Genomic DNA, 121,896 nt, shown 5'->3' with positions numbered 1-121,896 from the left:
CTACCTTGTCTGATCGTCGTTTATGTTTGGTCTTTGCATGCAAGAATTGGAAATGCTGGCTTTAATATTGAAAAATAAGATGATATCATCCCTACAAAATTCTAATTTTAATTGGAATAAATATAGCACACTCATTTAAATTTAAATAGAATAGAATGTGAATCCTAAAAACTTGCTAATTTTAGCTAAACTGCTTCAAACTTCAGGCTGCTACTGCAAGCTGCAAAGCTTGAAACAGAGTAAATTTACCTAACAAAGGTGTAGATTTTCATTAATAATATAGAAAATAATAAAAGCCACACTGGAATTTTCCAGCCTTATTGTGCACTTTAATTTGTCTGTTAATTAATAGGATAGAAATGTTTTAATAAATATAGAAATGTTACTTGAAAATGCATTTACTATGTTTTATTAAGTTAACATAAAGACAAGTATTTCTTACAATTTTGAAGTAAAGGTATTATAAAGTGTACTCAACAAATGCTTAAAAGTCTGTGTGGTTGCCTGACCAGGTGGTGGCGCAGTGGATAGAGCGTTGGACTGGGATGCGGAAGGACCCAGGTTTGAGACCCCGAGGTTGCCAGCTTGAGCGCGGGCTCATCTGGCTTGAGCAGAAAGCTCACCAGCTTGGACCCAAGGTCGCTGGCTCCAGCAAGGGGTTACTCGGTCTGCGGAAGGCCTGCGGTCAAGGCACATATGAGAAAGCAATCAATGAACAACTAAGAAGTCGCAACGTGCAACAAAAAACTAATGATTGATGCTTCTCATCTCTCTCTACGTTCCTGTCTGTCTGTCCCTGTCTATCTCTGCCTATGTAAAAAAAAAAAAAAGTCTGTGTGGTGACAAGAGGGAAAAAGAGCCACCCCAAGCAAGGCTCTGATTCCATTGGTAAATATAGGAGAGAATTAAGATTCTGTTAAAATCTAAACTTGTTTCAGGAGTTAAGCTGTCTGACATGACAATTATTTCTGCAGGAAAATGGATGTTGAATGCACCTTTTAAAACTTCTTGCATATGTTTGTACAAAAATTGTCTTCATCCTTGTGGTGCTTATTCATCTGAGCCGACTTCACAGTCCCTATGCCTCTGCTCTGTTTTTGTTTTGTAGCATAAGGCTTTTGCTTTTGCCTTAAGGTTTCCCTGGAATAGCAGGTCTTTTGGTTTTGTATAGATTTTCAGCATGAATCAAACATTGGCTTTCTATGCTAATGTGTGAAAAAAAAATTATTATCTAAAGCAGGTGCGCTTTAATAAACAAATGTATGTTTTCTCTTAGTTTGAATAGGGTGTGTAGATTTTTTTTTAAAATAAATATGAAGAAAGTCCAGTTCTCACAAATGTTAATCAGTTAAATTTACAAAAAACTCTCATTCTTGAAAAAGTACAAATGTAAAATTTAGAAAAATAACTAGAACCATAAGAAGAATGTTTACCAACAGGTTTTCTAATTATTTTGGAATTGGGACTTTTTTTTTTTTAATAGTGATCAGAATGGTGCAGTACTAGGAAAGTTCTGGGAAATGTCGTTTTACTTTAAAATGAGGATCTGCTGTTTCTGTATTTTATTGTTTTCAATAAAACTTCGTATTTTGGACCTTTAAAAAAATTTTTTAAATACTAATGTACAGGTTAATTCAGCAACTGAGAAACTCTGAAATCCTCTAAGAGATGCCAAAACTTCTTTTCTCTTCCTGCAAACTTCTACCCTCTTTTATTTAATCCAGCTGATAATGCTATTTTGTCTTTTTCCAATCAGCTCTAGGTATACGAAAAAGTTTATATAGGCAGATAGGGATCCTCAAACCCCTCAACAAGATCTTCTGAGCATGGCATTTAAGGTCTATAATGACCAAGAGAGGAACAGAAAAGGCAGACAGAGCCAAAAAGAGATCAGGCAAAATACCAGCTCTTGGCATACACCCATAAACGCTCCAACGCCCTTGAGAGACTTCATAGGACTCCCATCAGGGCCCTGCCTTAATAGTGGAAAGGAAAGTGATTGAGCTAAAGCCTGCCAGGCTTCTCGGCCCCCACCAGGGACATGCCTTTACTATGAGAAAAAGGAACACTGGAAGGTAAGCTGCTCCCTCACTCCTCCAAGGGAGGGTTCAGTCTCTTCTATCCCTGCTCTGGCTACCTGTGACCTGACCTTGCCAGCCTACTGAGGTTTGCCACTGAAGACTAAAGGTGCCCAGGGCCATTGGCCCCATCTCGTCGCTGTGGAGGAGCCTAGGGTATTTCTTCCAAGTAGCAGGTAAACTGATCTTCTTTCTTATGGACACAAGGGCCACTTACTATGCCTTGCCTGAATATTCAGTTTATTTTTATTCATCCCTCGAAGATCTCTGTTGTGGGTGTTGATAGTCTTATTTTCTGCTGCTTTGTTTAATATTTATTGTTCCCTTTATTCCTCTTACCTCAATGCCCCATGCCTATTTTAGGCTGGGACTTACTCCTAATTTAGACAAATTTACCTCTGCTACCCAGCATAGTATATCCCCAGGTTCTCTTCACCACGCCATGGTTGCAGAACTCCAGAGAAAGGCACGCTGGGTTCACCTCTCCAGTTTAAAGAAGACAGAAGCTCCGTCTCCATATGTGCTGCAGACAGCTTTTCCAGCCTACCTGAATTGTTACCAGCTAGAAGCAGTGGTCATTGGAACTTGGACTCTAGCTCAATGGGGGACAATTCTGAAGGGCATTCCCAGATCCCCTTTAGGGTCAGCTGATGCCTCATTTGCAACTGTTTTATAGATCAACTGCTAACCAATCCTACCTTTCTCACCTCTGTAGTTGTGTTTCTTGAGAGCTGTCCTCCATAAACTTTCTGCCCTGAGTTTGCATCTCCGAACCTGTTTCTAGAAACCTAACCTAAATGAAGGAGTGAATCAAGATACAAAAAGACAGAGTGACTTGATTCTGCCATACTGATAATCATAGAGTGCTGGCAACAAATGCATAAATCACATAATGCTGGCATGAAAGGAATTCTTAGGAGCCATCAAGTACAACCCACCCTTTTCCATATGGGGAGACTGAGGCAGAGAATCAAAGTGATTTGCTCAAGGTATTATGAATTAATTAGGTGATAAAGCTTTGATCAGACTGTACACAGACTGACTGTAGACCAGGCAGACAATACTGTAGCATTTAATCAGCACACAGGAAACCTTGACAAAACATGGAAGTCAACCAAACTATAAAAGCCATTACAAAGTGGCTTCTTAAACCCATCATCCATTGACAATGCCTCACTGTGACTTCCTGCTATAAGAAGCCATTTAACTTGGGACTATTGATTAAACAGAGAAGCCAGGTTTGAGTCAGGGTTGGCAGTGCACTTTATTAGCAAACAAAACAGTACCATACAGGCAAAATCAAACTTCAATTGCAAAACAAACAAGTATTCATACTCCCACATGTAGCACTGGGACACATTTCAGACAGAACATTAGGCACTAAATTCACAATTAAACTAAATGTAGCTCACAATTATTTTTTTCTTCAATGTAGTATAGGTCCTTATTTAACAGTTGTGACAAAAAGATAACTTTTAAAATCTGATCTTACAATGGAGTAAGGCCAACTCAGCCTTCAGAATTGTGAAACAGACCCTTTATAAGGCCTTGCTCTATAAGCTGCTTAAATTGACTAGTTTTGCTGGATTAGAGAAAATACCTCTGGTATATTGGTGTAGAATAACATCCTGTGTGGTGGGAGTTCTCAGCTATGTTTTTATGTTTATGCACAGCTGGGCTGGCATACATTTTGATACTCAATCTGTAGCTTAATAGGGATGATCTAATTAGGATAAAATAACTGGTTTTGTAAAATGTTTGAGAAGAGGGTAACTGCATACTCAGGAGTTCTTCAACATTCAAGACTTAGATATACTATCAACCTGATTACTGTTAAAACTTGACAGTGAATTTTTCCCAAAAGGTGTGTCAGGGAGCTAATCAGTAAGTGAACAGAAACAACTGAAACAGTTCAAGGATATGATTTCTCTAGTGGTTTAGTACATGTGGCACCTCCTTATGTATTAGAGCATATCCAAGACATTACAAAAACTCCTTAGTTAGCTAAAACACTTTTCAAATAAAAGATAAAGAGCTGTAGAAAAACCCTGCTCTTTGCTCTTAGGATAAGTAAAATAAACACCTAAAGTCCTTACACCAGGGTCATGACTAATTTTGGATTTATGACAAGGTTAACTATGTAATAATCTTGGGCTGGTATCCTTTGGTAACCTTTAATTCACATTCAATAAAAAATAGATTAGGTTAAGGTGTGTTAGGAGATAATCTGGATATGAAATAAAATGCTGAATATGGGAGAAGACAAAAGAAGCAGTCAACAGCCACAAAACAATCAATCATGTGACATTCTATAGAGGGGCAAACAGAATGTTATCACTGTATTATAAAAGCATAAAATAACTGAGGCATTTAATAATTTACCTGGTTAATAAAAAATGAATTTGAATCTAGCTTGTTTAATAAGGTGTGGGAGTATGTTCATCAAAACTTTATTTAAACTTTTTGGCACATAAAAGAGTAAACTTTAGTTATCTAGAAACTTCACTTGAAATGTTCATTCATTGAACCATCTGAATACACTGAATCTTCTCAGCTGCTCTATTGATCACATCTGTGTTTATTTTTCCCCCTAGAATCTAGATAATTATATTAAGAAAAAAAGTGTTTTGTGGCTGAAACCTTTAGAAGGGGCTTTACAAAAATCTAAGTTTTTGAAATGGGTAAGACAAGAGCTTAGCACTGTTTGGGGTCTATATTACTCCTTAGAAAACTTAGTCTTCATATGTGAAATCACTCAATATCATGTCTTTTGTAAAATTAACAATTGAAGCAAGTGAATTTATAATATATAGCCCTAACTTCCTTTCAATATCTCATAGTCTCAACAAATAACAAGAAATTTTTAATGTCTATTTCAGTTATTTGAGAGAAATTGACAAACTAACATTTATTCTAAGGTAACCATGTTGAAGACATATGTAAGCTAACAGATCTAATTCTACTATGGTTACAGGAAAAAAAAAAGAAGTTATATTTGTCATTAAGGCCTTTCAGATAGCCAGGGTGTACCTGAAAAAAAAAAAAAAGGAAAACACTGCTTTCCTGAAATTGGCAGAGAATGTTATCACCAATAATGAGTGAAATGATGGCTAGCCATCTTCCAGAAAGAAGAAAAGATGTCTCATGCAGAGCTAGTCAGGGAGGCCTCTTAGGGACAGTCCTGCAACTAGTTTATTTTGCTTACCTAAGAGGTACACAAAAGTCGTAGAGAGTCAATTTAATCACTATGTCTTGGTAAACACTATCCTCTTTAAGGAACAAAAAGGGGAAGTAAACAAATAAACTAACACTGAGACTAGATGTCTAGAAACTTTGCAGGGATTAGTAGTCTGGAGTTTTTGTGGGCAACAGCTGCAAAAAATGTCCCCCTTCCTGCACTGGTTTACCTCCACTGCTTTTATGGACTATTTCCCCATACAAAGTAAGAGCTGCTCACTCCACGATGATGTGAGCCTGTGGGCTCTGGACCTACATTTCACCATTTCCTAAGGACTGAACAGATCAATCACAAGCTGGGCCTTCACCTATTCAACCTCTAGAGAAAGTTAAATGCTTCATTTCTGCAATCATCAGGAATTTTATGTTAAAGGGGACAAAAACAGGACATAGAAATTGTTTCTGATGAGCACTTTAACTTGAAATTAAGAAACTGACCACAAGGATTTAGTCCATCAGTCAACATGAATTGGTCTATACAGGCAAATAAGATGGAGCTTGCTCTTACTAATTTTAATGAGGGGATTCTGTGAGTTCTTTTTACTTTAATATAGACTAAACTAAGGGGTTACACCCAGTGCACTTAACAAGAGTCTAATAAAACACAGCCATTAATTTGTCAACATTTTCCTTCTGATGGTACTGGAAAAGAATAAGCAGAAAGCATACTTCAGGATGATTTTAGCAGCTTAAACTTGTATGCCAGAAAACACAGGGCAGTTACTGATGTGGAAAATCCAATGATCTTCAGCAGGCCTGGCACGGAAGGAAGATTTCTTTCCAAGAAAGTATGTGTGATTTCAGTAGCTGGAACATCCTAGATGAATGAACAAAGGTCATTAGCAGAAGACAACCACATGACAAGGAGAGGCAAAACATATCTGTAAAATCAGTGCATGAATATGCCTTGGCGAGCGATACCCACAATTAGATCAGAGGCTAGAAGATGAAAAATATGAGGTTGACATGTAGTTATTGGACTATGTAGTCAAAACTGCTAGACTTACTTCTGATTCAGGTTCTTCAAAATATTCTTGCTTTGCCACCTTCCCCAGAACATTCAAGATCTGAAATAAAGCGGTACCAGTATTGTGAAATGAGATACTTTAGTTTGGATAGATTCAAGGCCCTACTGGTCACAGATGAGCCCCCTTAGTGGAGTAAGGAGCAGAGAAGTAGACATTCAGATTTATCAGTGTCAAGATCTAGAAAGGCCAGATACCAAAAACATTACTGGACTCAGAAAGGAGGGGTGACTCCACTTCCTCCCTTACCGATCTAGCTTCTCTCTCTCCAGCTTCAACAGCTCCTTCCATGTATCCACTCCAGTGTGTGGCTGTCTCCGTTCCGGCAAAATAAATCCTGCCTACTGGCTGGCGAATCACCCTTCAAGGGAACAGGGAGGTCACACATTTACTTGAGAAGGCACTGAGCATTAATGAGTCAATCGCTGTCCTCATTTACCCCACAGAAGATAGGTAACTCAAATTGCTTCAAATACCCCTGTGCAACTCAGCCAAAGGTGAAAGGCTCCTAATTTCCTGGGATTATACCCAAGAGTCTGAACTTTGAAGCCAGAAAGAATCAGGCTGTCAGATCATCAATCACTAAAAGTAACGCTGACCTTTTCCTAGCTCTCCTTATTGGAATATAAGAACATGAGTTAAGTCCACAATCAGATTTATTTGCTTTATGTCTCCTGATTGTAGTCCATTCTTCTCCCCATACTGTCTTTCTAAAGGGGTGAATTCTGCATGAGATCACATCTGATGGCAGACCCCAGCCATGCAGGCACTCTCAGGATGTCAGGAAGAACTGCAGTGGCAAGTGAGAAGACAGGGAGATTAAATGATTTCTGGCAAAGAAAAGACCTGAGGGATTATATGTATGTCTCCTTAAAAAGCAACCTCTGTACAGTTAGCATCTATGTAATTTATCTGGAGATTGGCTAATGGCAGGGAAATGGGCCTTCTCCTACAAAGAGGTCTTGGTGAAGAGAACCACAGAAGGGCTGGGCTGAATAGGCAACTGTCTTCTCCTACCTTGTTGGCTTTGACTCCTACCATGCCTGAAGCCACTTTCATAAAATCTCCTAAACTGCACATCTCTACCCTATAGGCCTCCACCTCAACCCACTACCACACCTTTTTCTAATTCAGGACTCTTTGGCTTCAGCTATTCCTGATCCTAGCCCTATCTTATTGACTACTACTTTGACTTCAAAACCACTCCAGTTAATCAACCTGCTATCAATAACAAAGGGGACTTAATTCAATTAATTAAAAAATACACACACAAACAAAAATCTAATGTAAGGACAGGGCTAATAAATTTGTCTTCCTTCAATGTCACCTTCAGTTAACTTTCTAGCCCTGTTCCTTTGGAAACCTGATGAAAGTATAATGTCACCTATATTACCAGGCAACACTACTTATGCTAAAAATGGTCTGGGAAGACTGCCATAAATTGTAAATACCTAATAAGAGGCTATCACTTCGGGCTTTGCTGAGTGTGGTGCCTCTTGTGACTGGGCATGTCCCTTGCAGGGGGACCCTGGACACTATGCCTATGAAGCTGTTAAAAGAGACAATGGCTCCTATTGGGCTTCTAAGCCATGATGGACTTATGTGGCTATCACCTCCTCACACCTTAGCTGCAAGAATTGGGGATATCTCCTGGTGAAAATATGATACTGTTCTGCTGGCAAGATGTGCTTAGCTCATGTCCTTCTGTGTAGACTAGTGCCCAGGAGCTTAGAGTAGTCGAGTGAACCAAATATCTAACTAAGCTCAAGAAGGCCCCTTGGAGGACACTGCAGCTTGCACAATTCTCACATGTACTGCTGACATCTGATATCCTCATCAGTGTTCTATGGTTCTGCTATTGTTTTATGTGCTGACAGCTATTGTTCTATGTATGTATTAATATACTTACGGTATTTTCCTATGGACATCCAGAAATATAAAAACTGACTACCTGAGACAAGAGACATAGGAATACTGACTACTATTTCTAAAATTACCATTGAACTTTGCTTATATTGTAAGTTCGGTGCATATCTTGTATTAAACAGTATAATGTCTGGTTAGTACCTTCCATATCGAGTCATGATGCCAGGAGGAAAGTAGGCAGTATAACAGCCCCCAGAGTACTGTTCTTCGCACCAGTTCTTTTCTTCATAATGCACTGGCTGAAGTTCAATGGGGAGAAAATTTCAAAGGAAAGACAAAGCTGAAATTCTGGTAGTCAACAATGAAGGCTCTTCTGTATTTTCCTTTAACAAAAAGCTTACACTTAAAAGTGAACCTGTTTTTCTAGCACATTTAAGGGGAAATAGGACAAAACCAAGAAATGGTCTTTTGTGAGGTATCAAGTGACTAGCATGTATACTTCGACTTCCTCAACCTCTTGAGTAAGAGAGACATAAAATATTCCAATATCTGGATGCAAGACATGTCCAGGCAGTCTGAAGTCTCCATATCTAAGTCTATAGGAAACCCCATCAATAATCAGGTTCTGTAAAGTTCTGCTCAAATCTGGATTCTCTCAATAACAAACTTTACTTCCTCATCTACCAAGGCATTATTGCTGAAAAAAAAGAGTGGAAGGCAGGAGGTAGAAGATATAGTATCTAAGAAAGATTTTTTCAGAACCATTTCTCTAAGCTAGAAAAGTGACAAGAATCCTGATAAAAAGGGAAAAATTAAAGATTAAGATGTTTCTCAAGAGACAAAAGAGAACCTTCCCTGATTTCCCTGACACGTTCTTTAAATCTATTATTTGAACAGTTTAGAGATAATCCCCTAAAGGAGCCCTGAGCTATCTGGTAGGATTTTCAGAAAGAATTTCATTCTCATAATTGCTTTCAGTGGTGGACTAAAAGCACTGCAATTCCTAAATGAGCTGTGAATTGAGTCTACAAATGGAAAAATAAATTAGTATGACTTTGACCTGGGCTGAGAGTCTAGATTCAATTATATTGTCAAATATATACCACAGTGCCTTCACCAACAACTGATGATGTATCTAAGCAGTTTTTTGTTTTGTTTTTTTAGATACTGATCTAAGCAGTTTTGTTTCACAGCAGTCAGTTGACATTGATGGGAGGGCAGGCCCTCGGTTCTAGGAAACTGATCTCATCCACTCTGGAGATAATACCTGCAGCTTCCGGCTCTGACTACAACTGGTTGCCAGTTATTCAGTGAACATTTAAACAGCTCAACGACCACTGCATCAGAAATTGCTTGCACCTAAAAGCAGCTTTTATTGGCCTTCTGTCATTGCTGAAGTTAATCTTCAGCAACATATCCCTTTATACTCTTTTCGTAATACTATCAGGAAACTAGAATCTGCTTTGCTTTACCGTTTAGAGCAAATAGAGCAGAACCTGCTCGGTATTAAAGCTGGATGTTCTTACTTGTAAGGCTTCTTCAGATCCAAGCACTTTGGCGTACAACTCACAGATTTTCCTCTTTCTATAAAAAGAACCAATAAATGTTAAGGAAGTAATACCTGATGAGTATAGAATAAACTCTGTGAGTTACAGGGCTCTCAACCATCCCAGATTTATCAAGCAAAAATTAAAATCAATGGCCTTCTGTAACTACACAAAATGAACAGTATCATGAATCTCTGCACTTCAATCAATTCTATGCCCCAATAGTTATTTGACTTGAAGATTCAAAATCATTTTCCTTCTTTTTAACATTTTTGCCTTTCTTTCACTACTCAATACCATACCTATTGAAGAGTAAAATGGGAAAAATGATTTTAAGTTAAATTCAGTCATTTTTAAAACTAATTCTAAGTCACTTTTATGGAATATGTAGATTTGTAGAATAACCCCTATTATAACTGTAGTACATATGATGATGTCTTTTAATTTTTATGTTTTTCAGATACTATGAACATACAAAGCTTATTTAAATAACTAAGGAGCTGCAATGAAGAATTGATGCTTCTCATCTCCCTTTCTGTCTGTCTGTTCCTATCTGTTCCTCTCTCTGACTCTCTCTCTGTCTCCGTAAAAAAAACAACAACACAGAACAAAACTCATTTAATATTTTAAGTCTAACATAAAATATGCTATACCAGGAGAGGCCTATGGTCATTCCAATCTAGTAATCTTTGGTTACCCTCATAATTCCTTAGGTAAATAATTCGCACAGAACACAACACATATTACATTTTAAAGTTCAGTAGCTCTATTTACCTATTTCTTGGAAAAATATATTTTGAATTCACAACCATTCTTGATGAAATTTAAAAGCTCTAATTTACTAAAATCATCCATTTTAGAAATCAGTGGTTCTATTTCAGGATTTGTTGAAACAGGTTCACGAGATGCAGTTATATACTTTTGGTATTTACCTTCTTTAGTCTTTACATAGTTTAAACATTGACTCCAAAATATTTGTTATAGGCTAACAAGCAACAGGAAAAAAGACTTTCTAAAAATGTGGCAAAGAGTTTAATTGAAATTTGCAAGGCAAGCATCAAAAGCTGAAGAGACAAATGGCCAAAAATGGGGATGGGGGAACAGGGGAGGGAGGAAAGGGAATGTTATACTTATTAGTAATAAAGTAGATTTTAAAAGATGACAATTTTTTTTTGTGACAGAGACAGAGAGAGGAACAAATAGGGACAGACAGACAGGGAGAAAGATGAGAGAGATGAGAAGCATTAATTCTTCATTGCAGCACCTTAGTTGTTCATTGATTGCTTTCTCATATGTGCCTTGACTAGGGGGCTACAGGAGACCAAGTGGCCCCTTGCTCAAGCCAGCGACCTTGGGCTCAAGCTGGTAAGCCTTGCTCAAACCAGATGAGCCTATGCTCAAGCCGGCGACCTCAGGGTTTTGAACCTGGGTCCTCTGCGTCCCAGTCTGACATTCAATCCACTGCACCACCGCCTGCTCAGGCTAAAAGATGACAATTTTATGTGGTAAATTACATTAGAAAAATATTTTTAAAATGTGTCCCTAGTGTCTTTGAATAATATTGGATAAAATGTAACCGTATAAATTTATTCAAATGCTCACATTTACACCCTTTGTATAACTCTTTTAACGTCCATCTTGTGGATACTCAGTGTTAACAGGAGGAGGATGAGTAGAACTATAAACACTGCTTAATGCTACCATTCTACCATGAAAGGTTATAAGGGAGAGGCAAATGCCACTCCTAAGGTGTTGTCATACAACATCATACAAACTGATGTCATACAATTAGGTGGCTATTCAAATTCCAATAAAACAGGAAAAGTTTGGTTTCACTTCAAGGAGCTGTTTAAACTACAGATTAATAATCATAATGGGCCTGACCTGTGGTGGCGCAGTGGATAAAGCATCAACCTGGAAACACTGAGGTTGCCGGTTCAAAACCCTGGCTTGCCTGGTCAAGGCACATATGGGAGTTGATGCTTCCTGCTCCTCCCCTTTCTCTCTCTCTCTCACTTTCTCTCTCTCTCCCCCCCTAAAATGAATAAATAAATAAATAAAAATTAAAAAAAGAAACTTTAAAAAAAATAATCATAATGGAAAGGCTGAAGTGGAAGAAGTCTCAAAACTACTTCCTTTCTGTCTATCTCTCTCTAATGCAAGCCCTCCTTTCAGAGACGAGGAGATTGGGGCACAGTGTACTGAAAAGAGTTGTTCCACATCGCTCAGCTAATTAATGACAGGGTTGAGGCTCAACTCTCCTGAGCATTGCACCTGTAGTAAGTTTTCAATAAAAATTTATGAATCAATATTCATTCTCAGCTTAGTATGGTACCCTCTATGGTACAGATGACAGATTCTTACCTACTTCGCATAAGGTAACAAGGAATAATGCCAACATTTTGAGTGAAATAGAAAACAAAAGCTTTGACAATCATTCTGAAATGCTTAATGAGGTTTAACTCATTTTTTTGAATATGTAATAAAATCTTTTTAAACTGAGTGAAACCTAAAATCTAATCATCATACATTGCAGCTAATTTTTCATTCATGAATGATTAATCAATTATAATAAAAATTAATGTCATTATTTACTGCATTTCATATTAGATGAGTTAAGAATAAGTTCATACAAATGTATCTGGAAATTCTCTTCCCCATTCCTTCCTCTTATTAAAATTAAATTTTTTTTTTGTAAAAGTATGTAACACAAAGATGTTGGAGGATTGCACTAACTTATTAGTTAGACTCTAAAAAATGATACAACATATTTTAATGATGGCCAAAAGAGGTCACTATATAAAACATTTTATTATTGAATTTGCCACTGGTTTCTAAATCAGGCTGCTCATCACAGTCACTTGAAAAACTTGTTAAAAATACAGATACTCAGGTCCCACCCCTAACCTACTAAATCATGATCTATCAGCCCCAGAAAAAAAATACATTTTCCAAACATTCTTTTTTAAAATTTAAGTATAGTTGGTATACAATCTTATATTGGTTATATGAGTTTCAGATGTACAACAGAGTTAACATTTTAATACCTTATAATGTAATCACCCTACTAATTTTAGTAATCATCTGTCACTATGTCAATTTATTATAATATTATTGACTATATTCCCTTCCCTCTTTTTATCCATTCCCCTCCACCACTCCTTTCTGGTAACCATCCCTTTGATGTTTGTTACTATGAGTCTATTTGGTTTTGGTTTATTTGTTTTAGATTGACATATAAGCGAAACCATACATTATTTATCTTGCTCTGACTTATCTTGCTTAGTATAATATTCTCTAGGTCCATCCAGGTTATCACAGGTGGCAAGATTTTATTCTTTCTTATTGCTGTGTAATATTCCAGTATGTGTGTGTGCACCAGATCAAACATTCTGTGGGAGATTTTGATGCAGTCAGTTTTGGAAACTATTGCTACAGTCAATGACATATTCAGACTTCTAAATGTCTTGTCTTATAAAAATTTTTGGGAAATTCAGTCACCATGTGGAATCACAACCAAATGTCTACACCTGGACTGGTATTTATTTTATTCTTAATAAGTAGGGAAATCAGGAAATCCAAAAGAAAATGTCAAGCTTAGTGTGATGTAATGAAAGAAAGTACATATTAGATGCTATTCCTGACTTTGTCATAAGCTAGATGTGGAGCTTTGGCCAAATCATTCCCTAACACGGACCCACAATTCTTACTCTGTCAAGTGAGTAGGTAGATACTGAAATATATTGTTCACTTCTTGGCATCAAATCTCATGGTAGTTCAAATAAACGAACTCATGTGCAAGTGTGGGAACCTCTGCATCCTTTTTTTCACTTCCAAGGTCATCTTAATAACTCTCAAAGCAAGGGCTACTAATGGATTTTCTGTTAATGTTTAAATTAAATGCAGAAAGGAGTATATATTGGTGTGTTTACTGGTCCTCTTCAAAAGCTAACAAAGGATTTTGGGCTACCATAAAGAGAAGTCCAAAAATTCCCAGAGGCAGCTCCCCAACAGCCAAGTAACTGTTCCAGGTAAGATTATATTTGAACAAATGATTCCAAGGCAAAACAAAACAAAATAAAACAAAACAAAAGAACAAGGGAGAAAGAGAGAAAGAAAAAAAATATTGTCTTTAAATTCTTTTATATGAGGAAGCTCTTAGGAGAAGGAAACATCAGAACTGTGTCCTAGACAATCTAGAGAATTCCCCTAATAAAAGGGGAATACTTTTATGTACATAAGTTGAAACAGGTTGAAACACATATGTATGGATTTGCTTTTCAGAAAGAGTGCATGTCTGAGAACCTTGGTAAAGAGATAATAATGGTCTTGCATGGTGACTGGGACTGGGTCTCTATTTTTTTATTTTATTTTATTTTATTTTTTGTGGCAGAGACAGAGTAAGAGAGAGGGACATCTAGGGACAGACAGACAGGAAGGGAGAATGATGAGAAACATCAATTCTTCATTGCAGCACCTTAGTTGTTTATTGATTGATTTCTCATATGTGCCTTGACCGGGGGGCTATAGCAGACCAACTGACCCCTTGCTCAAGCCAGCGACCTTGGGCTCAACCTGGTGAGCCTTGCTCAAATCAGATGAGCCAGCGCTCAAGCTGGCGACCTTGGGGTCTCGAACCTGGGTCCTCCACATCCCAGTCTGATGCTCTATCCACTGCACCACCGCCTGGTCAGGCTGGGACTGGGTCTCTAAAGTTTGTTTCACAGCTAAAATCTTCTATGATTTTTCTCCATCCATCTTATAGGGAAACCCTAACCTCTCAACCACTGTAAAATAAAAACAAATATGCAAAACTAAATTAATATATGCTTATGAGCAAGGACTGTGTCGAGGGGGGCTCTAGCAAAGTACAAAAAGGTTGATTTACTAGGATTTTGAGAATATTAGTGAATTAATGTTTTCTTTTATAATGCTATTATGTTGTTAGTGCAACAGGCACAATATGAAGCTAACCTGTTACATGTGTTTTAAGAGTAAATTCTTACCTTTCATCTTTATGGAGTTTAGCTAGCTGGACAGCTTTTCGAGCAAGAATGAAGCTGGAGAGAGAAGTTACATTGGAACGATTAGCTGACAATGGTTTATCTTAAGAGTTGCCTCTTCTTTTTAAATTGTTCTTGCCTCCATCTAAACAGCATCAATGAAATCTCCCACACCCTCCCAATATTCCCCTTTACTAGAACAAATGCTGTGCTGTCTTTGGTCTGCCTTTATATTTAAAACCCTGCTAGGCTGTGGGCTTTTAAATGACTGGTGGCATCCTACTCAATATTTTACCTCCAAAGTATGGCACAGTTTTTGGCATGTAGTAAGAAATCTAATGTCAGAAAAATTAATGTTGCATTAAATGATTATCCTGGTATGCCTATTGTCTTCTGCCAAATACTTGATAAAAACTGGAAAAACAAATATAAATAAATGTCTATAGTAGATGCACAGTGGGCCACCCAGATTTCTCATCAGGACCAAGCACTCATTGCCCTTAGTTCATAGCTGAACCGTTCTCCAGCAATTATACACTGAGGCAGAGGACTGCCTGCTTTAAGATCCCCTGCCTCTTCCCAGAATGATTAGCTTGGGAGTATAGTGTGTTCCAGGGTCCATCCCCCTGCCTCAATGCAGGACAACTGTGAAAGATCACCTAGCTCCAGAGATGACTGTGGGATGGTTTAGGCCTCCGCTGAATCAACACTGGAAACCAATCTCTCCCTCTGATCCTGATTCCTTCCCTTCCCCACAGGCAGTGATTCCCAGAGTATTCCCAATGAACCTCCTGCACTGAAACTTCTATCTCAGAGTTGGCTTCCTGGGAAATTCACCTAGCATATTCCCCGAATTTAGTAACTCAGTAACATTCAGTTATAACCTATCTGCTTCCTTTTAATCAAACAGATTCTATTACTATACTGATATCACTAATAACATGTATATTTTAAAGAACTGAATTATGACAAGAAATCCTTGGTTATATTATACTATTACTAGAAAATATTTCTTTCAAAAATCCAAATGAAAAAAAATCCAAATGAGCTAAGAGACAATGAAATTATTTCTCCATTAAAATAAAATTTAAAATTGTATTTCTTTTTTGTTCTAGACAAAAAATAAATAAAAAATAAAGACAAGCAGAGTAGGACTGAAAACATAAGGGCTGAAAAAACAGGTATTTCATCCTCTCCCTCACCCCCAAATTAAACTTTCTCAATTTGATTCCAACTCCTTTAGAGTTGCTATTTGAGATCATTCTGGGAAGCAAAGACACAAAAAATATATCTGTCTTAATCCAAAAAGTAGTATTTCAGAGGAAGTTATAGACTATTTTAAGAAATTTAAACTATTGTACTTTATGGGATATAATTATAATTTCACTTGATTTAACATAGTATGTTATGGCTTGCTAATAAGAATTTTAGTTAAATTTCAGGTTTATGCAAGAACCAATCATTTTAGACTTATACAATTATTTCAGTAAAAATCACCAATATCTGATGACAGATTAAGTCATTTAGCTGAAAACCTTTTTTATATCTTGGGTGCTTTTTACAGTTCCTTTTCTAAAGGGCAGTTAGTGTTGGCTATTTCTGTTGAATCTCATTTCGAGAATGAAATAATCTCTTTGTTCTACTTTTATATGGACAATTATCCTTTAAGTTTCTTTGGTGTTTTATGAGGGAAACAAACACGTTGGCTTTGGGTTGGGTACATTTCACAGGTCCAAAGTACAAATTGCTTTCTAGTTTCCAAAAGGCACTAATTATCAAACACAGTACTGGGCAGTTAATACTCCTGTCTTCAAGACTTTCTTTGCCCAGAGCAAAGAGCATGGAGGAAGCAATATAGTTTCACGACAAGAACAGGGTGGAGGCAATTGTTCCAATAAAACTTTTTAGAAATTTCCTAAATAACCTCATTACCATCTGGAAGGCTTCTGCCATACATGTCCTTGCTAATAAAGCTGAAGAAAGCCAAAAAGAGTAGATGCTGCAATAGCTAATCCAGGGCAAGAAGAACACCAGTGTTCTTGCATCCACAGTGGACTGATCTTGATTAAGTCTTCTAAAATCTCTACCTCACCCTCTTGTTTTTCCTTTGGCATAGAGAAGGTGATTCTAAACTGCAGAAACAATCTGTATCCTTTCCTCCTCAGAGTGGTTAGACATGAAGAGGATGTATTGTTACTGTGGTCATTATGTTGTGAGCACCTGCCTTCCCAGGGAGGCTGATGCTGTTTCTTTTTTTTTTTTTTTTTTTTTAATTTTTTCTTTATTTTATTTATTCATTTTTAGAGAGGAGAGAGACAGAGGGAGGAGCTGGAAGCATCAACTCCCATATCTGCCTTTACCAGGCAAGCCCAGGGTTTCAAACCGGCGACCTCAGCATTTCCAGGTCAGCGCTTTATCCACTGCGCCACCACAGGTCAGGCTGTTTCTTATATTTTAGAACCAGAGAAGTGGTTACGAAATGATTTGGTGGGAGTCTGGTAGCACAGCTCGTTTTCTAAGTCCCTTGGGTCATGTGTCTGTTTCTTTTGTTTTTGTAATTTCTCTTCAATGATACAATTTGCATGGGTCAACTCTCCCAGGGGGTAAAGGGAAAATCAGTGGGCCCTAAAAGTCACTTGGCTATTATATAAGCTATGCTCTTTTGTTGCCACGTGGTTGAATAAATAGCTCATTTGTATAGCTTTGGGGAGGGATAAAAGACATGAAAATTGGGAGGCTGTGGTTCTCATTAGCAATATTTGGGAGCCCTCTTTTCTCCCTTGATCCCTAGTCTTCAAAGGGAAGAGCAACTGTGTGTGGAATTGGGAGGAGAGAGGAAGAGTTCTCCTCTTCCAGACACAGAATTCCTCCTTGGACAATCCCTGGTAAAGGACAGCATTGGAGTGACCTACTAGAAAAAGGGCCATCAACCTGAAACCTGGCTCTCTTTCAAACTGCACTTCCTAGTTGGTCATCTATCTTATATCCCAGGGAAATAATGAATATATTAACACTTGCCATATAGCAATGTTTGGAATGAAGAAAAAGATAAATCCCCAAAACCCTAACTTCATAGGATTTTATAGAATTAAAAAGTACTCATTCCAGAATGGTTGTGAACATTCTGTCTCTAGGCAGAGTAGTGTACCATACCAACTATATAGTTGCTTCTTTCATTGTCCTTAATATATAAATTTTATGGGAGAAAGAAATATATGGGCACAAGTTCAAATGATATCAAATTTATTAAAGCTTCCCAGTGTTCTTGTGCTACATAAGAAACATTATTCTAATATTGTAATATATAAACATGATGTATTTATGTAGGATTATTTATCATTGCTTGAGCTCAATACCAAAACAATATGCTCTTGCTAGTGTCCACACTCATACACCAACACCATTTGGAAAATACAGAACACCAGCTCGAACTTACCCCATGATAGCAGGCAATGATCCATCTGGCTTGGTGTCATCCAGGGTTATCGAAATTGGAGCCTCCTCATCTTGGATGATCATACAACCACAGTAGTCTTAACCAGAAAAAAATCAATAGAATATTGAGCCTGGCCTCATCAGAGATTTAGAAAGAAAATTTGTGTGTGTGTGTGTGTGTGTGTGTGTGTGTGTAATTATTTTGCTAAGAGAAAAGCAAAACTTAAAAGTATTCATCTTTGGCCCAACCCCAGAAGTTATTTCCTATCAAATACACACACTTGACTATACAAGATATCTGTTTACCCAGACACATGGAAAATTATCCATCTCGATCACCTTTACATAAAGGTAATATATGACAAATACCACAATTTTAGTGCCCTGGAATACACAGGGAAAGAGAGGAGTGCATTAGAGGGAATCACCTCAAACTCATGAAAGAAGTGGCAGGAAGGAATCCTTCAAGTATGAGCAGAAGGTTTGTCAACAATAACCACTGTATCTTCTCAGACCCTGCCTCATTTAATCCTCACATAACCTGACAGTAGGTCACACTGTTATAATTTTACACAAAGAGACTGATGCTGAGAGATGATGTCTCACACCACAGCCACACAGCTAGTAGAAAGTGAAATCTAGGAATGTGTGACTTCAAAGCAGTGCTCTTTCTATGATACCCCTTTGACTCACTCTGCTCATGAAGAGTAAGTGGGAGGACATTTGCCAGGAGCTAGGGTAATGGTGGCCTTGCAACTAGTGGGATCTCTTCCTTTCCTTTCATTGCCAGTAAGTGTTCTCGGGGTCTTTTTGTGTTATAAGGGGCTATGTATGAGGAATGAACAAATTAAGATTTCTGCTCCTTTCTCTACCAATTTAAAAGGGCTTACCTTTTTTTCTGTTCAGTCTTAATACAATTTAAAAATAAATAAATGCAGCCTACCCTTCTTCTTCCAAAAGGCTTCCTTGTAATACATCATACATTTAATGATAGCTCCCATTGGAAGACGTTGGACTAACTGGTTTCTCTCAGTTGGCATTTCTGGACTAAAGTGAATCTTAGATATCAGAGTTGGAGGGATGGCAATAATCACATAGTTGCACTAAAAGACACAAACACAAAATGCCACATCAAACATGAGTCTAGAGTATTTGCAGAAGTTGTAAAAATGATATTTATCATTTTGAATCATACTGAGCACTAACAGCATACAAAATGAGGACACTGAGGCAAAAAATGAAACCAAACCAAACCAAAACAAAGAAAACCCCCAAAACAACAGTAAGGTATATCAACCAATGCTGGTTATTTGGAAGACTAACTTGGAAACATGCCAGCATTAATTATGTCACTGCTTGGGTTATGTTTAGTTAGAAACTACAGAAGATACAAGGCCTATTTAATATATGCTGCTTTTGATTAAACTGAATTACCTGATAAACTTCACGATTCAACGTCTCTATGATGATGTTGTCACCTGTCTGGTCAATAGAGGTGACAGGATGCCTCAGCTTCACTCTGTCTCCTAGGAGGTTCATTATCTTTTCACTCACTTGACCAGATCCACCTACAAACTTCCGTTCCTACAGGAGAAGATAGGCAGCAAACACTGTAAAAACTCAAGAAGAGAATATCATATTTGCCACTGATTAGAAAATCTCTAGAAAGTCAAAGGCCATACCTCCACCCTCTGTACACTTAACTGTTGGAATAATTAATTAAATCAGGGGCAAAGTCTCTCAAAAGAGACCTCGATTATGCCCTGCAGTTCCTGGCAATGAAAAGCTGTTACTAGTTTATAAAGTCACAGAATTAAAAGAAATGTTACCCTAATACCAGTGGTCCCTTGACTGAATGGAAATATCAATAAGTCTGTAGACTTCAAATGCACAAGAACGCAGGACATGGAGGGAATCCTGGGAAAGGATAAGTGCTGTGCTTCTCCCAAGGTATATGGGTTCTTTTTTATTACTAATTCTTTCTAGTTTAATTGAAATGGGGGTATAGTTTTTACTCCCTGTGGTTTCTCAAAGCCCCAGCTACAATTTGCTAGGTAGATTAAAATGTTATCTAAGAAAACAGGCTTACTGAGTGACTTTTTGCAAAAAATGTCTTGAAGTTTCAATGTGGGGGGCAGAAGGGTGAAAGCTAAGCACCTGCCTATTTCTCCAAACACTGTTAAATACGTGGGGTCCTCGATTACAACACAGTTCTGTTCCTACAATAGTGATGTAACCCGATCTTGGTGTAAGTTGAAACACAACCTAGCCTAAGTCACGTACCTATCCTAACACATTTGGAAAATCATAATCTAGAACGTAACAACACAACAAAGCGGGCAAGATGGCGATGTAGTAGGCGGACATACCAACTTCCACCTCCCAGAAACAAAATGGATTACAACTTAATTTTAAGAACCATCATCTGGAAAAACCAACTTTGGACTAAACTAAGAGGACTCTTTAACCAAGGAACACTGAAGAAGCCACACTGAGACCGGTAGGAAAAGCGGAAATACAGAGAAGGCTGCCCAGCTCCCCAAAGTGAATGGCAACTCAGAAGGACTCACATGGCAGGAAGTGAGTTTAGCAAAGAGGGGAGGGACCTGGGCCTCAGAAACAAAGCCCCAGCCTGCAGCCCCAGAACCGAGAAGAGGTGTACAGACAGTATTTAGCTGTGAAACAAGCCAGGATACTGTTTGTGAGAAAGAGACAGATTTCTCAGACCCAGGATTCTTCTTAAAGGGACCACACAGAAAACCTCTTTTACAACCACTCACCTGAGACTCTGGGGGATGGAGAGAAATGAGAGGTCCAGAGTAGCAGTAAGAGAGTGTAATCTAGAAGGCACAGGGAGAAACACTTTGATGGATAGCCACCCTAACCCCTGGGCTGAGTCACTCCCCAAATCTAAAGTGAAAATTTCCTCTGGAAACAGCAATACCAGCAAAGGGAAGCAGGACACCAGCCAAACAAGTTCTCCCACAGCATTTAGAGCAGAGTAGCTTAGAAGAAAGAAGCCATCAGGGATACAGTATTGAGTGCTAAGGTCTGAACTGCATCGCCCCCAACCACACTGCTGAGGGCCCGTAGGAGGGCGGTAGGCAGTGGGATATAAAATCGCGGTCCTGCCTGACCAGGCAGTGGCACAGTGGATAGAGTGTCGGACTGGGATGCGGAGGACCCAGGTTCGAGACCCCGAGGTCACCAGCTTGAGCGCAGGCTCATCTGGTTTGAGCAAAAACCTCACCAGCTTGGACCCAAGGCCCCTGGCTTGAGCAAGGGGTTACTCAGTCTGCTGAAGGCCCACGGTCAAGGCACATATGAGAAAGCAGTCAATGAACAACTAAGGTGTTGGCAACAAAAAACTGAGGATTGATGCTTCTCATCTCTCTCCATTCCTGTCTGTCTATCCCTCTCTCTGACTCTCTCTCTGTATCTGTAAAAAAATAAAATAAAATAAACAAAATTGTGGTCCTGTTGGCGGGGGTGGAAGCCAGGCTGGCCATGACTGAGGCTCAGTGTGAGCTCAGTCCCACTCAGCAGGGTTGGAGGCTAAGGACAGCCATGGGGGAAGAATAGGTGCACAAAAGCGGTATGACCCAGCTGCAGGCTGGGTGAGCAAGAGCAGGTCCCGCCTGCAGTCCCACTGACAGGGTCAAGAAGAAAGCCGGGAAACCAGCGGAGACACGCAGCTAAGCAGGGGTGCACAGCCCCACCCACAGTGCCGAGGTTTCTGGCCCCAGACTGGTGCACAGGTGCAGCTATACCCATGGGGGTGGGGTGAAGGCCGAAGCTGGCAGGCCTTGTAGCCCTGGCAAGTGAACACAGCACCACCCATGGAGGAGAGGCAGAAACCACAGTGACTGATGCAGCAGGCAGGTGCCGACAGCACCCATACTTGAATGCCTGAGGGGGTGGTGGGCCTGCAGACATACCACACCTAGGAAACACAGAAGCCAAACCCATTGGGCTCCAGTGGCCACACCCTTCTTATGCACAGACAAAAAGGGAAGGCAGAGAAATGCAACCCAAACGAATCAAGAGAAATTCCCAGAAAAGGACTTCAATAAGTTGGATATAACCAAATTACCAAATGTAGAGTTTTAAATAATGATTTTTAGGATGCTAAAAAATCTTAGAAAAACAATAGATGGACATAATGAGCACCTAAATAAAGAGACAGCAAATATAAAAAAGGACATTGAAATAATAAAAAAGAATCAGTCAGAAATGACAAATACAATATCAGAAATGAAGACCACAATGGAAGGAATTGAAAGAAGGATGGATGAAGCTGAGAATCCAATCAGTGAGTTAGAGGACAATATAAACGAAGGCACAAAAGCAGAGCAGCAAAAAGAAAAGAGACTTAAAAAGTCAGAGGACACTCTAAGAGAGCTCTGTGACACATGAAAAGAAATAACATCTGCATCATAGGGGTTCCTGAAGAAGAGAAAGAACAAGGGATACAGATCCTGTTTGAAGAAATCATAGCCAAAACTTCCCTAAATTGATGCAGGAAATAGTCACACAGGTTCAAGAAGCACAGAGAATTCCATTAAAGAGAAACCCAAAGAAATCTACACCAAGACACACCATAATTAAAATAACAAAGCTAAGAGATAAATAACACTAAAAGCTGTAAGAGAAAAGCAGACTATTACCTACAGAGAAGCCACCACAAGGATGACATCTGACTTCTCAACAGACACATTTGAGGCCAGAAGGGGATGGCAAGAAATATTCAAAGTAATGCAGAACAAGATCCTACAACCAAGATTTCTTTATCTAGCAAGGCTATCATTTAAAATTGAAGAAGAAATAAAAAGCTTCCCAAACACACAAACAAACAAACAAACAAAACCCTCAAGGATTTCAGTAAAACCCAACTAATGCTGCAAGAAATGTTAAGGGGCCTGTTGTAAACAGAACAAAGGGGGAAAAGAATATAGTAAAAGAGGAATGTAGCTTTAAATAAGAAAATGGCAATAAATAATGACATATCAATAATAACCTTAAATGTAAATGTAACCTTAAATTAAATGATCCAATCAAAAGACAAAGGGTAGCTGCATGGATAAGAAAATAGGACCCCTATATATGCTGTATACAGTAATGTTATTTCTGCCTATAAGTAAAGACACAAAAAAATGCAATTGTCCTGCAAAAGCTAAGGGTCAACTGGGTGATAACTCTTGGGGCCACAAGAACAACTGAGGGACTCCTGGATATCCCCTAAGAAGAGAAATAATTCACTTAGCAGAGAAAGACTCTACACCTTGTACTATGAAACAGAGTAAAGATAGAAGTAAACTGCTCCTAATTAAACCTCATCACATGGAGGCATAACATTCCTAGAAAAGAAAGACCTCTTTTCTTTGGGTGAGGGAAAGCCATGAAACAGTCTCAGAGGCTGAAAAATTGGAGAGGTTAAATTCTGGACTCACTACTGGTTTGCTGTGTGGCCAGCCAATAAGCTTAATGAGTCCCTAACTTAAGTAGTATGGAGTCAGGCAAATTCTAGTTGGCAGCAAAAATTTAGAATCCAAAATGTAGAATTTACTAGTGAAAGAGTGGTCATGAAGCAGTATGAAAATTAGGAAAATGAATAGTGACTTCCATTATATAACAGTAAACATAAAAGAGTAACTGAAACAGAATGGGACAAAAAAGCCTTACATCTGGAGCAGAGAAGGCTCAAGTACAGTAATCCCCTCTTTATCTCTGTGAGATACATTGCAAGATTCACAATGGATGCCTGAAACTGCAGATAGAACCAACTACTATATATATTATGTTTTACACTTTACAGCTTCTCTTTGGCATATCTGAAATTGCCAGCATCACTACTCTTATATTTTGGGCCCAATATTAAGTAAAATAAGGGTTACTTGAACATGAAGCACTGCAAAACCATGACAGTTGAGATGACTACTAAGTGATCAACAAGCCAACAAGTGGGAGACACTAGACAAAGGGACAATTCAAGTCCTAGGTAGAACAGAGTGGGAGGGTGTAAGATTTCATTTTGCTTCTCAGAACACTGCACAATTTAAACTTATGAATTGGTTATTTGTGGAATTTTCCATTTAATATTTTCAGACTTTAATTGACTGCAGATAACTGAAACCACTGAGACAGAAACCACAGATGGTGGGGCAACCACACTAGAAATTTTGAGAAGTAAATTATTTCATTTTATTACATAAATAGTCTAATTTTACCTACCTCCAAAAGGAAATAATTGAATTCCCCAAATCTAATTAATTCAAATTGAAATATTCTTTAGCTGTGAACTTATTTTCACAAATGAGAAAAGGTAATGAAAAATTTTGTTTTCAGAAAAGTTTTTTTGAGATCGTTTCAAGCTGCTAATTATTCCTATTTCAAAATGTAGAAGCAATTATTAAGGCCATGATCTGGGTGAGGACAGAGATCTTAAATGAAGTTATATTTGCGAATGGACCCTCCATACCTGGCCCCCGTTGGTAACGGAGAATATCCGAGTGGTGCCACCACACTGCTTCACATACCACAAGAACCACAGGGCAGACACTTCATGAGGTTCAGAGGTTACATTGATGTTCACAAAGAGAGATGCAAACTGCCTAGCAGTCCTGGTCACGGAACAAAAGAGGATGTCAGAGGTAAATACATATATGCTTTACCGGACATCATGTTTTAAAAACACAATTTAGCATGATTAGAAGATGTTTCTATGGCTTTTGAAAAAAAACCTCATGAACTCAATTTCTGAATGAATAGATATATTAACTCTTGGGAAAAATAAACTTTTCCTTTGCTTTTAGGAAATTATTGGTTAGCTTCAAATATGCTACTCCCAGTGCAGTTCAAAGGATCAATATACTTTTCAGGGATAATTAAGTATATCTGTTCGCACATATTTGAATAACGATCCTCTACTCTCCATTTCCACTGCCCCACCCTGGTCAAGGCTACCAGTGACCATCAACTGAGTTACTGTGGTGGCTGTTTGTGATTACTCCTACCTAGTCATATTATATTCCCTCTTGATGCTTTTCTAAATTATAGCCAATGAAATCTATTAACAGCTCAAAACTCAAAAATACTCCATGCAACCCTTCATTGGTATTCATGGAAAAAGGCAAAAATTTTGAATATGGCTAATCTTGCACCATCAGCATCTCAACCAGTTCTCATACCTTTCATTACATCACTTTCTCACAGCATAGTTATGCTCCAGGAATACTGTTCATACTTTGCTAAAACATGCTGATCTTCTAATATCAGGGCCAAAGCTGTTTGCTCTTCTCTCTACCAGGAAAATAACTTCTCCAAACCATCTACCCTTTGTAACTCTCACCATTCACTGTGGCTCATTCTTGGAATATACCATTGTTTACACCATTCATCTTTCAGGTCTGCATCCATCCACAAGGTATGATTCTTGAAAGATACCATCTTATCACACCATTCATGTTTCCCTCAACATACACCAACTACTGTGGTTCATTCCTGGAAGATACCATCTACAAACACCAACTATCTTTTCTGTCTCCCCCAATCCACTGTGACTCATTCTTGGAAGAAACCACTCCTCCACACCATCCATCATTTCTGTCTGTCTCATATACTGTGGCTTATTCCTAGAAGATACCATCTGCACAAATCATCAATCTCTTGTCTACTCCCCATTCAATGTGGCTTATTCTTGGAGGACACCATCCTTTCACACTAGTCATTCTTCTAGTCTCCATTTCAACTGCTTCATGACAAGAAGATACCAATTCTCCCACACCTTCCATTGTTCCTTTCTCACCCCATCAACTGTGGCTCATTGTTATAAATACCATCTAAACATAGATGCCATCTTCTATGTCTCCCCCAACAACTGTGGCTCATTCCTGGAAGATACCCACTGCCCCACATTATCCAGCTTTCCTGCCTACCCCACCCCCATCCCTGTGGCTCATTCCTGGAAGATACCATCCCTCATACCAATCTACCTTCTCTCCCCATCCATTGTGGTTTATTCCTGGAAGTTACCATCTCCTACAGCATCCAATCTTCTAATCATTTCTTGTCTTTTCTCCTACCCTCCATCCACTATCTCATTCCTTGAAGATATATACTCCTTCATCCCATTCATCGTCCCCCCACCCACTGTGGCTCATTCCTGGAAGATACCATTCCCCCAAAGAATCCTACCTTTCTGTATACCCCCATAAGATGTGGTTTATTCCTGAAAGTTGCCATCCACCTATGTCATATATCTTTCCTGTTTCTTCCACAGTCACTGTAGATAATTCTGGGTTTATATCACTCCTACACATAATCTCTCTTTTTGTCCCTCCCTCCCTACCCACTGTACTTCATTCCTGGAAGAGACCCTCTCCTCTGCCATCTAGCCTTCCTGTCTCTCCCCCACTCCATCCAATGTGGCTCCTTGCAGAAAAATATCATTCCCTCATTCCTGGAAGATCCTTCCCCTTCATTCCAACCACTTTTCTATATCCCCCACTCCATTCATTAACTCATTCTTAGACGGTACCATCTGCAGACAACATCCATCTTTCCTGTTTCCAGCCCCTAACCCCATCAACTGAGGGTCATTACTGAAAGAGACATTACACCAATCCATCCATCCTTACTGCCTCCCCACATGTACGATGGTTCATCCTTGGAAGATACCATCCTCCCACAACATTAATCCTTACCTATCTACCCCCATCTGAGTAGCTCATTCCTGGGTGAAACCATCCTCTTACACCATCATCTTGTCCTATCAAACCCCATCCCCTATGGCTCATTCCTGATAGATACCACTCCCCCACCCCCACTTCATCCATCATTCCTGTCTCCCTCCATCTTCTGTTGCTCATTCTTGGAAGGTAATATTCTTCCATACTCCCCATCATTTCTGTCTTCACCCATCCACTGTGGCTGTTTTAGAAGATACTAATCCTCCACAATATCCACCGTTCATGTCTTTCCCCATTGATTATCGCTCACTCCTGGAATATGGCATACCACTGCACCACCCATCTTTCCTGTCTCTTCCTCTGCACTGAGGATTATTCCTGGAATATACCATCCCTCACATCATCTACTCTTCCTATCTCCCTCTAGCAACTGCCTCATTCTTGGAAGATACTATCCAAATACACCATCCATCTTTCATGTCTCCCCCTCCATTTACTGTGGCTCATTCCTGAAATATACCATCTGCATACACCATCTACCTTTCTTGTTTCTTCCATCCACTGTCACTCATTCTGAAAATATACTGTCTCTTACACTATCCATCTTTGCTGTCTCTTTATCCACTGTGAAGTATTCCTGAAAGATATCATACCCCCACACCTTCCACCCTTCCTTGTTTTCTTCCCATCTCTATGGTTTATTTTTTGGTTGATGCTCTAAGTTTTGGGTTTCTGTTAAAACACTGCTTCATCAAAGAATATCTCCTTTATTCTCTTGCATTTTAGGTTCACTGTTATAGTCATTCTCCTAGCATTATATAATTTTGTCTATAATGCCAGTCTCCTGCTAAAAGAATGCAAACTCCATAAGGGAAGGGGGCCTTGTTTAACAATTCACCATCGCTCCTCAGTGCTTAGTACAGTACCTTCACATAGTAGCCTCAAATGGTGACTGACTAATCTATAAGTAATAACACAGACTCGGCTAATAACACAGATTCTCCTTAAAAATATTATATAGTTTACATTATTTGGTAAAATATACATGTCCCTCCAGTTTCCTATTTTTATATCTATATGGAATTACTTTAGTATCTTTCCAAATTGCTTCTGTAGCTGCCTACTAAGAAAACTGAAAATGTAATTACTGTTTTACCGCAAACCATACACTTACATTTTAAAAAGTTCTACTTCTTTCACCTACTTTTTTTATGTTTTAGGTTCATTTTATGTTCAAACCTGCTCTGAAATCTCTAACTACCTTCAATATTGCTACTGACTGAAAGATCATTAGGTTTCTGCTTAACTCTTTTCCTATAACTTATAAAGAAAAATTTTGCAGTTCAAGATAGAATAGAAAGAATCAGCATAAAAAATAAAAGTGAATTTTAAATAGTCAAGATTACTGTGTCCAGCAGATTTTATCAATGAGCTCTTTCATCGTAATTTTGTCCCATTCTTCAGCATGTGGGGCATCCCATGGTGCATCAGCTGGAATCTGCAGAGAAAAAAGGGCTCATATCCAAGTGTGATGGTTATTGCCCACTGCCCTGCCAAGATGCTCTAAGAAAAACCTCTGAAAACAGTTCTCTCTGTCCATATTGGAAAGAGTGATTGGCATACAGTTCAACATAGAGTTAGTGGTGAGGTTGGGATAGATAACTCTTTGGATTCAATGCCTTAATGCTGTTGCCAGAACAATGCTACCACCACTATTACTGCTGCTGCTGCTGCTGCTGCTGCTACTAGAAACATATAAATGCATGTATAAATATATAATAGATTATATGTAATATGTATACATAAATTAATACATTTTGATGATGATACTTATTACTATGAAAACTAACACACTTTTAAGTCCCGAATTTAAGTTTGACACAGTCAAGTTACAAAGCCTGAGATAAAGTACAAAAACTTTGGGGAAACAAATTTTTCTCTTCTTCACAAGTAAATTGGCATTACATATGGGTAATAAAACTATAAGTAGGATACATGGCAAACATATATCACATAGATTCTCAGTGGCATAGAATGGAAAGCGCAAAAATATTAGTATTAGATGGAATTGGGTTTGAATCCGTTCCCTTGCAGCACTGTCCTGGGGAAATTATATAACCCCTTGGCACTAATTTTCCTCATCTGTTAAGTGGAAATCTGCCAGTTTTTCAGAGTTGCTAGGTATATTGAAAATGATATGAATCATTATCCAGAGCAATGTTCCCTGCAATGTGGAAGGATATTAAACAGTTGCTACTGTTATTTCAGAAAGATCGTGTGCAAGTTGAACACACATTTTACCTCTTTTCCCATGTTATCCAGTGTCCGCCACAGATTGTTGTAATCCAGATATGCAATTGGGTTCCAGACTGGAGGGAAGGCACCCCGAAATGGGTATGTTTTCCCCTGTAACATAAAAACAAAGAATAATGCCTTAAATGAGGATAGCATTTTAAAAACTCAAAACCAATCAACCTAAGAGCCATTTTCAAAGTAAAAGGATCCTCTACTGTGTCAAAGCAACAGGTGTAGGTAGTTTTTAAGGCCTTATTTCCTAATTTAATTATTTTCTTTAAAAAGAAAACATCATGCAAATCTTTTTTTTTTTTTTTTTTTTTTTTTTTTACAGAGACAGAGAGAGAGTCAGAGAGAGGGATAGACAGGGACAGACGGACAGGAACAGAGAGATGAGAAGCATCAATCATTTGTTTTTCATTGAGCATTGCGACACCTTAGTTGTTCATTGATTGCTTTCTCATATGTGCCTTGACTGCGGAACTTCAGCAGACCGAGTAACCCCTTACTTGAGCCAGTGACCTTGGGTCCAAGCTGGTGAGCTTTTGCTCAAACCAGATGAGCCTGCACTCAAGCTGACGACCTTGGGGTCTCAAACCTGGGTCCTTGGCATCCCAGTCCAATGCTCTATCCACTTCACCACCCCCTTGGCAGGCCATCATGCAAATCTTAATGTTGCAGTCTCTTAATACCATGTTGTATAAGAGTTTGGGTTGTTTTTTTTTTTTTTTTGAGAGAGAGAGAGAGGCAGGGAGAGAGAGAGAGAGAGAGGAGAGAGAGAGAGAGAGGAGAGAGAGAGAGAGAGAGAGAGAGAGACATATGACAGGAACATCAAACTGCTTCTGTATGTGCCCTGACCAGGGAATCAAACTGGCAACCTCTGCACTCCGGGACGACACTCCAACCAACTGAGCTATTTGGCCAGGGCTTAATTTTTATTGATTTGTGGAGAGACAGAGAGAGAAAGGGCAAGAGAAGGGAGGGGAAAGGGAAGCATATGTTGTTCTAGTCAGTCCTGCACTTCTTGGCTGCCTCCTGTGTGTACCCTGACCTGGGATTGAACCCACAACCTTGTTTTGGGACAACACTCTTAACTGGCTGAGCTAACCGGCCAGGGCCAAACTGATTTTTTTCTTGTATTTTTCTGAAGTTGGAAACGGGGAGGCAGTCAGACAGACTCCCACATGCACCCGACCAGGATCCACCTAGCATGCCCACCAGGGGGTGATGCTCTGCCCATCTGGGGCGATGCTCTGTCTCAACCAGAGCTATTCTAGCACCTGAGGCAGAGGCCATGGAGCCATCCTCAGCGCCCGGGCCAACTTTGCTCCAATGGAGCCTTGGCTGCAGGAGGGGAAGAGAGAGACAGAAAGGAAGGAGAGGGGGAGGGGTGGAGAAGCAGATGGTCACTTCTCCTGTGTGCCCTGGCTGGGAATCAAACCTGGGACTCCTGCATGCCAGGCCAACACTCTACCACTGAGCCAACCAGCCAGGGCCCAAACTGATCTTTTTATCACATAAAAACGTTAGATATTTATAGAAAACCTACTGTTTACACTATACAACATTAACAGCTGTGTTAGATTTTTATAAAAGGGCTAAAACAAAACTCCTGACCATCAAGGCAGGGACACAAGACAATAGCATTTGCTTTCATGTGTGTACACTTTCAAACATGTATGCACACAATGCAATTGAGTAAAAATATATGTAGCCAGTAAGTGACAAAGAAGTAATTTTCTCTTCTACAGTAACAAATTCAAATAACCTTGGCAGATTATGTGATCTGATTTCTTATCTGAAAATACTTATGTTGTGATGCTGTGATACTTTTTGAGACTCCATATTCTTTATCATCATCATCACCACCATCATCATTACTAACATTGATTAATATCTCTCTCCATGTCTGGCACTGGCCTAAACTCTTTATATGCATTATCTTATATAATGCTTACCTCAACCCTATGACACAAGCACTATTAATAAATGAGGAAACTAAAGCTTGTGGGGACATTAGCTAGAAAAGAGTAGAATATTAATTTCCTATTCCCAAAGCATTTATTCATAAACATTAATTTTTCTGGCTTCCCATATGGTTGATAAAATGTTGGCTTGGGCTTGTTCTAGAGACATCTTCAACTTCCCAACTTGCAAAAGAGAACTTTGAAATGTGAAACTTATAAACCTTCTACTCAAATCTTTTATAATTCTAAGGAGTAAAAATGGAGACTAAAAAGCTTTGGGGTATAAGATGACCGCTGAGGAAACAGGATCCACTCTGTAAAATGCCAATACATGTTCTGAGAGAAATGGGCAGGCATTTTATCCAGATCACAAAAATAGCTATCAAAATGTGAAAGAATGAGGTTAGGTAACAGCTCACAGGCAGCCTCACAACAGCTGGTTCTTGTTATAATTCCTGTCTTAATTAAAACTGAGAAGTCTACATTTTCCTCCATAAGTTTATACTCAAGTTAACAGTCTCATAAAAAATTGATCTTTTCTTTGAAAAATTAAAAAAAAATACTCTCAATTTTCTGGGAGCATTAAGAAAAGTATTATAAATATAGTTCAACAAAATGTGTCCTACATTCCTAATGAAGTTTTTCTCAGGATAAGGCCAACCACAGTATGATTTCATGCAAGGTCCTAAAGACTCCATAAGCTGAGTCTTGTTAACCAGAGGTGGCAGGAGAAGTGAAGAGTTTGGGAAGAGAGAAAAGTCTACCCTAGCAATCTTTTTAGGAATGGGAGCCACAGAACATTCTAAGGTCATAATGACCCACTATGACATTAATTTTTTATCCTGTTGACAGAGGAACCAAGCTGATAAAGGGATTTTATTAATTAGTTTCACTCTTACTATTTTGTGGCTTCTCTGCTCTTATTTAAGAGAAAACCTAAATCTGCTACAGAACTATATATATGTGGAAACAGACACCTACCTGTCACCTCTTCCTTTCTCACAAGCCCCTGGAAGGCTTATTTTCTCCATGCTCCATGGCCTGCTTCTAAACTAGATAACTATTGAGATTACATTAAGGTAGTGCAGTGGGAGGCCTGGAGATGCCTATCATCTGGGAACTGCCTGCTAACCAGATCTTCTCAGTCTCTTCAATGTAATGCCATAGCTTTCTCATAAAGGTGCCAGCTGTTTCTCAATCCTAAACCACTTATCAGCAGAAACACTGTTACACCTAAGGGAATGAGGCAGGAACTCCCAAGAATATTTACTCATGACTACTGTTCTTTAAAAACCAAAGGAAAAAGTCAAACAAAGGTCAAGTTCATTTTGTGCCTATACTCTGAAACCTTCCAAAGTGGCCTTCATTCTTTAAAGGATCATGCCTTTGACACAGTAGAAATTGTTGACGTGGAATAGAACACAATGTCTCTGGAATCATGCCTAAAATACTTAAGTTCCTTTGAAAAACCGCATCCTCAATCTACCAATGTTCATAACAATGGGAGACTATTGCCGGTTGCCAGATGATGACAGTTTATGGTTCCCACATCATTCTTTATTGTTGGTTATATAAGATAAGCCAAGTTTATAGTAAGCAAATAGCATTTACTGATTGGCATGTTAGAGAGCTTCATCTCTCTCTATTTTTATATTTTAGTTAAACAAAAGGGAGTGTTATGAAAGAGTATCATAGATCACTGAGGAAAGCTGCCAAGTATTTTTCTTCAGTCATCTTGAAAATAAACAGACATGTTCTAGACTGGTTTAGGAACATGTCTATTCAACCAATATGAATTCCTTGGCACCCTTCTAGTCAAACTGTTTTGTGACAAGCCTGTAAGAGGAATCTTTTAGTGGTTTCTTTTCTATAGTTCATAATAATGCTTTAAATAAAGAAATAATCTAAAAAGAGATCCATTAAAATAAATGGCAGTATTGCGTTGTATTAATAGTTAACAAAATAATTTTCTTCCTCTTTCCAAATGCAGGTAGCCAAGCTCTCTTCAAACACGCACAGTTCTAATCTACATAGAAAAAACCCCATCATAATCCACATGGGAAATATCTTTCCCACTGGAATGTCCTGGTTGTCTCAAGTCTTCACCTAGTTCTCATTCATTGCCAAGATCCTTTTCCTATCTGTTGATTCCCCCAGGGACCAATCCCCAGACTTTGCCTTTTCCCCTTCTCAGCCATTTCCCTGGGGAACTCCACCATCTGTGTTTGTTATTATATTTGCAAACTGTTACACTTTGCATTTTTCATGCCTCTGCTCCCTGTATGTTTATGAGTACTACCAATTGTTATCTACAACCTTTCACACAACTTCAAGGCTGCCAGCACCTTCCTGAATGTTTGTTCATGAAGGTCTTATCTTATTCGCAACTCCTCATTTCAGGACTTGCACAGCTATCAGCTAGCAGTTAGTAAGTACCTGAGTTGTGCAGTTACATCTTTGGGAAAAGATAACCATTAAACTCAGGTATAAATGATGACATATCATCAAGAATGAAAGGTTTCAAATAAATAGTTATGCCATCTTTCCCAAGGGATTTTAGTTATATACAGAAATTATAAATAAAGCAATTATGATAGAAATAATATGATTTCTTCTAGAGATTATTGGATAAGCAAAGATAATTGACAGAACATTTTTTTAACAGCTTTAAGATATTCACATGCTCTATATAGTTCATCCCTCTAAAGTATACAATTTAATGGTTTTGGGCATATTCAGAGTTATGCAACCATCCCATTTAATTTTACAATATTTTGTCAACCCAGGAAGGAACCCTTATTCATTTATAGTCGCTGTCAATTTTCCTCTACTCCATTTGAAGAATCGCCAAACTATTTTTTCAAGTAGCTGCACCATTTTACATTCCCACCAGCAGTGTGTGAAGGCTCCAACTTCTTCACATCCTCAACAAAACTAGTTTTTGTCTATTTTTTAAATTATTATTATAGCCATTCTGGTGGGTGCAAAGTGGTATTGTATTGTAGTTTTAACTTGTATTTCCCTAATGAGTAATGATGGCCCTAGTTCAGTCAGGCTTAATGAGTGGGAAGTCATATTGTTCAGCCCATTCTCACTACTATGATAACTTTGTATGTGGGCCCACTGAGAAAGTGACAGTGGAAAGATATGCTGTGATGACTTTGTTCAGGCTGAACTGGATTTTCCCAGAATTTTCTTTACTGTATATTTCTGGTAAAGGTAGCTCACAAGAGAGATTTAGAGAGTAAAAGTGAAGCAGCATTCATTTTGTAGTTCACACACAATGTTGCTTATCTCATGACACAAGATAATGGCCTATGGCACTTTGCCATCTTCTATACTATATTAAACTGATTTATGTATATGTATTAATTTTCCTGACTAGTCTCAATGCACCTAAGAAGGACTATTGCCTCACATGTGTTTATTATCTCCTACTACACTGCCTTGTAAATATCAAGCTTCCCAGAAATTCACCTTAAATGAAGAAATAAAGGGAGTAAAGCATTCTTGCTTTTATAGCCCATCTCACAACACATTTAGCTCTCCTAGGCCCCAGAAAGTGTCCAGTCTTTTCTACACAAATAACTTTCTCTTTTCCCAACTCAAAAAAGGCCTTCTAATGAATGCCAATTTAACACTAATGTTTAATATCAATTCCACATGCATGCCTTTTCTAAAATAGTCTTAATCGATACCATCAAATTTAGTAGAATGCATTATGTGTAAGGTGCTGAAAAGACAAAGATGGAAGACTCAGTTCTTTAAGGAACCTAAAGCTCTAAAGACATTTTCTATGTTAGTGTTTCTCATTCTGATCTTTATCAATGTTATAGGAAAGCAGGTTCCAGGGTCCTAAATTGAGGAAATCCTGGCTGATAGTTACAAAGCTTATTATTATCATTATTATTATTACTGCCAATCCTCACAGGACTCCTAATCTGCTAGTGGATATCTTGGCTCTCATAGATAGAATACGAAACACCTCCAAAATTTATCTGACCAACAGATCCCTTTTGCCAAAGAACTTTTGGCATTACTGTTCCTAAGAAAATATTCCCTTAAGCATTCTTTCTTCTTACTCTGGCTGGCACTGTCAGGGGCCGGAGAGAATATGAAAAACATGGGCTAAAAGGAGGAGCTGCGGTAACAAGAAGAGTTATTTTCCAAATGCTACAAATGGAACTATTCTCATGTGTACCTCTCCTGGACAGGAGCACATATCATTCCACAACAATGAGCTGACTAAGAAACATAAAATGAAATCACTTACACATCTACCTAAAATGGAAATTGCACTGTACTGTGTCTTGAGCCTGGGCTCCTGCCCCTTGGAACTGAGTACAGAGGGAAAGTGTATAAGAACCGGTCAAAAGAGTCAAGGGGTAAGTGAGTGAATTCACCTCATGCATCCAAGTGACTGGGCCCTGATCCTCTACTGTATGGAGTTACCTCAGAGATGGCTTCTATGAATATGATGGTGAAGACATGATTAGGACTTGCAGTGGGAGGGAGGGTAGACCAGGAGCCGTCAGATTCTTAGCACAATCTCCCTAATATTTGTACATCAGAAAAGTAATTTTTTTTTAATCTATGGATTGGGACAAGTCACAGATACTAAAGACTTCGTTGATGGGTGCCCAAATAATTATATAGATTAGCAAGTTCACCCATTTCTGTGCCTCAGGGGCTACTTTTTATCAATTACTGCTGGTCAGCAAGTGTGAGCCAATAGTGATGCTTTCCCACTGTCTCTGAAGCATGATGATTTTTCAGAGACATCTACCTGCTGAATATAGGCCACTGGATACTTTGGTGAGCACAAAATTAAATCTCAGCCTGAAGTTCACTGTATATAATTTGAGTCTAACAAATTACATGAGAGTTATGAGAATAAAAGGAAATAAACTAGTTCACTAAGTGTTCTCTTTGTTTTAAAAATCTTATATGAGGAAAGCATTTTAAATGAAAAGAACTCAGTTCCACAGCTTTCAGGATCAAAGTGTTCATCACATTTAACTATAATTAACATTCATTTTCTGTGATGCAAGCTAGAATTTTTTTCTTCTGGTTGTATCAAACTCAAACACAAGACAAATAAATAAATAGATAAATAAATAAAATGCTATGAAAACTATAGTGTACTGCTTAAATACAAGGTATCAACATTATTATCATTACTTGTGTCTTTTCAGTATCAAGTTGTGTGTCTGCTAAGGTTAGTTATCAGCTAGATTTTTACATTTATCTGTCTTTCTCTGTCTCATTCTCACACTTCTGTAGGACTTTGAATCAAATACTTGGACTCTAACAAATTTCTCCCATCACTAAAGTTAGGATAACTATCATTTACTGAAACTCTGAGGTTCACTAGGTTTTCAAAAGTTATTTATCTAAGTTTGACGCAGTAGTGAAAAATTTTAGAGTCCACACCTGAAAGAAAGGGCTAAATAGCAGCATCGATCCTGTATCCTGTTAAGTGGCAGAACAGGACAATGACAGAAAAGATTTTCTGGCTGGGTCACAGTGTGCTCATAGGACAGTGGAACATTCCTTCTTCAGGAACGGCTCAGAATGGAGCAATTGTGGGATTCACAGGATACTGGAGGTCTTTAAATGTTTCCACTGATAAAAGGCTATTCTGAAAAAGTTTGAAAATTCTGGACCAATGATTAAGCCTTTGGTTGAGGTAGTGGGTGCACACTCTGGAATGGGGACAGGGGCTTCAGAAGGGGTAGACTGGGAGAAAGTAGAAAGCAAGAAGGAGGTAAAGGGAGGAGATTTAAATTTCAAACTTGCAACTTACATTCTAATCTGAAAGGCCAAAACCTCCAGGAGTTGGTTTGTCATGGAGACTAGAGCAATTTCTCTTGAGGAAACTGCTTATGTAATGGTTCATTCCATTCACAAAGTTCTTTTTGCCATTAGCTAAACTGTTGAGGCCTCACTTGAAGAGGTCATTGAAAGTTCTACAATCTTAGTGAGAGAAATCCTTTGTCTTATAATCCTTTGTAAACCAAGGCAGGAGAATGACTCTAGACTACTTCTCAATGAATGGTTAGAAAACAATTTCTGTAGTAATTAACTCCCTATTAATTTATTTTATTTTTTTTCACAGACAAGGGAGGTCTGGCCTGTGGTGGCACAGTGGATAGAGAATGCTGAGGTAGCCAGGTTGAAACCCTGGGTTTGCCTGATCAAGGCACGTACCACAAGCAAGCAATGAACTAAAGTGAAGCACCTATGAGCCAATACTTCTTGCCAACCACCCCCTACTCTCTCTGTAAAATCAATACATAAAATCTTTTTAAAAAAATGAATGGAGGCCCTGGCCAATTATCTCACTTGTAGAACACTGGCCTAGTGTTTGGATGTTATGGGTTCGAATCCTGATCAGGGCTCACAGGAGAAGCAACCATCTGCTTCTACATCCTTCCCCATCTCCCTTCTCTCTGTCTCTTTCTTCCCCTCCCACAGCTAAGGCTTCACTGGAGCAAATTGGCCCAAGTGCTGAGAATGGGACCATGGCCTCGCCTCAGGTGCAACAGAGCAACAGCCCCAGATGGGCAAAGCATCACCCTCTAGTGGACTTGCCAGGTGGACCCTGTTTGGGGAAATGCGGGAGTCTCTCTGCCTCCTGGCTTCTCACTTAAGATAAATACCAAAAAAAAAAAAAAATGAATGTAATCTGACCAAGCAGTGGTGCAGTGGATAGAGCATCAGACTGGGATGTCGAGGACCCAGGTCTGAAACCCTGAGGTTGATGGCTTGAGCTTGGGCTCAACAGCTTGAGAGCGCAGTCACTGGCTTGAGCATGGGATCATAGACATGACGCCATGGTTGCTGACCTGAGCCCAAAAGCCACTGGCTTGAAGCCCAAGGTCTCTGGCTTAAGCCCAATCACTGGCTTGAACAAGGGGTCACTCGATCTGCTGTAGCTCTCCAGTCAAGGCACATATAAGAAAACAGTGACTGAACAACTAAGGAGTTGCAACAAAGAAATGATGCTTCTCATTTATTTCCCTTCCTGTCTATCTGTCCCTATCTGTTCCTCTCTCTGTCTCTCTCTGTCTCTGTCACACACACACATAAAATGAATGGAAGGAAGATGAAAAGAGTTCTGGGGCTGGATGATGGTAACACAAAACAGTGAATGTACCTCATGTTACTAAAATGTACACCTACTTATGGTTAAGATGGTAAATTTTGTTATGTGTATTTTATCATAATTGTTTGAAAAATTAATGGAAGGAAAATATTTAATAATTAACCCGACTTTGTTACATATTGGGCTATCACTTCAACTGAATAGAAACTTTATTCTCTTAGAAACTAAATCAGACACACATCCTTGAGAGTTTATAGGAAAAAGAAAGAAGCCTTTGAGAGAAAATGGCTAGTACTAATCTAGCTTTCTTAAAAGTACAAAGCTTTAAGAGTAATTTCTAAAAGTGGGATAGCTGGATCAGAAGGCAGATCCATTTTTAATCTTTTGAGGAATCTCCATACTGTTTTCCACAGTGGATGCACCAGTCTGCATTCCCACCAGCAGTGCAGGAGGGTTCCCCTTTCTCCACATCCTCACCAGCACCTATCGTGTGTTGTTTTGTTAATGAGCGCCATTCTGACTGGTGTGAAGTGGTATCTCATAGTAATTTTAATTTGCATTTCTCTAATGATTAGTGATGTTGAAAATTTTTTCATCTGTCTATTGGCCCCAGGTTTATTTCAGCATTGTTCACAATAGCAAAGATCTGGAAACAGCCCAAGTGTCCGTCAGTGGACGAGTGGATTAAGAAGCTGTGGTACTTATGTACAATGGTATACTATGGGGCCATGAAAAAGAAGGAAATCTTACCTTTGCAACAACATGGATGGACCTGAAAACTATTATGTTAAATGAAATAAGCCAGGCAGAGGAAGAAAAATATATGACCTCACTCATTCGAGGAACCAAGGAACAATGAGAACTGAGGAACGGAATTGAGACAGAGGAGGGATCAAAGGGAACAAAGGAAAAGAGGACAGAGGGAAAGGGGATGATAGGATGGGATAAACCTGAAGGGAAGGGGGGAGGGCGCTGTAGGGAGGGGGACAAGGGAGATGTTGAGGGGAATAAGGGGAAGGGGGAATGTATTTGGGATAACCCTAGAATCGATGTAAACACAACTAATTAAATTAAAAAAAAAGCATATAAGCATTTGGGCCAAAAAAAAAAAAAAAAAAAAAAAGAGTAATTTCTGTCACTAAGTTCTCTTGTGACCAGAAGAAGTAAATGAAGTCTTTTAAAAATGGTTGAGAAAAATAAAGGAAGTTACTAAAAACTATTTTTACAAGTTATGTTAATATATCTTTATACTTGATACTTGATAGATCAAAGTGAGACTATATAAACATTTTAAGTGCCTCTGCTTTTAAAAACCTACATATAATTGTAATTTAAAGAGAAAATAAAAAATTCTTCTTGGGTTACTTCATTTCTATAATCAAAACAAAATTTCTTTTCATGAGCACAAGCCCGTTACTACTTGCCTGTCCTTTCCTAATTGTCTTTTTTTCCATCTTCTACTCTGACTTATAAAAATTACTTTCTTTTTTGTCCTTTCTCTTTTAAATCAGGAAGAGTATAATAGAATAAAATAAAATAAAATAAACATACTTTGAGTAATAAATTTACATAAATCATTTATCAAAAAGTATAGCCAAAAATTGCAAACCATGCTATAGACCTCTGGACTTAGTATAATACTTTAACAGAATAATAAAATCTATCTGTAGTTTAGCCTGCTGAGTCTAACTGCTGTGACCTGGGGGTTGCTCAGGTATCAAGAGCTCACTGAAGGTCAGAGGGGCTCCAGATCTGTGACTCAGGATCTTCTCAAGAGAGAAGCCACTCTGGTGAACGGTGCCACATATGGCTCTCAGGCACATACCTCGCCCCTCAGGCCCACAAGAACCCGTACTGCCAAAGTGGCAGCTAATTTTTGTCATGTCTTGGAACAGTTTATTAGAGGGGTTCACATGTTGACTTTCTGCCCATGGAATTAGGAACAATGTCGTATAGCCCACAGAACTCAGCTTAATATCTGGAAAGCCTCACTTTGGCTCCTAAATTCTCTGAGCTTCCGTTTTCTCATCTGTCAGATTGGGGAAATAATGCTCATTACTTGATAAGATCATTGGGAAGTTTCAATGAGATAAAGGATGTATAGGCACATTCAGTGGTGGGATTCAATAAGAACAATAAAAGAGGTACACAAAACTAGATTATAAGAAAGAGTTTTAAAATATTAATGAAAAAAAAAACATTAAATAATACCTGACCAAAAAAATGAAACTGTTATTTAAGATATTTCCACATTGCTTATTGATTTGCATCCTCACTTAAAATTTTTTTCATCTATGGACAGAATGAACATTAATATGGGCTCTTAAAATATGCACAGATGAACATTAAAAAAGAATAATTAATGTAAATTTGTGATTTCCACATTGGGCGACTGCCCAGGCTGATGGAAAAAATATCAAGACTTCCTCCTTCCTCACCAAGAGTTGGCACTTTAAAATTTAACAGTCTTCACAACCCAATGACATTCACTTGTAAAATAATCATAATATGATGCATTTTATTTACTAATGCAAGTAGTGAATCAATCAGCCGAAAAGGCATTCAAGTCCATCTGCTTCCCTTACGACATCCAAAAAAAAAGAGGATATTTTCAACATAACTAGCTGATGCCACTTCAAATCCACCTTTTAGGTTAAAGACTATGATTAATTTATATTACTTTTACAAATCAGACATAATCTCCCAAATAAAGCCATACTGAATTCACAACATTCATAAAACTTGTTCACTGTGGAAACCAGTCAAGAATATTTTATGTAAGAATAAGAATCTACAAAACCAGAACTAGAACAGGAATTCTATTCACAAGATTCATGAAGGACAAAGGCATAAATGTTATCTAATATTATTTCTTTTTATTGTTTATTTGTCTCCTCCTTTTAGATGGCAAGCTCCATATGAGTAGAAACTTTGATTATGCCCTCCACTCTATTTTAAGCCTGGAATAAAATCTGGTCCAGAGTAGAATGCCCAGTAGATATTTATTGAACCAATACATGTAATTAACATAAGGATGTAAACCTTCTATGATTGAAGCAAATAGACATAGTCTCTTGGGGAAGGAACAGGATGGAAAACACCACTAAACATCTATCCACAGTACTCAGCTCAGAGATTCAGGCTTGGAACTCTACAAGTCAAACTTGCACTGTAAACACAAGCCAGCAAAGGTCAAGAAAAGTTATTTGGTGAATATTAAACATCATGCTAGAGTAGGTTGAAGCTGGATGCACTGCAGACTGCTGGCAGAAGAAACAAGTGAGGCATTCTTTCAAACTGCACATTGGGAAAATTAAAAACCTGAAGCAATCTGTATCATAAAGAATACTGCTTGGTTTAATCTTCTAGTGATTCACTCACTTTATTACGGTGCTATTTAATGAAAATAATCACTGTATTATGTTATCAAAGCTGGAGTTGTCACAAGAGATAATACAATTTGCATTATTAATCCAATACACTATCATATTGGGAAAAAGTCCTTTTTTCTTTTTTTTGCTCTAGAAGTGGACAGAACAGTGAGAATTGAGATAGTTTTAAATAAGGGGATTTGTTTTTTTGCTATACAGTTTATTAGCAATCTTACCTGGAATATCTAATTGAACATATTCCACTTTTCTTTAATTTGCCCTGGTCCCTTTACAGTTTCTTGGTTACCATAAAAATATCCACTATGCTAAGTATTTCTTATTTCATAAATGATATGATTTTATTAGAAATGGAGCAATCATTCAGTTAAAATAAATGCCAACCAACCCACTACTTTTTACCTTAACATTGCTGTCTAACTTGGTTGAAAATGTATTCCTTAGCATCTTAAATATGTGTTCACTTTTAAGTACTAAAAATCAATCAAAACTGCTTCAGTCTGACCTGTGGTAGTGCAGTGGATAAAGCATCTGGAATGCTGAGGTTGCTTGTTCAAAACCCTGGGTTTGACTAGTAAAGGCATATTAGAGAAGCAACTACTATGAGTTGATGCTTCCTACTCCTCTCCCCCTTCTCTCTCTCTCTCTCTCTCTCTCTCTCTCTCTCTCTCTCCTATCTAAAATCAATAAATGAAACCCTTTAAAAAACAGAGATTCAATAATCACTGTCCAGCACTTAAATGATTGTTTTCCAGTTAATACATTAATCACAATAATCAAGATACGGTGATTGTATTATAGCCGATAGCTACACTGCTCTTCCAGGCTCAAAGGTCAAAGGACTAAGCAAAATGATTCCTAGAACTACATTCAGGTTCTTGGTGAGGGACACAGAATGACTCTTAGAAGAGAGTGTACAAAGAAGACGAGGACAATCACACACCTTAAGGCAGCTTCAAGGAGTTCAAAGCAACATCACAATTCTCGACATGGGAATCTACCTTAGGAAGAGACAGCATGGAAAAGTGGAAAGGCCTTGCCTGACCAGGCGGTGGTACAATGGATAGAGCATTAGACTTGGATGTAGAGGAACAGGTTTGAAAACCCAAGGCCACTGGCTTGAGTTTGGGCTCATCTGGCTTGAGTGTGGGATCACAGACATACCCCATGGTCACTGGCTTGAGCCCAAGGTCACTGGCTCGAGCAAGGGTTCACTTGCTCTGCTGTAGCTCCCCAGTCAAGGCACATATGAGAAAGCAACCAATGAACAACTAAGGAGCTGCAATGAAGAATTGATGCTTCTCATCTCTCTCCCTTCCTGCCTGTCTTTCCCTCTCTGTCCCTTACTCCATCTCTCTCTCTGTCTCTGTTACACACACAAAAAAAGTGAAAATTCCAGCTTGACCTAAATTCCAGCTTTGACCTAAATCCCTTGCTTGCTTTAGTAGAATACTGGCCCTCTGAACTTCAATATGTTTCTGTGAAGTGGGGATACAGCCCCTGCCTTATGGACCTTGCAAAGGTTCAGTAGGATAAGGGTGGTGAAGACCCTGGCACAGGGCATGGAACATACAAGGATCTCAGTAAAGGCGGGCAAGGGTTGTCATTCCCACAAGAGTGCTATTGACCTTGAGGGGTCAGCCACTGTGGCCACAACTTCAGTGTGCTCTTTGTTGTCCAAAGTGCAGGTTAAGTCAGGAGTCTTAGCAGCAAGACTGCTACATGCTGCCTGTTCATTAATTCTGAAAGAATATTATTACTATTTTGTTGGCATGCATAGCTATGCAATGGCAAAGATACAAGGGATAATAATGCCCTACGTTCTTAAAAGCAGCCAAGGGCTAATCAAATCCAATGCCATGAGATGCCCTGTCCAGTAGGTTATGTGATAGATCAGCCTTACTTGTATTTTTGTGAAAAAAACAAACAAACAACAACTATGGTGGCAGTTGAGTAGTTCTACCCTATGGGAAACTGTTTCTTGGGAACAAGACTATCAGGGATGTGTGGTCTTAACCTTACAGAAAGGGGCTCAGTAGCAGATACAAAGAAAGTGACCCTGGAAGATTTTTTTTTTTGTATTTTTCTGAAGCTGGAAACAGGGAGACAGACAGACTCCCGCATGCGCCTGACCAGGATCCACCCGGCATGCCCACCAGGGGGCGATGCTCTGCCCATCTGGGGCATTGCTCTGTCTCAGCCAGAGCCATTCTAGCGCCTGAGGCAGAGGCCACAGAACCATCCCCTGTGCCCGGGCCAACTTTGCTCCAATGGAGCCATGGCTGCGGGAGGGGAAGAGAGAGACAAAGAGGAAGGAGAGGGGGAGGAGTGGAGAAGCAGATGGGTGCTTTTCCTGTGTGCCCTGGCCAGGAATCGAACCCAGGACTCTTGCACGCCAGGCCGACGCTCTACCACTGAGCCAACCGGCCAGGGCTTGGAAGATATTCTTAACATTTCTTTTTCCTAAGTTAAGCCCTGGATTGTAGCACTTCCTTGTCTTTCCACAAGTTCATCCTCCATTAAAGTTTTGCAGAAGGACCCTCTCAAAGTACAGAATAATTACAACTAGATTTCTGAAAGCTGGAGTTCCCCATGAAGCCCAGAAAATTCTAGAGGTGTCAGAAAGCCCAAGCTAAAGATACTAACTCCTTAAGGTCCTGTCAGGAAGACTGAGCAGCATGCCATGGTCTGTTGATAATTTTCAGCAAAGGCAAAATTCTCAGCAGCACTTTCTCATTTTACTCCCTCCACCGCCTTCATCAGTAACAATGATGAGTTGAAATATTACAAAAATTAGCTAGGTGACAATCTAAAAAATTTCACCTAACATCATGTTTAGAGTGGGAGATTAGTAGGTACTTAGTTTGAGGGCACAGCAAAACATTTTCAGTTTTTCCTTTTCAAAATGTATATAAAATAACATGGAACAAAGGAACATGAAAGAGGAATAAGGGAGATACTTGCTCTTTTAATAACTATCTATTCATTGTCTAAGCTAGGTTTCAGTGAAAATGATGGTGAGAAACCTTACAATGAATGTGTATTCAGCCAAAACAATTGATAATAATGGAGGGGCATTATACCTCATTCAAGACCCTCTGTTTCATTTCCTAGGCTACATATTGGGATCACAAAGAGTAAGCATTCAGGGTGTAGGCAGACTGTTTCTAGTTAGACAGCCCTTTTAAATCACTTTACCTCTCTGAACCTCAGTTTTCTTCTGTTTAAAAAGAGGATAATCATGCCTGCCCAGCAGGGTGGATGTGTTTAATGAGTTGATATATAAAAAAGAAGTTAAGTGTTTATTGTGAGGTTCTAGGGAAAATAAAAAAAAAATCTCAGCAACTGAAAGGGAGGAAGAGATTATAAGTATGAATATACTCAGAGTCTAGGATAATCATTACCTTAAGGTGCTTCCTAGTATTCCTAAATTCTTTGTATAATTTTTTATACTTCATTCCTTCATTGACCTCTGAACCCACAGTTTTTCTAAAGGCTACTGGTTTTAGTTTTGTTTTTGTTTTTCCTTAAGGTCACTACTAGACTCTCCAAAGCATCCCAAACCACTTGGATATCAGTTTCCAAAGACTCCTGATCTCCCTGTTTGGGCATCGGTATGCATATAGCACAAGTATCCTTAATTCCCAGCTTCAGAAAGCCTGGGAGACGCTGGACAAAGATGACTGCTGGAGTTTAGTGGGGGATAGCATGTCCACTGAGAAGTGATGCAGTTACTGGTGTGGGAATCCTGACATTAGAATGAGTAAGCAACTCCTACCCTAGCAATGCTAGATCCAGGAAATGGCTGCAATGTCAGATTGGAAACCTGACTTCTCAAGACACATTTCCAGAATCCAGCTGCTCTACGCTTGGCAGAATAATAAGGAAGAATAACACTGGCAACATCTGCTGTTTCTTGAGTGTATATCAGCATTTAGAGTTTAAACAATCATTTGTTTAAACCAGGGGTCCCCAAACTTTTTACACAAGGGGCCAATCACTGTCCCTCAGACCATTGGAGGGCCGGACTATAAAAAAAAATATGAACAAATCCCTATGCACACTGCACATACCTTATTTTAAAGTAAAAAAAACCAAAATGGGAACAAATACAATATTTAAAATAAAGAACAAGTAAATTTAAATCAACAAACTGACCAGTATTTCAATGGGAACTATGGGCCTACTTTTGGCTAATGAGATGGTCAATGTGCTCCTCTCACTGACCACCAATGAAAGAGATGCCCCTTCTGGAAGTGAGGCAGGGGTCAGATAAATGGCCTCAGGGGGCCACATGCGTTCCGTGGGCCGTAGTTTGGGGACCCCTGGTTTAAACAGTGGGAAACTGTACAACCAAACTAGATCTCTCCAGAATCAAGGCTAGGTAGATACAGAGGAAATTATCAAGGTGTGTGAAGAAATGTCAAGTAAGAAGAAGAATAAGTAAGTCAGTCTTAAAAGGTGGCCTCATTTTTATGTCCCTTCTATGTATGGATTCATATAGTTCTTAGTTTTTTTTTTCTGATTTACTTATTTCACTCCATATAATGTTATCAAGGTCCATCCATGTTATTGTAAATGATACGATGAGACATGAACAAGAATGTGATGGCAACAGGGGTGGGGGTTGGGGGAGGGGGGATGGGGTGAAGAAGGAGAGAGGGGTTGGGGGAGGGGAGGGGCACAAAGAAAACCAGATAGAAGGTGACAGAAGACAATTTAGCTTTGGGGGAGGGGTATACAGCACAATCAAATGTTAAAATAATCTAGAGATGTTTTCTCTCAACATATGTACCCTGATTTATCAATGTCACTGCATTAAATTTAATAAATAAATTTAAAAAAAAAGTGGCCTCAAACTATTGTGTTCCTTGGGGCCTTAACATTGCATCATAGATGCCTCAGGGGCTGTCAGGGGCTGTCATAGTCAAGTCCCACAACAGAAAAGAGAGGAAAGGAAACTGAGAGCCTTCTACGTTTACTCTGGTTGGACTGGGGTGGGGGCTCAGCCTTCAAGGAGCCTCAGTGGATGACCTGGAGGAGGGCCAAGAATTACTGACCCCTTGCAGTAATTCTAAGAGTCCACAGGGGTAGTTTTGTTGTTTTTTTTTAAGATAAAGATAAAAGAAAAGAAAGGTAGAGTACTACTTTAAAGCCAAGAGCCTATTTCAATGATTGCTTTGAGAAAAAACAACTCAAAACAAAACTAAACATTTTCCCAAATATAATACTCCCCTCCCCACATTGACTCCTTGAGTAAAATATCAGGCTTACCTTGACATATTGTACAACACGCTCGTTTACGTTCACTTTGTAAGTTTCTAAACCCAGCTCCTTAGATAATCTTAAAATCTTGTTCTGGGTGGGTCCCACATAAGCTCCGCCAACATCTACGTAATCAACATATTTATTCTGTAGAAAGAAAAAGTTTTCAGGATACTAGTTAAAACTTGAAAAAAAAGGTTTGTCTTATAATAAAACATTCATTCTTTACAACTTAAATGTGTCTCACATTTCTATGATAAACTGCAACTGAAAATAGCAATCCTTTCTCCTCTACTCAAGAACTGGGCACAACCCTGTATGCTAGTCGTCACCAAGCAAACCTATTTGCATAGTTAATGATGAGGTCCATTCAACAGTAACATACATAAAGAATAAAAAACACTGTAGTACATCCTGCCAATCTAGAACCTTTTAAAGCATTTGGGTTATTTTCTATGCTTTTTTTTGGGGTTGTTGCTAGAAGAGGATAATAAATCACCCAGGGATTTATTAGGCCTAATTCTCTGATTTCCAACAAATGAAATCTTATATCCTCCCACACCAATGGATTCTTAATCTGATTTTAAAAGTCTTGCAGGGAAGAATGTACTATAGGAAAAGGGCACAAAAAGGTATTAAAAAAGATTTATATACCTCACAAATTAGTTCATAAATATATAAGACTTTTTTCTTTTTTGTTTTGTTTTGTATTTTTCTGAAGCTGGAAACGGGGAGAGACAGTCAGACAGACTCCCGCATGCGCCCGACCGGGATCCACCCGGCACACCCACCAGGGGCAAGGCTCTGCCCACCAGGGGGCGATGCTCTGCCCCTCTGGGGTGTCGCTCTGCCGCGACCAGAGCCACTCTAGCGCCTGGGGCAGAGGCCAAGGAGCCATCCCCAGCGCCCGGGCCATCTTTGCTCTAATGGAGCCTTGGCTGCGGGAGGGGAAGAGAGAGACAGAGAGGAAGGAGGGGGTGGGGGTGGAGAAGCAAATGGGCGCTTCTCCTATGTGCCCTGGCCGGGAATCGAACCCGGGTCCCCCGCAAGTCAGGCCGATGCTCTACCACTGAGCCAACTGGCCAGGGCCAAGACTTTTTTCTTAAACTGAAGTTTACTTTCCCCTTCTTAAATGCAGTTTTATATTTTCCAGCTTTTTTATTAACACATTCCCCAAAGATTTATTCAATAAATTAAATATTGGTGTTAAAACTCCTTCATGTATTTGCAATAACTTCTTATGGGTCTGTTTGTACTTTGTTGTTTATACCGGCACTCATTCCTGTTGCGATTTCTTGTTTGCCTGATTCATTTTTTATTGCATGCCACTCACTAAATTTGAAAAAAAATACGGAAATAATTTTAATCCTAGGAGGATGCTATCTTTCTTAGAGATAATTTATGTCTGCTTCTGTCCAGCACCTGGGTTCACTAACAATACCAGATAACTTTCTTGCATTTTCTGTGCCTGATTTGAAGCTGGGCTGAAATGCACACATGGCCTCCCATTGCAGTTTGCCTTTTGTCCTAGGACACATGAAGTTTACCTATACTTCTCTCCATACACACACACACACATTTCTGGACCCTGGACTTTTATCTTCAGTTGCCATAGTTTGTAAGACTTCTGAAAGTACTACTCAGCCTCTAACTTACTTCTTCAATGGTAAGCACGGGTGGGAGGAAAAGTAAATCAGTTTGTTCCTTCCTGATTTAGAAGGGTTAGGACAATTTACCTAATCTGTTATTTCCAGAATATTGTCCAATATTATTCAACCTTGTATTCCTGGAGTAACCTAACCTCATATTATACTGCTCTTGCAGGATATGTTTTGCTTAAACTTTAATAATTTTTTGTATCTATGTTCATAAATGAGATTGAGGTCATCTCATAATTCTCTTTCTTATACAGCTCTTGTCTGTTTTTGTATTAGAGTATTGCTAATCTTGTGAGTTGATGATCGTACTTTCGTCTATTCTCTAGAAGACTTTGTATATAAATTAAATGACCTCTTCTTTGAACATCAGGTAGGACACCCCTGTAGAGCTAGTGTTTTCATTGTGAGAAAATACACAGATTCAATTTATTTTGAGGCAAAAGCACTACTCGTATTTTCTGTGTCTTCTTAACTCTGTTAATTTTGATAAATTATATTTTTCTTGTAATATATGCATTTCACGAATGCTTCAAAGCTATTGGGTTAAAGTTCATGACGTCTGCTTTTCATTTACTTATTCTTTATTACATCAGTAGATATATCTTTGTTTTTATCCCCTTCATTGTTTATTTGGGATGTCTCTTTTTTCTTGAAAAATATTATCAGACACTTGTCTGTTTTAACAAGTCTGTTCAAAGAATTAATCTTTGTTTCATTATCCTCTTTATTAAGTATTTATTTTCTGTATCATTGATTTATGATCTTTTTATCCCTCTCTTTTGGCTGTATTACACTCTTAATGTTCTAACTACTTGCATGCTTAGCTTATTCATAATGAGTTTTTATCCCCTTTTTTATTATGCTATAAATTTTCCTCTAAGTACTGTTTTCAGCTACATCTATAACTTTATTTTATTCTTTCCATTATTATGCAGTGGTAAGCATTTTCAAATGTCCATTACATTTTCTCTCTAAATTCACATTACTAAAAGCTTTATGTTTTAATTTCCATGGCTGGAAATGGTTTTTAGTTATCTTTTTGTCATAACTGTATTGTGGTCAAAGTATGTGGTTTATATGATAATAAATGAGGCTCACGTAATGACCTAGCGCATGGCCCATCTTTTATAAGTTTTCCTGCTTAAAAGAACATAGTCTATAACCTTTATGTATATTTTATACATGTAAATTAGAATTAGATTGTGCTCAACCTTTTCGTTTGCTTAATTTATTACTAACTTAGAAATGTATGTTAAAAAATTCCCTACTCTGTTGGAAATTTATCTGATTCCTGTCAATTTTTGCTTTATAGTTTGAGGCTACATTATTCAGTGAATAGAAGTTTAGAATTGTTCAGTCTTCAGGATCTTTTATCATTATGTTCACACACTTACTATTTTTTATTAGTACTTTTTAAAAATTTTCTATGAATTACTTTTATTTTATTTTTAAAATTGATTTAAAAGGGTAATACTGGTTAACATAATTACATAGGTTTTAGGTGCCCAATTCTAAAATACGTTGCTGTACACTATATTATGCATCCATCCCCATAAGTCAAGACTATGCCCATCAACATTTATCCCCCTATACCCTTATCCATCTTCCTCCACCCTGCCCAACCCAGAAATCACCACACTATTGTCCATGTCCATAAGGTTTTTTTTTATCCTTTTATGCTCAATCCCTCCACCCCTCTCCTCACCTAGCCCCTCTCCCTGACAGCTGTCAGCCTGCTCTTCTATGTATGTGTCTGTCTCTATTAAGCTTGTTAGTTCATTCTGTTCATTAGATTTCACAAATGAGTAAAATCACATGGCACTTGTCTTTCTCTGATTGGGTTTTTTTGGGTTTTTTTTGTATTTTTCTGAAGTTGGAAACAGGGAGGCAGTCAGACAGATTCCTGCATGCGCCCGACCAGGATCCACCCGGCATGCCCACCAGGGTGCGATGCTCTGCCCATCTGGGGTGTTGCTCTATTGCAACCAGAGCCATTCTAGCACCTGAGGCAGAGGCCATAGAGCCATCCTCAGCGCCCGGGCCAACTTTGCTCCAATAGAGCCTTGGCTGCGGGAGGGGAAGAGAGAGACAGAGAGGAAGGAGAGGGGGAGGGGTGGAGAAGCAGATGGGTGCTTCTCCTGTGTACCCTGGCCAGGAATCGAACCCGCGACTCCTGCACACCAGGCCGACACTCTACCACTGAGCCATCCGGCCAGGGCCTCTGATTGGGTTTTTTGACAAAATGCTCTCCAGATCTACCTATGTTGTCATAAAAGGTAAGATTTCCTTCTCTTTTATGGCTATCTAATGCTCCATTGTGTAAATGTCCCACAGCTTTTTTATCTACTATGGGCACTTGAGCATATTATGAATCTTGGTTACTGTAAATAATGGTGCAATGAAAAGAGGGGTGCAAATATTCTTCCAAATTAGTGTTTCAAGATTCCTAGGATATATTCACAGAAGTGGAATGGCTGGGTCAAAAGGCAGTATAAACTAGGATGGACACTATGAATGAGGGAATGGTTTCTTTCTGGATGGTAAGGTTTATTTCTCTTTCACTTTCATGTACATTGTACAGCACAAGGGATTCTGATTTGGAATGTTTTCTATTAAAATCCCCTACTTTCTTTTTTGTTTCTTTTCTTTTTTCCAAGTGAGAGGAAAGGAGATAGAGAGACAGACTCCTGCATGTGCCCTGACCAGGATCCACCCAGCAACCTCTCTGGGGCCGATGATCAGCTCATCTGGGGCCATGCTCACAACTGAGCTATTTTTAGTGCCTGAGATGGAGGCTGCATAGTACCATCCTCAGTGTTTGGGGCCAATGAATTCAAACCAATCAAGCATGGCTGTGGGAGGAGGAGGCAAGAGGGTGAGAGAGAGAGAGAGAGAGAGAGAGAAGGGGAGGAGGAGGGATGGGGAAGCAGATGGTTACTTCTTCTGTGTGCCCTGACCAAGAATCAAACCCAGGACATCCACACACTGGGCCAACGCTCTACCACTGAGCCAACCGGACAAGGCCCAAATCCCCTACTTTCAAAAGGTTTTGGTTTTATTTCCTGTTCTCAGCATGTTGTCATCACAGTGGAATGGCAAAATCTAAAGGGTTCAGCAGGCATTCAAAGTCAAAGTCAAATTTTGAGCTTCCTAGGCTTAACGTTTTTACATTGTATTGGGGATCCATTTTTTTATTCACTAAATATATCTTAAGCTCCTCTTACAAGGTTCCAAGCACTGTTCAAGGAACTTCTGGTATATCAGTTAACAAAACAAAGATCCTTGTACTCAATATATTCACTAGAAAGGGACAGAAAATAAACAACAAACATAATAAATATTTTAGAAGTTGCTAACAACAGCAAGAAAAAGAAAACCCCAGCCTGACCAAGCTGTGGCACAGTGGATAGAGCATTGGACTGGGATACAGAGGACCCAGGTTCGAAATCCCAAGATTGCCAGTTTGAGTTCGGGCTCATCTGGTTTGAGCAAGGCTCACCAGCTTGGACCCAAGGTTACTGGCTTGAGCAAGGAATCACTCGATCTTTTGTAGCCCCCCAGTCAAGGCACATATGAGAAAGCAATCAATGAACAACTAATGTGCAGCAATGAAGAATTGATGCTTCTCATCTCTCTCCCTTCCTGTCTGTCTGTCCTTGTCTGTCCCTCTCTCTGACTCTGTCACAAAAAAAAAAAAAAACCAACAAAAACAAAAACCAGAGAAGGACAAGGCAGACAAACTGCAGAGGAGAAAAGGGATGAGTTTAACTTTAAATACAAGATACATGTAGGCCTCCTTACAAAGGTGATAAAAGCATAAAGACTTGAAGAAAGTGAGGGAGTTGTTCATATGCATATTTGAGATAAGATCATTCCTGGCAGAAGAAAGGGCAGTGCAAAGATTCTAAGGCAGAAGTATGCTTGGTATGTTCAAGAAATAGGAGGCCAGAATGGCTAGAACAGAGTGAGTAAGGTAAAAAGAAATGGAGATGAATTTTGAAAAGGTATGGAATGTGGGAGGGGAAAGTCATGAAAAGCCTCCCAGGGCATTTTAAGGACATTGGCTTTTACTCTTGAGTGAGGAGAGCTATTGGAAGGTTTTCAGCTGATAAATACCAAGGTCTGACTTAGGTTAGGATGCATCATTCTAGATGGTGTGCTAAGACTAGATTATAAGCAAGGGTGAAAGCAGGGAAATCAGTAAGAAAGCTATTGCATTAGCCCTGGCCGGTTAGCTCAGTGGTAGAGTGTCGGCCTGGCATGCAGAAGTCCCGGGTTTGATTCCCAGCCAGGGCACACAGGAGAAGCGCCCATCTGCTTCTCCACCCCTCCCCCTCTCCTTCCTCTCTCTCTCTCTTCCCCTCCCGCAGCCAGGGCTCCATTGGAGCAGGGTTGGCCCGGGCGCTGAGGATGGCTCTGTGCCCTCTGCCTCAGGCACTGGAATGGCTCTGGTTTAAGCAGAGCAAAGCCCCAGATGGGCAGAGCATTGCCCCCTGGTGGGCATGCCAGGTGGATCCCAGTCGGGTGCATGCGGGAGTCTGTCTAACTGCCTCCCTGTTTCCAACTTCAGAAAAGTACAAAAAATAAAAATTAAAAAAAAAAAGAAAGCTATTGCAGCCGGATCAGGCAATGACACAGTGGTTAGAGCAGGGGTCTGGAACCTATGGCTCGCGAGCCAGATGTGGCTCTTTTGATAGCTGCATCTGGCTCACAGACAAATCTTTAATAAAAAAATAACATTAAAAATATAAAACATTAGGCCCTGGCTGGTTGGCTCAGCGGTAGAGCGTTGGCCTGGCGTGCGGGGGACCTGGGTTCGATTCCTGGCCAGGGCATATAGGAGAAGCGCCCATTTGCTTCTCCACCCCCCCTCCTTCCTCTCTGTCTCTCTCTTCCCCTCCCGCAGCTGAGGCTCCATTGGAGCAAAGATGGCCCGGGCGCTGGGGATGGCTCCTTGGCCTCTGCCCCAGGCGCTAGAGTGGCTCTGGTCGCAGCAGAGCGACGCCCCATAGGGGCAGAGCATCGCCCCCTGGTGGGCAGAGCGGCGCCCTTGGTGGGCGTGCCGGGTGGATCCCGGTCGGGCGCATGCGGGAGTCTGTCTGACTGTCTCTCCCCGTTTTCAGCTTCAGAAAAATACAAAAAACAAATAAAATAAAATAAAACATTCTCATGTATTACAATCCATTCATTTCCTGCCACTCATGTTCATGGTTGCGGGTGGCTGGAGCCAATCACAGCTGTCCTCCGGGACAACACCAAATTTTTATTGGATAATGCGTAACATACATGGGTCATTATGAGGTCAGGAAGTAAACTTCCCTCCTTTTAATCAAGCTAGCTAATTGCAGAAACCTTTTTGACAAAGGAGATGGCTAAAAGAAAAAAAAGATGAGTATCATACTTTTCAGCAGGAATGGACAGAGGAATTCGCCTTTGTGGAGAAAGCAAGTTCTGCAGTGTGTCTAATATGCAATGATAAAATTGCATCGATGAAATGGTCAAATATAAAGAGGCATTTTGACACATGTGATACTACATTTGCATCAAAATATCCAGTGGGGGACAGCAGGAAGAAAGCATGTCAAGAGCTACTGTGCAGAGTGCAAGCTAGTCAGCAGCGACTCCGTGTTTGGACCCAACAAGGTGACTGGAATTCGGCTAGCTTTGCTGGTGCTTTAGCAATTGTGAGAAATGGAAAGCCATTCACAGATGGGGAGTATGCCAAAACATTCATGCTTGATGTTGCCAATGAACTTTTTGACGACTTTTCAGATAAAGACAAGATAATCAAACAAATAAAAGACATGCCTCTGTCGGCAAGAACTGTTCACGATCGTACCATCATGATGGCAAATCAAATTGAGGCAACACAAGTGAAGGACATAAATGCAGCACCATTCTTTTCTCTCGCTTTGGATGAGTCAACATACATAAGCCATTTATCCCAGTTCAGCGTGATTGCAAGGTATGCTGTCAGTGACACATGACGTGAGGAGTCTTGCTGTTTTGCTTATGGAAGAGACAACAAGAGGGGAGGATTTATTCAAGTCTTTCACTGAATTCACTAAAGAAAAATATCTACTGATGGATAAACTTATTTCAGTGTGTACTGATGGTGCTCCATGCATGGTGGGGAAAAACAGAGGATTCGTAGCGCTTCTTCGTGAACATGAAAAAAGACCCATCCTAAGTTTTCACTGCATCCTACATCAAGAGGCACTTTGTCCCAGGTTCAGCTTGAAGATACTAGAACTATAATACCATCCCCTGCCATGTTACAACTTACTCTTCAGGGTCTTAAATTCAGTCTCATTACTCAGCCTTTGAAGAGGCCACAAACATGCACCCCTGTTATAAAACAAATATACCATGCTTATGGTAATCCTGCAAGCATTTCAACTTTATTAATTTGGTTGAAGAATTATAGAGGAATCACACTTGAAAAATTGGGAAGGTATGAACTAATAGAAGATCTATTTGAACAGCTTCCAAGTGAAAATATCTAATTTGACATTTCAGTACTTAAAGATCTTGAGTAATTTTTACAGCATCTCTTCACCAAGTAATCCTAATTGATTATGCTATTAGAAGAAATTATAATAATATTCAGTTCAGTTTCTTATTAAATAACTCTTATGTCCCTGCTTCCTAAAGCCCTTTATCTCCTCCTATTCATTTGAAATGTTATAAATGTTAAATCCTAGTTTCTAAACATTTCAGAGTTCCTTTCTCATACACCTAAGGGGAGTTATAATATCATAATCAATACACATTAGTTCCTGCATAACATTGACTTATATAAATTATGCAGCATGAAAAAAGCAGCCTGGGGCAATAGCATGTTATAATTCTCATTTCCCTTATACAAAGAATTTTTTTCTTAACTGAAAATCTGCAACATCACTGATGCTCCTATTTAATAACCAAAAGGTTTTAGAGATAAGAAAAGTGAGGCAAAGGGCAACTTAATATCAAGCTTCAAAATGAAGGAATATTTTCCGGAAAATGACAGAGAATCATATCAAATAAGGTTGTACGGCAGAATATGCAAACCTTCTTTTGAACTATCAACCACTTGCCTTCAATTAGAATTTGAGTTGGAAGGGAGCTTCAAGTATATTTAGATTGAATCTCACTGCTCAGATAAAAAAAAAATGAGATGTAAAGTGCTAATAGGACTTACCCAAGGTAAGACAATGTCTCAAGTCAGTAAAGGGACTAGAATCCCAGTCTTTTCACTACCAGACCAGTTGCTTCCCACTGGACTACATCTGAGGATGTACTCAGAAATTCTCTAGATACAATTAATCTGGACTTACAGTCATTTAAAGCAGGTAAACAAACAAGTGCATATCATAGAACAGTACTTCCGTAGTATCCCTTAGCAAAATGCAAGTTCAATTTCAGCAGTTCTGGGGCAGAGCTTGAGATTCTGCATTTCTGTCAAGCTCTCAGCAGATTCTGAAGCTGCTGGCCTACAAGACACTTTGGGTTGCAAGACTATAGAGCACTCTTAGAGTTGAGCAAAGTAAAAACAGGCCCATGATACATCCTTGTACATCTAAAAATGTAGAAAGCAAATGGGAGAAGGGAGCATAGCATAGTGTGACTGAAACAGCTTGTATAATATCCTACATCAGATGTTGCAGGTTGGCTATTCCATATCCATTCATATTCCCTTTCTCATGATTGATTTTAATAGACATCCTGAAAATGTTAAATTCCCAAGCTCCCTACAAGCTAAGGGTAGCCTCCCTGGCCAGAAAGCTCAGTTGGTTAGAGCATCATTACAAAGTGCGGAAGTTGTCGGTTCAATCCCCCGGTCAGGGCACATACAGGAACAGATCTATGTTCCTGTCTCTTTCTCCCTTTCTCTCTCACTAAAATCAATAAATAATTTTTTTTGAAGTTAAGGGTAGCTATGTGTCTCAACTCTGGCCAATGGGACTCAAGCAAGTGCCCGCTAGGGTCTACTGGTAAAGGAAAAATTTAGTTGCAGGTAAGACTTGGGCCACTCCTTCATGCTCTTTCCTGCCTTAAATGAGGATTTGATGTTTAGAGATTCAGCAGTCATCTGTTTAACACTAGACAAAAGCTGACATATAAAAAATGACCGAACAGCCTGACCAGGTGGTGGCACAGTGGATAGAGCATTGGACTGGGATACCGAGGACCCAGGTTCGAGACCCCGAGGTCGCCAGCTTGAGCGCGGGCTCATCTGGTCTGAACAAAAGCTCACCAGCTTGGACCCAAGGTCTCTGGCTAGAGAAAGGGGTTACTCGGTCTGCTGAAGGCCCGTGGTCAAGGCACATATGAGAAAGCAATCAATGAACAACTAAGGTGTTGCAATGTGCAACAAAAAATGAATGATTGATGCTTCTCATCCCTCCGTTCTTGTCTGTCTATCCCTCTCTCTGTCTCTCTCTCTCTGTCTCTGTAAAACAAAAAATGACGGAACAGAAAGATTGAAAGAGCATAGTCTCTGACTCTCTCTCTCTGTCTCTCCCTCTGTCTCTGTAAAACAAAAAATGATGGAACAGAAAGATTGAAAGAGCATAGTCTTGATGACAAAGCTGAACCCTTGTACTTGTGTGGACTACCTACCACCAGATTTGTTATGTAAAATAACTGAATGTTTGTATTGCCTTAAGCCATTCTTATTATCACTGTATAAGCCATTCTGCTGTGAGTCTGATACACCTTCTAATTAAATAGATGCTTCTTCTCCTTCCAGTCATTTCAACAGTTCATTTTTGTTTCTACAACCAATCCCTAGCCTTCAGCACTCTATTTGTGTGCTCTAACAAAGAGTCTCAAATAACTTTCTTCTTTATTTTATTTTATTTTATTTTATTTTATTTTATTTTATTTGAGAGAGAGAGAGAGAGAGAGAGATAGGGGAAGAGAGACAGGACATTGTGGTGCCTTAGTTGTTCATTGATTGTTTTCTCATAGTGCCTTGACCAGGGGACTCCAGCCAAGCCAGTGACATCTTGCTCAAGCCAGAGTCCTTTGGGGGCAAGCCAGTGACCATGGGATCATGTCTATGATCCAGTACGCTCAAGCTGGCAACTCCATGTTCAAGCCAGATGAACCCACGCTCAAGCCAGTGACCTTGGGGTTTCAAACCTGGGTCTTCCGCCTCCCAGGCCGAAGGTCTATCCACTGAGCCATAGCCTGGTGAGGTTCACAAATGACATTCTAACTGCCAAACATAAGAGTCCTTTCAGTCTTTCTTGTATATAAAAGGCTCACATTTGATTATCATCCCTTCCTCTTTCCTCTAATGATTTGCATGGCCCTGCTCTAGTCTGGTCCTCCTCTTCTGCCTTTACTGGTTCTCTCTGAGTCCTCTGCCTATGCCTCCTTTAAACCCACATGCTTCTCAAACTTCAATCTTTGGCCCCATTTCCTTCCCACCCTATGTTCTTCTGCTGTGTACTTTCAACAGCTCCCACAGATACAACCATTTGCAAACATTTCCTTGAATCTTTGAACAGCAGAAAACGATATTTCCAGGATGGTGATGTAAGTCCAAGTACAACACCAGATTACAGCAAGAAAGCAAATACCCAATAAAAGGAGTCACAAGATTTTATTTTTGGTATCTTGGTGCATATAAGAAGTTATGTTTATACTATATTGTACTCTATTAAGTGTGTAAAAACAAAGTACATAACTTAATTTTAAAATACTGTATTGCTAAAAAAAATTGCTAACCATCATCTGAGTCATCATCATCAAGTCATAATCATTTTACTGTGAAAAATCTTACCTTCAATTCGTAAATGAAGCGATGTCTGCAAAATGCAATAAAATAAAGTGCAATAAAACAAGGTATGCTTGTATAACAAAGCAGTGATGTAGTGAAAATTGGGTTTCTTCTCATGTTTAGCTAACCCTACCTGAGCAAAAAGTGTCTCTGGCAGCAGCACACCTCTTAGGGACCAAAGACCAAGGAAAAGGTTGTACAAAAATGTGCTACATTTGTTTCTCCTTATTGTAGCTGTACTTCTTTTAAATTGTGCATCCTTGGATAAATAAACAAGGAACCTATACTAAATGCATGTGTGTGTGCATGTGCATGTGTGTGTTGTGAGTGTATAGTTACTTTGAGTTCAGTCAAACTGTAACCCCACCTGAGATATACCTACTCTAGATAAATCTTTAGTATGGAAATAATGACACTACTGATGTTGTTTGTTCACATTTGTGTTCTTCATTAGAATGTAAGCTCCTGAATGTCAGAGGCTGTCACTCTTTTGGTGAGTGCTTGTTGAAAATAAAGGATAGATTTGATGGAGTAGTTTAGGCAGGGCTATAGAGGACAAATGGCTTCACTGCATGACTTCTTGAGATCTCTTCTAGCTCTGTGTCTTCCAATGAACCCATTTCTAGTTTGTGTGAGATAATACATGCAAGTATTTAAATCACTTACTCTTATAGTGTATGTTCTACCACCAACTCTGTCCCGGGCTTCTAAAACCAAAACATTGACTTCATGTTCAGCTAACAGTTTAGCAGCAGACAATCCTAAAAGGAATAAAAGGAAAATAAAATCAAAGAATATGTTAACATCTAAACATGAAACATCCAAGATTTAACCAGGTATACATATAAAATTAATGTATCATACACAATACATTGATTTTGCAGTCTTTCTAATAAATTCTGACCATATTGTGATTAACTGGAGCCACCAATTTTATAATCTATCATGTTATACTACATACCATACTTTTATTATTAGATAAGGTTGGTTGACAAAGTATAATAATTTTTAAAATATATATTTGTTTTTTGATGATAATCAAATCACATTTAAGAGAATGTGGTGAACCTTAAGCCAACCTTTATTGTGCACCTCTTCCAGAAATCCTGGTTACATTAAATAGAAGAGTAAGTTTTCCTAGAAACTTCTCCTGACTATACCTCAGTATATCTGTACATTTCTCATCTAAAAAAAAATCCTATATTTGCCACCTATGATTTAATATCTGCATTACATGCTTGCTAGATCATGTTTTCCCCACTGGATTCAAAGTTACCAAAGGTGGGAACCATGCTTCATACCTTTATTCATTCGCCTAAAGCCAAGAACAGACTTTCACCTGAAAGTAAAAACTTTCACAAAGGATTGATTTTAAACCAGTATAGTAATACCAGAAAAGTAAAGAAAATGATGTATATTAACATTATATCAAAGGTACATGCTATCAACATGACTTATCACTGATACTATTCTTGACCAACTGGTTGAGGCAGTGTTTGCCAGGTTCCTCTACTGTAATGCTACTCTTTCCACTTACCCCTTTCCATGCGATATATACTCTTTAGAGGGAAATCTCTGCATAGCCTACACTTAAGATATAGAGAACAGACTGATCATTACCAGAGGGGAGGGGCCATGGGGGACTGGGTGAAGGTAAAAGGATTAGGAACTACAAGTTGGTATTCACAAAATAGTCCTGGGGATGTAAAGTACAGCATAGGGAATATAGTCAATAATATTGTAATAACTATATATATTACCAGATGGGTACTGGAAATATCAGCATGGGGTGCTTAAGTGTATGATTGGTTAACTACTACACTGTACACCTGAAATTATCCAAAATAATATTGAATATGAACTGTAATTGGAAAAAAAAGTAGGAAGTTGTGTTCCACTTCCTTGAAGGTAAAATACATACACAAATTATTTAAGATTCTTCTGCTCAGGATATTTATTTCTTCTCCCCTATTATTTATTTAATTATTTATTTATATCAGTATGGATTCATAAATAGCTGTTCTATATTTTGGGTTATAAACCAATAGTACCATATTTATTTTGTGGCTCAAATTCTTCCATCTTTGGTCACTGAGAGCTCTTTTAGTTGGCTTTTGTGTCACTTTGACATGCTCCCATCATTTTGTGTGTATGTGTCTGTGTAATTCCTTAATTTCTGGAACATCTTGTTCCAGCTTCATCTTGTCTCTCTCTGCCCTAGTCCTAGCATGAGCCATTTCTCCAATAAGTCTTGATTCCTGTATTGGTTCCTTTTATTACAAACCAAGATCTGGGCTCTCAGTGTGCCCCACTGCTACTGGGGCATCACATTGCTTCTAGGCCCTCTCAACTAACAGAATAAGAAAATATATATGTATATACATATATTTAAATCTATATTTTTTTACTTCTAATGCTATTTTATGCCTTTATATGTTATAATTTATATCTTTTATACTCCTATTATAAAAAATATAAAGCCAACTACAGAAATAAAAATACTTTAAAGAGAAAAAAAAAAGACTACTAAGGTGAAAGAGAAGAAAGAATGACACCAGGGATAAGCAGAGTAAAATGATACAAATGATACAAATGTACAAAAGTGGTTGAGGAGAGGAACTAGTCTAAGTCATTTTTAAACCTAGTAATTTGGTAGTTCATTTCTAATGGTATAGATCCTAAAAACAAAAAAGAACTGCAAACATTTTGTTCAATGATCATTTTGTAGGTGATAGTATTGGTATTGTTATTTTGAGGTATGTGGTGTGATATAAAGGATCTGACAACATTCAAAATGCCAAAATCTACAAACAGGAAAATAGCAGATCATAGCAAGGCGAATATTTAATAATTTGCAATTTAAATGTTTCAAATAGAGATGACGAATTTAAAACAGTATACATTCCTCTCCTCATTTTTCTCTTCAATCATTTGGATTTAAAAAAAATCAAAATAAAGTAGGTTAATGAATTTACTAGGGAGGTTAAAAAAAAAAAAGCAAGTCTGCTAAAAGCACACCTCATTTGAGAATTCAGGCAATGGTAATCTGGTTATTATGTCAGGAGAGCCTGGGTGAGAGTATGCAGCCAGCACTGGAGTTGCTGTGGCAAATGCCCATGAAAACCGTATTCCCATAGATTATGCAGTGCTTCCAGTGTCCTGAGATGGCTACTGTCCCATAGAAATAGTACGGGAAATGATTTAACTCACATAGTATATATCTGGAGAAGAAATTAGTATCTGCAATGATGCTTCAAGAAAATAGTCCTTTACTTCATGGGATATAAATCTCAAGTATCCTGTCACTGTGGAACTGAGTTTCACATTTACTCCTGCCTTTTTTACTTTGCCAAGGGTCTTTCCTATATCTTATTTTTTGAAGCACATTCATAATACTATTTCAGAAGAAAAGAAATTGGTTTATTTCACTCATGTCACCCTTTCCAGTTAAAATTCTGGTTGTCCTTCTACAACAAAAGATCTAGTGCCTCTACTTCCTTGCTAGAACAAACCTTGAAATGTAGCCTAATCCTCATAAATAAATAAACAAACAAACAAATCCACTGACCCTATTTTCAATATAGACAAGTGATATAATCATCTGTCACACTCTGCCCCTGGTACACTATTTTATTTTTCTTCTTAGCGTACATTGCTACCTGACATATTATAAATAGTAAAAGTCAGCAGATTCTAAATACTACTAGTACATTTTCTCATCTTTAAACCAGTATTACACCTCTGAGGAAAAAAAGAGAATATCATGTGCATACACATTTGTTTGGTACATACAACCATTCCTATCTGTCTGCCTATCTATCCATTTGTCCATCCATACAACACCCATCCATCCATCTATATATCTATCTGTATTTTCTGCTTCCTTTCAAAAATAATTGTTTTTGAAAATGTCAAATCTTCTAATCCCTTTGATAAGCTCAAAGACAGTGTTGTCTCAAATGACAAATAGATAAAAACCAACAAGAATTTTAATTTGTCCTGAATTGGACAGACTGGTTGTCTAGACAGCCCTAATTTATTTGATTATTGTTCAGCATTCATTTTCACTTTAGATAAATGGATCTCACCAAGTTAAGGAATGTAATTACTCCTTAATTCATTATCTTCCCTATTCTTTCACTGAAACTTAAACTACACCAAGGACACTCCACACTGCTATCCTCAGAGTCTATACACTAAGATGCACTGTGATTTAAAGCAGTAGTGTCCAAAATGTTTTATGGAACACTAGTCCTCAGGATGCTCCGGGAAAGTATCAATGTTCATAAAAGTTGGGATGTCTTATGCTGTTTCTCCTTCTGAGAAATGTGTGGTGTGCACGGGCACATTAAAGGCGCTGATAAATCCTGCAGTGAAGAGATCTATTTAATTCAGTCTTTCTCTACCCTCTTCCTTTCAAACACTCACAGAAACAATACCTCAAAACACACTTTGAGAAAGCTGATTTCATATTTTTAAAGATTGTTCAACTATTTACAGTAATAAACTCCCCTGGGCGGGGTATCAGGTGAACAATGCCTAGAGGCACAAGCTAAGAATATTGGAACAAAGCTTTAACGTAGCTACCTATAGCTTATGTTTTGCTGACTCTCCTAGTTGTTCTTTCAGTTTATTAAAAGTGACATGTTTCTTCAACCTTGACATTTGTCACCACCTAGGAATGTGTATACTATACATCACATTAAATGTTTAATTTTCTATTATTCAGTGAAGTGGTCTCTGGCCAACAGAATTCTTACATAACTACATGTTTGGACTCTTGGACTGAATACTCTGAGGACAACAAAAAGTATTGTCAAACATCTGCCCACACTGAAGTTTGGGAAGCAGTATTTCCAAGGCAGAAAAAACTATAAATTTTGCTCAAGGCACATAGTGACCACTCAATCAAGAAGTACTAAATGAATGAACAAATACATGCAAGAAAAAGAGGGGGGTTGGAGACGTGGAAAAGGGTAAAGAGGAGAAAAATGGTGATAGAAGGAGACTTGACTTGGGGCAGTGAACACACAGTACAGTGTGCAGATGATGTGTTTTAAATGTGTGCACCTGAAACCTATATAATTTTGTTAACCAGCCGGGCTTTCATTTAAGCCACAGGTCACAGTGAATTCATTTAGTCCGGAAATGGTCATCTTCACTACATTTCAGAATTTATCCAAAATTCACAGCACTTCTGTCAAGCATTATTTCCTTCATGAAATCTTTTCCTAGTCATTCATTTCCTGCTCCCTTTTCTGTTACCACTGAACCCCTCAACCAGCCTCAAGCACCAAGAGCACTTTAGGCTCATAGTTATAACCCCTACTACATAAAAAAGGGTCCTATGCCTCACATGAAAACTGGAGACAAATGAACTGACAGATAGGCTAGATAACACTTCCATTTCTGTCCAAATTTTGTCAAATGCTTCAATGACCAATGATCATTATAAGTTACTACAAATGCATATGAAATTAGAAATGTCATGTATGGCATAATGACATTTTGGTCAATGACAGATGGCATATACAATGGTGGTACACCACACAGCCTAGAGGACTGTACCTCCCAGGTTTGTGTAAGTACACTCCATGCTGTTTGCAGAACAACAGAATCACCTAATGATACATTTATCAGAACATATCCTCATTGTTAAGCAGTACATGACTGTATTTAATATCAACTGATTCACTTCAATATGTAAGATCCGCAAATGCCAATCTTAGAGAACTACTAAAAAAATCATTATCAACTACCACAGCCTTCCATTTTCTTCACCAATGTTTTCTCCCCAGATTATTTCTTTTCCAATCATGTCAGGTTCACCGTTCTTTTTATCATATGTAGGTCTTAATGTAGAAAATGAAAGTTTTAATATAGAGAAATTCCTTATTTTTCAACTAGATGTCTTTATTTTTTATCATTGTATATGTATAAATTCATTACTAGTAACTGTCAGATGACCTAATAAATCCTTTGAATTCTTATTCTTCATTACTTCTGTGAAGTCTCAGTATTAGTCCAAAATATTTACACTACAGGGACAGACACTGAAGAGGTTTCCATAACATCAGATGTCAGTCTGGTGTAGAAAAAAGAAGTCTATGCATAAAAATATGCATTTTTTGATGAAAAGGTCTAATAGCTATCATCAGATATCCACAGAAAAGGTTAAGAACCACTTATATAAACTATTCAAACAATCACTATGCACTATCCTACATATACTAGGAACAGCTTCTAAAAAAGAAGTAAATTCTTTATCTAAAGATCATTTGACCTGATAGGGTGCCCATATTTTTAAATATTCATGAATCAGTAGCAATACATGTAATGTACTGTAATGTATAAATTATTGTGTAATAAGAGTCACGACTAGGTTTTAGTAGACCATCAAACTTCAAAGTAAAGTAGTAACAAGGTTTACTACAGTTCTATGAAAGACCTTATAGAGCAAGCCCAGGGAGGCAGGATACAGAAGGAGCACCGTCTTGATGATCAATATTCCAGGAGTCCAAGGTCAAGTTATGCCACTAAGAATTTTCTGGCATGTGATAATTCACTTGACCCTCTGAATCTCAGTTTGGTATTTTTTACTTTTACAGGCTGCAATTCAGTGAACTTGAACACGGTTAATATGTAAGTCAACTCTCAAAGCTTATTATCTGTTTTTTTGTTCTTACTGACACTTTTACTTAAGAAATTGATTAAATACTGCTACAAAGTGGGGTTTTAATTACTCTGACTTAGCAACAACTAGAAAATGTTCGGAGGAGCCAGAGGGAAAGTGTAAAAAAAAAAAGACCCAGATCTTGATTTAAGTTAGTGTAGGATAGATATCAATACAAGACATGATGCAAACCATTTCTAGAATACAACGTGGAAGAAAAAAAAATGTTGAGGAAAAGTCTAAAAGAGAAAGCTGAAGAGACAGATCTTTAGGAAACTTGCTAATTAGTAAAAAAGATACTGGAAGATATACTGCATAGATAATTTTGCAAGATGTCAAAACCATGGTTCAAAGGTTTTAAGCTGACCTGATTTATAATGTTAGACAACAACATAATGAGGAATGCATTATCCAAGGAAGATAAAAATTGCTGACAAAATTATGAAATCTTTTTCAAAATAAAAAGATAAATATCCTAATAAACAACTTGTCTCAAACCTTAAAACATTAAAAAATATAACTGAACACCTTTTGATTCATTCTGTGTCATTTTAATAACTCAAAGTTAAAATAAAAAGTAACTGTCATTATGAAATCTATTCATTTTATATAGATACATGAAAGCACTTTATTTAAACAAGTGCTGATTGGATGTCTATACTCTTGAAAATCCATGTATGCTATATAAAACTTATAACCTCAATCTTTCTGAGTACACCCCAATCCAAATAATGGCAAGATTTAACATATACAAAATATGTTTATGTCACACCTGCACAAAGGTTGTATGACCCAATATTCACCAATAGCTGGCTTTCACATTTCTTTTTTTAATAATTTGTCTCTGTGATCCAGTGATACTATAGTTATATTAAACTTATATAACTATACTACTGTTAAATATATTTTTAATATCAGCTGAAGATTATGTATAGATTCAAATGAATTAGTATTGACAAAATGCTATAACTATCTATTAAATGTCAGATAAAATAAAAATTTCATTCAACCATGAATATATCAAAAAGTCAGAACCTAAGGAAACGTAATTCTTGTGTTCTTTATTCAACATAAAGGAGTTTATAAAGTAAAATTATCTTAGTTTATTTTTGAGAAAAAACACAAAATAGGGGAAAGAATTGTCTTAAAAGGCAGAGTTTTAATGCTCAGCCTGCAGTAAACCTCTGAGTATCTAAATAACTAAGGCACCAAATAGTCAAGGAATTGAGGAAGAGATGCTAAGTTGGAAGGCAAGGAGGCTTTGGGACATGTTAAATATGAAGTAAGAACAAGACATTCAGCTGTGAAATATCCAGGAGCAGATAAGCTATCAAACAGGAGTTTGGAGGAAGAAAAGAATTCTAACTGGAGATTTAAGAGCTTTCTATAGATAAGTCCTAGAATAAGAAAGAAAGGGAGAGAGTGAAGAAGCCCAAAAGTGATGAACAGCTGAATCTTGAGGCCATTTCAAAACCAGAACTTCACAGGAACATGGGCACAATGAAAGGAAAAGAAGCAATCAGTGTGTGTGGTGGTGGTGGTGGTGGTGGCGGCTTAGGATCTAATTGTGTCACAGAAAACATGAAAGGAGTTTCAAAAAGGACTTGATAGATAATGGACAAGGGCCAGAGAATGTAAAAGATACCATAATGCTACTTACAAATGAGCAGGGTTTTTCCCTCTCAACTACTAATATACTATATTAATTATTTAATTGGTATACAGAAAAAGGGATTTTGTGATTGTGAGCACTCTGTTATATATATCTTAATGACAAAAGAGAGATATATTAAGAGGTTGCTATTCTTTGTGCAGTCAAAGAAGATATAGAAAGTGAAAGATAATTTTGTTAATATGAGGTTGATTTTAAAGAACATCATTTAGAATTTGTACTCTTCTGTGAGCTATTTTGTTATATATATAATAGGAGTAATGCTGCAGATGATAAGTATTGGCCATATATTATAAGTATCTGGGTAACATATTAAAATGTACAAATCCTGAAAAAAAGTTATAAGAAACATCCAAAAGCATTTATAACTGATATAACGACTATGAAGTCACTCATGGGATATTGCTGAACACACACAAAGATGATGTGTTTGAGTTCTCAGGAAGCCTTAGGAAGTAATGTCTCTCTCTTATTTGCTTATGAAACATGCAGTCTGTGTGCAAGGTTTATCCACTTGCATCCATGAACTATCTGGGAAGATACCACAGCCATACAGGCAATATTTCTGGTCTGCTTTGTGGCTAAAATCACACAAAACTCTGATAAAGATGATATGGGAGGAAGCCCAGTGCCTTTTCCATTGTCACTGATATCGACTAGAAGCTGGTTTTTGGAGTAGGAGTGTGAACTCCTATGCAAGAAATGTCCTTTACTTCCCACAAATGGAAATCAACATATTAATAATAACTGTGGACAGATCCAGGTTCTGAGGGGCCTGAAGCTTATAGAATTTGGGTGCCCTTCTTAAGAATAAAGAAAGCAAAATTACAAATACAAGATTCAGCATGAAGCTGGTTACTTATTTAAAATGAGAACCGAAAGGGACCTACATTTGTTAAGTCCATAAAGCATAAGGGTCATCAGCTGCATTGTAAATCTACCTCTCCTCACCACCAACTACTGGGAGTCAAGTGTGGAAAGGTAGAAAGAGCAAGTAGTCAGGCAGAGGAAATATAAAAGACAAATGCTCCTGAAGAAATACTGGAGCACAAAACAAGGGGAAAAAAAAGAATAATATCCCAGAAAGAATCCTGAATTGTGAAATATGGATGTTATGCAGATGGGAGAGGAGATAGAACTCCTAACCAATTTACACAATGCATTATCATATTTATTTTCCAGTGATCAACAATCATATTGCTTCTAGGTGTTTGGAAATACCCGTTAACTTCAATGCAGGCACTTAACAAAGTATTTTTTGAGTGAGTGAATGAATGAATGAATGAATGAATAAATGGAAGCAAGGGAAATACTTATTTTTTTACACTCCACTACAATCTGCTCCCTCTGATGCTCTAACATACATGTATGTTTTTGCTGGCACTGGCTGGAGTTGTCAAAACAGCAGTTTATGCCAATCTCTTCTCTGGTGATTAAGACTGTTTATCCTCAACAGGCCAAGTAAAAATCTATCTTCACCCAAAATTAATTTGTAAGGATATTTAGAGTTTCCTCAAAAGGATTATTCATAAAAATGGCTACTGTGGGGCCATCTTACTTACTCCTTTCCTGCCTTTCTCCCTCTTTCTAAATCAGATCCTGCAGGTATACTCAGAAATTATTAACACCCTCCTGGTTTGTGGACAGATTAGTGTGGAATTCTAGCTAGGACTGAAATACAATTTGTAAATGCCAATCATTTACACAATTATGGCAACTTAAGTGACAAATATATCATTCGTGACCAGGTTTTCAGGAAGATACTGAAAAGCCTTGTGCACTACTCCACTGGTCAGCTACAAACCCAAGTCAGGTAACCCAGGTTCACTAGCTTGCTCAATGCAAGACACAATTTGGAGAGAGGTTGGGAGTGGGTATACTTTGACCTGACCTTGACCCCAGCTTCACAAAGGGATTCCCTTTGGGTGATAAATACCCTACATCTTCCTGCAAATACTAAAAAATCCAACCAACCAAACAAACAAACAAACAAAAACAATAGTAGAAGTAGGTTAAATCTAAGAGCCCACCTCGCTTTTTATTTTCATATTGTTCTTTATTGAGGTAACACAGGACAATAATACTATATGTTTCAGGTATACAACATTATAATTTGATATCTGCATACACTATATTGTGCTCACCGCCAAAATTCTAGTTTCCATCTGTCATCATACATTTGAACCTTTTCCCTTACCATTTCTCCCTCTTTCCTCTTCACTTACCAAATTTTCAAGGAAAGGTGCCTTAACAAGAGCAGGAGTAGAATAACACTATTACTACATCAATACTATAATAATTTGTATGGTGATATCCATTGCCTCTTTAGGGCAAGGGTCCTGAAGTCAGTGAAGCAAAGCAGCCACCTCAGGAATCATTAGTGAGAATTTCAAGTGGGAGAAAATCATTTAGCCACTTCCTGGCTAGGTGATTAATTCGAAACGCTCCAGAACTCAGTTTCTTGGTTTTGTAAAATGGAGGTGAATACATAACCCACCTGTCAAGACTGCTGAGGATTGAGAAAAAACCACATAAAGTGCTAAATATAACTGCGCAGCAAGAGCTGATTAAGTTAGTATTTAATAGTAGTAACAAATTATTGTTCCTGCGTCTCCCAGTTCATACCAGCAAAACTGGCACAACCCATATTCCTGCCCGGCCAGGGCCAGGGCGAGGGTCAGGGCGGCCACTGTTGCACTGTAATGCACGAGAGAGACCCTCCGGTCCCTCCTACTCCGGGGCGACCAGGGCCCCTCAGGCTATCGCTACAGTCCATACTGACCTGAGATGCCACCTCCAATCACGACTACGTCGAATATGTGGCCCGAGTCGCTCGCCTTCTCCCGACTCGCCATGCTCTGGTTGACAGTCTCCTCAGGCGTGGGTATTGGAGAGAGGCTGGCCAAGGGCGGGGCGGACTCTTCTACTAACTCTACCGGGGCGCCCGGGGGCGGAGCTGATTCTTCCACCGTTAGCCCCGCAGAGCCCCGCCCTGAGGGCGGAGCGGATGCTAGCATTGATACCTCGGGGTAGTCCCGGGGTGGAACTGATCTTTCCACCCGCATTGGACCGGTACCTGGTGCCAAGTGCTGGGTGGATACTTGTGACAATATTAGGGAGGAGTTCACCGGCATAAAAGGTCGTGGTCCGGTACGAGGGAGGTGGATGGTCACTGGGGGCGGGCAGGACTTCTGTACCAACCCTCGGGAAGAGCCATAGACCGTGACAGCTTCTCGTACCGAACTCCGGGGAATTTTGGGCACTGAGAGCGTGGGTGACCCCGGAATATACGCTAGTGAGGAGCTCAAGAGTGTGACTGGTTCTCGCACCGAACTCTGTGTGGGGCTGAGTACGGAGGGTGGGGGGGACCCCTGAATGGACTCTAGCGATGAGCTCAAGAGTGTGACCGATTCTTCTACTGAACTCCGTGGGGTGCTGAGCACTGAGGGCGGGGGGGACCCCTGAATGGACTCTAGCGATGAGCTCAAGAGTGTGACCGATTCTTCTACTGAACTCCGTGGGGTGCTGAGCACTGAGGGCGGGGGGGACCCCTGAATGGACTCTAGCGAGGAACCCGATAACGGGACAGATCTTTGCAATGATACTAGGGGGGAGTGAGTTACTGAGGGCTGGACAGACTCTGGTAATGACACCTGGGGGATGTTACTTGGTGTCAGAGGTACTTGCACCAAACCTCGGGGATAGCTGAATAATGAGGGATGGGAGTACCCATGTACTGATATTTTGTAAGTGTCACTGGGTGTAGGATTTGTTGTTGGTACCGATATCCTGAGCAAGTTGGGCATCGAGGGCTGGATGGATTCTTGTACCGATCCTTGGGTGGTGTTACTGGGTGTAGGAGGTTCAGGTACTGATGCCTGGAGGTCGTCGGTATGCCGGATGGAGTCGGGGACAATCCCCTCAGAGGTGCTGGAGTCGGTGTCCGACATGGGTGTCAGGTTGGTCAGGCCGTAGGCGCGAGAACCCCAGAAGCTGATGGTAGGGTCGATTTCAGTACTTAGGCCAGTACTGGGACCGACTTGGGAAGTCTGGCTGGAGCTCCAATTGTCGTTTGCATCCAGTGTGGAGATGTTTGCCTGGCTGCTGGAAAACAAATTAGAAATGGCCCGCTACTCAGATTTGCTACTAGCCCCAGATATGGAAAACCGGGCCGGGATTTAGGCTGAGGCGGCCCCGACTTTGGTAGCTCTTTCCGCCTCTGACGCACTCCCCCTACCGCGGCCGCAGCCGCTGAAGCCGCCAAAGCCGCCAAAGCCGCCACCCCCACCCAGGGAGGCTTTGGAGTTGCGTGAGCTCATCGTTAAGTGATGGACTGGGGGTGACGTTCGGCTTTCTTACGCTCCTCCCCTACGGGGGCTGGCCTTTGAGGCCCAGCAGTTGCTGATCCACACTCTCTGAGGTCCGAAACAAGAGGACAAGGCGGTACTGTGGATGGCTCCGCCTTCACCATCTGCTCGCCGCGCGCGCTCCAAGTTCTCGCGTTCCTAGTGGTCTAGTGGTCGGACGGAGCCACCTCAGGATTGGGGGCAGGTGTTTGTGAAAGTGGGGCGAGCATGTGGGCGTGGCCTCGTGAGGGTTTCAACCTGGTGCTTTTTTTCTTTACCTTTAACTAAAAGGAGAAAGGGCCAGGTTGGGCTTAAAGAAATGGTACTTAAAGGAAGCGGACATGGCTTGCCCAGTCGTGAGCCCTCCTCTCCACTTGGTTTATTCCGTTTCTGACGTCATAAGTGGCAAGGTGAGGTCTGCGCAGCTGCAGCCCCTCGCCCTCCCTACAGAGTGGATGAGGTGAAATAATTGTTCTTTGGGAGAGGAGGACTTGGCAATTATTGGGTTTTCTATGAATTTTTTTGAGCCGAGATGCTTAACCAAAATTGAAGTAAGTAGGCGAAAACACTGAGATCTCAACTATCACAGAATAAGTGGGATCTGCAGTTTAAAAGTGTAGGTCAAGGGATAGCGAAGATACAAAAACAATACAAAAACAAACAAAAAAGAACACGTGTTTCCCCATCCTACTGGAAAGAGTAATATTTAGTGCGCATAGTTCACTGTGCAGTTACCCTCTTGTCTTGCTAATTTTACCTTTTTTTTTTTTTACTGAATTTATCAGGGTGAGTGGTTAATAAAATTATATGTTTTCAGGTGTACAACTCTATAATACGTAATCTGTATATTGCATTGTATGTTCACCGCCCCAAATCAAGTCTCCCTCACTATCTATCCCCCCTCTACCTTCTTCCACCTTCCCCGCACTCTTTCCCTCCTGCAATCCCCACAGTTGTTTGTGTTTGTAAGGTTTTTTCTTTGCTTAACATTTTAAATTTTTACCTTTTTCCTACTAGAGCTGAATTTATAATCACTAAACCCTCAAAAATAGATGTAATTATGACATGAATTCAAAGTAAGTAATGAGAACTCTAGGAAGTTAAGTAATCGTTCCCACCTGTAGACATATCTCCCACACACCCCTTATTCCATTCTGTATCAAACAATATCCTGTTGAAGAAATTGTAAGGAAATATATTTAAACTTTTCTTTATCCAGTTTCAATAGCTTTTACTTTCTAGAAAAGGAGTTGAGACTTATGACTAAAGAGATCTCATTTTTATATTGTTAGACTGAAGAAGAACAAGAAGAAATAATAGAAATAAAAAATCCAAGCCTTTCAAATATGATCCTGTCCAAATTTCTCCGTATTCCTGTTGTTTTATTCAATTATTTGACTTCATATTATGTGCTAGGTACAGGACAAGGTACAGAGGATACAAAGGTGGTTTAAGGCAGTTGGAGACCTTCATAGGTTGTACGCTCACTAGGGAGCTGGTAGAAGAGATAGACAACCACATGCTTGATTGTCAATAAACTCTGATCAATGTTTTTTTGGAAAGGCCCATAGTGGTAAGAAATAGTTAAGAGTGTCATGACCACTCTGGAGGTTAACTTTGGGAGGAAGGGTGTAAAAATGTTGCAGAAAGAGGGAACAATGTAAGCAAAGGCCTCATGGTAGATAGAAGCATTATTCATTGGAGCAGCTGAAAGCCAGACAATGGAGCTATATATAGCAAGGTACATAGCCAGAGACAAAGGTACTGGGGTCCACGGAGCGAAAGTATGATCTCAGTATATGTCCTAAAGCAATGTAAGCCCCTGTAAAAAAAAAAAAAAAAAAAAAAAAAAAAATATATATATATATATATATATATATTAGAAGTGAGAGGAGGGGAGATGGTGAGACAGACCCACATGTGCCCCAACCAGGATCCACCCAGCAAACTGGTCGGTACTGATGCTGAAGTACAGTACAGAGCTTTTTTTAGCGCCTGAGGCTGACAGGGGGACCAACCAAGCTTTCTTCAGTACCCAGGGCCACATTTGAACCAATAGAGCCACTGAAGAAAGAAAGGGAAGAGGGAGGGGAAGAGAAGCAGATGGTCCCTTCTGCTGTGTGCCCTGGCCTGGAATTGAACCTGGAACATCCATATGAGGGGAAGAGGCTCTATCCACTGAGCGACCGGCCAGGGCCACTGCAAGAATTTAAACAGGGGACGATATGACTAGATTGCATTCAGAACAGGTCTATCTGCCTGCTGTGTGAATATGGGTGGAAGGGACAAAAGTAGATAGATACAGGGAAACCAAATTCTGAAATTTGAAGAGGAGATTATGGTGTCTTGGGATCAGATGCATGACAATAGTGGAACTGGAGAGATGTGGATGTATTAGAGACATTTACAGGTAAGATTGATAGAAGGTGGTTGTGGCAAGGATTTGGAAGATTTTGAGCATGTTTTTGGACTTGTTGAGTTACAAGTGCCTTGGAGACATCCAGATGAAGGTGTAGAATTAGAAGTTTGGATGGAGATAAAAATATGGAAGTCTTATTAAATAAAGGATGAATGAAATAGATGGGTAGAAATATGAGTATTTTCCCTATTTTATTGTTTGTATTGTATATATTGTATGTCTTTTGTAATAAAAACAAAAGTTATTTTAAAATAGATAAATCAAGGAATAATTGTGACATATTATACAAGTATTATTTTCTCCCTTGTGTGAACTGGGACAAATTACTTAACTTCTCTGTGCCTGTCTCACCATACAATATCATAAATTGTATCAGTCAGGGTTCCAGCAGGAAACAACAAACTGTAGATCATTTACAGAGATTTATCATAAAAGAAGTATTTTAAGAGATGTAGGAAAAATATAAGCAACACATATTTACAGACAACAAGGTAACAATAGCCCGAGGGAAACGGGAGTGAAGGTAGGGAGGGAAGGCAAAGTGGGAGAAATGGAATGGAAAGCTCTGCCTGGGGCATGGACAGCATGATGTGGTGTGTAGAGGGTGTTATATTGAGTGGGAGAGTTGAAACCATGTCAACACAATACATTTAAAAAATGTGGGCAAAAGGGAAGGAAACCACAAAGAATCCTGCTATTACTCAGACACTGCATCAAGAAAGTATTACTATAGAGGAGAGAGCAGTAATCATAACCTGGCCACAGGTGTTGGAAAGGGCTGCCTGACACAAGCTGTGGTCTTTAGTTCAGAGAGGCAGTCAGCCCACAGGAAACCCTCAGAGACCCAGCCAGGACAAAAGAATACTCAACCTCCTCTTCCTCCTTCCCTCCAACCTCTTTTTGTTCCTCACCATCCAGCTAGCCTAACCAGATGCTAGGAGCAAGGAAACCTATTGATGCAGTCTTATAGGTCAACCTTAGGAAACAGAACAGTCTAAAGAAGAGTGGTGCATGCACCTGGAAGGGCCAAGGGAACATATCCAATACCATTGCAGTGAGGATTCAGTGAACAAATAAATGTAAACTATGCAAGTAATTATGCAATACACGCCTTTAATTTCTAAAAACTATATTATATGCATGTTATGGACTATAAATTACTTAACCATTATTTTCTATAATTAAGCATTTAGTGCTTTCCAATTTTTTATACGATACATAACACGGGCTGAACATTTTGTGTGTAAAATATTGTACATATTTCTCAGAATTCCCTTGAGATAGAATCCTAAATATAGAATTATTGGGTGAGAAAATAGGAGCATTTTTAAAATTATTTGAAATTACCAAGTTATAGTACTTCCCTAAGAGATCATATAAAATTATACCTTATCAGGAATGTCTAAAAATGCTATCTTATTGTCTTTACTCCAACATTAAGCAAGTTAACTTTTTTACCTTTCTTACCTTGAAAGGTGAAAAATCAGCATGGAATTGCTATTCTAATCAGTGTCTCCTTGATTACTAATGAAATACTTTATCAGTAATGTATTTATTAGCCATTTCATTTTCTTCTGTTGTGAATGATCAGTTTTTGCTTTTAGGTAGTTAGTTTATGTAAGTGCTTTAATAAGCACTTATTTTCACTACAAATAGTTAATTTCATTTTATATTTTAGCATTGTCTATAGCATTTCAGATATATAAAAATTTTAAGGTTTTGTGCTTATCCTTTAGTGCAGTGGTAGCCAACCTGGTCCCTACCGCTCACTAGTGGGTGTTCCAGCTTTCATGGTGGGCAGTAATGGAGCAACCAAAGAATAAATAAAAAGATAGATTTAACTATAGTAAGTTGTTTTATAAAGATTTATTCTGCCAAACAGTGAAAATCTGACATAAAGTACTTGGTAAGTAATTATTATTATATGCTTTAACTTGCTGTAACTCTGCTTTATAAATTTTATAAAGTAAAGTTACTTCCCTACTTTATAAATCACCATTCCTGTGGAACCAGTGGGCAGTTAGAAAATTTTACTACTAACAGAGATACAAAAGTGGGCGGTAGGTATAAAAAGATTAACTACCCCTGCTTTAATGGTTTTTTCTATTGTTTTTAAACTTAGAGACCTGAAAGATAAAATCGGTCTTCCTTTGTTTTTTGATGATTTGATATTTTAAAATTTAATTATTTAATCCTATTATACTGGTATGTACTTTGTGATGTGCTCTGTTGTGAGAATTTCAATGGGTACCCCCACACAAACCCACATAGTTAACCATTCATAGTAAAACTGTTGAAAAATTCTTCTATTCTCCACAAATTTATTTTACCTTGTATAACATGAATTCTGAGATCTGGTTTGTACTATCTCTTTTAGTATATTGACCTACTTATTCTTGCCACTTTGCCATCAATGCCACATTGATTTGCTTATTGCTGCTTTATAACTCTCTTTACCAGATGAAAGGATTATTCTCTTCCCAATACTCTATTACTCTATAATTATTTACAATATTCTTATATATTCTTTCTATTAGCATATATTTATATATTTAAATAATTTTTAGAATTCTCTCATCAATTAAAAACTGTCTTGGTGAATTTAATTCAGATGATGATCATTCCTAAATATTAACTTAGAAAATTTATATTTAGCACTTTTATTTAATATCTTTATTTTTTATGTTTCTTTTTTTATAATTTTAAAAAATTTGTTATTTATTGATTTTAGAGAGAGTAAGAGGGGAACATCAAGGTGGTTCTGTATGTGCCCTGACCAGGGACCGAACTGGCAACCTCTGTGCTTCAGAACAATGTTCTAATGAACTGAGCTATCTTCTCGGGGCTTAACATCTTTAAAAAAGATGTCTTTATTTCCAGAATACTTGTAGAACATTGCTTTATTTATCCATGAAATTAATTAATTTTGTGTGGATAATATGAGTCTGTGTACATGTGCAAACACACATGCAGGCATGTATGTTTATGTGTGTGTAGTATTTTCTATGAATCCTTACATTATGTGAATTTTTAATTTAGGGTATTTATTAATCCCCATGCTACATCAGTTTTCTTATACTCTAACATGGATTATTGTGTCTGTTTTTTTAAAAATTATTATTATTTTAATAGGTTAATATTTATTTTGCTTTGCTCTTCCCCCCTTCCCTTGATTCAGTATATTTTAAGTAGTTTTTGCTTGAGAAACACTTGTAATTATGTCACTAGAACATCTTCTATGTTCTCTATAATTTTTGTCCTGTCCTCTGAATTCTGAGAGAGTCAATTCAGATTATCTTCATATTTCTGATTTAACTGCCTGCAGTTTGAATTCTATTTTTTACTGCTTCTACTACAGATTTTGATTATGCCTTTTCAGTTTAGGCTTTTTTTAACTTTAAGTTTTTATTTCATCCAACTCACTTTTCATTTATGACATCTATATCTCAATGTATTTTCTCCTATGATTTCCTAATTTTGTTTTATAGACACCAAGTTTTATGCATTTTCTGAGGACATCAATTGTTTTTGAAAATGCTCTTCTTTGTCTACAGACATGTGTTGTCCTCTCATACACTGCTAGCTCTAGTGGAAAATGGTGCAACCCTTGTGCAGAGGCATTTGATAATATCAAACAAAATCACTTATGCATTCACCCTTTGAACCAGCATTCCTACTTCTAAAAATTTGACCTAGTTTTCATTTTTTTTACATGTGCTTGTCCAATTTTCCCAACACCATTTATTAAAGAGACTGTCTTTATTTCATTGTATGCTCTTACCTCCTTTGTCAAATATCAATTGACCATAAAGGCGTAGGTCTATTTTTGGGTTCTCTGTTCTGTTCCATTGGTCTGTATGCCCATTCTTATGCTAGTACCAAGCTGTTTTGATTACAGTGGCCTTGAAGTATAACTTGATATCAGGAAGTGTGATAGTTTCCACTTCATTCTTCATTTTCAAGATGAGTGAGGCTATTTGTGCTCCTTTTTGGTTCCATATAAATTTTTGGAATATTTGTTTTATATCTTTGAAGTATGCCATAGGTATTTAAATAGGAATTGCATTGAATGTATAGATTGCTTTGGGTAATATAGACATTTTAATGATGTTTATTCTTCCTATCCATGAACACCGTATATACTTCCACTTGTTTGTATCTTCCTTGATTTCTTTGTTCAATGTCTTATAATTTTCCAAGTACAAGTCCTTTATCTCCTTGGTTAAATTTACTCCAAGATACTTTTTATTGTTGCAACAGTGAAGTGGATTGTTTTCTTAATTTCTTTTTCAGACAGTTTATTGTTGTTGTATAAAAATACCACTGATTTCTGAATATTAATTTTATATCCTGCTACCTTGCCAAATTCATTTATCAGGTCTAGTATTTTTTTTGACTGAGACTTTAGGGTTTTCTATGTACAGTATCATGTCATCAGCAAATAATGATAGTTTTACATCTTCTTTTCCAATTTGTATGTCTTTTATTTCTTCTTCTTGTCTGATTGCTGTGGCTAGGACTTCCAGAACTATGTTGAATAAGAGTGGTGAAAGGGGACACCCCTGCCTTGTTCCTGATCTTAAGGGGATTGCTTTTAATCTTTGCCGGTTGAGTGTGATGTTGGCTGTTGGTTTGTGGCAGCCAGGCAATCTGCCATCCGCAATTCCCCTGAGCACAAGTACCCATCGAGCCCTACATAGGCCATACACATGTGGCGCAGCCACACATTCATACATTAATCAGGCAAAGGGCTTGCAGCTGGTAAAATAGCAAGCAAGCCTATCACAGCTGCCTCACATTCCACCCATTAGGGTTACTTGCTTCACAATAGGTACATAACATACATACCAATAAGCTGCAACCCCCTATACAAGGTCCCTTATCCACAAGTGGTATGTTCATCCAGTAAGGGACCCAGTGCCATCTCTGGTCCATGATAGATAGCCCAGTTCTCTGTACAAATCACCCAAGATGAAAGTCCATTATACTTATTAACTTCTAATGCCAACACCTGCTGCACATTTGAAGGGGATCAGTGGATTACCAATTTCACAAGGGATCTATAGCCCCTTGCCCATCCTGGCAGATGCGGCACCACCTGCTTCCCCTGCTTTTTCAATGGCTGGAACCGCTACTCTGACTCAAAGTTCTGCCACAGCTCCAGCAAAACTTTATTAGGCTTGTCATGTAATTTCTCCCTATCTGACCCAGCTGCAATCAAATCTACCCACATCTGTGTTCAGGTAACCTTTATAGGCCCATTTCTCTTATTAGAGGAGCAGCTTGGACAGCAGCTCTCATAGTCTTACAATCCATCTCTGTTCCAGAGAGCATGATTCCATCCACCCCTTTGTCCCACAACTGCAGCAAACAAGCTGCCAGGGACTAAGTGGGTTTCTGCCTGAATTTCACTCCCAAATCAATCAGCTCTGCCTGGGGTGTTGGGCCAGACCACAGAGTCCTCCCCTGCCTGACTCTGAGGTACTCATGGCTGCTGGGTCTTTACCTTCTTGGTGACCAACTGCCAGGCTCCAAGTCTGTGCATCTTGAACTTCCACCAACGAAGAATCAGAAATGTCTGCTCCTACTAACTCAGAGCCACTCTGCTGGAAGGAATACAGCTCCATCTTCTGTGCCTGCGTTGGCTCCTGAGGCTGCCAGCTCTCAGCCTGAAGCTGAGACTCAAGCTCCTGAACCTCCACTTGTCTCTCTAATAGCCAACATTCCACTTCCAGGGCAAACTGTAACTCACGAACCTGCAATTCCTTCTCAAGAGACCATTCCAGTCTCAGGCACCATTGGTACTCAGCCTGTATCTCACACTGCAGCTCTTGAACCCGGTAAGCTTCCTTCTCTAGTTATTGTTCCAGTTTTTGCCACTCGGTCTGCAGCTCACCCTGGAGCTTTTGACCTTGCTCAGCTTCTTGCCTAGCGCTCCTGGTTTCTTCTCGCAGGATTATAAAAAACACACAGCCCACCATCCCCAATAGGAGAGCCCCTGGGAACAGCCACTCCTCTATTCCACCCCTCAAGGGTGTAGGGGGTTCCATACCAACCTGCTCTGAATCCTGCCCACTATACCAGATGTAATGCCAATGGCCAAAGCCAAGCAGGTCCACATTGGATTTGGGAAGACAGTAGAGGACATGTGGAGCTGGAAAATGGGCCATTCTGTTTAATAATGTCTCACAATGGCAGACAAGCACACAGGCAGAAGAATAAACCTTCTCAGGCAAAGAAACAGCAAGAATGACCCCTCACAGTGGTGGGCAGGCAATCTACCATCCACGATCCCACTGAGCACAAGCACCCATAAACTTACATAGGCCATACACACGTGGTGCAGCCATGCACTCATGAACCAATCAGGCAAAAATCTTGCAGCCTGTAAACCAGCAAGCAAGCCTAACACAGCTTCCCACAGCCACAAAATGTCATGAAGTTTCTTCCTGATTCTCTTGGGATACTTGCTTTGGTGGGGATTGGCTACCATGTAAGAAGTTTTATTGTGATCCTCATGCTGGAGAGGCCATGTGTTTAGTATTTCAGTCAACAGCCTAAGGTGAGCTCACAGCTGACAACCACCATCAATGATTAGGTCCATGGGTGAGCTATCTTGGACAGCCAGCCCAGTTGAGCCTTCAGATGACTACAGCCCCAGCTTACAACTGGCTCTAACGGCATGAGAAACTCTAAGCAAGAACTGGCTAGCCATGTCCTTCCTGAAGTCCTGACCCACAAAATCGTGAGCTAAATAATGTGTTGGTTGTTTCATACTGCTACATATTGAAGTAATGTGTTATGCATGGATAGTAGTAACTAGAACATCAGGTGAGAGTTGAGTAACTTGAACCTGGGTGACAGAAGTGGAAGTAGCCAGATATAATCAGATTCTGGAAATATTTGGAAAGTAGAGCCAACAGAATTGAGTGTGGGATTTGAAGGGAAAAGAAATGGTAAAGATAACTAGGCCCACTAGGGTGAGGCAAATGAGGCAATTTTCTCAGGTGCAAAGTCTAAAGGGCATCAAATACTGACTAATCAAGATAAACAATATTTCAATGTATTATTTTAAAACATCAAAATTAATGCAAAAATTCATGATGAACTAAATATCAAAATGTTAAATAAAGACAGATCAGTAATTGATATTTTTTACTTTGCCTTTCTGTGCCAATACGGCTAGGAAAAGCACTGTTCCTAAGGTCCCAATATGCCCATTTATTGGTTTTATGCATGTCAGCCAGTAGAAGATGCATGTATGCCACCCTGTTCGCTTTCCATGTATGCCATGGTTGCATATGAGTTTTTCTTAGTGCCTCAGTTCATTGGAGTTCATATGAAATTCTTTTTAGATTTTCCCACTGACTTTCCCCTTCTTTTCTAGAGTACTTACATGTGTGTCATAGGAACCATTGGAGAGCTGATTGCCTGCAAACTGACAATGTCTTCATGTCATTTCTGTAGAGGCAGTTACCTGCCTAAAATATGTAACACAAGATTGACAGATGACAAATCAGTCTCATCATAACTTGTACCTGCTTTACTCTTTTCCACCCAGTACCTTCCTCCCAGGAGAAGAAGAGCCCCATACAGTCACAGAGGCCTTGCTTTCCCTGAAAAAAAAAAAAAGAAACACCTCAAACAAACAGGAGTATGCATCCACATCCCTCAGAGGTACTGCATCTAACCACTATTTAAAGAAGGACCCCATTAGGAAAGTTTAGTAATTGGAATATTTACCAAAGTGTGGGTAGAGTGCAGGAAAACTACAAAGACTAGTGAGGTATCCCTGAGGGAGAAACAGCAGAGCTGTTACCATCCCTAGGCCGGACTAGAATAAATAGAATCTAAGAAGATTAAGTCATATGGAGAGGACCACCTGAAGAGGAGTTTTGAGCACTGGTTGAGACACAGTAGCTCCTAAGAGCTCACAGAGAAGGAACTATGGATTAAGTACCCCAAATTTACTGCATTTAGTTTGTTATCTTCCCATTGAACTCCCCATTGGGACAAACTTGACCAGAAGCCAGAGTAAATGAGGGCCTATTACAGACCAGAGGACAGCCTTTTATGATAGAATGCAGTGTGGAAAAGTGTAAAGTAGATCTACAGAAGACTTCTAGCAAATATAGGTTTCTTTTTTAAATTTTTTTATTATTTTTAATTTATTGTGTTTACATGGATTCAAGTGGCTCCTTGAATATAAATCCCTCATTCCCCATGCCTGTGTCCCTATTTATATCCTCCTTACCCCCTTCCCTTTAACTCCCTCCTCCCTTCCCTCTAGGATTTACTGTCCTGTTATCTCTGTGATATACAGTGTGTCTGTAAAGTCATGGTGCACTTTTGACTCATCACAGGAAAGCAACAAAAGACGATAGAAATGTGAAATCTGCACCAAATAAAAGGAAAACCCTCCCAGTTTCTGTAGGATAATGATGTAACACCGTGTATATAGCGGAGCAGACCATGGCCATGCCAGTCGAGATGTGGACGGTACAGAGGAAAGTTCAGTATGTTCTGTGGCTTGCTAAATTCGAATCCATGACCAAAGTGCAACGTGAATATCGGCACATTTATAACAAAGCGCCACCACATAGGAATAATATTACTCGGTGGGATAAGCAGTTGAAGGAAACTGGCAGTTTGGTGGAGAAACCCTGTTCTGGTAGGCCATCAGTCAGTGACAAGTCTGTAGAGGCTATACGGGATAGCTACCTAAGGAGCCTTAAAAAATCTGTGCATGAGCCCACATTGAACTGCACTGAATAGGTATGAAGCTGGGAGAGTTTTCCTTTTATTTGGTGCAGAATTCACATTTCTATCATCTTTTGTTGCTTTCCTGTGACCAGTCAAAAGTGCACCATGACTTTACAGACACACTGTATATATATAATTTCACTAATCCCTTTACCTTTTCTGATCCCATCCCCTCATCCCCCTTCCCTCTGACTGCTGTCCCTCTTGTCATTGTGACCCTGCATCTGCCTCATTCTGTTCCTCAGTTCACATTGTTCATTAGATTCCACATATAAGTGAGATCATATGATACTTTTCTTTCTCAGCTTGGCTCATTTCACTCAGCATAATAATCTCTAGGTCTATTCATGCTGTCGCAAAAGGTAAGATTTCCTTCTTTGTCATGGCCACATAGTATTCCATTGTGTATATGTACCATTGCTTTTTAATCCACTCATCCACTGATGGAAACTTGGGCTGTTTCCAGATCTTGGCTATTGTGAACAATGCTGCAATAAACATGAGTGTGCATAACTTCTTTTGAATCAGTGATTTGGTATTCTTAGGATATATTCCTGAAGTGGGATAGGTGGGTCAAAAGGTAGTTCCATTTTTAATTTTTTGAGGGAACCCCATACAGTTCTTCACAGTAGCTGCACCAGTCTGCATTCATACCAGCAGTGCAGGACGGTTCCCTTTTCTCCACACCCTTGCCAGCACTTATTGTGTGTTATTTTCATAATGAGCACTATTCTGACAGGTGTAAGGTGGTATCTCATTGTAATTTTAATTTGCATTTCTCTATGATTAGTGACGTAGAACATTTTTTCATATATCGGTCATCTGTATGTCCTCTTTGGAGAAGTGTCTATTCAATTCTTTTGCCCATTTTTAATTGGATTGTTTATCTTCCTGGTGTGGAGTTTTAGAGGTTGTTTATAAATTTTGGTTATTAACCCCTTATCAGATGTATTGACGAATATGTTCTCCCACTGTGTGGGTTGTCTTTTTATTTTATTCATGGTGACTTTTGCTGTGCAAAAGCTTTTTAGTTTGATATAGTCCCATTTGTTCATCCTGTCCTTTATTTCACTTGCCTGTGGAGATAATTCAGCAAAAATATTACTATGAGAGATATCAAACAGTTTACTGCCTATGTTTTCTTCCAATGTGTTTATGGTTTCATGACTTACACTAAGTCTTTTATCCATTTTGGGTTTATTTTTGTGAATGGTTTAAGTTCGTAGTCTAGTTCCTGATCTTAAGGGAATTGCTTTTAATCTTTGCTGGTTGAATGTGATGTTGGCTCTTGGTTTGTCATAGATGGGCCTTTATCATGTTGAGGTATGTTCCCTTTATTCCCACAATGGTAGCTTTCAATTAAAGCAATACCAGATGCTAGATACCTGGTTTTCTTTTTTTAAATTTTATTTAGAAAATTTAATTTAACAGGATGACATTGATCAATAAGTATACATAGGTTTTATATAAACATTTGTATAGCATTTGAACTGTTGATTATGTTGAATACCCATCACACAAAATCAAATTATTTTCCATCATTTTATATTTATCTCTTTTTACACCTTTCCTGCATGCCCTGCCTCCATCCTCCTCCCCTGCACCCCCTTCCCCTTGGTAATCATTTCACTTTTATCTATGTCCATGAGTCTCAGTTTTATATCCCACCTATGTATGAAATCATAGTTCTAGCTTTTTCTGATTTACTTATTTCACTCAGTATTATGTTCTCGAGGTCAGTCCATGTTGTTGTAAATGTAACCACATCATCATTTTTAATGGCTGAGTAGTAGTATTTCATTGTAATAGTATCATAACTTCTTTATGCAATCCTCTATTGAGGGATACTTTGGTTGTTTCCATGTCTTAGTCACTGCAAATAATGCTGCAATGAACATGGGGGTGCATGTGTCTTTATGTACGGATGTTTTTTATTTCTTTTTGTTACAAAGACAGGGAGAGACAGAGACAAATAGGGATAGACAGACAGGAAGGGAGAGAGATGAGAAGCATCAATTCTTTGTCGTGGCACCTTAGTTGTTCAGTGATTGCTTTCTCATATGTGCCTTGACCAGGGGGTTACAGCAGATCGAGTAACCCCTTGCTCAAGCCAGTGGCCTTGGGCTCAAGCTGGTGATCCTTGCTCAAACCAGATGAGCCTGTGCTCAAGCTGGCGACCTTGGGGTTTCAAACCTGGGTCCTCCGCATTCAAGTCTGATGCTCTATCCACTGTGACCCTGCCTGGTCAGGCTATTTTCAATTTTTTGGTGTAGATACCCAGTAGAGGGATTGCTGCATATTATGGTAGTTTTTAATTTGTTGATGAACCATCATACTTTCTTACATAATGGCTATACCAGTTTACCTTCTGACCAGCAGTGAATGAGTGTCCCTTTTGCTTCACAGCCTCTCCAACATTTGTTATTACATGTCTTGTTGATAATAGCTAATCTAACAGGTGTAAGGTGGTATCTTATTGTATATATATTTTTTTATTTTTCTGAAGCTGGAAACGGGGAGAGACAGTCAGACAGACTCCCACATGCGCCCGACCGGGATTCACCTGGCACGCCCACCAGGGGCGACACTCTGCCCACCAGGGGGCGATGCTCTGCCCCTCTGGGGCATTGCTCTGCCGCGACCAGAGCCACTCTAGTGCCTGGGGCAGAGGCCAAGGAGCCATCCCCAGCGCCCGGGCCATCTTTGCTCCAATGGAGCCTTGGCTGCGGGAGGGGAAGAGAGAGACAGAGAGGAAGGGGGGGTGGAGAAGCAAATGGGCACTTCTCCTATGTGCATTGGCCAAGAATCATACCCGGGTCCCCCGCACGCCAGGCCGACGCTCTACCGCTGAGCCAACCAGCCAGGGCTCTTATTGCAGTTTTGGTTTGCATTTCTTGAATAGCTAGTGAAGATGAGCATCTTTCCATATATCTTTTGGCCATTTGTGTCTTTGGAGAATTGTCTGTTCAAGTCCTCTCCCTATTTTTTATTTGGATTGTTTGCTTGTTTGTTGCTGAGCTTTGTGAGTTCTTTGTATATTTTGGATATTAACTGTTTATCGGATAGTCTGCAAATATCATTTTTCATTTAGCAGGCTGCCTATTTGTTTTGTTGTCAGTTTCTTTTGCTGTGCAGAAGCCTTTTAGTTTGATATAGTCCCATTCACTTACTTTTGCCTTTACTCCTCTTGTCTTTGGGGTCAAATTCATAAATTGTTCTCTACAGCCAAGGTCCATGAGTTTAGTACCTATGTTTTCTCCTATTTAATTTATTGTTTCAGATCTTTTATTTATGTCTTTGATCCACTTTGAAATAATTTTTGTGCAGAGGGATAAATTGTAGTCAAGTTTCATTTGTTTGCATGTGGCTTTCCAATTTTTCCAGCACCATTTATTGAAGAGGTTTTCTTTTTTTTAAACTTACTTAAACTTATTGTGTGTACATAGATTCAAGTGTCCCACTGAATATATCCCCCCATCCCTGTGTTCCCTCAACATTCTCCCCTTGTCCCCCTTCCCCCAATGCCCTCCCCCCTTTTTTCCTGGATTTGCTTTTCTGCTCTCTTTTCTCCATTGTGTGTTTTTGGCTCCTTTGTCAAAGATAATTTTTTTTAATTTTTATTTTATTTTATTTTAATTTTATTTTATTTATTCATTTTTAGAGAGGAGAGAGACAGGAGAGAGAAGGGGGAGGAGCTGGAAGCATCAACTCCCATATGTGCCTTGACCAGGCAAGCCCAGGGTTTCGAACCGGCGACCTCAGCATTTCCAGGTCGATGCTTTATCCACTGCGCCACCACAGGTCAGGCTGTCAAAGATAATTTGACCATACATATGTGGTTTTATTCCTGGGCTCTTGGTTTGTTCCATTTGTTTGTATTGCCCAGTGGGCAATAGGTGCCCATTAAGGGAGCCTTGATTTGGGTGAAAACAGTTAGTCCAGAATACCAGCACCTTGGTCAGTCATTCATTGGGAGTTGCCCTAATAAGACTACTTTGCTCAGTCATTGACTTGAGCTTACTCAAGAGTATTGTGACATTGACTCTAAAGCTGAGATAAATCCTGAAGAAAATCACAGCTAGAGGCTGTCACTTCTTGGCAGAGGGTTTTTTCTTGAAGGGAGAAATGAGTGTCATATATCCATACCTACCACTATACCCAGGACTAACTTTGTGGGCACATGACCTGTGTAGTTCCACAGGGCCCACATTCAGAAGGGCCTTACCTTGTTTTAATGCCTTATTGTCACTGTATTGAAATTCTTAATACTTTTGCTTTTGAACTTCTGATTTGTAAGTAAAGCCCAATGAGACAATGGAGCATGCATGTTAACTGAGGAGATAAGCCCAAAATACATATATTCCATTCCTTGTTGCCTCATTTTCATATAGCATTAGTGATGCCCTTTTCAAACAAGGGACTTTGCATTATCATTTTGCACTGAACCATGGCAATTATTAAGCTGGCCAGGACAGCAGCCCTCCTTGACCAAGCTCCAATCTTGAATTAATGACTATTGCTGATCCTATATCTTCTACTGCATATATTACATCTTTTATTGCAAGTAGTATAAATATTAAAATTTTCTGTTCATATCTCTGTTGCCACATTATGGGGTACTGATTTTTAGTGTACCCCACTCTTAAAAAGCATAAATGCTAAGAAGTTATGCATTGTTTCTTTTCTTTTATCTTTCTCCCTTTGATTTTCTACCCATCTCCTATTCCATTGTAAATTGTTAAAAAAAATCACCTAAGTGAATATTAAAATTTTATTTGCTTTGTTAAACAGCACAAATTGCACAACATCCAATTTAGCAGATAGAAAGGAGCTTCAAGAAGCTGTACAAAATGAAAAATTTTATAGTCAGGGAGCAGGGAAAAGGAGTCATAGTATGCAAAAAAAAGGAAAGTGGTCTAGTTATGGCAAATTTACTTTACTTTAGGGGACGACAGGAATCTATATGGCAGGCTGTCTAACTAGTACTGATCAGACAATTTTTGATTATTTTTTTAATATTCCATTTCTAGGAGAGTCAAAACTGTAATTAACTCAGTATGATGGCATGGGGCTTAGCATAAGTGACTCAATTTGGGACCTGTTGTCCTGTTTTTAACACAATGAAAGATCACTCTTATTATCTTTGTGGAAAAGACAGTAATCCTCCCAAATCTGTTTTCCATTTCTTCCTGAAAAATAGAACCCACAGGTTTTGCTACTCAGAATAAAGACCATAATTTCCCAGCCTCTCTTGCAACTAAGTGTGACTAAGTTGTGGAAAATTGATATAATTGGAAATGTGATGTAAAATTCTTAGGAAGTTCTCTTAAAGGGAAGGATTGCCTCCTCTGTTTTTTTTTCCCTGCTACTGGGATATAGACTTGAAGGCTAGAATTTATGTTGCCATCTGGGACCATGAGATATAAGAAGGCTGGTAGAGTAATAAATGGAAGGAATTACTAGATTTCTTTTACATGAGAGATACACTTATTTTTTTGTTTGTTTGTTTAAGCCACTACAATTTGGCATTTTCAGTCACAGGCAGTTAAACTTAATCTTTCTGATATAGTTCATTAAATGAATATGAGACAGTGAATGTGTCTTCTGTTGCCCTGCTCAAGAAAGATACTACCAACTGTTTCTATTTAGTTTCATCTTACCAGGATCTGAAATTCTCTTTTTATACCTACCATCCCCACCTTTTGGTCAAGATTGGTGTGGGGAAGGGGACTTATAAATGTCTAATATTGCTGATAGGTGGGTTGTTCATAGGTTATGAATTGGCAAGGGTAGGAGAAAGGAGATAATTTTTACTCAACACTCTGGTTATTATGACAGAAAAATCCATTCCTCACATTCTTCTGCTCTTCTTCTTCCCTTTGAGTCTCTACTTTTTTTTTTATCTCTTTCCACTCTGTTTAGGTTCTGTTTCACCTAATCTCTGGAATAGGAAAAACTAGCACACACATTTATGTGACTTTTTATTTGACAAAAAGTTAAAATTTCTTTGAATATTTTTATGTACTTTTAGTTCCTCTTCAATGTAGACTGAAAGAGTTAAATTGGTCCTCAGTGTACCAGTGAGAACAAAGAGGGGGAAGCAGAAAAACAACACAATCAGAAGTTTGAAATAGCCCTATTGTGGAGAAACACACTGCTTATCATCATGATAACCATGTATCACTGGCTGTCTCACTGAAATATGATATATGTGTATCAAATAAAATTCTCAAGAGTCTCCCAAATACAATAAAAATGAATGTGGCTGAATTTCCTAATAAGTGACAAGTAGCTAAAATTCAGAGCAAGAACTGGATATAGAGCAGTGAGATGGGAACATCATTCCAGCTGTTCAGTGGCTGAAGTTGAAACTTCTAACCTGAGAAAACAGGAGCTGCTGGCCCCTTTAAAGAGATTCTGCAGTAATGGCTCTCATTAGCAAATCAACAAACAAAAAGTGCTGGCAAAGGTTTCAAGAAAAGGGAACACTCTTGCACTGCTGGTAGGAATGCAGACTCATGTTTTTTTTTTATTCATTTTAGAGAGGAGAGGGAGAGACAGAGAGAGAGAAGGGGGGAGGAGCTGGAAGCATCAACTCCCATATGTGCCTTGACCAGGCAAGCCCAGGGTTTCAAACTGGCGACCTCAGCATTTCCAGGTCGACGCTTTATCCACTGCACCACTACAGGTCAGGCAAGTTTTAAGGTACCAAAAAGCAGAAAATTGATATTAATTTTCTGGGAGGAAAGGTCAGGCTTTCCTATCAGGCTTTCCTGCCCCATCCTTATTTTAGGGAGGGGAGGGAGAAGAATGTAGAAGTTTCTGGCTTGTGAGAACAATGGGTCATTCAGTTTTAAATCTAAAAAAAAGGTTAACCTAGAAACTTCTTCTCTTTCAATAGGAAGCAGAGTTTACATACCACCTTGCATTGATTGTAGTTCCTCCCCTTCCCTGGAATCTTGAGGGTAAAATACCTCTAGGCTGGTGAGGGAAGATGAACCCTGAAAGATTTGTAAACATCTTTGATTGTATTACCTTAAAAGTCTTAATGTTTCTGTGTATCCCCTAAACAAATGTTGCCAGCTTGTATGATGAAGTCTTGCTCTCCCCCACCATGTGTGATCAAGAGTGTATAAGCAGCCCCTGAGCTATTTTTGGGACTGCATGATTTGGGCTTGCAGATGCCCCATGTCAGCCATATGTGGCCTGCATATTAATAAATCTCCTCCTCTAATAAAACTTTTCAAAATTGATCTGGACTGGGTGTCTCTATGTGAACTCAATGAAATTAGGTATAATGCCTTTCAGAATCTGGGGTGTGGTACTTTATAACAGTGTAGCCACTGTAGAAAACAGTATTGTGTTTCCTCAAATAATTAAAAGTGAAACTGCCTTATGACCCAGCTATCCCACTTTTAAGAATATATCCTAAGATTCCCAAAATAGTAATTCAAAAGAAGATATGAACCTTCATGTTTATTGCAGCATTGTTTACATAACCAAGATCTAGAAACAGACCAAGTCTTCAATAGTGGATAAATGGATAAAAAAGCTGTGGTATATATACACAAAGGAATACTTCATGGTTGTGAAAAAGAAGGAGATTTTACCTTTCATGATAGCAAATATCATATAATATCACTTATATGTGGAATCCAATGAATGCAATAAACTGATGAGCAAAATGGAAACAGATTTAAGGTTGTAAGGTATTTTCCCTGCTAAGGAAGAAAGAAGGGGATAGCTACCAAGTGTAGAACAGCAAAAGCTTTATTTAATAGAGTGCATCCTGGACAAGGTTCTCTGGTCTGCAAAATGGGCCAGAAAAGTCACGCCACCTCCCCTGTTTGGGGGTAATTTATAGAGTCAATAGGGTGGTCAGGTTGATATGATGTTGCAGAATTTCATTGGGTGACAGACAGTTGTTCTTTTTCAAAGGGCTCCAGGCCATTTCTTTTTGGCAGGCATGGGTATCAGCGGTTCTAGCCAAAGTTCCTGGGCCTGATTCCTCACGTGACCTTCCCCCATTGCCAGCCGACCTCACATTCTGACCTTTTATGTTTATAGGGGCACCACTATTCATCTGGCTACTTCCTGCTGGTTAGGGACATCATGGGGAGGGGAGATTGGAAGGTGGTGGCTCTGAGGGGAGTTGTGTATATGAGTGTAGGAGCATCTGGTTGACTGTGACTCAAGAAACCTCGCAGATGCGGCCCTGTAAGAATCTAAAAAGGAGGAGCAAATATGAGCAATATGCTGATAATTAGAAGAGGATCTAGGATAGGGACAATCCAGGTGAGGATGGGTGACTGCAATCAGGAGTTAAGCAGATTGTAGGAGGAGAAATCCTTGCACAGTGTCTCTTGCAGATGGTTGAGGACATTTATGTTATCTTCCAGTCTCACTGAACAGCATTGCTCCCTACTTTAACTCATTCTGGTGGCAAGTTCCCAGTGGGACGGATAGGAGCAACAGGAGGATCTGCAGGACCCAACCTTTTGGTGAGCCAAAGACTGGTGGGGCCCAGTGGTTCTGACTGCCAGCAGTCCTGTATGAGGGCAAGCTTGAGGCAAGAGATATGGTACCAAGGTGTTTGCCCCTAGGAGTTTAGCTGCAGTAGGAGTAGTCAATATTACCGCATGAGGTCCCCTCCACCTGGACTGTAGGGAGCCGGGCTAGAGCTTTCTCAGAGAAAACCTGTCTCCTGGCTGGAGGGAAACTGCTGGGTGTGCTTCATCTGGACCCCCTATGGGAGGAAGGGTCTGGTCCACGTGTTCCCAGAGAAGATGGTGGAGTAAAGACAGAAAGGGGAGGTAGCTGGCAAGAGGAGGGGGTTTGGCTAAGAGAATTGTAAGGTATTTTTCCCCGCCGAGAAGGAAGGAATGGGGCTCAGAGCCGCAAAGTGTGAAATAAGTAAACGGCTTTATTGAGTACAGAGCGCGCACCCCGCCCAGCAAGGTTCCCTGGCCCCGAGGAAAGAAACATGGAGGCTAGGGAAGTTGCAAAGATTAAACCGCGTAGCAGATATTTAAAGGGTCCTTCTAGGGAGGTGGAGCTACTATGACGTGGTGAAATTTCACTGGCTGGTAGATGATCGCTTCTTTCCAAATGGTTCCTGGGAAGCCTCCTTTGGCGGGCTTGATTGTGGGCGGTCCTAGCCAAAGTGGGCAGGTCTGAGTTCCCCATGCTACCATCCTCCATTATCCACCGACCTTACATTCTGACCTTTTGTGTTAAATAGAAAAAGGGACGCCGTTTATTCATCTGGCTACTTCCTGCTGAATAGGGGCATCGTGGGGAGGGGGAGATCAGAAAGTGGTAACTTTGAGGGGTGTTAAGAGGAACATCTGTGTGGCTGTGACTGGAGAAACTTCGCAGATGCAGTCCTGTAAGGATTTTAAAAAAAGAGAGGAGTAATAGGGGAATTTGCAGGGTCCAGCCTTTTGGTGAGCTGGAGATGGATGGAGTCCAGTGGTTCCGACTGCCAGTGGTCCTGTAAGGAGGCAAGCTTGAGGCAAAACTGCATGTGAGGAGTGGCGTAAAAAGGGGAAAGGAAGAGGGTCCCATCCATTCCCATAACCGAAACCTGTGAGGGAACTAGAGGTCCAGAGTATAAAGGCAAAAACAGAGAAGGCAGCCCCCATGTCCACAAGAAATGAGGTGGACTGACTTACCCATTTGTTGCAGAACCCTGGGTTCTCCGAGTCCAGGCCGTGTCCTAGGAGTTCAAGCGATGCACCCACCTGGCTGGATTGGCCTCCCATTTGGGCAGCTTGTCCTCCACATAGAGGTGCTGAGGAAAAACCTGTTGCCCAAAGGGGCAATCACTCTGCCAGTGACTGGGCTGCTTGCAGTCAGGGCAGGGCTCAGTGGGCAGCCGCTGGCAGGGGCCCTGCCGGGACCAGTGGTCCTGCTTGCCACACTTAAAGCAAGCTGCTGGTGGCTCTGCTGGTCACAGGGTTGCCACAAGAGTTTGGGTTTGGAGCGTTACCTTCTGCTGCATGGGGGCCTGGCGAACAGGCCTGTTTTTACTAGTTGGGACCATTAAAAACTTTAAATGCCATGTTCACAGGTTTTGGATAGGGGTTTGGGGGATTGGGAATAAGAGGAGGAGGGGCTCATGCAGAGCCTGGCACCCAGATACTGCAGGAAAAATGCTGGAGCCAATGGCAGGACAGGGCAGGAACTTCCTGTAAGAAAATTGGGGTTGGACTTCCTGAAAATCGGTGTAAGAGCCAATGCCAGGCTGAGAAAGGCCTGATGGAGGTGGGACTAGAGAACACAGTGAAGGGAGGGCCCCTGGCTAGCAGGGGAGGAGAAAGAGAAGGTAGTTAGTAGATGGCAAATAAGAAACAGGTTTTTGCGAAGGGAGGGGAGAGAGAGTTTGGAGTCCATGGAGAAGGAAAGATTAGGAATAGAGGTTTTAGGTGAGGTTTCTCTGGCCAGAAAAAGGCCTGCGTGGTGGAACAGGCAGCACAGAGATTAAGGACGGTTGCACAAATAATTAGGAGCCATGTATGAAAGAGATCTCCAATCAGTTCCCAGCTTTTTTGGTGATAGTTAAATTGGTGAGGGTGTTAACACCGAAAGTCCCTTCAGGAGGCTAATTGAGTGGGTTCTGTGGCCTGGCCACAGCGGAGAAGAAGAACAGTTTCTTCTTCCTTAGGGAGGGAAATTCCTGTGCCCCAACAGCCGCACTCAGTTCTCGGAGTGGTCCGACCTGAGCATTAGCGTCCTAAAAACTCAAGGTCCAGCCACGGATGAAAGTGGATGTGCTTGGGAGGTCTCCACAAGCACACGCACTCAGACAGACAGACGGAAAAGACTTCCCTGACGTAGCCACGGTTTCGGACAGTGAGTCTCGGAGGAAAGAACTGAGAGGAAAACTGGAGGCAGGGGACTTACCGCACCGTGCGCCAAAGTGGGTGAAAGTCGGAGATCCTGGTTCTTTCTCCTGGTTCTTTCTTGGAGGGGAGAAGAAAGGAGTGGTCCTTGCAGACTTCTAACTCCTTCCGGGTTTTCGGCACCAAAAATGTAAGGTATTTTTCCCCGCCGAGAAGGAAGGAAGAGGGCTCGGAGCCGCAAAGTGTGAAATAAGTAAACGGCTTTATTGAGTAAAGAGCGCGCACCCCACCTGGCAAGGTTCCCTGGCCCCGAGGAAAGAAACATGGAGGCTAGGGAAGTTGCAAAGATTAAACTGCGTGGCAGATATTTAAAGGGTCCTTCTAGGGAGGTGGAGCTACTATGACGTGGTGAAATTTCACTGGCTGGCAGACGATCACTTCTTTCCAAATAGTTCCTGGGAAGCTTCCTTTGGTGGGCTTTATTGTGGGCGGTCCTAGCCAAAGTGGGTGGGTCTGAGTTCCCCATGTGACCATCCTCCATTATCCACCGACCTTACATTAGAATGAAATTGGGAATTCAGTGTCAAAAGAAACCTATTAGATCGATGAAAGAAAGAATTTGAACGAGTGCAAAAAAGGGGATTCCATCCAAATTGCATGTCAGGAGTAGTGTGCAAATGGGAAAAGAAGGGGTCCCATCCACTCCCATAACTGAGACCTGTGAGGGTACTAGAGGTTCAGAGTGTGATGGCAAAACAGAGAAGGTAGCCCCCATGTCCACAAGAAATGAGATTGACTTACCCATTACATTTAGCATTATCCTGGGCTTGGCGAGGGTGATGGAGGGGTCTTTGAGTCTGGGCTGCGTCAGTCATCCATGAGGCCTAGGAGTTCGAGCGATGGGCCAGCCTGGCTGGCTTGACCTCCCATTTGGGTGGCTTGTCCTCCATGTAGAGGCACCAAGGAAGAACCTGTTTCCCAAAGGGGCAATCGCTCCACCAGTGACAGTCTGCTAGCACTAAGGGCAGGTCTTAGTGGGTGGCCTCAGGCAGGGGCACTGCCAGGCCCAGTGGCCCTTCCTGCCACATTTAAAGTAAGCTTCTGGGAACATGGCAGTGGAGTAGGCAGATGCACAAACTCCAAGCTCATACCACCAAACTGGATTACAAATTAATTTAGGAACAATCAGTGTGAAAAACCAACTGTGGACTACAAGACCAGCTCTCAAAACCCAAGGATCAAATAAGAAACCACACTGAGCCTGGTAGGGAGCACTGAGAAGCGGTGAGTCTCCCCTGCTCGCAGGAACAAAGGGGGTATGAGGCTGAGAGTCCAGAAGGGCTCTCATTCCAAGGAAAAGAGTAGTAAATATTGCTCACAGCCACTTGCGTGGGTAACTGGGAACAAGGTGTGTTGAAAGGGCTGGCTTATCTTCCAAAAGAAAAGGGGGAGCCTGACCAGTTGGTGGCACAGTGGATAGAGTATCGGACTAGGATACGGAGGACCCAGGTTCGAGACCCTGAGCTCCCCAGCTTAAGCGTGGGCTCATCTGGTTTGAGCAAAGCTCACCAGCTTGGACCCAAGGTCACTGGCTTGAGCAAGGGGTTTCTATGTCTGTTGTAGCCCCATGGTCAAGGCACATGTGAGAAAGCAATCAATGAACAACTAAGGTGCTTCAACAAAAAACTAGTAATTGATGCTTCTCATCTCTCTCCATTCCTGTCTGTCTGTCCCTATCTATCCCTCTCTCTGACTCTCTCTCTGTCTCTGTAAATAAATAAATAAATAAATGAATAAATAAAAAGATTAAAAAAAGAAAGAGGGGAGAAAGAGAGAGACAGATGGTGACTGGCAGAGGAATGCATGGGAGTACCTGAAAACCTGACACATCTAGTGCTGGAGGTGGCCATAGCTGGGGGAGTGGTTGATCCTTCCACATAACACAAGACTAAAATGCTTCTGGATTATACATTTCCAGACATCTCTCCTGCTCCAATCAGCGCAACAAGTCACAGCTGAAAACAAGAAGTGGGGAGGAGGGGCAGTAATTCAGGTCTCCATGGAGATCTGAGATACACCTCCCCCTACTGAAGTGGAGAAAGCACCCCACCCCCAGAGAGAGAAACTCGCAGATAAGGCTTTCATAGTCTCAGGTTACACCAACCCCATTCCTGGATACAGTTTCAAATAAGCCCCCTGCTGAGATCAGTAAACAAGACTACAAGTGAGAAAAAAAAGAACAAATCAAGACTTCAAAGTAGCCCAAATTCGAAAGAGGATTACAAATAACACCTGATGTTAACCCAAGAAGACCTAGAAATAACACAACTGAAAATTGGAGGCAGACAACACCAAACCTAAACTCAACCAGCCCTACAAACATCACACACAAACACACAGACATAATGAGAAGACAGAGAAGTGCAATTCAAATGAAACCACAAGAGAAATATCCAGAAAAGGAACTGAGTGATATGGAAATAACCAAACTGCCGGATACAGAGTTTAGAATAATGATTGTGAGAATGCTTAGGGATCTTAGAACAACAATGGATGGTCATTACAAACACCTTATTAAAGAGATAGCAAGTATAAAAAAATGACATTGAAATATTAAAAAAGAATCAGTCGGAAGTGACAAATGCAATATTAGAAATGAAGACCAAAATGGAAGGAATTAAAAGCAGGATGATGAAGCTGAGGATTGAATCAGCGAGTTGGAGGAAAAGATGAACAAAGGCACGAAAGCAGAGCAGAAAAAAGAGATTCAAAAAGTCTGAGGAAACTCTGAGAGAGCTCTGTGACAACATGAACAGAAATAACATTCGCATCATACTGGTTCCTGAAGAAGAGAAAGAACAAGGGATAGAAACTTTATTCAATCAAATCATAGCTGAAAATTTCCCTAAATTGATGCAAGGAAGGGTCTCACAAGTTCAAGAAGAACAGAGAACTCCATTAAAGAGAAACCCAAAAAGACTTACACCAAGACACATCATAATTAAAATACCAAAGCTAAGTGATAAAGAGAAAATATTAAAAGCAGTAAGAGAAAAGAAGGCTATCAACTACAAAGGAATCCCCATAAGGCTATCATCTGACTTCTCAACAGAAACACTACAGGCCAGAAGGGAATGGCAAGAAATATTCAAAGTAATGCAGAACAAGAGCCTACAACCAAGACTACATTATCCAGCAAGGCTATCATTTAAAATTGAAGGAGAAATAAAAGCTTCCCAGACAAAAAAAAAAAAAAAAAAAAAAAAAAAACCCACAAGGAATTCATTACAACCAAACCAATGCTGCAGGAAATGTTAAGGGGCCTGTTGTAAACAGATCAAAGTGGGGAAAAAAAATATACCAAAAGAGGAATATAGCTTTTAAAGAATAAAATGGCAATAAACAATGGCATATCAATAATAACCTTAAATGTAAATGGATTAAATGATCCAATCAAAAGACATAGGGTAGCTGCTTGGATAAGAAAACAGGACTCGTACATATGCTGTCTACAAGAGACACACCGTAAAACAAAAGATGCACATAGACTGAAGGTAAAAGTATGGAAAAAGTATTTCATGCAAATAGAAATGAAAAAAAGCTGGGGTAGCAATACTTATATAGGACAAAATGGACTTTAAAAACAAAGACTATAGTAAGAGATAAAGAAGGTCACTACATAATGATAAAGGGAGCAATCCAACAGGAAGATATAATCATTATAAATATCTACACACCTAATATAGGAGCACCTAAATATATAAACAGACTTTGATGGATATAAAGGGCAGGATCAACGGCAAAAATATAAAAGTAGGGGATTTCAATACCCACTAACATCACTACAAAGATCCTCAAGAAAGAAAATTAACAAAGAAACAGCAGACTTAAAGGACACACTAGATCAACTGGATTTAGTAGATATCTTCAGAACCTTTCACCCTAAAGCAGCAGAATATACATTCTTTTCAAGTGCTCATGGTACATTCTCTAGAATAGATCACGTTAGGGCACAAAAGCGGTCTCAACAGATTTAAGACAATTAAAATCATATCAAGCATTTTCTCTGATCACAATGGCATGAAACTAGAAATCAACCACAACAGAAAAACTGAAAAATAATCAAATACTTGGAAACTAAATAGCATGTTATTAAATAATGAATGGGTTAGCAATGAGATAAAAGGAGAAATAAAAAAATTCCTAAAAACAAATGATAATGAGCATACATCAATTCAAAATTTATGGGACATAGCAAAAGCAGTCCTGAGAGGGAAGTTCATAGCACTACAGGCATAATTTAAGAAGCTAGAAAAAGCTCAAATAAACAACTTGACCCTGCATCTAAAAGAACTAGAAAAAGAACAGCAAGTGAAGATCAGTTTTTTCTTCTTTAGGGAGGAAGAGATTCTGGATAAGGCACTCCAGGAGTGTTTTTGAGTCAGTTTATATTTCTGTGCCTCTATGGCCACCCTCAGCCCTCAGAGTGATCAGAGATGAGAATTGGCATCTCACAACTCAAGCTCTGGCCACAGGATGGTCAGGTAGAGTGGGAGTGTCTGGGACGTCTCCATGGGCCCACAAGCACTTGGAATAGGTAAGAGGTCCCTAATGCAGTTGTGATTACAGACAGGTAATCTTAGTGGAAAGAACTGAGGGGAGGCTGGAGGCAGGGGAACTTACCACACCATGCTCTGAGGTGGGTGGGAGGTCAGAGTTCCTGGTTCTTTCTCAGAGGGGAAGGGGAGAGGAGTGGCCCCAGTGGGCTTTAAACTCCTCCCAGGTTTCGACACCAAATGTAAGCTATTTTCCCTGCCGTGGAAGAAAGAAGGGCATAGCCACCAAATGTGGAATAGCAAAAGCTTTATTTAGTACAGCACATCCTGGAGGAGGTTCTCTGGTCCGTGAAATGGGCCAGAGAAGTCATGCGGATTATTCCGCTGGGGTGTGTGTGTAATTTATAGTGTCAGTAGAGTGGTTGGGTTGATATGACATGGCTAAATTTCATTGGCTGACAGTCGTTCTTTTTCAAAGAACATCGGGCCATTTCTTTTTGATGGGCATGGGTGTGGGTGGTTTCAGCCAAAGTTCCCAGGCCTGGTTCCTCATGTGACCTTCCCCCATTGCCAACTAAACTCACAAGGGTCACAGGGAACAGAAGGACAGCTATCTGAGAGAAAGGGGTATAGGAATGGTATCAAGGAAGATGAAGGGATTAGCCAAATTATATATACATAACATATAGATACAGATAACAAGGCAACAAGTGTCAGAGGGAAAGGGGGGATAGAGGGAGGGGAGGGGGGCAAAGGTGATGAAATGGGAATGGAAAGAGACTTCGCACAGGGCATCGGGCGTGATGCTGGGGGTTGAGGGTGTTATATTCTGTGGAAAACTTGAAACCATATTAAAACAATCAATTAAAAATTAGAAAAAAAAGTAGAGGTTCTGCCATGACAGTGGATCAGGAAAAGATACCGCTTGCTAAGCACATCAAAATTATTTCCTTCCTAGACTTCAGGTCAGCAATGATATTGAATCAAGCCCTTTGAATAATTTTTAATGCTTGCTCTGGCTGTCTGCATCAAAGTCCCTACAGGGGCCATGTCTGGCATTTATAAACGTGTTTACTCTTTCCTTCAACTAAAGAGAGTTGGAAAACCCTCCGATTCATGTGGCTCTAGGCAATTTCAAGTCCAGGCTCTTCTTTAAATCAACCTTTTAACTTTCAATATTCAAGATAGAATTTGAACAAGAATGATTTTTTTAAAAAAGCAGTGCTTTCATTTGAACAGATTAACAATTAAGCTTAAATCAACCTCACATAAGAGATGCAGCTCCAGGCATTCCCACTGACTGGGACCAGGAAGGAGAAGTAAAATGGTAAGGTAAACAAACAGTTATCTACACAGTTTGATCATTATGAAACCGGAAATCCAGGCAAACAAGATCTTCCTTAAAAACATCATCTTTAAAAGAAAAAAAAATCATCTTAAGAGGGACTTGAATAGTATACGAAATAACTACTTTCAATTTCCTCAACTTGATTTTATATTAACACTGTTCAAAAGAGTTGAGGGGATATGCTGTTTATTCTCCACTTCTCTTCCACATTGATTTTCCACCATTCTTTGCTCTGCTCTGGTATCCATGGAATATATGGCCTTAACCTCTCTGCCCTTTAGCTTCTGGTTGGGTTGTGCCATGGAGGTAGGGGTTGACAAACTGCAGGGCAGAAGAAAAAGTTAGGGTGATTATGTCATCACCATCCTCTCTCCCCCTCACACCCTATCCACTTAGATAAGGTCATGGTTATGGTTGCCTTCTTCTAACTCCTGTACTTCCATCTTCCACAGCTCTAACTCTCAGCCAGGATCCCTTAACACTATTTCCTTCCCATTCTTCCCACCATTGCTAGACCTTGCATGCTTCTGCATCCTTTTTTTGGTTTATTAACCCATTCCATACCTTTGAAAATATTTCCTTCTTAAAAAGTCTATTCCAAATCCCAGCTGAATTTGTCATGTGTTTCTTATCAGGATCCTAATTAATGGTCAACTGCATTAATATGACCTACTGATAAGCAACACTTTGGAGTTCTATTTACTTTTTATTTTCTAATTTAGAATCCATCCTTTAAATATATTTCAAAAATGAGGTTGTAATCACAGAGTTCATCGATGGTGAATATAACATTCTAAATTTATTGAACTGGAAAAGAATTTTTAAAACTGAAATATGTTATCAGTCACTATAATTCTTTTTTTTTTTTTTGTATTTTTCTGAAGCTGGAAACGGGGAGAGACAATCAGACAGACTACCGCATGCGCCCGACCGGGATCCACCCGGCACGCCCACCAGGGGCACCGCTCTGCCCACCAGGGGGTGATGCTCTGCCCCTCCGGGGCGTTGCTCTGCCGCGACCAGAGCCACTCTAGCGCCTGGGGCAGAGGCCAAGGAGCCATCCCCAGCGCCCGGGCCATCTTTGCTCCAATGGATCCTTGGCTGTGGGAGGGGAAGAGAGAGACAGAGAGGAAGGAAGGGGGTTGGAGAAGCAAATGGGCGCTTCTCCTATGTGCCCTGGCCAGGAATCGAACCCGGGTCCCCCTCACGCCAGGCCGACGCTCTACCGCTGAGCCAACCGGCCAGGGCCATCAGTCACTATAATTCTTTGTGTGAGGATAAAAATTCTTTAGAACAGTGTGGATTGGTGAATATGTACATGTCAGCATCATTGTTTTTATATGCTTCATGTTCCAAATAAAAGATGCAGAGCGCCTGTGTCCACAGCAATTCTTCTAATTTACATCTGTGATATATTAATTTTAAAAAATTCCCCAGAGGGGACTAAAGTCTGAAAATATAGTATTACAATAAAATTGTCTTTTTAAAGAAGGCGAGAGTGACATAGGAATATCAGAGACAAGGTAAGCAGATAGAATTATGGATAAAAGACATGACCAGATAGTATGCAAGTAGCAGAGTTACCAGGCACTACACAATCTCCTAACCAATTTTCTATGATTTGAATAGGGGAGGGATCTGGAAAGGATTGGCTATTGTCTCTGAATATGTAGTTTATATATGGATATATATACATATATATTATATATAAAACACATATACACATTATATATAAAACATATACACATCATATATACACATCATATATATATTATATATATACACACATTATATATATACAATGGGGAATTTCACAGGACACAGTTGCAAACCCAGTGTAAGTGATGTAAAAATAAGACCACAGATATTTAAATTAAGGGTTCTTTCTTTATTTTTACTTTTTTAGGTGAGAGGAGGGGAGATAGTGAGTCAGACTCCTGCATGGCCCCAACTGGGATCCACCTGGCAACCACATTTGGGGCTGATGCTCGAGTACCAAGTTATTTTTAGTGCCTGAGGCTGATGCACTCCAACAAAGTTATCCTCAGCACCCAGGGGCATGCTTGAACAAATCAAGCCACTGGCTAGGGGAGGGGAAGGGAGAAAGAAGGGAGAGAGAAAAAGGAGAAGAAGCATATGGTCACTTCTCCTATGTGTCCTGACTGGGAATTAAACTGGAATGTCCATACGCCCGCCGATGCTCTATCCACTGAACCACTAGCCAGGGCCAGATAAGTAGTTTTTAACTGGGGGTAAAACTACCTTAATATAACTTAGAAGGATCTGTGAACTTGAAAAGGAAATGAATATCTTCATTTTCACTAACCTCTAACTAAAATGAGAATATCTTTCTATTATGAATGTAAGTAATATACTATAGTACTATTAACAATACCTGTGATTTTGTCACAAACAAGAATCACAGGCATTGTCATGTCATATAGTAATTCTTGAAGCTATCTTGAAAATTCATTATATGCATTACAATAATTCAAAATTAGTCACAAAGCCCCCTTCTATGACTTGCTAATTAATGCATTAATTACTATGATGAGATACTAACAACAAATAGATATATGAAAAAAATGCTCATCTTCACTAGCTATTCTATAACTGCAAATCAAACTACAAGGAGATACCACCTCACACCTGTTAGATTGTCTATTATCAGCAAGACAGTTAATAACAAGTGTTGGAGAGGTTGTGGAGAAAAAGAAACCCTCATTTACTGCTCCTGGGAATGTAAACTGGACATCCAATATGGAAGAAAGTATGGTGGTTCTTCAAAAAATTAAGAATAGAACCACCATATGACCCAGCAATCCCTCTATAGGGTATCTACCCCCCAAAACTCAAAGACACTTGTATACACATAGATATATGTACCCTATGTTCATTACAGTATTATTTACAGTTGGAAACACATGAAAACAACTAGTGTCCTTCAGTAGAGGATTGGATAAAAAAGATATGTACATATATACAATACAATACTACTCAGCCATACGAAATGATGAACTGTTGCCATTTGTAACAACATGGTTAGACCTTGAGAATATTACCCTAAGTGAAATAAATAAATCACGAAAAGCTAAGAGCTATATGGTTTCACACTTAGGTAGGATATAAAACTGAGACTTATAGACATAGACAAAAGTGAAGTGTTTACCAGAGAAAGGAGGAAGGGGGAAGAGAGTAAAGGAGGCCAAATATACAGTGACAAAAAAATGTTTTGACTTTGGGTGATATGCACACAACACTATGAATGTTCACATCTATGGAGATGTATACTTAAAACCTATGTGTTCTTATGGATCAATGTCACTCCATTAATTAAGTTTAATTTTCAATAAAAAATAAGTAAAAGAATCACATGTATTATTGTATTAAAATATTAATGGTTTGATAACTGTTCCAATGCAATTAATATTTTTTAAATCTCAGATCTGTTTTTTTAATTAAAAATTAATTTTAACAGAGTGACATTGATCAATACATGTACATAGATTTCAGGCAAACATCACTCCATCATTTGAACAGTCAATTATGTTGTATATCTATCACTGGAAGCCAAATCATTTTCCATCACCTTATATTTGTTTCTCTACACCCTTCCCCTAACCCTCCTCTTTCTCTCCTACATCTCCCTCCCTTGGTAACCACTACACTCTTATCTATGTCCAGGAGTCTCAGCTTTGTATCCAAACTATGTGTGAAATCATATAGTTTTTAGTTTTTTTCTGATTTACTTATTTCATTCAGTATAATGTTCTATGTTACCCATGTTGCAGTAAATGACCCATTGTCATCATTTCTTATGGCTGAGTAGTATTCCGTTGTATATATCAGGGGTCGGAAACCTATGGCTTGTGAGCCAGATGTGTCTCTTTTGATGGCTGCATCTGGCTCGCAGACAAATATTTAATAAAAAACATAATAACATTAAAAGTATAAAACATTCTCATGTATTATAATCCAATTCATTTCCTACCACTCATGTTCATGGTTGTGGGTGGCTGAAGCCAATCACAGCTGTCCTCCGGGACAACACCAAATTTTTATTGGATAATGCGTAACTTACACAGGTCATTGTATGACTCTCATGGAATTACATTTTAAAATATGTGGCATTCATGGCTCTTTCAGCCAAAAAGGTTCCCGACCCCTGATATATATGTACCTCATCTTCTTTATTCAATCCTCTATTGAGGGGCACCTTGGTTGTTTGTATATCTTGGCCACTTTGAACAATGTTTTAGAGAAGTCATGATACTTTCTTCTATAATGGTTGCACTAATTTACATTCCCACCATCAGTGAATGAGGGTTCCTTTTTCTCCACAGCCTCTCCAACACTTGTTATTACCTGTCTGGTTGATAATAGCCAATATCACAGGTGTGAAGTGGTATTTCATTGTAGTTTTGATTTGCATTTCTCAAATAGCTAGTGAAGATGAACATTTTTACATATATCTGTTGGCCATTTTTATGTCCTCTTGAGAGAAGTGTGTTCATATTCTCTTTTCATTTTTTAATTGATTCACTTGCTTGTTTGTTGCTGAGCTTTGTGACTTCTTTGTATATTTTGGATGTTAACCCCTTATCAGAGATGTTGTTTGCAACTATTATCTCCCATTTAGTTGGCTGTCTATTTGTTTTGTTGTCAGTTTCTCTTGCTATGCAGAAGCCTTTTAGTTTGATATAGTACCATTCATTTACTTTTGCCTTTATTCCCCTTGTCTTTGGGGTCACATTCATAAATTGTTATCTACAGCCAAGGTCCTTGAGTTTAGTACCTTTTTTTCTTTTATGTAATTTATAATTTTAGATCTTGTATTTAGGTCTGGGTCCATTTTGAATTGATTTCTGTGCAGGGGAACAAACTAGTCAAGTTTCTTTCTTTTGCATGTAGCTTTCCAATTTTCCCAGAACCATTTATTGAAGAGGCTGTCTTTTCTCCATTGCGTGTTTTTGGCTCTTTTGTCAAAGATGATTTGACCACATATATTAGGTTTTATTTCTGGGCTCTCAATTCTATTCCATTGATCTGTGTGTCTATTTTTCTGCCAGTACCATGCTATTTTGGTTATCCCGACTGTGTAGTGTAATTTGAAATCAGGTATTGTAATACTCCCAGCTTTGTTCTTTTTATTCTCTAGTACTTTGACTATTCATAGTTTTTTATGGTTCCACACAAACCTGGTGATTTTTTGTCAATTTGTTTAAAAAATGATATTGGAAATTTGATGGGAATTGTATTAAATCTGTTTATTGCTTTGAGGAATATGGCTATTTTAACTATGTTGATTTTTCCAATCCATGAACATGGAATATTTTTTTATTTCCTTGTGTCTTTTTCAATCTCCTTTAATAATACTTTGTAGTTTTCAGTATATAGAGTGTTTACATTCTTTGCTAAGTTTATCTCTAGTTATTATATTTCTTTTGTTGCAACTGTCAAAGGGATTATTTTTTTAGTTCATTTTCTGAAGTTTTATTGTTTGCATATATGAAAGAGCAATAGACTTCCGTATATTGACTTTTTATCCTGTGACCTTACTGTATTGGTTTATTGTTTCTATTAGTCTTTCTGTGAAGTCTTTGGGGTTTTGTATATATAATATCATGTCATCTGCAAAAACTGAAACCTTTACTTCTTCTTTTCTTATCTAAATGCCTTTTATTTCTTTCTCTTGTCTGATCGCTCTGGCTAAAACTTCCTGAACTGTGTTGTATAAGATTGGAGAGAATGGGCAGTCTTGTCTTGTTCCTGATTTTAGACGAAAAACTTTCAGTTTTTTTTTTACCATTTAGAATGATATTACCTGATGGTTTGTCTTATATGGCCTTTGTTATGTTGAGTTATTTTCCTTCTATATCCATTTTATTGAGTGTTTTAAACATAAAAGGGTGTAGTATCTTATTGAATGTCTTCTCTGCATCTATTGAGATAGGATCATATAATTTTTGTTCTTTGTTTTGTTGATATGGTGTGTAATCAATTTACTTATGTTGAACCATTCCTGTGCTCTTGGAATTAATTCCACTTGATCATGATGTATTATTTTTTTAATTTTGTATTTTATTTCTTTATTTTATTTATTCATTTTTAGAGAGGAGAGAGAGAGAGAGAGAGAGAGAGAGAGAGGAGAGAGAGACAGAGAGAGAGAAGGGGAAAGGAACTGGAAGCATCAACTCCCATATATGCCTTGACCAGGCAAACCTAGAGTTTTGAACTGGCGATCTCAGCATTTCCAGGTCGATGCTTTATCCACTGCGCCACCACAAGTCAGGCATATTATTTTTGTAATGTGTTGTTTTAAATTTTATTTAGGATTTTGCATCTCTATTCATTAGAGATATTGGTCTGTAGATTCCTTTCTTGTAATGTCCTTTCCAGGTTTTGGTATAAGAGTTACGTTGGCCTCATAAAATGTGTTAAGGAGTATTGCTTCTTTTTTTTTTTTTATCTTTTGGAAGACTTTGAGAAGAATAGGAACCAAATCTTCTATGAATGTTTGGTAAAATTCACTAATGTTGCCATCTGGTGCCAGACTTTTATTTTTAGGGAGGTTTTTGACAGTCATTTCTATTTTCTTCCTGCTTATGGGTCTATTTAGGCTTTTCACTTCTTGGTGACTCAGTCTAGAAAGATTGTATGGTTTTAGGAATTTATCCATTTCTTACAGATTGTTAAATTTAGTGACATATGTTTTTTCATAGTATTCTACAATGATCCATTGTATATCTATATCTGTGGTAATTTCTTCTCTTTTCTTTCAGGTTTTGTTTATATGAGTATTTTCTCTTTTTTTCTTAGTGAGTCTAGCTGGGATTTATCAATTTTATTAATCTTTTTGAATAACCAGCTCTGTTGTATTAATTTTTTTCTATAATTTTTTGTTCTCTGTTTTATTTTATTTCTGCTCTAATTTTTACTATGTCTTTTTTTCTGCTAATTTTGGGTTGCCTTTGTTCTTTTTTTTCTAGTCCCTTAAGATGTGATGTTAGGATATGTACTTGAGATCTCTCGTGTTTTTTTCATATAAGCCCATACTGATATGAATTTCCCTCTTATTACTGCTTTTGCTATATCCCAGAAATTTTGATATGTTGTACTGTCATTTTTATTAGTCTGTATATACCTTTTGATATCTGCTTTTATTTCTTCTTCAACTCAGTCATTTTTTAGAAGTATGTTGTTTAATTTCTACATTTTATGGGTTTCTTTGATTCTTTTTTGCAATTGAATTCTAATTTTGAAGCCTATGGTCAGAAAATATGCTTGGTATAATCTTATATGCCTTAGACAACCAGCTCTAACTTGGGAACCACTGAATGTTTTGTAATTGCTATTAATTTTTAAGTCTCAATTAACCCCTCGATCATTACCCTTTGAATGATCAGGATAGATATTTGACTTCTGTTCAGTCTGGAGAGAGTGTCTTCCATGGAAAATACTCCTTGGAACACTGTCTCCTGGTTACAGAAAACTCTATTCTCTATTATTTTTCCTGTTTCCATTGAAAGGTTGCAGAATATGCCACTCCAAAATGTGTCACTTTGGCATAAAAATTATTTTGAGCCAGAGGCAAATGAGAATCAGTAGATGCAACATGAAGCCTTCAAGAGCTTTCCACATCTGATTAAGATATGAAACTTCTGATAAATGAAGACTGTTATAAATCTTCCTTGCCAAGCAAGCTTTATGATCATGAAGAAGATTGAAAATCAGCACCAAAATGTATTTGCAAAAATAATCCTTGTTTTCCATTAGTTTCTGTTGTCTATTTACCTTCCCACAGTTTGCTGCCCTTGTAAACCTAAACTCCTTTTCCTTCATAGTGTCACATCTCTACAAATTTATTTATTCTTTTGTTTAGGTATATAAACCCAGATTCTAACCACTCTTTTGAGTTACTCATCACTGAGTGCTCTTATGCATATGCATGATGCAGGTATTAATAAACTTCTGCTTGTTTTTTTTTTCTTATTAGTCTGTTTTATATTAGTTTAATGTACAGGTCCCCAGCTGGACAACTCAAAATGGGTAAAGGAAATAGTCTTTTCCTCCCCAACAGCATTTTGAAAACCTCACTTGCCCATAATTGAGGAGCAAATGAGAAATCTACCAAGTTTAATAAGTAAAAGTTATAGTTGGTTTAAAAATACCTGCTGTCCCAGAAGAAACAGCAAACAACCTTTTCAAGACTTAAAGTTTTGTGTGCCTTATTATCTTTGGTTTACATTTTGTCACTATTGTGGGCAAATTTCTAGTTGTTACAACAAGATTGTTTTTACCTTGAACTTTTTTTAAACATTTAGGTTTATCTGTTTATTAAACGATATAATATAGGACACAGATGAATAGCCATATGAAGAAATACCAAGAGAGATACCCAAGTGCAGGGCCTTCTTTTCCAATCTATTTGGAGTATGTCACCCTCCTGGTACTTGGATGTGTTTACCAACCTGGATGCTCTCTGCACCTAAACTATTAGAATTTTTATGGAGGCTTTTTCATGTAGGCATGGTCAATTTTTAACTCCAATTCTAGCCCCTCTTCGTTCTCTGGAGAAGTGGTGAGGGGGTTGAAAACTGTGAGCTTCTAATCATGGCTTGGTCTTTCCTTTTTAAAAATTTTTTATTGTTCACCTTGAACTTTTATTAAAATTTTGGATTTTGTATGTATCTCTATTTGCATTGTCCAGCTTACTAACTGGATTGGACATGTCTATATGACAAACACTGTGCCAAGAAATGTACTTACATAGAATTTTACATCCTCACCAGCATCACTAAATTTAATTCCAAATGATAGTCTACATAAGCCATTAGCAATCATCTTTGTATGTGATATATATAGGTCACCATTGAAATTCTAACACTTTAATTAAAAAAATATTGTTATTTGGTAAACTCTAAGTAAGAGCTATAGTCTACTAAATTGTATTGACAATGTCAATTTCCTGGTTTGGCCCTTCACTCTCCTCTCCACCTGCCTGACCATCCAAAACACACATGCGTGCATGCGTGCGCGCATGCACACACACACATTCTATGCACTAGCAAGAGCAACACAAGGTTTCATAATGTCATTTCTTTGTTTGTGCTGCATCCTGGGCTTTATTCTACCTCTATATGAATTTATGCCTGGATTTTCTCTATCCATTCTTCTAAGCTAAATTAATCATTATCTCCTTATGAAGCTGTATCTGTCAATAAATGGTGTGGAGTCCTAATTATTTACAGGTCTACCTTTCTAGGCTATCTAGGTCCTTTTCTTTTCCCAGATCCTAAAATAATCATACTAAGTCTTTCTTCCCTCCTCTCATCTTTTTTTTGTATTATTTGTCTTTATCCTTATTTTCTTGCCATTTCACACTTTTATTACTTCGAACATTTGCCACTGTTTGTGCCAGAACTTTTAGATGTGAGCCTGTACTTTCTATTTAGATGAGAATGAGTATAAAGAAGACCCAAAGTTCATTTTCATCATGTCATCTCAAAGCCATTTGCCAAGAGGATCCAGAGAAAGTTTAGGGTGAAATAGCATTTTTAAAGCAGCCTCAGGGGTAAACTATGTTCAATAGGATTAATCCCTTGCTTCAAGGAGGAAGGCAGATCCAATATTCCTAACTCATTTAGGATATCTGCTTCTGTAGTTGGCACATCAAATCAGGGATGGCAGAATCCCTCCTCCCCAGGCCTCTGGCCTTTCTTTGCTATCAATCTTTTTTCTCTCTCTCTACTTGGCACTAACCCAAGTGAAATGTAAAATCTTTCAGTTAGATTTAAGTTTTAAGTACTAATGGATGTCTGAGGTAATTGGTCATTGCAGAGATTCTGCAGGATGATATGTGTCCTCACATGTACTTCCTAGCCAACTTTTCTTGCCTACCTATTAGTCTGCAATCTTTCAGGTGAATGCCTGCTGTGTATTCTGGGGGCTTTTATAAATTTTTTAATTTAAAAATTAAATTTAGCCTGACCAGGCAGTGGTACAATGGGTGGAGTGTCAGACTGGGAAGCAGAGGACCTAGGTTGGAAACCCTGAAGTCACTGGCTTGAGGTCAGGGTCACCCAGCTTGAGCTTGGGCTCACCAGCTTGATTGAAGGGTCACCATCTTGAGCATGGGATCATAGACAGTACACTGTGGTCGTTGGCTTGAGCCCAAAGGTCACTGGCTTGAAGCCCAAGGTCGCTGGCTTGAGCCCAAGATTGCTGGCTTGAGCAAGGGGTCACTTGCTCTGCTGTAGTCCCTCAGTGAAGGCACATATGAGAAAGCAATTAATGATAGCAAAGGTGCTGCAACAAAGACCTGATGGTTCTTATCTCTCCTCCTTCCTGTCTGTCTGTCCCTATCTGTCCATCTCTCTCTCTCTCTGTGTCTCTGTTGCCAAAAGAAAATAAAATAAAAATAAAAAGTAATTAAATTTAATGGGGTAACATTGATCCATAGGAACACATAGTTTTCAAGTATATATCTCCATAGCATGTGTATATTGCGTTGTGTGCATATCACCCAAGTCAAAACATTTTCTGGTGCTATGTATTTGGCCCCCTTTACTCCTCTCCCTCTTCCTCCTCCCTCTAGTAACCAGTTGACTTTTGTCTATGTCCAGTTTTATATCCCACCTATGTGTAAAATCATATAGTTCTTAGCTTTTTCTGATTTATTTATTTCACTTAGCATAATATTCTCATTAGGTCCACTGAAAGACATCATACATGAGGTTGAATGGGGAAAACAAAGTTTATTGTTACATCTGGATGCAGATAGGCTGAGTCTGAAAAAGTCATCAGTGACTAGTGCTGCTTGGAGAGCTACTTCTGAAGGGGCAAGCATAGGAAAGCAGTTTCTATTACAAAAGGAAGGTAAGGCAGACCTTCTTCAGAGGTGGCAATGTCCATTGCTTGTGGTTAGGACAAGATATTTGTCTCAAAGGACTTGTGTAGTTTACCAGAATATTCTGTTCTTGGTGACTTCATATACATGCAAGAATTCAGCTGCCAGTCATCTTCCTTGTGTGGGTGGAAGCTCAGTCCTTTCACTTTATTTCACTTAGTATAATGTTCTCAAGGTCCATCCATATTGTTGCAAATGGCAATATTTCATCTTTCCTATGTCTGAGTAGTATTTCATTGTATATTTGTACACGTCTTCTTTATCCAATCTTCTATCAAGGGACACTTTGGTTGTTTCAGTGTCTTGTCCACTGTGAATAATACTATGATGAACATGGGATTTCATGTCTTTGCGTAGAAGTGTTTTTGAGTTTTGGGGGTGGATATACAGTAGAGGGATTACTAGGTCATATGGCAACTCTATTCCTAATTTTTTGAGAAATTTTCATGCTGTCTTCCATAGTGACAGTATCAGTTTATATTCCCACCAGCAGTGAATGAAGGTTCCTTTTTCTCCACAATTTCTCCACCATTTGTTATTACCTGTCTTGTTGATAACAGCCAACCTTACAGGTGATGTGGCATATCATTGTAGTTTTGATTTGTACTTCACTATTAGCTAGAGAAGATGAGCATCTCTTCATATATCTATTGTTGTTTGTATGTATTCATGAGAGAATTGTCTGTTCAGGTCCTCTTTCCATTTTAAATTGTATTGTATTTTTGTTATTGAGTTTTGTGAGTTCTTTATATATTTTAGTTATTAACCCCTTGTCAGAGTTGTTGTTTGTGAATATCATCTATCATTTGGTTGGCTGCCTTTGTGTTTTGTTTTCAGTTTCTTTTGCTGATATACAACAAACTACATATATTAGAGTGTAACTTGATACTTTATAACAAATGTGTACACACTTGAAACCATCACCACACTTAAGAAAATGAACATATGCCTAGCCCCCCAGTTTCTTTGATGCACTGTTATTGATATACTCTGCTCCTCCTCACATCTAAGTCCCAGGCAGCCACTGGTCTGCTTTCTGTCACTCTGTATTAGTTTCCATTATCTTCAATGGTTTATACATGGAGTCAAACAGAATGTATTATTTTTCATCTGGCTTCTTTTACTCAGGTCGTTATTTTGAAATTCACTGTCATCTCCCTGAGTCTCTTCAGCCCCCTGCTTCCTGGAAAAGGCTGTTTACTTCTCAAAAGGGCCTAATCTCCATAAGGTGTGGCAGGAGAGATTGCCTAGGGTAGGGAAGTCTCTTTCCTACAGACTGGTACCACAGGGAAGAAATTGATCCATCCAAGAAAGATGGTGACTGTGATATTGGAGAATTATTCAGCACAGGCATTCTGGTGGTTGTCCCCCACTATGTATCTCAGGGCCACCAATTTCACACTTTCTTCAGTCTTTTGCAACCTAATCAGGCAAGAGAGGTAGGGGGGCAGACTGTCAGCTTACAGCCAATTCCCCACACCTCTGTCCCCCCAAAATCTAAACTCCAAAAACCCTGTTGGTTTTTTGGTCCCCAACAGACACATATTTCTCTGTAATACCATAAGGCACACCTGGAAATCTTTGAGGGTGCACCAGTGCACCCTGGAGCACACTTTGAGCACCACTGGACTAGGGGAAAACAACTGCCCTACTCTTGACAATCTCTCTTGCCTCACCCTATGGAGATTGAGCCCTGCTGACAAGTAAGCAGCCTTTGCCAGAAAGCAGGGGGCTGAAAAGACTCAGGGAGTGACAGTGCTCAGTTTTTTGGTTGTTTGGAGTTAAGGCCTGAGCATCCTCCCACCCACTTTCCTAAGAATATGACTAGTACTTATGCCTCATGGGAGATTCAGTAGAAACTCTCCAGGCTATTGACAAACCAAATCTCTTGGTTTTAGAGCCCATACCACTGGACTCCAAGTGGCCAAGACAGACTGATACCTGGGACCCTTGAGTGACAACCACACCTACTACCTCTCCTGATGCCTGATTAGCTCCAGCCAGCGGACAGGCAGCAAGAGGTGAATCTCAGGAAACATTGGGTCTTTGGTAACTTGCACCCAGACCTAGTGCTGATAAAAGTCAGCCTGGGTCTGAAGGTTGGTCCTTCCATGAGCACCTAAGCCTAGCAGAGGAAGCCACAAACTCTGGATTGCTTATAGCTCCAAAAAGGTTGCTGAAGGCCAGTCAAAGGCAGTGGCTTACACTGACTGTTCTATACCAGGTTCTTTTCTAGGAGGCTCAGAACCCACACATCCAGTGGCCAGCTATAGAAAACATCAGAGAAAGATGCAATGAGCATTATTAGCAAAGAAGGTCAGTACATAATGATAAAGGGAGCAATCCAACAAGAGGATATAATCATTTTAAATATTTATGCACCCAATATAGGAGCATCTAATATATAAAGCAGATTTTGGTGGCCATAAAGGAGACATTAACAGCAATGCATTAATAATAGAGGATTTTAACACCCCACAGACATCAATGGATAGATCCTTTAGACAGAAAATCAACAATGTAACAGAAGCCTTAAATGATACACTAGATCCGTGGTTGGCAAACCGAGCCTTGCCAGCCACATGCGGCTTTTTGGTCCCTTGAGTGTTTAGCAAAGGCCAGCATAGGAGTACCCTAATTAAGTTACCTAATTAAGTACCCTAACAATGTACCTACCTATATAGTTTAACTTTAAAATATTTGGCTCTCAAAAGAAATTTAAATTGTTGTACTGTTGATATTTGGCTCTGTTGACTAATGAGTTTGCCGACCACTACACTAAGTCAACTGCATTTAATTGATATATTCAGAACATTTAACACTGAAGCAGCAGAATATATATTCTTTTCAAGTGCACATGGTAGGACACAAAACAAGTCTCAATAAATTTAAGAAGATCAAAATCATATAAAGCATCTACTCTGACCACAATGGCATGAAACTAGAAATAAACTACAATAGAAAAACTGAAAAAATATTCAAATACTTGGAGGCTAAATAATGTGTTGTTCAATAATAAATGAGTTAATAATGAGATCAAAGAAGAAATTTAAAAAGTTTTTGAAACAAATAAAAATGAACATACAATAACCACAAATCTATGGGACATAGCAAAAGCAATCTGAGAGGCAAGTTCATAGCATTGTAGGCATACCTCAAGAAGCAGGAAAAATCCCCAAATAAACAATTTAACTCTGCACTTAAAAGAACTAGGAAAAGAACAACAAACTACATCCTAGAGGAAATAAAATGTAGGAAATAATAAAGATCAGATTACAAGTAAGTGACTTTGAGGTAAAAAAAAAATCAATGAAACCAAGAGCTGTTTTTCTGAAAGATTGAAGAACCTTTTACCATACCCATCAAGAAAAAAAAGAGAGATTGCCCAAATAAATAAAATTAAAAATGAAAGAAGACAGGTGACAACAGACAACACAGAAAAACTAAGAGTTTTAAGAAAATACTATTAACAACTACATGCCAACAAATTGCCAACTTGGGCAAAATGGATCAATTCCTAGAAACATATGGTATTTCTCAACTGAATGTAGAAGAACTAGAAAATTTGACAGACCAATTACAATAAATGAAATTGAAACAGTTATAAAATACTCCTAGCAAACAAAAGTACTGGACCGGATGGCTTCACAGGTGAATATTACCAAACATTCCAAGAACTAACACCTATCTTTTGTTGTGGACCGTTAATGGCAAAAAACCATTATAGATTGGAGGCTTGGCAGGGGGCTAAGTTCTCCCCCCTCCATCTTCTTATTTGGCTTTGATGCTGAGTATTTGCACCCACTCCACTTCCTTCCTTGGGTTGCAGGAAGCAATATACATGCCCTTCCTCTGATTCTTTGTTTGTTTCAGATGTTTGTAAATTTCACTAATGTATCCTGTTTTTGCCTTGGGAGAGTTCCTGTCTTAGTCTTTGATGTGCAACTTTGTATCAGGGTCCTTGATTTGCATAGGTCCATATAATAAAGTGAACTGGGGCTGTGAGGCACTCAGATGCTGCCAGGCAGTTTGAGGAGTCCTCCTGGTCCCATCGGTTTTGTTCTGACAAAGTGTGTTTCCTTAATTCCGCACCGTTATTTGGAAGCTGTGCTGGTCCGCGGCAATCTTTCTCAAGCTATTCCAAAAAATTCAAGAGGAGAGAAAAATCCCAAGCTCATTTTATAAAAGATGCATTATCCTAATTCCAAAACCAGGAAAGTACACTATAAAGAAAGAAAGCTATATGCTAATATCCCTGATGAACATAAATGCTAAAATTCTCAAAAAAAAAAAAATTCAGCAAATCAGATTCAGCAATACATTTAAAAAAATCAAATATCATGATCAAGTGGGATTTATTTCAGTAGTCAAGGCTGGTACATATTCACAAATCAATAAATGTGATTCATCACATAAATAAAGTGAAGGATAAAGATCACATGATTATATCAGTAGATGCAAAAAAAGCATTTGATAAAGTCCAGCACCCACTTATGGTAAAAACTCTGAGCAAAGTGGAAACACAGGAAACAAACCTCAACATAATGAAAGTCATACATGACTAACATAGAGCCACCATCATACTCAATAGACAAAAACTAAAAGTAATCCTCTTAAGATAAAGAACAAGACAGGGCTGTCCCCTTTCACCACTCTTACTCCACATAATACTGGAAGTTCTAGCCATAGCAATCAGACAAGAAGAAATAAAAGACATCCAAGTTGGAAAAGAAGAAGTAAAGCTGTCATTATTTGCTTACAACATGATACTGCACATAGAAAACACTAAAGTCTCCACCAAAAAGTAGTAGATCTAATAAATAAATTCAGCAAAGTGGCAGGATATAAACTTAATATTCAGAAATCAGTGGCATTTTTATACACCAATAGTGTACTATTAGAAATAGAAATTATGGGCTCTGGCTGGTTAAGTCAGTTGATTAAGAATGTCTTCCCGAAACAACAAGGTTGTAGGTTTGATCCCTGGTCAAGGCACACATAGGAAGCAACCCCAAAAATGCATAACTGAGTGAAACAACAAATGCTTTCTTTCTTCCTTCACTGAGCTAACATCAGCTGAGACTTTACTTTGGTAATTATGTAGGCGGGCTGCAATCATTTTGGTGGGTGGGTTGTGTTGTGAGGGCTTTAAAGCTACAGCTTTGTGGCTTTATGGCTTTAGCAATGGCAATCTCGGGTCTCTGGGCACTCTTCTCCACATCTCAACAGAACAGGGGGCCAGATTCAGGCCACCTCTGTTCTTCAAGGTAGAGAAAGGTTCTGTAAAGTTAGCTGTGGGGGTCTGTCTCTGCCATTCTGTATACCCATAAGGTGAGGAAGGTGGGATCTGGGAAGCTGGAAGTCCACAATTTGGTCTTCTCTGTCTCTGCACCAAGTGTGGGCTGCAGGAAGACCATGGGAACACTGGCCATGACCTCTTATTCTTCTGCTGCTTTGGTTGAGTATCTCCCACTCTGCCCCTCAATATCTATACTCCTCCAAGTAAAAGGAGACCTAGTCACTCTAGGTTTTTCTCTCCATATCCTAGCAGACAAAACCAAGATTTTTCAAGCTTCCTTCTTCCCTGTAGTCCCAGCATAGAAAGAAAAAAAAAGTCCGGCTTTTTTTCACTCTAGTTTCTCTCCTCTCCAGAGCCAACCATGAATGCATTCTATCTTCCCCCACCCTTTGAACCTACCACACCTTTAGTCTATTTGGTGCATGGATTTTTCAAGAGAACCTGTGAGCCCAGTGAGGGTTCCTTAACTGCATCATAGTTGTTCAATTTGTTGATATTTCAAGGGGAGATATCAAGAGTATCTCTCAATTCACCATTACTCTGACATCATCCAAGTAAAACACTTCTCACAAAATTGCCAAAGAAAGTCTTTTTCAGTAGTGACATTGAAGTTGAATAAGAGCCAGTCATGCAAAATGTCAAGTGAAGCATGTACTAGACAGAAGAAAAGCAAGTTATAATATCCTGGGTTGATGAATATACCACATTTTAGTAACTAAGATGGGGCCCATGTGGAGGAGATGTTTTGAACAAGAGATATGTAAATGTAGATTTGGAAAGGGGGACAGGAGAAAATTCATGTAGGGTCTTTCAGAGCATGGTTAGGTTATTGGATTTTATTTCCTGGGCAATTGGAAGCCATTGGAATGTTCTGCATATAAGTTCCAGCTACTGTGTGAAGAATGCATGGAAGCATCTTAGAGTAGATATCGTGAGGAGAGAAGTTGGGAGACATTGATAACAAGCACCAAAATGGAGTCACTTCTGCTATGTCCACATCACTGAACTGAGACTTCATTTCAGTTTAAGTTCTCCCAGAAATAGAATCTTAAACCAGCCAAGCACAAACCTCCTGATCAGCATTAATTAGGTATTCTGCCTGATAAAACATGCCATTCCTTATAAAGAAAGTAACCTTGCAATAATCAATCCACTTTTTCCCTAATACAACTTCCTAGTTCCTGCTACCTTTTGCTTATAACATTTCATGCCTTGTATAGCTCTTTGGAGCTCTCTTTCTTATCCCCTAGAATGGATGCTGCCTGATCCATGAATCACTAAAAAAACCCAATAAGATATTTTTAAAATGTACTCAATTGAAGTTTTATTGTTTTAATAAAGCTATTGTAATAGTCCAGGTGAAGAATGCTAGTGGCTTGGATTAAGGTTGAGTCAGTGGAGGTAAAATTGATAGTGGTTTCCAGTGAATTAGAAGTGGTGTGAATGCTCAGGGAAGAGTAATGGTGGTGTGAGAGATACTCCTCATTTCTCCCCTTGAAATTTCAACAAATTGAACTATAACGTAGTGAAGCAACCTCAGCTGGGCTTGCAGCTGTGTCTGAAAGATCTGCACACCAAATGGACTAAAGGTGGGAAGAGTTGAAAAAGGGGTAAAAGATAAAGAGCACTCTTGGTTTTGGAGATAAGCCTGGAGAGACTTTTTGTTTGTTTGTTTTTTCCCTCTGCCAGGACTAAAGAGAGGAGGAAAGCCCAGAGTAATTGAGTTTTGTCTGCCTGGATACTGTTGAGGAGAAAAGCTTGGAGTGACTGGGTTATTTTCTCTCTGCTAGGGCACTGTTGAAGGGGTAAACCCCAAGTGATTGGGCACTCCTTTCTCCAGGAGCAGCAGAAAGATTGAGGGGCAGAGGGATAAATAATAAACTAAATCAGCAACAGAACAAAGGGTCAGAACAACTGTTCCCACAATCTGCCCATAGCTTGCACTCAGTGCAGTGATAGAGTAAACCAAAGTGGCATACCCCAGCCTCACATATCCTACCTCTCTCACCTCATGGGTATGGAGAGTGGCAGAGACAGACCCTACAGCTAACTCTTCAGAGCCTCTATCTCTGCTGAAGAACAGAGGTGCCATACATCTGATCCCCTGTTCTGTTGAAATGTGAGGAGTGCCCAGAGGCCTGAGATCACCATTGTTAAAACCCTCACAATATGCCCCAACCACCAACGTGACTGTGGCCCCACCTATATCATTGCCAAAACAACATCTCAGTGGAGGTCAGCTGGGAAATTTCACAGAGCTAAAACTTGTAATACAACAATACTTACTGGAAGAACACAGAAAACTCTCAAAACTGAAAAAGTGTTTTTTTCTTCCTTCTTTTTCTTTTTTCTTTATTGAACTAAACTTTCTTTCATTTTTTATACTTTATTCTTTATTTTAGTGTTTTTTTCTGATTTTTTTGGTATTTGCTTATCATTTTTTGTGGTTTTGCTTTTTTATTTGTCATAATTTTTAAAATTTTTATATTTTTATAGTATACTTAAATTTTTCATTTTTAATTAATTAATTTATTTTTGATAGCATTCTTAACAATACCACTCACAACTGTCATCAAGGAAGAAGAAATAGAGTACCATAGATACTCAAGTAATGAAGACAGACAAGTAATTCATAAAGAAAAGAAAAATTCTCTAGAAAAAAATCAATCATATGGGAACCTCAAAGATAAATGATAAAAAATTCAAAATTCAAGTTCAAGTAATGAAATGTGAGAAAACACTGATAAGAAATTTAATGAGATCAAAAAACAAATTAATGAAAAAAACAAGTACTTCACCAAAGAGACTGAAAATTTAAAAACAGAGATGGAGAACTGAATATATGAATTGAAAACTGAGGTAACAAGTTTAACTAATAGAAAAGGCTAGATAGAGAAAATCAGTGCCATCAAAAACAGGCACCTAGAGATGCTACAAAAGGAAGAAGAGAGAGATTCGTGCATTAAAAAAATGAGAGAGCTTGACAAGAATGGTCTGACTCCATCAGAAAGAGATATATAAGAATAATGGGTATATCAAAAAAAGAAAAGAAGAAGAAAGGAATGGACAGCCTATTCAAACAAATAATGGATGAGACCTTCCATGCCTATGGAAAGAGTTAGAGCTTCAAATCCAAGAAGAAAACAAAACATCAAGTTTCCTCAACCGAAACAGACCTTCTTCAAAGCATGTTGTTATAAAATTGTCAAAACTCAATGACAAAGAAAGAATCCTCAAGATAGCTAAGGAAAAGGAGAACATAACATATAAAGGAAGGCCCATTAAGTTATCATTGAACTTCTCAGCAGAAATAATACAAGCCAATAGAGAGTGGACCCAAACATTCAAAGTACTGAAAGAAAAGAATTACTAGCCAAGAATACTGTAGCCATCAAAGTTACCCTTCAAATATGAAGGAGAAATAAAAACTTTGAGACATAAAGAAGCTGAGGAAATTTATCACCAGAAAATCCTCACTGGAGGAAATACTCAAGGGGATTATTTGACCAGGTACAAAAAACAAAGCAAACCAAAACTACAAGTAAAATCTCCAACAAGGTCACATTAAAAACAAAGATGGCTCTGGCCAGTAGACTCAGTGGTAGAGCATCGGCCCAGTGTGTGGAAGTCCTGGGTTTGATTTCCCTCCAGGGCACACAGGAGAAGCAGATGGGTGCTGCTTCTCCATCCTTCACCCTCTCCTCTCTATCTCACTATTCCCCTTCTGTAGGCAGGGCTCAATTGGAGCAAAGTTGGCCAAAGTGCTGAGGATGGCTTCATATCCTCTGCCTCAGGTGCTAGAATGGCTCTGGTTGCAACAGAGTAAGGCCCTAGAAGGGCCAAGCTTTGCCCCCTAGTGGCCTTGCCAGGGGGATCTAGTTGGGCACATGTGGAAGTGTGTCTCTCTGCCTCCCTGCTTTTCACTTCAGAAAAATACACACACACAGAAACAAAACAAAACAAAACAAAACAAAAAACAAAGATAATCTGTGACAACAATAATATAAAGGAAGAGGATAAATTTCTGCAGTAACAAAGGAGGATGGAGTGCAGAAACACTCATAAGACAAAGAACTCTTGTACATTTAAAATATTTCTCTTAACAACATAATGGTAACCGCACATGAAAAAGCCACCACTGAAACACACAGCTTAAAAAAAGAAGACACAAAGAAAAGAAATATGGAATACTACCAAAAAACAAAAAGAAAAAGAAAAAGAAAAACAAAAAAACGGACAAAAACACAAAAGAGAAGAATCAAACCAGACTCAGAACAACTGGAAACAACAACAACAACAACAACAACAACAAAACCCAACATAAAATGGTGATAGGTAATTCTCAAGCATTTTTTAATTACAATATATGTAAATGGATTGAACTCACCAATAAGGAGGCACAGAGTAGCAGATTGGATCAAAAAGCAAAACCCAAGTGTATACTATCATTCAGAGACACATTTATGTTTCAAGGACAAAAGGTGACTCAAAGTGAAAAGTTGGAAAATGATTTTCCAAGCAAATAATACCCAAAGAAAAGCAGGTATACTCATACTCATGTTGGACAATGCTGACTTCAAGACCACAGAGGTAACAAAAGACAAAGAAGGACATTTCTAATGATAAAGGGACCTTTTATCACAAAGACATAACACTTCTTAATATATATGCACCAAACCAGGGTGCACCAAAATATATAAGACATCTACTAACTGATATAAAAATAGAAACAGACAAAAATATAATCAGAGTTGGAGATCTCATCATACCATTGATGACTTTAGACAGGTCATCCAAACAGAAAATCAATAAAGAAATATCAGCCTTAAATGACACAGAAGACCAAATGGACATAATAGACATTTACAGGACATTTCATCTTAGAACATTAGACTATATATTCCCTTCCAGTGTGCATGGAACATTCTCGAAGATAGACCATATATTGGGCCAGAAGACTTCCATCCACAAATACAGGAATACTGAAATTATACCAAGCATATTTTCTGGACATAAGGCTTTGAAATTAGAATTGAACAGCAAAGAGGAAGTAAAGAAACCCACAAAAAAATGTGTAAATTAACATACTTCTAAAAGATTACTGGGTCAAAGAAGAAATACTACTGAAGATCAAAAGCTATATACAGAAAAGTGCAAATGACAATGCCACATATCAAAATTTCTGGGATGTAGCAAAAGCAGTAATAAGAGGGAAGTTTATATAATTACAGGCTACTATCATGAAAAAAGAGAGACCTCCAACATAGGTGGATTTAATGGCGGGCACACCAGGCGTGCACTCTGGGCCCCGAATTCTGAAGGGCTTCACCAAACCCTAACTTAACACGTTTTTTCTAATGACAACAAGTTTGATTTCACATGTGCAATTTTAACATTAATAGTACATAATACCTTTTATTTCTTTAAAAATATGGTTAACATATATTTTTATTTTCCCTGTCTCTCTCTCTTTTTTTAAGGGTCCCAATATTTTCTTCTGTGCCTGGGGCCACAACTGACCTTAATATACCTCTGGATTCCAAATAAACAACCTAACATTGTATCTTCAATAACAAGAAAAAATACAAAAGCAGCTCAAATTTGGAAGAAGAAAAGAAACAGTAAAAATTAGAGCAGAATTAAATAAAACAGTGAACAATGAAAGTATAGAAAGAATTAATACCCAAAGAGCTGGCTGAAAAAAATCAATAAAATTGACAAACCCCTGGCTAGATTTACTATGGAAAACGAGAAAGGACTCATATAAACAAAATCCAAAATGAAAAATGAAGAATTACCACAGACATCATAGATATACTGTGGATCATAATATAACTCTATGAAAAATTTTATGCCACCAAATTCAACAATCTAGAATAAATAGGTAAATTCATAGAACTATACAATTTTCCTAGACTGAATCACAAAGATGTGGAAAACCTAAATAAACCCATAAGCAGGGAGAAATTAGAACCAACTATCAAAAACCTTGTCCAAAATAAAAGTCCAGGAGCAGATGGCTACACTAGTGAATTCTACCAAATATTTAAAAGAGATTTGGTACTTATCCTTCCCAAAGTATTCCAAAAATTGAAGAAAAGTAACTCCCTTATACATTTAATGAAGGCAACATAACTCTCATAGCAAAACCTGGCAAGGACAGCATAAAAAAAAAAAAAAAAAAAAGAAAACTACAGACCAATACCTCTAATGAATACAGATGCAAAAATTCTCAACAAAATACTAGCAAATCAAATACAACAATCTATTAATAAGATAATACATCATGATCAAGTTGTATTCATTCCAAGAGCACAAAAATGGTTCAACATATGTAAATTGATTAAATAATCCACTACATCATCAAAATAAAGAACAAAAATCATGTGATCCTATCAATAGATGCAAAAAAGGTATTTGATAAGATATTGCATCCCTTTATGTTTAGAACACTCACTAAAATGTGTATAGAAAGAAAGTACCTCAACATACTAAAGGCCATATGTGACAAATAATCAGCTAATATTATACTAAATTGTAAAAAAATGAAGGCTTTCTCTCTAAAATCAGAAACAAGACAAAGCTGCTGACTCCCTCCATTCATACTCAACATAGTTCTGGAAGTTTTAGCCAGAATCATTAGGCAAGAGAAAGAAATAAAAAGCTTTCATATCGGAAAAGTAATAAATGTATCACTTTTTTCAGATGACATGATCCTATATATAGAAAACCCCA

At 39.0% G+C, this 121,896-nt stretch overlaps 1 protein-coding gene across 1 annotated transcript; it reads right to left on the bottom strand.

Moving 5' to 3' along the window:
* Window positions 1-3,317: 3,317 nt before the first annotated feature.
* On the bottom strand, window positions 3,318-69,615 carry MAOA (monoamine oxidase A). Its single transcript, XM_066248865.1, has 15 exons — window positions 69,460-69,615; window positions 58,999-59,093; window positions 46,912-47,049; window positions 29,180-29,284; window positions 28,285-28,376; window positions 24,670-24,811; window positions 19,626-19,775; window positions 19,135-19,294; window positions 18,193-18,289; window positions 14,760-14,813; window positions 9,733-9,790; window positions 8,408-8,505; window positions 6,590-6,701; window positions 6,323-6,382; window positions 3,318-6,132 (listed from the first exon to the last, which is right to left on the bottom strand). Exons 1-15 carry the CDS (start codon window positions 69,530-69,532, stop codon window positions 5,986-5,988), a joined length of 1,581 nt encoding a protein of 526 aa, XP_066104962.1. The 5' UTR covers window positions 69,533-69,615; the 3' UTR covers window positions 3,318-5,985.
* Between the last annotated feature and the right edge of the window lie 52,281 nt (window positions 69,616-121,896).

This window comes from Saccopteryx bilineata, chromosome X, assembly GCF_036850765.1.
Source record: "Saccopteryx bilineata isolate mSacBil1 chromosome X, mSacBil1_pri_phased_curated, whole genome shotgun sequence".
In the NCBI taxonomy this organism is placed as follows: domain Eukaryota; kingdom Metazoa; phylum Chordata; class Mammalia; order Chiroptera; family Emballonuridae; genus Saccopteryx; species Saccopteryx bilineata.
Note: the sequence above shows the minus strand (reverse complement) of the source record. Positions and strands in the feature narration are given on the sequence as shown.

Bases quoted from the DNA above. Each gene is read 5' to 3' on its own strand.
- MAOA (XM_066248865.1), bottom strand. From the start codon at position 69,532: ATGGCGAGTCGGGAGAAGGCGAGCGACTCGGGCCACATATTCGACGTA. The intron at 6,702-8,407 runs GTACTAACCAGA...GTTCCCTTGAAG, and splicing joins ATCATGACTCGATATGGAAG to GGTGATTCGCCAGCCAGTAG. The intron at 6,133-6,322 runs GTAAGTCTAGCA...TCATTCATCTAG, and splicing joins TTGAAGAACCTGAATCAGAA to GATGTTCCAGCTACTGAAAT.